This window comes from Carassius auratus, chromosome 16, assembly GCF_003368295.1.
Source record: "Carassius auratus strain Wakin chromosome 16, ASM336829v1, whole genome shotgun sequence".
NCBI lineage: Eukaryota > Metazoa > Chordata > Actinopteri > Cypriniformes > Cyprinidae > Carassius > Carassius auratus.
The window spans coordinates 23,140,341-23,284,519 of NC_039258.1; the positions used below are offsets into that span (position 1 = coordinate 23,140,341).

A 144,179-nucleotide genomic window follows, 5' to 3' on the forward strand; every position below is an offset into this window, starting at 1 on the left:
AACGGGACTTTAATCTATCAAAGGCCTCCTGTGCCCCAGTATTCCACTTGAACGGTACCTTGGGAGAGGTGAGTGCCGTTAAAGGTGCAGCAATCTGACCAAAGTTCCGGATGAACCGCCGATAGAAGTTGGCAAACCCCAGGAACCGCTGCAGAGCTTTACGAGAGTCAGGAGCTGGCCACTCGGCAACGGCCCTTACCTTACAGGGGTCGGCTTTGATCTCCCCCGCAGAAACAACGAACCCCAGGAACGGAACCGACTGGGCATGGAAGACGCACTTCTCCGCCTTAACATAGAGCTGGTTCTCCAGCAGCCGTTGTAACACCTGGCGAACATGCTGAGTGTGTACCTGCAGAGATGGGGAGAATATCAAGATATCATCAAGATACACGAAGACAAAGCGATTCACCATGTCTCTCAACACGTCATTAACCAGGGCCTGGAAGACAGCTGGGGCATTGGTCAGACCGAATGGTAGGACCCGGTACTCAAAGTGTCCCGTAGGTGTGTTGAAAGCTGTCTTCCACTCATCCCCCTCACGTATGCGAATAAGGTGATAGGCATTCCGAAGGTCTAGCTTGGTGAAGACCTTGGCTCCCTGCAATAACTCAAAGGCAGATGACATTAGAGGCAAGGGGTACCTGTTTTTAATAGTGATGTCATTCAGGCCTCGATAATCTATACAAGGACGCAAGGAGCCGTCCTTCTTCTTGACAAAGAAGAACCCAGCACCTGCAGGAGATGAAGAGGGTCGGATGAGGCCGGCTTTGAGGGATTCATTAATATATTTGTCCATGGCCTCTCTTTCAGGGCCTGAAAGGGAAAACAAGTGACCCTTGGGCGGAGAAGTGCCTGGGAGGAGCTCGATGGCACAGTCATAAGGGCGATGTGGAGGTAAGGAGGTGGCCCGGGACTTACTAAACACCTGGCACAGGTCGTGGTACTCCACCGGGACCCCCTTCAAATCAGCAGCCTCCACCTGCAAGACAGGACACACAGACACAGGAAAAGAGGCAGCACCCAGACAAGACGCAAGACAAAACTTACTCCAAGACAGGACAGAGTTGTTGGACCAATCCACGTGAGGGCCATGTTGCACCAACCACGGGTGCCCCAGAACTATGGGAGCACTCGGGGATTCAAGAAGGTACAGCGTGGTCACCTCCCGGTGATTGCCCGAGACTATAAGATTAACAGGGGGAGTGGCATATGAGACAGTGGTTATTAAAGTGCCATTCAATGAACGGGCAGGAATAGGTTTGGGAAGAGGAATGGAAGGAATTCCCCAACCGGTGGCTAGAGAGAGGTCCATAAAGTTGCCCTCAGCTCCCGAGTCAACCAGTGCTGTACAGGAGTTAAGGACACCACCAAACTGAATAGAGACAGGAAGGAGAGTGCGAGAGGAGGGGGGATGTAATAAAGGGGTAGCGCTCACCAGGATCCCCCTCTTTACTGGTGAGCCTTGACTTTTAGTGGACAGCCCACTGCGAAGTGACCTGATTTGCCGCAATACAGACATAGTCCTAGGGCGAGGCGTTGCTGCTTTTGTTGAGGAGTGAGCCGAAGGCGCCCCACCTGCATAGGCTCAGGCTCAGTGGTTTCTGTGGGGGAGACAGATGACGACTCCTCAGTCCTCCAGGGTGCACGAACTGCCAGGCGCTGACGACGGCGGTGAAGGCGACCCTCGATGCGCAACGCCATGTTAACCAGATCGTCAAAGTCACGTGGCAGGTCCTGAGTGGCCAGCTCATCCTGGATGTCATCCTCTAGCCCAGCACGGAACATAGCTCGACAGGCCCCCTCATTCCAGTCGCAGGTCGCTGCAAGAGTCTTAAAATGAATGGCATAGTCCGTCACTGAGCGACCCGCCTGACGGAGCCGTGCTAGCTGGTCAGCCGCTTCCTGACCTCTTGCAGAGCGGTCGAACAGTCTCTCCATCTCCTGGCGGAAATCTTTAAAAGAAGCACAACAGGGAGCTTTGGTCTCCCAGACGGAGGTTCCCCAGTCTCTGGCCTTGCCGGTCAGAAGAGTCAAAACAAAAGCCACTTTGGACATCTCAAGTGCGTATGTGCGTGGCTGCAAGGCAAACACCACAGAACACTGGGACAAGAAGGCCCGGCAGGAATTGGGGTCCCCATCATAGGGTGGTGGGTTATTGCATCGGGGCTCAGGCTCATGGTGAGAAAGATGGTGAACTGCACCACCCTGAGGAGTCTCTCGTTGCAGCTCTTGGATCCGGTTGGTCAACTCAGCCACTTGGTTGGCTAAGAACTCCATCTCCCTTGTGGTATTCGTGAGTCTGGCTTCGTGTTGGCCCAAAAGAACACCCTGCTGGGTGACTGCGGTTCTGACAGAGTCTGTACCTGCTGTGTCCATCTTGGCCAGATCGTTCTGTCAGGAACACAACTGGACACAGATGCAGGTTACGGTGCAGGACCAATTTATTCAAAAACCTCAAAAGAAAAAACTTCCTCCAATGAACAAAAACAGGCCGGGAAATTAGGAAAAATGTCCAACAGAAAAAGAGACTTCAAATGTCCTTGCAAAAACACCCGGCAGGGGGCGCTCAACGGCGCGGCCGCGATGATAGCGGAGAGGGGAGGAAGCCACGAGCGAGCCAGCGACCGTGCAAAAACTCTTCTGGGAAATGCCGGTGCCCGGTCTAGGAAATGAGGGAGGGGGGAAAAAGAAAAACAAAACAAACCAATAGCAGCAAACAGAGGCACGACAGAACACGGCTTGACAGGATCAGACAAAGTGGATACACGGGGATTGTTGCCGAACAACGATCTGGCACCGATAGGCGCGACAGACGGGAATAAATAGAGCAAGAGATGAACAGACATTGAATTCAGGTGAGCGAGGTCAAACCATTAGAAACGGAAACTGTGATAATGAGGGGGAGGGAGGAACGCCAAAGATAGGTGCAAGACGAGCGATCAAAACCAAAACAAAACACCATGTGCGCACGAAATGCAGACATATACAGAAACACACACACACACACACACAAGAACGGGGTGATCAGACAGTGGACATGACAGTAAACAGCCCAAAGCAAAGAAATCAATTAACAACAGTGAGTGGTTTTCTCTTTTTTTTTTTGCTAGTATTTGATTACTATTAATGTCCCCTTCACAGAACATGCACACAATGCCTACACCTGTATAGAGCAGCCAGCGTGTCTCACTTTGAGTTTAGGACAGAGATGTTGTGACACCATCAACAAGTTGTTTATTATCAATGTGCAAATTGTAAAAAGCAACAAAAAAACAAACAAACATGAATAATAATATATATATATATATATATATATAGCCTACCAACCAAATCCCTCTTTGGAATATTTGAGGCCAGCGCATAACTGCGACCGAGTATAACCACAAAAATACTTCACTACACTACGAGAAGCATCAACCTGAACTTAATTTTGATTTAAAAATTCAACATTCTAGGAACGTTGATATGTAACATTCCAAGAACATAAAAAGGTCCAGTTTCCATATTAGTGTAATGTTATTTTAAGGTTAGTAAAATGTTCCTGCAACATTCTCTCAGTCATTCAAACACCTGTTGTGATCAAGCAAGAAAGAAAGAGAAATAAGAACACAAACTACAACTTTCTTCAGCCACAGTCTTAGGTGAACTGAAGATAAAGACTTTAAATCTCTCAAGATCTGAATAAACAACTCCACAAACAGCATTACCAGCTTCACTTGTAGTAATACTAACCAGAATGAATTTATTTCTGTCATGAATCTACAGAAGTTCTTATTGAGAATTCACAGAGGTTAAGATGTTGATGTCTTAATTAAAATGTTTTTTTTTTTAGATCACCATCATAGAGATTAGAGTGTGCTTCAGTTGTGCTCTAGACCCTCAACTTTTGCTGCAACACTTTTTTTCTGCAGTTGCAGTTGTTTTCAGAAAACATTTCTGCATATATAAAGCAGATCAACAAGTCTGTTTTAATAACTACCAACTGACTGCACTAATAGGGTTTAAATGACCCAACTGATATAAAAATAAATAATTTGAAACACTGTTGTGGTTGGTACACTGATGTTTAACAGTGAATAAATATTGTTTCTGCTAACTTTTTGTTAAAAACATGTTTTAGATTGTTTATACACTCACAGACATCAACATTTGGCATATTAAACACAACAATGGTGACATGTTTCATGCCAGCATACAAAACATGTTCATGGCTCCCAGCATGCATTGCTGCAATTTTTTTTTCCGGGATTGTCACCACTGTTGAGGATTGTACAACAGCAATACAAAATACAACATTTTATTGTATTAATGCTACTGTAATCACAGCAACATTGCTGTATAAACACAGAATTGTATTGTATTAAATCAATAGTATATTTCTTGTATATTGTTTGCTGTTAATTTACGGCAATAATTTGCCAGGAGTTTCCTGTAAAAATACAATAACTTTTTAACAGTGTAGTTAATAGATTTGTAATCAAATTTTTGCATAGCTGGAAACCCTGGTAACTAATAATGCCTTGGATAAAAACAGTTAATCGGAAACAAATAAAGCACATAAAACACAAATATGAAATAAAGGAGTAATGGAATAAGCATGTGACCTGAACTCTTGAAACACTGGTGTCTCATATTTTAAAGCGGTCAGGGTAGCATTTTATTTTACAGTCCTGTTCTTCATGTACATATTATGAACTTATTATATTAATTACAATAACTATGTAATAACTAAGTAGCCTACTTACCCTGAACCTACCCCTAAACCTAACCTTACCCCATGTAGTTACCTTGTGTTACCAGAACTTTCTTAGATAAATACACTGTAAGTACACATACTGTAAAATAAAGTGCAACCGCAGTCAGTACAATTTGTGAAAGAAGTAAGTTAAATCTTTATTTGTGTGAAAATATTCCTATGTAACTCCCTTTTCTGGTTACTCCCCAACACTGTGTGTAACAGGAATACTCTCCCAGATCCATATGTTGTTGTTCAGTTCCACATTAATGTAATGCTCAGTGGAAACACATTGGATTGAACTATTACCAAACATCCTCTGTGTCTGATGACGGACTTAGAACGGTTGGTGAGATCATCTTCACGATGGCCAGAATGAGCAGATCACAGCTGACCAGCTATAAATCAGCTCTGCCTCTCTCTCTCATTCAGTTCCTCTTCTCTCTGCTGCTCGATCTATCCTGTGTCCATACTGTTACTATACTGTACTGTTGTGTTGTGTGTGATGCTGTTACAGAAACTCCTCCAGTTCTAGTCCTGGATCTGATTCCCAAAGGAGGAATAGTTCACTGAGCTCATCTCGTTTTCTTACTGTCTATCTGAGTGCATATTATTATTATGCAACAAAAGAACGAGAAATACAAATACAAAGACAGAATAAGACCAAATACAATGAGGGTTACATACATTAATCCAAAGCATATGTTAGCTTATGATAATCACACCATGAAAGAGTCTTACATTCAATAAAATTATTAGTTTCCTAAAGGGGTCATATGACATTGCTAAAAATAACATTATTTTGTGTATTTGGTGTAATGCAATGTGTTTATGTGGTTTAAGGTTAAAAATACACATTATTTTCCACATAATGTATATTATTGTTTCTCCTCTATGCCCCGCCTTCTGAAATGCATCTGAAAAGTGAGGTGCTCTGATTGGCCAGATATCCAGTGTGTTGTGATTGGCCGAATATCCCAGCACGATGAGACAAAAACAATACAATTTCTAGTTGTGTCCTCTTTGGGAAGGACAAACAAAGTAGCTTCACTTTCACAATAAAACAGCGTCTCCATGACATGGCGGAAGCAACAATACTACAGCGAGAATAAAAGTCACGCCTTCTTTCTTTGTATGAATGTTTGGCTGGTGTTATACAAGTCTCCCCACATCGTGACCGAGACATGTGGGGGGTGTTTAAATGAGGTGTTTTAGGGGGGTGTGATTGACTCTTAACTTTAAAGAAATATATTTTATTTAAAGCTTTAATCTTTGAAACTTTACTGATATCCTTTATGCACCAAGAGCTTGTAACACTCCAAAGAGAAAGGAAAACTTGTAATCACACCATATGACCATTAAAGAGTTGAGATATATATATATATATATACACACACACACACACACAAACACACACACACACACTTTTCTTAAAAGAAAGAAAAAAATGTTTTCTTTGGAAATATACATTTATGAATGTAAAATTAGGCAAGAGATAGCACTACATTAAGAATACATTTAAAGTGAGAAGGGTCTAGATTAAAGGTTTAACCAAAAACAAACAAAAAAACGTTCGGACAAAAATATTTTTGAGTATATTTTGATATTCCACTTTAGACATTCTCCTAACGATAAGTTACTTTTAATAGAATAATAACACATTTTTCTTGTAGAAGTCAAAAATCTTCCCATTCTATATCACTATTTATATTATCCAAAAAACTTACACAAGCAGGTAAAGAAATCTGAGATCTATTAATAATTGAACGAATGTCTTTGTTTGACATGGTATTGGAGTAAGTGCATATTAATGTACACAATTTAGTTTCCTGTTTTTGAAGTACCTTTTTCTGTCTTCCTTTGCAGCATTCAGCTGGACCCCCATTTGTCCTACTTTTAAGATAATCATTATGTAACACTTTATGCAATTGCATACAATTAATTGCTTAAATATGCGATGTTTAAGTTACTATGAAGTGACACATTTCAGACACAATATGTCAGTACCAAGTGTTTTTGCTCTATTCCGTTATAAAAACCAAATTAAATATACACCTCTCCAATTCACTGTGTAGTGTTTTGTTCCTGAATAATTCAGCATTTTTTGACCAGATCAACTGAGTCAGTGATTCAGTGGCCCATTCACTTGCTTTGTTCCTGAATTATTCAGCTGTTCTGAACAAATTGGTTGAATTAATAATTCAGTTATTCATTGGGACAGTGATTTCCCATCAGCTGGCAGTTTTAGTTTCATATTTAAAGTATAGGTAATACTTTAGAATAGGTAACAGATATTAGTTGCTTATTAGAATGCATATTACTAGATTATTAGCCATGTAATAGTGCTAATTAAGAACATATTAATGCCTTATTCTACTTGACCTTATTCTACATCCCTAATCTTACCCAATACCTAAACCTAACAACTACCTTACTAACTATTAATAAGCAGCAAATTAAGAATTTATTGAGAAAAATGTCATAGTTAATAGTTAATAAAGTGTTACCAAAGTATAATTTCATTTTCCCCCAACACTGCATATTTCTATATTTTAAAGGTTTTATATTTAAAATGTTAGTCATATATTAAGCCATTGTAAGGCCAGTGTAAATGCATTCATGACACCTCTGAGCTACATTAAACATTTTGTGTAAATGCACCTAAATGCTGCTTCTGTGCCATATCTGATTGCATTCTTTGCAGTGAATGGGTGCCATAAGAAAGAGAATTCAAACAGCTGATAAAAATCACATTGATGAGACACTGATGCAATGCTACATTTCTACCAATCTGATGAAGAAACAAGCTCAGCTACATCTCAGATGGCCTAATTTTCAACCATTCCTTTTAATAAGGTTTATTTAAGGGTGCACAGAGTTTGAATATTTGTGTTTTGTAAAGGCTTTCCACCATTACTGCAGAGTCAGTCAGAGCCGATGCTGATGATTTGATCAATACAGCATCACAGCAACAATAAAGACCATCGTGTAATTATTAAGTGTAAATATCAGACTGTTTTCATCTGGTTTATTGCTTGCGATAGCAGCATTTGTTCTTGCCTCACCAGCTCCACATACATAATTGCTTCAATAACACTCAGAACATTCATCTAAAAGACTCTAACAAAACATGGTTTAAGTCTTACCGAATGCCATGAGACATTAATAACATGAAGTGATCTATGTGTTTTCTGTTAAAGTCTTCACAGAGCTGTATGTAAGAAGCCAGTGAAAAGCTCACAAGTCATATTAATTCCTGAACGTGCTCCAGCGGCCTCGTCTGACTCCATCTGGAAACAATAGCACATGAAGAAGAAGAAAAAGCTCTGACTCAGCGTCAGCAATCTGCATATCTGCTTCCTACATCCAAGACAGAAAGACAACACAGCCTGTAATGTGATGGCAATGTGACATGCATCATGTTCAATAAGAACTGCCATTTAAAACAAACCCTGCATCCACTCTTCAGTATAACGATTACATCCATCTACTGCTGCTGTACTACAAATGCAAATACTGTAAAAGATGGAAGTCATTTGTGCGAAGCAGCTCTCTTCAAACCCCACATGTGCCGCATCTCTCCATCAGACCAAAGACAGATTTACAGTTCTTGGCAGTCGAGCTGTTGCTAAAATCGTCGTGCGAAGAGAGCTGACGTTGTTAAACGTGACACTTCTTACAGATCATTAAACTAGTTTAATTGGCATTTTGTTTTCCTCCAAAATAATAAAACCCAAACACATAACAGTGCTGTGAAGGCATAATTAAACACAAAAATAACCAATCGTGCAACTATACCCGAAGATGAACAGGAACATAAAAAACGTATGTTACAGCAAAAGAGCATTCTGGTATACTGCAGTATTGTTAATAAATAAGAGAATGAATATCAATCATACAAAAGCGCTGAATCATTGTCATGTTAATTAGAAAACCTGTTATGCAACAGCTGCTCGGCTGCCATTAATATCAACATATAGCACCAAACATGACTGTAGCTCTACTACATGACGCCATATTCTCCACAGTGAGATGCATTGAGCCCATGTTCATGGAAAAACACAACACATGTCCATGCATCTGGACACATGGATTTAGTCTAGCCTATATCCAGAGCCACACTCGGTGAAACACTGTGAAAGGAGTCTTTGCACCCTCGCTGACATGCTGTTGCCTCCAGAGGGCTTCGGCGATGATGTCATTTCCTGAAGAGAGCGGCACACTGACAGTCTCGCTGGCAGTGTCATTCTCCAGACAAGTCGCTCTGAGTCTTTAGTATTGTCTTTGTGTTCAGTATGAGGGCATGGCTCCGCTCCATCCAGGGCTCAGAAGTCAAACATCTCGAGAAGTTCTTACGGGTTCGTGTGCGAGCAGGACTTGCAGCATTGCTTCCCATAGAACTTGTGGTTGCAAACGCCATGCTGCGGCACCAGATAACACCAGCTGAAATTATCCTTACAGACCAAATCTGCACAGAGAAACACCGATGTTACACAGAAGTATGGGATACATGTCTGTCACACTTCAGCTTACTAATAGTCAGTAAGGGAGTTGTTAGGTTTAGTCTGTTGTGAGAGTAGTTTGTGATATCCGGTTCAGGAATGAATCATTCGATGTAACCGGATCTTTTTGAACCAGTTCACCAAATCAAACTGAGTCGTTTTACACGGTTCGCATCTCTAATACGCATTAATCCACAAATGACTTAAGCTGTTAACTTTTTTAATGTGGCTGACACTCCCTCTGAGTTCAAACAAACCAATATCCCGGAGTAATGCATGTACTCAAACAGTACACTGACTGAACTGCTGTGAAGAGAGAACTGAAGATGAACACCGAGCCGAGCCAGATAACGATCAAAAGACTGACTCGGTCACGAGTGAAGAACCGGTTGCATCGGTGTTCGGATCACCAGTAGTTCTTTCGGACAGTTCGATTCAATAAACCAGTTGAAGAAAACGGTTCACTGGTTCTTTTGCGCTCGACGTAATGGCGTCATTGGCGATGATTGGCCTTGAAGGGGGAAGTCGTGGCCTAATGGTTAGAGGGTTGGACTCCCAATCGAAGGGTTGTGAGTTCTAGTCTCGGGCCGGACGGGATTGTAGGTGGGGGGAGTGCATGTACAGTTCTCTCTCCCCCTTCAATACCATGACTTAGGTGCCCTTGAGCAAGGCACTGAACCCCCAACTGCTCCCCGGGCAGCATAAATGTGCTCCGGGTGTGTGCTCACAGTGTGTGTGTGTGTGTGTTCACTGCTCTGTGTGTGTGCATTTCGGATGGGTTAAATGCAGAGCACAAATTCTGAGTATGGGTCACCATACTTGGCTGAATGTCACTTCACTTAATGGTTAATGGTTGATTCAAGCCTTCGGTTTACCCGCTCTCATAACACTAGCACAGAATCAATCACCAAAAGAATCAGTTCAGTTCAGACGCTCTGTGTCGGTCTGCTTCACGCTGAATCACACATGCGCAGTATCATCAGCTCCTCGGTTCACGAATCGGACGCGTCTGACAGAAACGGTTCTTGACTCGAGTCAGTCTGTTGTTCGTTATCTGGCTCGGCTCGGTGTTCATCTTCAGTTCTCTCTTCACAGCAGTTCAGTCAGTGTACTGTTTGAGTACATGCATTACTCCGGGATATTGGTTTGTTTTAACTCAGAGGGATTGTCAGCCACATTAAAAAAAGTTAACAGCTTAAGTTTAAGCTTAAGTCATTTGTGGATTAATGCGTATTGGAGACGCGAAACATTTAAAATGATTCAGTTCGATTTGGTGAACTGGTTCAAAAAGATTCGGGTTACATCGAATGATTCGTTCTCGAACCGGATATCACAAACTGCTTTGTTTTGAACTCTCTCACAACAGACACGGAAGAGAAGACAATACTGAATAAAGTCGTAGTTTTTGCTATTTGTGGACCAAAATGTATTTTCGATGCTTCAAAATATTCTAACGGACCCTCTGATGTCACATGGACTACTTTGATGATGTTTTTCTTACCTTTCTGGACATGGACAGTAGAGCTGAAGATCTTTGCCCGAACCCGACGGGTTCGGTCGGGTTCGGGCTTAATTTCTATCATCTTATGCGGGCTCAGGTCGGGCTCGGGCTTGCGCTCCGGTTTGCGAGGTAAACGAGCAGTCATGTGATGTGTTTCGATTAGCAAGAGAAAGATGTGAAAATGAATGCTGAGCAGGTGTAAAGGAGGCTTGCCTCTGGTGATTACGTTTTGGTTGCACCAGCAACTAAAGCAAACTCTGAGGTGTGGAAAAGTTTTGACCTTGTTTATAATGAGAATAATGAGTGAATAATGACGCACCATCAGTGAGCGCAGGAACGCGCTGAAGACATCTACAGTGGATTAAATCATTTTCCTCCACAAAAACATGTAAACCTAGCCTAATCTCTGTGAGTAAAGGTTTTTCAAATGATAACTAAATATTCATTGAGTCTTAAATGCATAATATTGACAGAGTATTTACGCTAATGTTGGCATTATTCTTTTATTAAATAAAGCAAATCCGGCGGAGCCTTTATCTTAATTTCGTTATTGCCAAATACCCATCTTAATTGAAAATTTATCTTAATTTAATGTTTTTTTAAATGACTAGTTTTTATTGGTGCGTTGGTCTATTTATAGGTTAAATGAGCCTATGTCTAGAATGCTGAGATGTTACGATGTGACACAGGACTTTTTTTATTTCTTTATTCCAACTTCCAAGTGGTCTAGTCTATGTTAGTTATGAGTAAATTATGTTAAAACATGAATAAATTGCTCATTGTTGGCAGAAGGCAAAAGAGCTGTGTGCGTGCGCACATTTGAATAATGTCGGGCTGTAAACGGGTTCGGGCTTTAAAAAAGCTGTCAATAAAAAAAAAAAAAACTTGTCGGGCTCGGGCCGAAACCTGTCTGGCTCGGGTCCTGTCGGGCCTAACTTTTAAGGCCCGATTACAGCTCTAATGGACAGTATACCGTACACACAGCTTCAATGGAGGGACTGAGAGCTCTCGGACTAAATCTAAAATATCTTAAACTGTGTTCTGAAGATAAAAGGAGGTCTTACATGTTTGGAACGACATGAGGGTTATGAGTTATTAATTACATAATTTTGATTATTGGGTGAACTAACCCTTTAATATGTGCTTTATAAAGACAAATAAACAGCCAATATCCAAGTAATACGCATGCTAACGAGCAAATAGTTAGAACCCAGGAGAATTGGTCTCTAAATTAAAGTGTTACCAACAAGGGCTTTGTGCATTTTGACCATTTCATTTCAACTGATTTGTAAATCACAATAAATAATAAATAAAAATAAATAATTTTTATATTTAACTTTAATTCATTTTCATTATAGTTTTAGCAATTTTAGTACTTATAGGCGTAGTACTTATTTTTAGCTTAATCTCCAAGGCATTTATTTTTCAATTAAGTTTTTATGGTATTTTTGATCTAATTTTTTATTTCAGATTTCAACCATATACAGTATGTGTGTGTGTGTGTGTGTGTGTGTGTGTGTGTGTTTGTGTGTGTGTGTGTGTGTGTGTGTGTGTTTGTGTGTGTGTGTGTGTGTGTGTGTGTGACCCTGGAGCACCAAAGCAGTCTTAAGCCTCTGGGGTATATTTGTAGCAATAGCCAAAATATTGTATGGATCAAAATTATTTTTCTCTGATTACATAACCAGTATTATGTCATCATATCATGTCCCAGCTCACGACAGACCTTTCTTCTGTGGCTGAGGGCAGAATGCAGTGTTGCAGGCCTGGGACATCACAGGCTTCTTGTGCGGGACACAGCCGGAGGAGGGACGTCCGTGAAGGAGACACTGCACGGAGCGCACCTGAACACCTCCTCCACACGACACCGTGCACTGCAGACCAACACAAAACATTAGGGATGTAACCATATCATCAATATCGCCATAGCAAAACTCTCTCCGTATTATCATGGTCACATTACGACATGAAACGATAGGTCTTCCGGGCAAAAAGAGTGGTTTTGCATTTTTGTAAGGATGTTTTCACTGAATTTGGAGTTTTCTGTCAAAATAAAAGCTCTACTGCCATTTCCATCAAAGTAAAAGCATGAAAGGGCATTATGAATTCCTGACCGCTAGCAGTTTAAAGCCAATCCAAATTCAAAATATCTCTTTCAAGTGTAGAAATCAGGAAATAAGTATTGTAATTTTTCTACAGAAGTGTAAAGCAAGTGAAATTAAGTGCTGGGAGTACATGTGAGACCACACTCAAGAGTGTGAAAGTGTTAAAATAGGAGTGTTAAATTAACACTGAAGCAGATTTAAAGTTAATGAGGTAATTAAGTGATTAATTGAGTGATGATTGACCATTATTGATGAGACCTGATGTTAACATGCAGAATCAACAAAGATGAAAATCACAATTTTTATGTCACCATTATAGTGGTCAGTGTTTGGTTTAGTTGTGCTCTTGAGCCTTAGATTTTAAAAGTCAGATTTGGTTTGGCTGTTACAACTGAATTGTAACAAATAGACAAGAAAAAATCAAAACATGGGCATATGACCAGAATCACCAAACCCATCTAAAGCCTAAATGGATTTGATTGACCTCATTGAGTTCAACTCTCTGATTGTACAGTTCCCACTAACTAAAAGTATTTCTTGAAAGTTGTTCTGATAATAAAAAAAGCTTGTTTTAGGCACACACACACATACATCAAAAATCAGTGTAGGAATTTCAACAACGCGGTTATAAACAGCATATTCAGAAAAAACAGATCAACTCTACTAAATGTTTCAGAGGTTGATTCTTGATGTTTGCATGTCTAAAGATAGACTCTTTTGAAAGATTTTTGAACAAACAACTTTTAAGAAATTCCTCAGATTGTATTTACAATGCTGGAAATACATTGTTGAACAATAATAGGGCTGCAATAATCAACAATGTAACTTTAACTCAGTAATTTTTAATGAGCCAAAAAGAATACACATCACACCTCAGTTTATCAATTTGCACTGGCTTCCAGTAGCTGCTCGCATAAAATTCAAGGCATTGATGTTTGCCTACAAAACTACCACTGGCTCTGCACCCATTTACCTAAATTTATTATTTCAGACTTATGTGCCTCTAGAAGCTTGCATTCTGCAAGTGAACGTCGCTTGATTGTGCCATCCCAAAGAAGCACAAAGTCACTTTTACGGACTTTTAAATTAAATGTTCCCTTCTGGTGGAATGACCTCCCCATCTCAATCCGAGCAGCTGAGTCCTTAGCCATCTTCAAGAATCGGCTTAAAACACATCTCTTCCATCTTTATTTGACCCTCGAACTTTAACACTCACTATTCTAATTCTATTCTTAAAAACATCTAACTACCTTTCTAATCTTTTTGTATTCTATTTTCTTTTCATTTATTATGCAATTGTATATGTATGTGTGTATGTGTAAAGACCTCTAACTAGCTTGCTCTATTCTTTTATTTTTTTATTCTATCTGTTTTTCTTTTTATTTATTATATTAGTTAAAATCCCATGCTACGTGTACTGTGTTAACCTAACTGAGACTTGTTATAACACTTATATATCATTGCTCTTTTTGTTGTTTTTGATGGCTTCCACTGTCTTCATCTGTAAGTCGCTTTGGATAAAAGTGTCTGCTAAATGAATAAATGTAATGCAATGTAATGTAAATGTAATTCAGGAAAAACAATACTCTTTGCTTGTCCATCAGTTTTATAACTCAGTTATAACAGCCAATTAAAATCTGACTTTAACATTTTAGGAGGCAAGAGCCCAACTCAATCAAACACTGACCACTATAATGGTGACCTAAAAATAGTGATTTTAATCTTTGTTGATTCTGCATGTTAACATCAGGTCTCGTCAATAATGGCCAATCATCACTCAATTAATCACTTAATTATCTCATTAACATTAAATCTGCTTCAATTAATTCAATTAATTTAACACTCCTATTTTAACACTTTCACACTCTTGAGTGTTGTCTCACATGTACTCCCAGATGAGTTCATTTCACTCTGATTTTTTTTGCTTTGTGAAATATTAATTTCATTTATTTTACAGTGCAATTGTTTTGTAATATTTGGCTATAACCAGGGCCACTGATGGCCAAATGGGTGCCCTAAGCAGGACTGTATTGTTGTGCCCCCTTCCTCAAATATGATGATGGAAAAAAAAAAAACACCTACTTGGAGGGTGAAAATAGAACTTTAATCAAATAAAAAAGTAAATTAATACATTTTATTATTTACAAATTACAATTGTAGCTTATGACATTTACCTTTGGCTATAACTTTATTATGACTCATTTATTTTATAGTCTCAAACATTCAGAAATCATGCAAAATGAAATTAAGCAGTTTTACTATGATAAAACCATGGTTTATTTTTGTAAGGGTTGTGATATGTGAAGTTTTTTTTTTTTTTTTAAGAAATTATAAAGGCTGTGTCATCTATAGCAAAAAGGTGGCCAAACCTGAAAGATTAAGTAAATATTTGAATGAAATGTTTGGTCAGTAGCCTAAACAAGGATTTGATTGTCCTGTAAGTGTAACAGCAGCAATCACATGACATTTGGCTCCCTATTTGCCTACATTATGCATTTTATTTATTTTTGTTATTTTTAACCAATCATTATTGCCTCGTATTTTTATATAATGCATTTTAAGTAATTTTAAAGACTATTGATGGCTTAGGTCTGTTTTTATAGCAACAACAACAACAAAACAAAAAAATACAGTATATTAATACTTATTTGGGTCCCACTTTATATTAGGTGGCCTTAACTACTATGTACTTACATAAAAAAAAAAAGTACAATGTACTTACTGTGTTCATATTGTATTGTCAAACACTTTTGCTGCTATTGAGGTGGGATGGGGTAAGGTTAGGGAGAGGGTTGGAGGTATGGGTAAGTTTAAGGGTGGGTTAAGGTGTAAAGTATGGGTCAACAGTGTAATTATAAATGTAATTACAGAAATTAAATACAGATGTAATTACATGTAGTTTTTTAATATAAGTACAATGTAAAAACATGTATGTACACAATAAGTACATTGTACTAAATTATTAATTAAAATGTAAGTACATAGTAGTTAAGGCCACTTAATATAAAGTGGGTCCCTTATTTGTAAATTATTAACAAAATTAATTAACAAAATTAAGTAACAAAACCATGGTTAATTTGCAGTTACCATGGCTACAAGTACGATGATTTGGGGTGTTTTAGTTAAAACCATGGGTCATTTTTGGGTAGCACTTTATTTTAGAGTCCTGTTCCTCATGTACATACTATGTACTTATAATAGTAATTACAATAACCATGTAATAACTAGGTACTAACCCTTAACCTACCCCTAAACCTAACCCTACCCCATGTAGTTACCTTGTGTTACCAGAACTTTCTTAGATAAATACACTGTAAGTACACTATAAGTACATGTTAGTACACGTACTGTTAAATAAAGTCCAACCCATTTTTGTAAGAGAACCTGAAAAAAAAAAACAAAAAAAAACTTCCACAACAATGTGCCTGAAACTGATAAACGGGCCTTGTTTTTACCTAAATGATTTATAATTTATTTGAATATATATAAAAAATGTATAAGGTGTGCATTTTAGCTGACATCTAAATGGACACATTACAATTGTTTTATGACTGCAAGTATTTCTCATCAAATGATGTTGAGCTTCATATTTGCTTTTGAGCCCATGTGAAAAAGTAGCATAATTTACATATGATTTACAGTTTTAATAAATATCAAACATTCAATTCAATTGTGCATTATAGCTGTCACCTAGATTAACAATTACAGTTGATTTTATGACCGTAAGTCATTCTCCTCAAATGCTACTTACGATAAAAAAGTGTATACCAATATCGCATGTAACTTTAGACACGGTCCCTAAATTTGAGACTCTCAAACATCGTTTTTTTTTACTTTCTTTAGTTGTCTTTTCTCTGCGCCGGATTGCTGATGTCCTTTACCTGGGCATAGATGTCCATCCATCAATTATGAACATTTAGCCGCAAACATGAGGTGCGAGCGGTCACGAGCGCGGATGGGAAAATGGAGCATGTTTTTTTTTCACTGTCCCTACGCAGACAGTGTACTCTACATATAGGGAGCGGTGGTACTGGCTATTACTGTCATTGTTGTTATGTTGAATGTAATGAAGACTGAGACAGTTTAGGCAAGTTAATTCACTTACTTTTCTCTGACTCAAGTTAATATCATGGGTCAGAGCTCTTAATTTTGAACTCTCAAAGTGCATTAGATGGAACAATTTAACTTTAAAATGTACAACATTAACCCCCCCATCCCCCTCAACACAACATCAAGTGCCTTTGCAGAGCTCATGGCCGAGGGAAGACCTGCCTGAGACCACGGGGAGGAGTACCAGTCCACTCTGCTCTGAGGACAGTCTGACAGGACACAGGTTCTCTGGAGATCCATGGAGGGTTTGGGCACATGCTGACACTTTCTGGCTGACAATTCTCTGTATTTTCCTGCGACATCCTTCTCTGCGCACTTCACAACACGAAGCTGAAGGCCCTTACCACAGGACACTGAACACTGAAGAGAGACAGAGAGAACATCACACGTCTGTGCATCAGAAAATGTGCTTAAGATCATGGGCTCAATTTTCTGAAAATGCATGAATTTATATATATAATGAATGCAGTGGCAGTTAAGCATCTGCCAAATAGCATTTACACATTTATGCATTCAGCAGATGCTTTCAAACAAAGTTTAGTTTAGGGACCAATTCTCACTATTAACTAGTTGTTTATTAGCATGCATATTTCTAACATATTGGTACTTATAAAGCACATATAAATGCCTTATTCCACATGAACATATTTCAGATCCTTTAATCCTTAAACCCCATACCTAAACTTAACAGCTACCTTACTGAATATTATAAGCAGAAATTAGGAGTTTATTAAGGAAAAAGTCATAGCTAATAGAGACAATTGGTCCCTAAAAGACCAGTTATTTTTTGCAAGTGCACTTGTTTAGTGTTGGTTTAGGGTTGTGAAGTGGTTATGCAGTGATGGAAAAGGAGTCTAAAGCTGTTTCTTGAATGTTGTGATGGTTTCAGAAGTCCAGGTGAAGGTTTGCAGCTCGTGTGCCATGTTGTAAAGGAACAAGGTGTACCAATTGTTTAAAAATGTAACACGTGCTGTAGCTGTACACTTAAAAAATTCACATTAGTTGAGAAAATGTAAAAAAAAAAAAAAAAAAAAAAAAAAACCTTGAAGTAAGACTTTTTGAGTTCTCTCAATAATAGTTTTTAACCTCTTCTCAGTAAAGATACTTTGGTTAGCCAGTGTAAATTTGTTTGTTCATGCAATACTAATTGCCTTATTTTGCTATTAGAAACAAACAAACAAACAAACAAATTTTTGTCGTAGAGGTAATTTTTTATTTTTTTTTTCTGCTTCCTGGAAGATAAAAGAATGTGGAAAAAGTCACCACACTACCAAAATTATGTTTGTTTACGAACGACAAACCTTAAAGACTAAGATATCCAGAAAATAGATATAAGTGGTTGAACATTATCTAGCCTAAAAAATAGACACACAAACCTCAAGAAAGGTGGCAATCAACAAATATAGCTGCAAGCAGCGATGTCGGGCTCAAGCCATCAGTGCAACGCCACCCCGGTGGCATCAGGATAACTGTGCCCAGCGGGCATAAGCATTTACAGTAACCCTCTGACAATCAGTTTTAAGGGATGCGGCAGTTAAAGGGTTAATCCGACCAATCTAGACTTTGAAATCACATACACAGAACAATATATATAACTTTAGTAACACTTTATTTTAATATTTATAAAAAATGTATAAGGTGTGCATTGTAGCTGACACCTATATGAACACATTACAATTGTTTTGTGACTGCAAGTCTTTCTTCTCAAATGCTATTGAGCTTCAAATTTGCATTTGAGCCCATGTGAAAAAGTAGCATAATTTACATATGACTTACAGTTTGTTGTAATAAATATCAAACATTCAATTTAATTGTGCATTATAGCTGTCACCTAGATGAACAATTACAGTTGTTTTTATGACTGTAAGTCATTCTCTTCAAATGCTACTGACGTTAGAAAAGTGTATAACAATATCACATGTAACTTTAGAGACCGATCCTAAATTTGAGACTCTAGAAAGTCCAATGTCAAGACAACTTTATGCCTGTTTTATTTTCTTTAGTTTTCTTTTCTCTGTGCCGGATTGCTGATGTCCTATACCCAGGCATAGATGTCCATCCATCAATTACGAACATTCAGCCGCAAACATGAGGTGTGAGCGGTCGCGAGTGTGGATGGGAGAATGGCGCATGTTTTTTTGTTTTTTTTGTTTTTTGAGCAACTGGGATGGTGCCCCCTCTGGGAGTTGGTGCCCTACGAAGGCTGCATACTATGTTATACTGCATAATGTTAACAAATTAGACATTATTTTACAGTGTTACCAAATCCTTAAATAATGTATTAGTGTTTTGTAATGATTTTAATGACCTATAAGCATTTGTGAAATAGTTTTGCTTGCATTGCAGCTTTATCTGTCAGTTGAAGAGTTTTACTGTTACATCCATGAGATTAATAAATGTCATGTCACGTCACAGGTTGTCATAGGTCAGTATCAAATGAGTTTGAAATAATTTTTTGCAGCACAAATTAGGGTTCTTAGGATGTTGTTAAATCCTTAAAACTGACAGAAAAGGATAAGGCCTAAGAGATTTCTTAACCTGTAATGTAAGGAAAAAACACCACCATTAGCAACAACAAAAACAATAACAATTTAAAATACAATTTTTTTTTTCCTGATTATTAAAGGGATGATTAGGTCTCCCTCTCTCTCTCTCTGCCAGACAGCCCCTCCCTACAGTCCACACACACTGTCACAGTCACCAACCCCCTCACACTCCCCCTCCCTCTCCCCCTCACTTCCCTCACACAGACAGGGTGGCCAGAGTGAGATCATGTCAGTTGAGAAGTCTGACAGTTTTTTAATTTTCTTTTATCCATACAGTGTTGTAAAGTCGTGAAACTATGCATATTTCCTCAGAATGATTTGATCTTTGTATAAAAAAATGCTTTGAAGTGTTTGGAAGCTGCAATTTAAACATACAAGACAATTAATGTTTCCCTTTTTACTGTCATTTCAAAAATTCACCACGACAAAACCGTTCAAGCTAACCAAAATCCGTTCGCAATTTAAGTTCCTCAATGGTTTTTCTTCATGTAGACAAAGTTTGGTGTGTATAGTGTACTTCCCCTGTGAGGAGTATGCATTAATTCACAACTGTAAAATCTCAAAAATACACATTCAAATCAAAATAGCCGACTTCCTGTTGATCGTAGCTTATGACTGTGAATTAGAAAGTTGTCCGTCTTGATTAGAACAATTTATGTACCAAGTTTTGTGTCTGTAGCTAAAACTAACCCCCCCACTTTTGACAAAAGGTGGCGCTATAGCGTGCCTCCTTCACGCCCTTTTAAAAGCTTTTGCCATTGTCTAGCTATCAATAATACCGATATGTATTTTGAGTTTCATGTAAGTCTGAGCTTGTTGTCTGCCTCAAACTCACCATAACAGAACATTCAAGTTTGACACGTTGCCATGGCAACGCCATATTAGATATCAATATCCCCACAACAGATTTACATCGGCCGTGTTTTGTCATTATTCTGATGAAGTTTTAAGGAAATCGAGTAAAAATAAGATGCTAAATTCAAAACATTTTGAAAATGACTCACTTCCTGCTGCCAGTTGGTGGCGCTATAACGTTGACTCTTAATAGTCACATATATACGATCTGTATCATACAACGAACAAACCAATGAAGTTTGATCAAATTCAGGAAATGTATGTGGACGTTATTAGACATTTCCTGTTTCTCATTTCTCGCCATAATTTCAACGCCTCACCACGGGCAAACCGTTCGAGATATCAAAAATCCCCTCGCAATTTTTCATCCCCAATGTCTTGAGATCATGTTCACCGAGTTTCGTGACGAACGGGTTGAAATCCTCAGAGGAGTATTTCAAATTCCAGAGCATGCTTTTTTTAAACAGCCCTGAATAGTTGACTTCCTGTTGGGCGGAGCCTAAGACATAAAGTGTGAAAGTTGTTCGGCTTAATGAGATCTATAAGTGTACCGAGTTTCATATAAATACATGCAAGTGTGTGTGAGCTATGGTTCAAGATTTCTGAAGGTGTTCCAGGGGGCGCTGTAGAGTCCCTGTGCCACGCCCGGGTCCCAGCCTCTGCAGCGTCCTGATGGCCGCAGATTCCAATGTGTGTGCCAATTTTCAAGAGTTTTTGAGCATGTTAAGGCCCCTAAAACCCCCCGGAAGGTTTAATAAAAAATAAAAAAAATAATAATAAGAAGAATAATCCTTAGAAGAACAATAGGGCTCTTCGCCCCTTCGGGCTTGAGCCCTAAATATAAGATGAGCTCTTATCAACTAACAATAATGACAAAACAACAACAACAAGTTTAACTGAATCCAGCAAACAGCAAAACAATAATCCGATAACAGTAACTGCATAATTTATTAATGCTGCAATGCATGCTGGGTATTGTTCATTTCATTAATGAAAACTATGAAGAAAATGTTAGTTGACAAGCTTTTTTCCCCATGACTAAGACAAGACGACAATAAGGTCACTCAATGATAACTAAGACTATATCAACATGCAATTTCGTTTACAAAATAAGCAGACTAAAATGTATTACAAAAGATAAAAACTTTACCAAACAAACTATTTTTATTTTCGTTAATAAAGGAGACAAAATGTTATTGCAGACTGCTCTTTAGACTAATTTCAGTGTTTGCAAACAGTGATGATGTTTTTTCCAGGGCGGAGCCAATCTGGTGGCAGCAAATGACAGTTTTAACATAGCAGTCATGTTACATTTGTGATAGATATGTTGTTTTATTAAAATTTTACAACATGGAAATGTGTAGCTGGACTACTGCGTCTTGAGCTGCAGAACTGTAGGAGGCTGGTATGTAACGTTACAGCTTTTTTCCGCGCTGCGCTGGTTTAAAAAATAATAATTGTCTGCTCGTCCGGCACTTTGCAACAACAAAGCCTAGTTATCGGCAGCGACTTTAAGCATGTTCCCTATAACACAATTATTCTATAATACTATGTTTTCAACAGCTGCTCAGGTCCACATTTTAAGCCTGCTGGAGCACATTAAGCAGCAGCAGGACCAGCTGCTGGCCAAGGTCAATCCCCTGAGCAACAGGGTGCTCAAGAGCCAGAGTGTCCTGAATGCATTCAGCTGCCCATCGAATCACTGGAAGCGGGGGATGAGCTATTTGTAAAAATTACACATGTGCATGTGGTTGATGAGCTGATGCTGTGACTGTACCTCTTTCAACCACAAACGCCCTCTTTAATCACTTTTTTTTGCTCTCTTCTCTTTAACTTTTGACAGAACCTGAAATGTTTTTAACCGATGCGACCGATTAGTACAGACCAAAACTCGACCATTTTTTTGCAGCAATAATCAGCCAAATTTGCGAATCCGTTCAGTGGCATTTGTTTACGTTCAGTGCCTCCAAAATATCCGACTTCCGGATTGAAGACGCGTCGTGAAAACCCTCTATAGTTTCAATAAAATTGATTTTTTTTAGTATTTGAGACTCAAAATGTTTCATAAAATGGAAAACATGCAGTTGCATTTTTACAGTGTAAATGTGAAATATAAGAGGCCTGTGATAAATTATGAAGCTATCCTTTAGGAGCACCTATCATGGAATTTTGAAATTTACCTTTAATGTAGTGTGTAACATAGATCTAAGTGAACAAAAACATCCAGCAAAGTTTGAAATATCGTCCCCTTGGAATTATAAGGTTCTATCTGCGTTCTGAGTAGTTTTGAGATATTGAGCTTTAAAGTTTTTGTGTTCCATAGACTTTTGTAGATAGAACCTTTTTGTTTTTTCAATAAAAAAATCCCAAAATGTACACAACTTAAAATAAAACATCACATAATGTAAATAAATGGTCACAGAATAAGAATATGTGAATAACTCAATTTTGACAAAAATGTCAGATAGAACCTTATAATTCCAAGGGGACGATATAACCTTATATATCCGTAGTGCACCGTATATAAAGTTATTGTCTTTCAAAAGTAAGAGTCGACTCTGAGTCATTTTTATGAATCGTTAGAAGACCGAAGCTTTTTCTCTGACTAGATGACTTCAACTTGTCAAGTTATTTGAATACGATACGCCCACTTATTGCGCTCCAAGACGCCAGCGAAAGCTAGAAAACATCATGGCTGTTCTGTTCTGAAGTGCGACTCAAAAGCAAACTTTTTTCATCTACCCAAGGATGAGAATTTGAAGACTAAGTGGCTACAATTCATATATACAACTGTACCACAGAGGTATAGTCCGAGCCTTGTGCTTCGTTCACGCCATTTTGAAGAAGATTGCGTTACCAACTTAAATGCAATCAAACTTGGATTCGCGAGCCGGCTGATATTGAAGGAAGGTTCAGTTCCAAGTGTATTTGCATCAGGTTCCTCCTCCGTATCACAACCTGTAAGTGTTATTAATAATTGTTGCTTTTATGTTTTATGTAGCCTGCTTAATAATTGTTTGGTTTGTTGTGTAAGCACCGTTTATCTTCTAGTTCTTCAATGACAATTGTATTGAGATGTGTGAATAGTTTGTCGTTGTTTTCGTAGTTTTCTTTAAGAATAGAGTCATACCTCGTAGTTACGTAACGTTATTGCATTTTTTTTTGTTTGGTAAAAACGTTATGTTTATGCATCGAGTTAATGCAAACAAAGACTCATTGTGCTTTTACAATATAAACTCTGGGCTATACTCGCTAACGTCACGTGAAGGCAGGGTTTTGAAAAGTGAATCACTAAATGAATCATTTGAGAATCGCTGTCAAAACAGGTAAAAATAAATGCATATTATAAGAAAACTAAAGTCTTTTTTTGTCATTGCATGCATGCAAAACTGTTGTCGGGGACTTCTAAAACAATATTTGGAACATTTTAAATGCCATAATAGGTGCTCTTTAAATTGCTATTATTACAAGGACAATCACTTCAGGGCAGCGTTGGGTTCCTACTCCAAATACAAGTACAAGTACACCACAGTGTACACAATGCAGTGCAATGGTTTTACCGGTTGCCAGGTTGAGACGAACCACTGGGCCTTGCGCTGTTTGTGGCAGCGTTTGATCACGCAGGTCTCTTGGCTGCTGGGTTTGGGCAGAGCGGCACAGGAGGCATCCGGCAGCACACGGGAGTAAGAGTCACTGCTCACACACACCACTGCTCTCTTCATCAGCCCCTTCCCACATTTACGAGAACACTGGGGGAAACATTCAGACAATAATCTTCAGTGAAGTTTTAACTGGGGAATTAGTTGTGCATTTAGTTCCTGTTTGTTTACATTCTGCTGGTCGGTGGATACAGCATCATACAAAACAAGAAGTCTTCTGTTACAGATGCACTATTCACAACGAGCCATAATTAGCTTATTTTGCAAACATTTTGACACTTATGCAACACAGTTTTCTCTAGTAAAGTGTGTCTGATAATTAACTGGAGTGTTTAATCTAAAATTCTGAGAAAAAAAAAAAAAAAAAAAAAAACTTTTTAAATGAGGGGAAAACTGCACCTTGAAGTCAAACTGAATATAAATGAAGTACAAAGTGCATTGTCTAGAAATGTATCAATGTATTATGTTAATATTCTGGGTATGATTGTTATGTTCTGGGTCAAACTAGATTAATTCAGTATAATTAAAGCAGTAATCCTTCAATGTGAATACTTCTCACATATTACAAAAAAGCAAACATGAACTTTTTTAAACGTGTATTTTTTCACAAAACGAGAATATTATAATTTAATATTTTTAGGGATGTACAGTACTATACTATATTTTGGCCGATGCCGATACTGATATATATTTTCCTTTGTTTTGAAACAACAAATCTCTCCTGTGCAGAAATTATAAACAAATATATATATATTTTTTTACTTTGTTTAGTTTTGAGCAAAAACCTACTTATTAAAATATATAATACAAGACATTGAAAGCTTTGAAAATAACTATAATTAATTCAATCTCTGCGTTTTATTTTATTTTTGATTTTTTAAGATTTAATAGATGGTCTTAAGAAAAAGAGCTGTAAAAATTTGAAAGGTCTTTCAAGCTCATGGTATTTAGGTTTTCATAATCCATTTGAAAAAAAAAAAACATATTAATGAATAAATATTTACGTCATTTTTGTAATTTTTATTTTTTTTATTCATGTAGGCTATAGCATCTGGCCTTTTAATCATAGCATTCTCATGATTTATTGTATGACCAATTATTGCTTTATTTATTCCTAAACACAAGTTTAATTCTTTTGTGGGTGTCTGTGAAGATGCCTTTAACCATGAAATTTGTAATCACAATCAAAATAGGCATTTTGTACATAACACCTCAGAGTGTCAAAATTTATCAGTCATGTTCATGACCCTAAATGAGAAATAGTTACACAATTTCAAGAAAATATACCAGTATTTTTCGTTAATCAGAAATGGATTTGGGTCACACCGCCCTTAATTTAACATAATATAAGAATTGATTGACTTTCTCTGCAATTTAAAGAAATATATACATTTTAACACACAATATGTTGTGGTTTATATTTTTAAGCTTAAAGTATCTAGCTGTTAGCTTAGCAACATGCAGAGCATTTCTGTCATTTACATAGCAAGGTAGTTGTCTATGTATATATAGAGTCAAAACTAATTTACCTTGCAAACATTCAACATCTCTCACATTGTGAAGGTTTATTCACTTTAGTTTAGAAAATGGTAATAAAGCATGACAAGAACTCAACTGTTCTTGATGCAGTTAAACTGTTAAGTTAAACTGTTTCAGAAGCAATTCTTCTTGACAATGTCATATAACTTTGATGGAAAGGTGTGTAATGAATTTGGTTAAATAACTTTCAGCAGTTAAATTTAAGAACACAAACAGAAAAAGACAATTCAGCTCAACCAATTACCAAGCAATGCTTAATTGCTTAAAACCTTTTTTGAAACCACATTTTAATGGTAGTCCACTGTATGAATAATTTGTGGGTATAATCCAGCGGCAACCCTCCCGCTCTCTCTCGTGAGGCCAATTAGCTAAAACTGTAATTTATCGACCGGCTGCAAAAGGGAGTCTATCCCATAGACTCCCCATGTTAAAATGCCTAACTTTACAGCAGAAGAAAACATGTTTACATCCATGTGCAAAAAATTATTTTGGTCTAAATAGCAAATTTTGCCCTCCATGACAACTGTGAGGGGGGTGAATTTTTTTTTATAACTCATCCGCTTAAATTATCTTAAGACTTAAAGTTCTGCATAATTAAGGGCGTGGCCACTTGAGTGACAGGTGGATTGCCGATGCTGACACTGCTGTCGCGCTAGGTGGGCGTGGCTTCAGCAAGTAGCTCCCGCCTTTTTGCCCATTTTTGATTGTCCGGGAGAGTCGCGTGGTGACGCGCTGCCAAGATGGCAACGGCCCACTCTGCACACTGTAGCCTTCAAAAACATACTTCAGGAGACTACAGGTGACGTCACGGAAACTATGTCCATGTTTTTATACAGTCTATGGGTATAATATGTCACAGTTTGCTTTATTTTGCTATCCTCACTTTAATAAATGAACAGCATTCTATAGTGTTACCGGTGTCTGAATAATTTTGGGGTTTGACTGTATGATGCATGAATTGTATGACTGAGCACTAACCTGAGACCAGGGTCCAGGGCTCCAGACCGGTGGGCAGGTGTGTGTGTTGCAGGTCTGTCTGCGGGACGGTGGTGGCTGTGCACACCAGTCATCAGTCACCATGTGCACCTGATCTGGTCCTGCTTTCTGGACACAGTGCACCTGTCTGATCTGCTCACCGGATCCACAGCTGCGGCTGCATGCGGCCCAGTCCTCCACTCGCCAGCTGTGGTGTACATTAACACACAAACACATAAGTGCCTCACATCCGGAGCCAGTTATATCTGTTAAAACAATCACTGATATTTATCTTATGTGAAGAGTTCAACCCTAGCTTTCCCAGAGCAATTATTAAGCTAATACTAATGTACTGCTTATTACATAATACTCAGTATATTGTACACTGCACAAAGATTACTGTTTTTAAACATTATGACGCATTTTAGCAGCATTCATGGGTCATAATTCCTATGCAAAGTGATTCTTTATGCCCCTTTCATATGTTTAACAGTTTTTAAAGATGTGCAGTGAATCATATTACACTGTAAAAAATTTCTTGTTGTTTTTACAAAAACTTTTTGGCAGCTGTGGTTGCCAGAATAATTTTGTAAAAATACAGAAAACTGTAAACACATTTACGTCAAAAACTGTTAATTTTACAATATAAAGCTGTAATTTACAAACAAGAAAATGTGAATATAAACCAGTAAATTCAACAACACACAAAATTAAATCTGTTTTGTACCTTGAAAAATACTGACAACCACCATAATAATGAAGATGGTACTGTATAAGAGAAAGCCACATGAAGTATCAAAGCTCATCACAAGTAGCTTCACCACAAGCAGAAGTATATATTAACATATAGAAGGTGCACATTTATGGAAACACAAAACACCATCATGGTAACACACGTGATACTTAAATAATGCAAAAAACTTTCATTAAGCAACAGAAGATGTAACATAAAGCTCAAATGTACATAACTGATAACAAGAACTATTTAAAAACATGATTATTTAAACAAAATACTTTCAAACGTGGAGTGTCACGCAGGGAATTCTGGGAATATCAGTTTACAGTTTTAGACTGTAAATTATACATTGATTTGTTCTTTTTTTACTTCTAAAAGCTGTATAATTAACAGAATTTTACTGTAAATTTACATTAAATGCTTTGTTAGATCTTTTACAGTTTTTCCCTGTATATAGTACGGGAACTTACTGTTAACCTATTATCAGTTTTTTTCCGTAGCGTTTTTACAAAATTTTACAGTTAAAATTACACTTATTTTTTACAGTGTATGTACATTTCCTGTGATGTTTTGTTCGATCATGTTTGATATTGTTACATAAAAAATAATTGATTTTAACTTTAAAATTATTTTTAAACACAATAGTATTTATTTACATTTAATTATTTTTTATATTTTAAATAGCAAATTAAGTATAGAGATATTTCATATTAAAGGTTAAAGAGTTCAGAAGGTACTTCTGGATTATTAACATTTATTTTGTTTAATTCCTCTTTATTTTATATAAAATTACTAAATTATCTTTACAAAATGATTAAAGACCTTGTTATTTTTGTATTATTTATATACTACTTTTTATTCATTTTTGAATAAGTTTTCGCTTTTATTTCAATTGACACATTTTTTTTTTATTTTTTTTTTAAGTAAACAACAACAACAACAACACTGGTCAAAAAGGACATGATAAAACTGTGGTTCATTGATCAAATTGGAAATTAAGGGTGGAGTCGAGTGCATTGCACAGTATTCTAAGCATTACCAGAAACAATATAATATTATGGGAGTGTGCGATTCTGAACGTACCCAATGAATGTACTTACAGTGTCCTTTCCCACAAGCTTCATCTAGTGAAGGGTTAACACTGAGACACCTTAATCAAAGGCAAATGGTTTGTTGAATCTCAGCAAAGCCCACCAGTCAAAATATCAGCTCATAAAGGCATCATCAATCACCCAAAAGTCCCCAAACAACCCGAGACCCCCATCAGCACATTCAAACATCCTACAATTAATTTCTCAAACCCGCGCACATCACATGACTGGAATGAGCAACAGCTCTGACCAGTGGTTTCACACCGACATCCTCTTTCAAATACATCTAATATTTATATACGTGGAATCAAACATTTGATCTGCTTTAAAAGGTACCTATGGGAATACCTCGGCTGGGCGGTTGTAATAATGAAAGGAGCTTAAAGGATTAGTTCACCAAAGAATGAAAATAAGCCCTTAAATTACTCATCCTCAAGTCATCCTAGGTGTCTATGACTTTCTTCTTTCAGACGGACGTTTTTGTAAGAAAAATATCTATATTCAAAACCTAATAATCCCTTTAATCTAGCTTTCGCTCACTGTTGTACACGGTGGATGACTTATGAGGTCATGGTCAGAGGATTTGATATAAGCCAAGAGTGGTTTTCTTTGCTGAATTCTTTACTTAAACTATGCTTCCTTTGCTCCTGTTAACAAATGTTGTTTTTCATGAGACTTACCTTTTATACAACATTTAAATATGGTTATTTTACTCACAAAAACGCATTGATTCGCTACAGGAGGACTTTGTTGAGACACATTTTATTAGGGATGGGCGCTTTTTATTTCACTTCTTTTGGACTGATGCACTGCAACACCTGTGGAGTGGCATTAAACAGCTTGAAAGATCAAAGACAGTTTTTAATATAACCCCGACTGGATTCGTCTGAAAGAACAAAATCATATACACCTAGGATGACTTGAGTAATTTATGGGCACATTTTTGGGTGAACTAACCCTTTAATAATATGTGACTCTGGATTACAAAATCAGTAATAAGGGTCAATATTTGTTTTTAATTGAGATTTAGACATCACAAGAATAAATAAGCATATGGTTTGTTAACTTGGACAATATTTGGCTGAGATACAACTATAAGAAAATCTGGAATCTAGGTGCAAAAAAACAACAACAAATAATTCACTAATTCATTTTGACTAAATTGACTAATTGACTAATAAAGTTAATCAAATTAAGTTCTTAGCAATGCATATTACTTATCAAATATTACGTTTTGATATATTTTGTGTAGGATATTTATAAAATATCTTAATGGAACATGATTTTAATTAATATCCTTATGATTTTTGAAGTAAAAGAAGAATCGATAATTTTGACCCAATACAATATATTGTTGGCTCTTTCAACAAAGAAAGAGACTTAAGACTGCTTTTGTTGTCCAGTGTCACATATATCATAGTGAATATGTGGTCTTTTGTCTCTGTTGCCATAAACCTGTTTGTGTAAATTTATTAATTATGAGCTGGATTAAACATTCACACAGCTATTATTTAACCAGGCTTCAGCTTTCAGCATCTGCAATTTAAGCCATAGTACATACGGCCCAGTTTACAACATTATGGTTGATAATGACAATGTGACAATAAAGATTTCTTTTTTAAACTTACATCTATGAATGTCATTAATTAGATACAAAATTTCAATTTTAAACAAAATCGAAGAACGAACAGACATGATGTCATTTAAAAAAAAATCAGGCCAAAATGAACTTCGCTTTGAGTTTGTTTTGGCAGTTTGTAACAGCTGATGAAAGCAAATTTTCTGGGGGAGTTTGTTATGGCTCCTAAACTGTCACAGTGTCTGGGTTGTGTTCCCTAGGGTTCCACTAGATGTCCCCCTTTCTCACGGTGTCTGTCACCTTATCACTTCCTGTTCCCTTATTTGGTCACCTTCCTCCTTGTTGTGTAATTGATTGTTCCCCCACCTGTCCCCTGTTTCCCCATTATCCTTCTGTGTATAAATACCCGGTCTGTCTGAGTCTTTGTCACGGAGTCCTTGTTTAATGTTACAGTTATTTCATGTCCGTCATCCTTACCTTGCCTAGTGTTCGTGTCTTGTTCATGTTATGTTTTGGATCTTCTGGTTTTGACCCTGCCTGGACTGTTTACCCCTTTGGATTTGCCCTCAAATAAACACCATACCTGCAATTGGATCGCTCTCTCTGTGGTTCCAGTACACCGATCTTGACAGAAGGACTCCGTCAACACGAGATCCAGCGGTATGTCGTTTTTCCATTCCCCAGCCAAGATGGCGGAGCAGAGAACAAGGTATCTTCTATTGACCGCCCTCCGCCAAGAGGGCAATGAAGTGGGTGCCCAAGATGGTCGCCAGCTTAGTGCCACAGCACAAGATGGCCGACTCAAACTCTGAGTCGCCAGTCAAGGTGCCACCGACTCGCCATCGTAGAGGGCGGAGGACGAGAAGACAGGCTTCTACCGTTCCTCAAAGCCTGGAGAACGTTCCCGAGCGGGCCGCTGCCGTCCAGGGGGACGTTCCCGAGCGGGCCGCTGCCGTCCAGGAGGACGTTCCCGAGTGGCCCGCTGCCGTCCCCGAGGCAGTGCCCGAGGCCGTTCCCGATGCAGTGACCGAGGCGGTGCCCGATGCTGTTCCGGAGGCCGAGGTAGTGCCCGATGCCGAGGCGGTGCCCAATTCTGATCCAGAGGCCGAGGTGGTGGCTGATGCCGAGGCGGTGCCCGATGCCGTGGCCAAGGCGGTGCCCGAGGTCGTTCCCGATGCTGTTCCGGAGGTCAAGGCGATGCCCGATGCTGTTCCGGAGGTCGAGGCGGTGCCCGATGCTGTTCCGGAGTCCGAGGTGGTGCCTGATGCCGAGGCGGTGCCCGATGCTGTTCTGGTGACTGAGGCGGTGCCCGAGACCGTTCCAGAGGCAGTGCCCGAAACCGAGGCGCCTCAGGTCTCCACAGACAGTTCAGAGTTGAGTCATGTTCCTGTGAACTCTCCAGAGTCGAGGCAGATTCACCTGGACTCTCCGGAGTCGAGTCAGGTTCCGGTGGACTCTCCGGAGTCGAGTCAGGTTCCGGTGGACTCTCCGGAGTCGAGTCAGGTTCCGGTGGACTCTCCGGAGTCGAGTCAGGTTCCGGTGGAGCCAGGGCCAGACACTGATGACCCTCCAAAGCCAGGGCCAGTCACCGATGACCCTCCAGAGCCAAGTCAAGTCACTGGGTGGTCTGCTGCTCCCTGTTTGTGTTTACACTTCTGGTGTCTGTTCCCCATGTTTTGCTTTTCCGTCCCTCCGTCCCTCCCCTGAGCCTCCACCTGTCCGCCTCCCTCCTGGTCTCTGTGTTGTGTTTATCGTGGAGCGTCTGGGAGCCGCTCCGTAGAGGGGGGGTACTGTCACAGTGTCTGGGTTGTGTTCCCTGGGGTTCCACTAGATGTCCCCCTTTCTCACGGTGTCTGTCACCTTATCACTTCCTGTTCCCTTATTTGGTCACCTTCCTCCTTGTTGTGTAATTGATTGTTCCCCCACCTGTCTCCTGTTTTTCCCATTATCCTTCTGTGTATAAATACCCGGAGTCTTTGTCACGGAGTCCTTGTTTAATGTTACAGTTATTTCATGTCTGTCATCCTTGCCTTGCCTAGTGTTCGTGTCTTGTTCATGTTATGTTTTGGATCTTCTGGTTTTGACCCTGCCTGGACTGTTTGGATTTGCCCTCAAATAAACACCATACCTGCAATTTGATCTCTCTCTCTGTGTTTCCAGTACACCGATCGTGACATAAACACCTTTGAGTTTCTCTCGGTCCATTTCTCATTCAACAGAGATCAGGCGAGACAGAACAATATCTGCGGCCTAGAGACTATCAACATGAATACACTGGAGTGTTGAATAGCTGAGCCTCACAGATATATCCACACCTGTAAGATCGCTCGTGGAGAGACTTTAAAGATTCAGAGAAAGCATTAATTCCTAGAAGGAAATAGCAATGAAGCTTGGTGTCGACAACCCAGAGTTATGCAAAAAGCAATGCAGAGAAACATCCGAGACATGTTTTCTAAAGCCATGAAAAGAATGAAAGGAAAGAGTAAAGATATAAGGTAGCAAGTACCAAATACATGTGTTTCTAATACATAAAACATACAAACATAAAGTTTAGTTTTTTTTCAAAAGTAAATCATGACACCACGTAAAAAATAAATAGGTGTAACAATTTATCCAGTTTAATATAATAAATGAACACTAATAAAATAAAGTAACAAACTGACTCTAATATATATATATATATATATATATATATATATATTTTTTTTTTTCACATCATGCTAGTTTTACAGACTATGAGACATTCACACTTCCCATATAGGACTGATTATGTTTTTTTTATTGCAAACATGATACTTGACTCTGTACTGCTGCTAAACATCATTCTTTTGTCTATAATATTCTGACCATTGGTGCCCGTGTCACACCTAGAATGCACTTCATTTCATCGTTGTTGTGTTCAGGGGATACGCGCGAGCATCACGTGTCATGTTTACATTATTCTTAAGACATCGTCAGCACACTGGAATAGACACCAGCACATGTTTGGCTGCTGTTACACACAGAGTGACTCATCGCTGTGCTCTTGGACACCCCAAAGTGTCTCGCAACCACATAATATAATCTATGAGTATGAACACAAATGTTTTTAGTTGCACAATCTTGATTTTACACACTGCTGCTTTCCAAAATACACTCAAGCAACTATTCCAGTTTCAGTGGTGGCCTTAATGTGCTTAACTGTAGTGAAACCCTCATGGATTTACAGCCTAAATTTAAATAATTTTCCATTTTTCTTGTGTAGTTTTATGGATTTTCTTAAAGGATGTGAGGTTAGATAAATTGAAGTATTCAAATATATAATTTATGTTCTCTACAGCTAGACTGACCCCATCTTGACTGTGAAGATAAATAAGTAGGCATACTTTTGGATGGCCAGGTGCGGTCACATATTTTTCTGTGCTGTTTTGTTCCCATCTGTAATTCTCTCAAATGTTGTACAACTTATTGGGCTGTGAATGTATGTTTATATTTGTTGTCCTTTTTTTGTAAACGGTAATTTGACTGCGATCTGATAAAAGTGTTAATGGTTTGACCGTGAATGCTCCGAAAGAGGATGGATCTAAATCTGTGATCATGTAATCAACTGTTGAGCAACCATGAAATGAACTGTAGGTGTATCTTCCGAGAGAGTCTACTCTCACCCTGCCATTGACGAGGTACAGACCCAGGCTTCAGACCAGAAGATTCACATTTTTATTCGGTTGGTCATCAGAGTTATTTCTTGGGAAGTGTACAATGTTTTGTAGGAAGCGCTGTCTAAAAATATAGTTATTCCCATAATCTGTGGTGTAGTTGGGAAGAGATCCTGTCCTGGCATTTAGGTCTCCACAGATTTTTTCCTGGGCCTGGAAGTCGTGTTTTTGACTTTTGAAAGATTCAAAGATGTCCTCATTATAGTATGGAGATTCAGAGGGAGGAATATAGAAAACATCTTTAGTGGTTTGGGTAAGGTGCTTGTAGATTTTGAGCCAATTTTAATAGTTTGGATGTGTTTGTCAATTTCTTGTTTGTGCCAGATATTGATCCCTCTGAATCTCTTCCAAGTGTGATTCTATCCCACTTTCTAGAGCCCCCTTCCTCAAATCTTGCCCTGTAGGTCCAGTGCACTGCAGAGTTTGGCTCCAACCCTGATTAAAGCCACCTGCCTGGTATTTTCTAATAATCCCAAAGACATTGACTAGCATGCTCAGGTGTGTTTGATTAAGGTTAGAGCCAAACTCGGCAGGAAAGTGGATATCGAGGTCCAGATTTGAGGATCCCTGTTCTAGAGGATAGAGATATTTCACAGTATCCTGAGGGATATTCTCTCTCTCTCAGGGCAGGAAGCCCATGAAGACTCAATGCTTGGATTAATCACTTTACAGAACCAAGTCAGCTTATTCTGGGAAGACTGACATAAGAGGACACGAGATCTGTGACTGGAAGATCGTCTGTGTTCCAGGGAAACTGGTTTAATTAGACTAATCCAGCGATAGAGCAGTCATCTGTCTCACAAACACCAAAACACTGCTCTTTCAAGCACATCTGAAGAAATGAGGAATGCTTGTTCGTTCCCTGCAGTGATAAAAGAAGATAAAAGAACCATTTTTTGGTTCCACAAAGAAACATTCAGTCAAAGGTTCTTTAAGGAACCATCTTTTTGTATAATCCGAAGATCCTTCTTTATCCACTAAGAATCTTTTGTGAAACAGAAAGGTTATTCAGATGTTAAAGACTTTTTATGGAGCCATTTAGACAAAAAAGGTACTTCTACAGCATTCTGAAGCACCTTTATTTTCAAGAGTGTAGGGTGTTTGCCAACTGGATCTTGCACTTATCCTTCTTCGGGACCAGAGTCTGTCTGCCTCTAAAACCATCAACACCTGCGGATATGTTGTTCAATATTTTCGCTGACAGTGCGTTACGGAAAACACAGGCAACACAGATCTGTTCTCCAGCCGTCGGAGACCAGTGCTTTTGGATCTGTAATGTGCATGGGTGTATAAACTTTACAGAAAATGCTGTGAGGTATTGATTATGTTGTGCAAGCTATCATCTAACTGACATAAAGACAAGACGCTAATCTAAACCCAATTACTGTGTTAAAATGATCTCCAGCCAGAGGTCTTGAACTTCTCAACTGCACATGACAATTACATTTAGGATACAGTCACTTTCAACCCAGTGAACCATTTACATTATTTATTGCCATGAAAATGGCAAATCACACAAGGTTTTAAATAATTTTTTAGGGTTTTTGATCACTAAAATGGCAATTAATTGTTATTTATAACATCAAAAGCTTTCACATTGGCCAATAAAACCGCACCAAACAGGAAAATGAACTCTGGTACGATTCAACTGAACTAAATGAGGCAGGTGTGAAAGCACCCATAAAGTATTTTTAATCATTGGTGTTATAAATATTTGTGTCATGGCTTCTTATGATAGACATTATGCCACGCTGTCTGGTCTTTGTTTTCCTGGGTGTCCACTAGTGGTCTCACTTCACCATAGGCACCTCACTGTAGGCACTACAATTCCCACATAGCCTTGTCCCTTCATCACAGTAATTGCACTCCTGTTAATTGCACTCAGGTGTCTTCACTTGATAGTCATTAACCTGCCTATATTAACCGGTCTTTTTCTGTTTGTTTTCATGGAGTCCTATCTTTCCGTCACCCAGTTTCCCCGCCTTCCGACTTTCCTAGGTTCCTGTTCCTGTTCCTGTTCCTGTTCCAGTTCCTGTTCCTATCCCTGTTGTTTGTTTTGGATTGATTTCTGGTTTTGACCCCTGGGCCCGGTTTTTCAGAAGTAATCCAGTAGGATTTTGGATAATGGATTGGATCAAATCATCTGGATTAAACTGATCCCATCAGAAGGGTGGATTCAGCGTGGATTTCATGGCCAAAATGTAATGAAAACTTTAAAAATGTATCAAATAATACTATATTTGGATCATGCAGTATCTTACAAGATATCCTATTTATTCATAAGGTTTTAATTTTATTTGTTCATCCGTCAGGCTACAGTGATTAGGTAGGCTTTAACGTATTCAGCCTTTCAGTATAGGCCTACAGCAAAGTAGAAAGAGTTTGCCCTCATAAAATAATCCCCCAAACAGCTGTCAAAATTGACCAAAAACAATACATTTTATTCTGTCACTAATTGTCACTAATTGATTGAACCCTCACTGGCTATTCTATTTGTTGCTCTTTACATATCTATAGTTCTACATTGTGATTTCCTATCCTGTTTGAGCACTGGTTACCCAGCACTGGTTATCCAGATTTGGTGATCCTGAAAAGTTCCTATCCGGATCAGATTGATCCAATCCGATGTTGCTTTAAAAAACTGGCTCCAAAAGAAAGCTGGATTACATGATCACGGATCGCAAAAAAAGGATTACTAAAACCGGATCAATTTTATCCGGATTAAACCTTTTGAAAAACCAGGCCCTGCTTGTTGGATTCTGATTTGGATTACCCATTAAATCACACTTGCGTTTGGATCTCTCGTCTCCTTGTTTCTCTGGGTTTCCGAACGTAACACATTATCACTGATATCACCTCTATTATACTGACATTTTTCATTTCTGTGTATAAAATTAGTAATTACAGTCATTCAGACACACTCTCTCTGTTTAAAGGGGGGGGGGGGGGGGGTGAAAGGCTTGTTTTCACTCAATATCCTGTTAATCTTGAGTACCTATAGAGTAGTACTGCATCCTTCATAACTCCAAAAAGTCTTTAGTTTTATTATATTCATAAGAGAAAGATAGTCTGTACCGATTTTTCCCGGAAAAACACGACCGACTGGAGGCGTGACGTGTGGGCGGAGCTAAAGAATCACGAGCGCGAATAGGCTTTTGCGTTGAGAGTGATTGGAAGCTGTGACATTACCCAGAGCCGTTGAAAAACATATTTAACGGCTCTGACATTACCTTGAGGAAAAAACCATCATCCAAAATAAACCATGGCTAACAGTCTGATTCAGCCGTTTATTTATAATCCAGAATCAGATCCCGAGGCTGAAACTGAACGAGAGCAGCAGCAACGACTCGCTCTGAGCGGGGCTCGAACCCGGGTCTCCGATGAGAGGCGGACGCACAAACAAGGAGGCAGAGATATTTTAAGCAGTTTTACTCACCGCCTGCGGTTCCAATACACGATCGTGACCCTTTTTCGTTGGGATTGCATCATCCTTAAGAAATAAACAATACGCAAATCCGTCGTCAAACTGGCCTTGTTTGTAAAACAAGCATCTTCGAAATGCAGGGAACAAACAAAAACACTTGCACAACTCCGTTGATGCTCTGTAAAAATAAACTCCATCCACTGGTCCCTTAATGCTGTTTTTTCTTTGGTAATCTGTGCAGGGTTGTCTTGCCCTGGCAACCAAAAACACACTTCTTTTGTGACATTTCGCGACGCTCTCACTCTGATCAGTGAATGTCTGAGCTCTCAGTGCTCTGCTATATGGGAGCGCACTCTTCCGGCAGAAGTGCCTCAGGACCCATATAAGGAAATTCCGCTCCATCTAACGTCACACAGAGCCATACTCGAAAAAAACTTTCCGAAACTTGTGACAAACCGGAAGGATTATTTTTGGAACAGAAATACTCCTTCAAACGTACAACTTAATTTTTGAAACTTTGTCCATGTTTAGCATGGGAATCCAACTCTTTAACAGTGTAAAAAACTCAGTATGCATGAAATTGCATTTCACCCCTCCTTTAAATCTAGATTAATAACGCATCTCTTTCGACAAGCATTCGAATAATGTATCTCTTAAATTGTGAGTGTAGTTGCATCTGATCAAATGCATTTCTTATTCTTAAGCTTGGGTTAAACTAATTAATTTTACTTTGTTGGATCAGCAGCTATGCTAATGATGTCTCTGTTTTTCCAGGGGATTTACATCCCGTGGTAACTAGGATTTACACAAGCTCCAGTCTGGATCCAGAACACCTGAGAAGAGATGATGCTGACCCTCAGAGGACCCCAGATGATGCTAACCCTGAATCAACAAACAGAACTAACAAATATTGCTACTAGTGTGACTGCATTATATAATAATCATTAATCATTATTAATATTAATAATGTTCATCATCTGGCTGAATATGTCTTGTATTAATTTTTCTGTCTGTCAGCAATGTGTACTGCATTACGCCTTAAAGCTGATCTGGTTTGGTTCTCCTCAGTCCCAGCAGACCCAAACAAGAACCCCAAAAAAAGTAATCCGGCAGGACATGCTCTTATCCCTCCAAAGTCCTCATTTTTCAGCAGCAGGTTAAGCATGAACCTTCATCTCGATAGTGTTTCTCCAGCGTCTCCTGAAGAGCCATGAGCTCACTGCATATTCAATATCATTCACCCCAAATCAGCACATTAGCCAGATTATTGTATATGTTGAGACAGAAACGGATATCTCTCATTTGCATCTTCTCAGGTCAGATTGTTCTGTCAGAACATGTTGTTGCACAATCATGTGGAATAAATAAAAACAGCTCTGACATCTGAAATCACAAAAACGTGCATCTGGTTGTCCAACATTATAAAAAACCATAGAAGCAACACATCACAGTCTCTGTTTCTCGGATCTGCCTGTCATGCCTTGTCGAATCAAATGACCGCATGCTGGTCTACACTGGTGCTGATCTGGGGTCAGGGTTGTGAGGTCTCCTTTCTCACTGTCCCAGGAATGGATGAATGGTGGTGCCAACATGTGAGTAATGTAGGGTACACCCAAGACATGCCTGGATAAGGTGACCTTTCACCCTGCCTCGCCCAGACTGAACGTCCAGACACCCATCAGTGGGCCTATTAATCTCAACATGTTTACTGGGCAATGCCCTTCTTTGTCAACCATCAAATCAGCTTTGAGTGCATGCAAACATGATAAACGAAGCATGTTCTCACAGGCACTGAGGAAATGACTTGTTTGTTTCAATCAGTAAACTCATATAAGAGCTGGAGAGGCTTGAATACTCATGGGATGCCGGTCCTTGCACCAGGTGAATGTGTTTAAAATGCTTTATTAGGTAAAAATTTGGGACTGTTACCAGTGGGTATCAGACAGTCTCATTTAAACTCATCTCGACTTTTCATGTTAGTCTCTTGATTGAAAATCTGTCTTTTTAATGCTTTCGTCTTCCATAATAATGCAATGAATTACATTCACATCAAAAGCTTTCTCCGCTAAAATTAATCATATAATTAATTAGATCAAAATGTTATATACATTTTATAAAACAATAAATTTAAAAACATACATGCACTACCATTCAAAAGTTTATGGCTATTATGATTTTTTAATGTAAAAAAAAAAAAAAAAAAAAAAAAAAAACATCAAGGCTGCATTTATTTGATCAAAAACACAGTTAAAAAATATTTCTTTCTGTGAAGTGATGATGATGTAATTGATGTAATTGTAAGTGATGTGCAGCTGTATTTTCAGCATCATTCCTCCAGTCTTCAGTGTCACATGATCTTCAGAAATCATTCTAATATGATGATTTACTGCTCAAGAAACATTTCTGATTATTATCAATGTTGAAAACAATATTTTTGAGGAAACTGTGACATTTAATTGACAACATTTAATTTTTCAGGATACTTTGATGAATAGAAAGTTCAAAAGAACAGTATTTATTTGAAATGTCAATCTTTCGCAACATTATACATTTCTTTACTGTCACTTTTAAATCAATTTAATGCATCATTGATGAATAAAAGTATTTAAAAAAAATAATAATAAAAAAAAAATATATTATTCTCCCCAGCTATAGACATGCTCTAAAATCTGCTACGGCAGAGCATTTCAACAAACTCGAAAATGGCTAAATTAACAAATAACCAGATGCCACCTGATTCAAATATTCCATCAACATTTAATAGTAATGGCCTTATGAATTTCTTCACTGATAAAATAGATAACATTAGATATAACACCATCCATCCATCGCACCCAAAGATAAACTGCAGTGCTTCACAACTATAGGACAGGAAGAGCTAAATAAATTACACTGTATCTACCACATCATTAACTCGTCGTTATATTTAGGTCACGTCCCAAAACCTTTCAAGCTGGACTGAACTGGCCAATTATAGGCCTATTTCAAATCCTCCATTTATGTCTAAAATTTTTGAAAAAGTTGTTTCAGCTCAATTGAGCTCCTTCCTGCAAAAAAAAAAAAAAAAAAAAAAAAAAAAAGATCTGTATGAATAATTTCTCATTGCTAGTTTTACTTGATCTTAGTGCTGCGTTCGACACCACAGATCATGACATACTCATAGAAAGATTACAAAACTACACAGGTATTCAAGGGCAGGCTCTAAGATAGTTTAGATCCTACCTGTCTGATCGCTAACATTTTGTTTATTTAAATGGGGAGTCATCTCATTTATCACCAGTAAAATATGGAGTGCCACAAGGATCCGTCCTAGGTCCTCATCTATTTTCAATATACATGTTGCCCCTTGGTAATATTATTAGAAAATACGGGATTAGTTTCCACTGTTATGCTGATGATACTCAACTATATATGAAACGTCTAAGGTAGTCCAAAAAGCAGTTAGAGTCCTTATCAGGTCAAGAAAATATGATCATATTACCCCAATTTTACAGTCTCTGCACTCGCTACCTATTAAGTTCCGTATAAGTTACAAATTATTATTACTTACCTACAAGGCCCTAAATGGCTTAGCTCCTGCGTACCTAACTAGCCTTATACCACGCTACAATCCATCACGCACCCTAAGGTCCCAAAAAGGAGGTAGAGCTTTTTCACATTCGGCTCCCAAACTCTGGAATAGCCTTCCTGATAATGTTCGGGGGTTCAGACACACGCTCTCTGTTTAAATCTAGATTAATAACGCATCTCTTTCGCCAAACATTAAATTAATGTATCTCTTAAATTGTGACTGCAGTTGTATCTGATCAAATGTGCATTCTTATTCTTTAGCTTGGGTTAAACTAATTAATTTGACTTTGTTGCAACAACAGCTATGCTAATTATGTCTATGTTTCTGCTGGGATCTTCATCCCGTGGTAACTAGGATTTACACAAGCTCCAGTCTGGATCCAGAACACCTGAGAAGAGATGATGCTGACCCTCAGAGGACCTGAGATGATGCTAACCCTGAATCAACAAACAGAACTAACAAATATTGCTACAAGTGTGATTGCATCATATAATAATTGCTGTTAATAATTTTCATCGTCTGGCTGACTACGTCTTGTATTAATTTTTCTGAAAAACCCTGTCATATGTGCACAAACTGACAGTCACCAATTATAAGCTACTACTAAATATTGTAGAAACTTAATTTTCTGTAAAGTTGCTTTGAAATGATTTGTATTGTAAAAAGCACTATACAAATAAACTTGAATTGAATTCAATCCCCAAACTTTTACACGGCAGTGAACGTACATAATTTATATTTTTGTAAGCCTGATTTTAAATACAAATTGAACAAAAATGCTTGGGCCTTGCAAAAGGAAAACAGCGAATGGTCAGCAACATGCATTTAAAGTATTTAAATATACAGGTAGGAGGATTATGTCAAAGTAATTTATGTGTGCCATATTTCCTGCTGCCAACTGGTGGCATTATGACTATAACTGAATAATTGCATGTTGATGCCTTTAAGCAAGCAGTTTTATCAAACATACGAAGTTTGGTGAATATTGAATATGGTGTGTTTGAGTTAGTGTAAAGAGTGACATATCCTGTTGCCAGCAGGTTGAGCTATGATTATAACTGAATATTGGTCTTTAGATGTCTTCAGGCCAAGACTATCGTAGAGCAATTTAACATCACAAAAGTGCTTTAGATTACACTGACTAAACTTGGTGTTGATCTGTTTAAATCTCTAGAAGGAGTTCGTTTAAATACAACGACAGCAACACAAAACTTGCAGAGAAAATTCAAAATAACAGACTTCCTGTTGAATATCGGACTTTGTGCCATGGAACTATTTTGTAAGTATTGGTGTGCTAAATTTTCACCACTTCTGGTGAGTGTGTGTGTGTGTGTGTGCAGAGTTTCATGGGTTTCTGAGCATGTTTATGCCCTCAAAAATATGATTCATTTTGGAGAAGAAGAAACTGAACAATTCCTATAGTGTCCTTGCACCATTTGGGCTGGGGTCCTAAAAATATATTATTATGGTAATTATGATTATTATTACTATTGTTAAGAGATGCTCAGGTCTTTAAGTGGATATGGCAAACGGGAGAGGCAGCAGCAGTGCAGTGTTTTCCCATCAGTACGAGCAGCTGTGTGTTTAGTGTGTTAATGACGGCACAGATGCAGATGCTCAGCAGGGTTATAGTGCGTGATCTGCCTCTTACACTCAAGATATGTGAGATATGGAGAAACTGAGCGAGTGTAGCAAACAGGGGAGAAAGAGCTGGATCTCACTGCCAAAGAAAACACTGCTACACTTGGGAAGCAATCAGCGGAGCATCAGGCAGGTTTACAGGAGCTTCAGACACTTTAATGCTTTCAGAGCAGCTCTCAGAGACATGAGGAGTCTGTCTGTCAGCTGTGAAGACGGCTCTGTGCTGGACCTCAGGGAAGCACAAAACCTGCTCTGTGAACTGAGATGCTGGCAGAGCAGATGTGAGCGTCATTCTGTGTCTACCTTTCCAAGCCATTGGACATTGTTGGTAATTACTCTGCCCTGGAGTCTAGCTGCACTAGGCTTGACAATCGAGACAAAACATGCTCTGCATGATGCTGCCATGGAGACACTTTTAAAACATCTGATGATGGACACGAGAAAACATGAGCAGTGAGGTTTAAAACCACACACACACACACACACACACAGAGATCTGCTGCTGCAGTGACACGAGATCAGACAATATCTGTGCCTTGTGTCAAATCCCTGCAACCAATCATTACCATGTGGTAACTAGCATGAGAATAAAACTTTGCATAAACAAAAATGACCTCATACATAATTCCCCCGGAACTGCTTCCATTTACAACAGTGAGCGCAAGCTACATTAAAGTTATTATTAGTTTTAAAAAAAAAAATCTTAAAAAAAATGCATTGATTCACTACAGGAGGCCTTTGTTCACCCCCCCCAGTTATGGATGGGGCCCTTTTTATTTCACTTCATTTGGACTGAAGCACTACAATTAGTGTTGGGTAAGTTACTTTAAAAAAGTAATTAATAACTATTACTAATTACATCATCAATATTGTGTTTAAATTACTAATTAATTAGTAATTTAATTAATTAGTAAGTAACCGTTTATTAGGCTACATCTTAAAATCCCTATAAACCTTAATAGAAATTAAACTTTATTCTTTCAGTTTGAGTCAAACATAGAATAGTTTAGCCTTTTAGCTTTTAAACAACTGTATTTTTTATTTAAGTCCAACTAGTATAATCCGAACAGGTTTATGTAGAAAATAACACGTTAACTAATGTAGGTAAGAATAAATTACATAAATGATCTTCTCTGCTGAATAAAGCCATGTCAGATCACACTCCTCTTCTGAGGCAAATTCCTCATAGCAGGACTTCTTTCAAAAACAAGGAAAATTTGATGAAATATTTATTATTATTATTTGTTTATATATATATATATATATATATATATATATATATATATATATATATATATATATATATATATATATATATATATATATATATATATATATATTATTTCATCTAGATGAGGGTATTGCATACAAGTGTCTGCAAATAATGAGGTCAGATACGGAAAAGCCTGTGCCTCACTTTAGTTTCATACGGTTTACATAATCAGATAATATTCATTTTCGTTTGAATTTGTTAATTTAAAAGTAGACACAAGCTTTCTATAGACATATTTCTCATGTATGTGTGTCAAATATTCGCTGAGTTTGTGACATGTAGAAAGTTGCTCACAGAGACCTACATGGCAGAAAGTGAACCCTGTTTGTTTTGTTTATTTTGCAAAAGCAAAATGTTTTGTTGTTATTGTCAGTGTACACAAATAAAAGTAGGGCCTTTTTAGATTTGATTAAGGTTCATCTTATTTAAGGTTTCTCTGTGAATTAGGAAAAATGGAAAGTGAATGCGCAGGTGCTTCAAAGGTTAAAGTGGGGGTGAAATGCTCATTTTCACTCAGTCTCCTGTTAATCTTGAGTACCTATAGAGTAGTACTGCATCCTTCATAAATCCAAAAAGTCTTTAGTTTTATTATATTTATAAGAGAAAGATAGTCTGTACCGATTTTTCCCGGAAAACACGACCGGCTGGCGGCGTGACGTGTGGGCGGAGCTAAAGAATCACGAGCGCCAGTAGGCTTTTGCGTTGAGAGCGTTTGGAAGCTGTGACATTACCGTGAGGAAAAAAACATCCCAAACAAACCATGGCTAACAGTCAGATTCAGCGTATATTTATGTTCCAGAATCAGATCCAGAGGCTGAAACTGAACGAGAGCAGCAGCAGCAACGACTCGCTCCGAGCGGGGCTCGAACCCGGGTCTCCGATGGGAGGGGACGCACTAACAAGGAGGCAGAGATATTTTAAGCAGTTTTACTCACCGCCTGCGGTTCCAAAACACAATCGTGACCCTTTTTCGTTGGGATTGCATCATCCTTAAGAAATAAACGATACGCAAATCCATGTCAAACTGGGCCTTGTGAGCAAGCATCTAGTGTTTTAGACACTTCTAAAACATCTGATGATGGACACGAGAAAACATGAGCAGTGAGGTTTAAAACCACACACACACACACACGCACGCACACGCATGCACACAGAGATCTGCTGCTGCAGTGAAACGAGATCAGACAATATCTGTGCCTTGTGTAAAATCCCTGCAACCAATCATTACCATGTGGTAACTAGCATGAGAATAAAACGGCGGACGCACTAACAAGGAGGCAGAGATATTTGAAGCAGTTTTATTCACCGCCTGCGGTTCCAACACACGATTGTGACCCTTTTTCGTTGGGATTGCATCATCCTTAAGAAATAAACAATATGCAAATCTGTCGTCAAACTGGCCTTGTTTGTAAAACAAGCATCTTCGAAATGCAGGGAACAAACACAAACACTTGCACAACTCCGTTGATGCTCTGTAAAAATAAACTCCATCCACTGGTCCCTTAATGCTGTTTTTTTCTTTGGTAATCTGTGCAGGGTTGTCTTGCCCTGGCAACCAAAAACACACTCCTTTTGTGACATTTGGCGACGCTCTCGCTCTGATCAGTGAAGTCTGTTGTGCTCTCAGTGCTCTGCTATACGGGAGCGTGCACTCTTCCTGCAGAAGTGCCCTTAGGACCCATATAAGGAAATTCCACTCCATCTAACGTCACACAGAGCCATACTAAAAAAAAAACTTTCTGAAACTTGTGACAAACCGGAAGGAGTATTTTGGGAACAAAAATACTCCTTCAAACGTACAACTTAATTTTTTAAACTTTGTCCATGTTTAGCATGGGAATCCAACTCTTTAACAGTGTAAAAAACTCAGTATGCATGAAATAGCATTTCACCCCCCCTTTAAAGACGCTGCATTCATTTTTATTATTATTTAGATTTCAAATTCAATGTTGATTTTAGAACTATTGAAATTATTTACTGTATGTTACGCAAGTACTTCATAAGTAACTGTAATTAAATAACCTAAACACTGACTGCAACATCCGCTGATTGCAATGAAACAACTTGAAAGATCAAAGACAGTTTTTTTGTATAACTCCGACTGGATTAGTCTGAAAGAAGAAATTCATATATGTGGCGAGTGGGGCGAGGCCGAGAGGCGTGGGAACGAGGAGTGAGGCCAGGTGTAGTGATTGGAGATGAGCTACACCTGCGCCCCACCGCCGGTCTTGAGTCCCACGTAGGAGATGGAAGGATATAAAACTGGAGTGACGACCGTGAAGGACGAGAGAGGACCAGGCCTGGGACATTATTTTATGTTTTGGCTTTTATTTGTGCGCACCACTGTAATGATATGAACTTCTTACCGATGAGTTTATATCCTTCCATCTCCTACGTGGGACTCAAGACCGGCGGTGGGGCGCAGGTGTAGCTCATCTCCAATCACTACACCTGGCCTCACTCCTCGTTCCCACGCCTCTCGGCCTCGCCCCACTCGCCACAATATACACCTAGGATGCCTCTGGGGTGAGTGAGACACAGCCTTTTTTTCATTTTTGGGTAAACTAACTGCTTGAACACATTAAGGAGATCTGTGCCTATTTGCGCCGTGTTTCTTAGCGTGTGTTGTCAAATTGATGAAGATATTTTCTTATTTGAAGGTAATTTGCAGGTGTTTTTTCATTTGCAGCGAGTTGAGCCTTCTTGGCCACCGTAGTTAAAGGTATTTGTTGAGTAAAATAACACAAGCATTCACAGTATGTGGATCCTAAACAGTTAATAAAATCTACACACACACACACACACACACACACACATCAGTGATGCGCGGGTTGATCCAAAAATTAGCAGGTGCCTATGGTCACCCACGGTTACGAGTCATCCAAAAATATTTTTTAATGATATTCGGGTCGCGGTCGGTCAATTTTGAAATAAATAGGCCTACACTTTATTGGCTGAATAACTGGCGCGAATAGAGTGACCAACTGTCCCGCTTTACGTTTTACTGTACAGCAATTTTACCCTTTGTCCCGCCTTACGCAAACTGAGCATCTGTCCCGCATTTTCATTTGACCCTGCCTAATAAATACACAGATACGTCCATTGGCGTACTGTAAACTTATGTCCAGTAGTTCAGAGGAGAATGATAAAAGCGTTAGTCGATAGGCTGTACGTCAATCAAACTGTTGACTGGTGCGTGAACGCCTCCTCAAGACCTATACTTGAACAATCTCAAGCGCGCTGATCGGTCAGGTTAAGCAGCAATGGCCAGTGTGGGCACGAAAAAGAGAAGATGCACTTTTAATAGTGAATGGACCGCAACATAGTCTTGGTTAAGACCTGTAGATGGTGAAGCAGAGAGAGCTTTTTGCATTTTATGCAAAAGCAGTTTTTCTATGGGACATGGTGGAGTATACAACGTGAAGCAACATGGTGCATGTGAGTAACTTACCACAGAAAAAAAGCACCAATAAACATGCTAATCAGTGCAATAGTTTTTCAATAAACTAAATGATCCACAGGTTGACAAAGTTTGGGCAGCAGAAATGACGAGCATTTATAATGCCGTAAATCACACACATTGTAACGAGTTAGCCCCAGTCATTTTTCCAGATTCTGAAATAGCTAAGAAAAAAGTGGTAGAAACTTTGGGTGATATTTTGAGTCAGGTATTGTATTAATATTTTAGTCTGTGGGTTTAAAAAGAAATATAGGCAATATATTACAGAAAGCTTAAAATGTCTACTTTTAAACAAAAACATTCAAACCAAAATAAATAGGCTACTCTCTGATTATGTAATCCATATGAAATGTGCATTTCTCTCTGGCGTTCATGGGGAGTCCACATCGTCAACTTCATCTTAGCAGCGACACAGAATAGACCAGTTTATTACTAAACAATCAAATGTCTCTTTGGTAATTTAGACATATTCATAATCATTACTTTGTGGCAAGCTTTATGTGCGTGGTCATAACGTGTATTATCCTGTAGGCTATAGCCTATTTAAGTAATTAAATTAATATAAAGGGGCGAAGCATTTAGTACTTTTAAAAAATGCGGGTCAGGAAGCGGGTCGGGTACAATATTTTGAGTTGCGGGCAGGTTAGTTGAAAACATCGGTCGGGTGCGGGTTGTTTATACATTGACCCGCGCATCCCTGACAAACATATATACTTATACATATATATATATACACAGTATATAAAATTATTTTTCCCCCTTCCCTTCATTTTAGTTACATCAAGTAACACACCTTTTAAATTATTTTAGTTTTAGTTAACCATTATATCCCTGATTTGAAGTACTAAAAACTCAGACTGAAAAAACGCGGGACAGATGCTCAGTTAGCGTGAGGCGGGACAAAGGGTAAAACTGCTGTAGAGTACAACGTAAAGTGGGACAGTTGGTCATTCTATTTGCACCAGTTATTCAGCCAATAAAGTGTAGGCCTATTTATTTCAAAATTCTGTTTATTAGGCTACTATATAAATTACAAAGTTTTAATTGGCATCATTATTTCAAACGACCTGACCAACCGCGACCCGAATATCATTAAAAATACGTAACCGTGGGTGACCACAGGCACCCGCTCATTTTGGATCAACCCGCGCATCACTGGTAGCCAGGTCTCATCTCGCTTTAGAGAGTCGTTATGCTGAGACCTCCATTCTTAAGAGCTCCCCTAACCGGGTTGAGTAGGTAGGTTTCCTCTCGGTTTAGAGAGTCTTCTTGCTGAAGCCTCCACTCCCCAGAGCTCCGCTTAGGCAGTAATGCGAGTAGTAGGCTCTTTTTATTTGAGCCTCACTACCTGCCTCTGGCGTTGAATGTAGCTAGGTCTCCTCTCATTAGACCTGAGACCTCTACTCTTAGAACTCCAGACTCTGGCGGGTAAGGTAGTCTATGGTGATTGGACCTGGAGTCTGTAGTATAGCCTAGCAGTTCGCTAGAAGGGATGCTGTTCCTCAAGTCATGACTTGGAGAAACAGTTACTTGGGCACTATCCCTCAGCATGGCGGTGTTGGTGTACAGTTCCCATAGCGCCCTCTAGAGGATGCAGCGTAGAGTTCCCTTTCGATAGGGAACGTCTCAGGTTACCCATGTAACCATGGTTCCCTGAGAATTGGGAACGAGACACTGTATCTCTGCGCCATTCTTTGGTATCATGCCTGTGTCTCCTCAGACAAAAAAAGAGGATGATGTGTTCTGCAGGTACCCTTTTATAACCGCAGTCACTTATTTGCTTACGTCATAGACTTCCGCCTACCAATGTCAAGTTCATTGTCATTATTTCATTCATGCTTCAGACACCGGCCACGCAGACATCGTTCCCATAGTGCCCTCTAGGGGACACAGCGTCTCATTCCCTATTCTCAGGGAACCATGGTTACATGTGTAACCTGAGACGTTTCTTTCTCTAGACACGTTTCTCTCAGTGTTTGAACAGATGAGAGGAGGTCAGTGAAGATGTTACCTTGCGGGACAGGGCTGTGTGTTACAGGACATCACACCGGTGGATGGCCGAGATCGTGAGGTACAGTAAGACGTGTTCACCTGAACCCTCAGATCCTTGTAGCATACTGATTTATTGACCATCTGACCTGAGGAGAAAACACAAACAACATATAAAAAAAGAAAGTTCAAGGTATTTGAGCTGAAGAAGCAGTTTTCCAGAGGTCGCCTGTAGGAAGTTTGACCTCTGACCTCCTAACAGCTGGCCTCGCCTCAGGCTCTCTACACACCATCACAGAGCACTGATGTCAGGTCTGGTGTGAAAGAGGAGTCAGCTCTACTGATGGGAACAGACCTTACTGACTCACCTGAGGCTCAGCTATAGAGTTACAGCTGCACAGACCAGCAGATACACTTGAGAAACACATAACGCTGTTGAGTTTCACTCAGATCATTTAGATTGATTTTGGATGCATGTGCATTGATTCGCAATTAATGAAACAATGCAACAGGTTTTACAAAATCATGCATGCACTTATGGAAAAATACACTTTTTTTAAGAATTACAGTTTTTCTTGTTTGCTAACACACTGTAACGGTTTCATTTGGCACCATTTTCCTAACCATTTATACAGTTCTCGAAACAAAAAGACACATTTATCAAAACTTTTAACACATTTCATCTGTTTTCACACATGCTCCAATTTGCTTAGTGTTTTCTGCAAAAGAACAAGAACAGCATAATTTTGCACAGGTTTAACCATGTTCTCATTCAGAAAACACAAACACAAAACCTCAAGTATCACAAAATGAACACAAATAGCACACATTTACCCATGTGTGAATATTAAGTAGCAAAACTGATGACACACAGATCAGAATCTTAGGATAATATGAACAGGAGCACAGCTGGTTATGAGTTTTGGAAAATGAATCCTGGCAGTGTGGTACAAAGAGGAATAAGAAGGAGAAAAGAAAAATGAAAGGGACGAGGTCAAAGGTCTATTGTTGCTAATGAAATATAAGCATTATATTATATCATAAGAAAGGCTAGCCTGCAAGCTCTACAGGGTTTTTAAACTACTTGCACATTACAATTACAGTGCATTGCAGTAATTCAGATGAGAGAATGTGTTTTTGACTAAAATGTTTGCCTTTGACCTGGAAGTTTAAATTTTGCAAAAGTTGGTTTGTAGTTTTGAGATTGTATTTATAGTTGTGAGAAAGTGGTGAATTGTTACATTAATTGTGTGTTAGAAATCGAGAAAAACTGTAATAAATCATTCAGACTGATTTTGTGAACTGGATCAGATGATTCATTTTAAAGTTCTGATTCCAAAGAAGGATTTGTTGACAAATCTGATATCACTGCTTCTTTCGTAAACTCTCATGAATGAGCTAGGATGGATGTCTAGATTTTCAGTGAATATAAATAAAAAAATAGTAGTGATGCACATGGGTTTGATTTCCATGGAATGCATGCACTGATTAAATGCAATACGTTGAAGGCAATGCAAGTTGCTTTGGATAAAAGTATCTGCCAAAGTCACTAAAACTAAAATTTTGATTCAGGTTTATTTTCTGCATATATGCATTTTATTACGAACATCCGTGAATTTAATCAGCACAAGAATATATGTGTATTGCAGTCAACAGGGCATAATTTAACTGGACCAGAATCACAGACTGCCAGAAGATCTGTAGCAGACTGACTTAGTTAAAATGTTAATGTTTTAACATGTGACTTCACTACATCTGCCATGTTCCTCTAATCGCAGCAGGATGTGTTTCAGACTGATCAGTACCTCCTGCACAGCTGACTGAGCACTGCGAGCGAACGATGGCCCATGTGTAGTTGTGTTTGGGCTGGTTGCGTCTCTCCGTATGGTCTTTGGTCAGTGTGTATTCCCAATGAAAACCTGGATTCCAGCCCTGCATGAGAACCTGTGCAAGGACAAACACACAAGACCTAATGAACCATCAACCACACAGGAAATCACAAAACCATTCTTCTTTAATTCTTCTTGAGGACAACGAGTACACTGACGCTGTGTTACGACAGAGCTCTGCCCACATGCTGCGTCCCCGAACTTTCTTTCATAAGTTTTTATAACATTTTCAAGTTTGAATTTAGCAACTTTAACAACCACGTAATGACTTCTAATATGTTTTAAACTTTTTTTGGCTTGTAAACAGTGCTTGATCTGTGCAGATTTCGCTCCTGTTTCAGACCAGACCACTTTTACATTGGAGGAACCATTATTATGGACTCGTATTTCAGCCAAAAGCAAGCAAAAGCCAAATTTGGTTTCTCATGTCATGACCCCTTTAAAACAACTTAATGCTGGATTTGTTTCTTTTGTCTTCTCCATATGTTAACTGATGGACTGGAATGGTGTGATTTACGTATGTATTATGGTGATGTTTTATCAGCTGTTTGGACTCTCATTTGAAGGCACCCATTCACTGCAAAGCATCCAGAGCAAGTGATAGAATGACACATTACTCCAAATCTGATGAATAAACAAATTCCTCTACATCTTGGATGACCTGAGGGTGAGTGCATTTCCAGCCAGCGCTCTCATTAGACAGAGCCAATAAAGCAGAGCCCATATGCCTTATTAAAGTACACAGTAAAAGTTAATAAATAGAAAAATAAGTGGTATTTTTTTTTAAGTGTTTTTTATTTATTTATTGTAATTGGCCAGTTATGCAATTATGGAAGATCAGAAGTTACAGGCAACTACTACCTCAACCACCAGTGTCTCATTGGTGGGTCCAATGGAAACGAGGCTCTCAGGATGATTGTAGGTTCTCTTGTAGTCAAACACAGCCCCAGCGATAGAGTGTCGTCCAGGCCAGTCCACTGTCCAGCGTCCATTCAGGTAATACTTCCTCTGCAGATTCCTCAGGGCCAGATAAGAGCTGGAGGAGTTGAGCTCCATCACACGAATGCTGCGTGCTCCAGCTGGTATGGTCACCACACGGTAATACTCTACACACGGCCAGAAATCATACAAATTAGATTTTTGAAAATAAATGTAATTCATATTTTATTAATTGCTATTTCCTGGATTACATAAACTATTATTTCACAGGTAAGTTCCTTAGGAGTGACTTATAAAGTTTAAATATCGGTGATACATAAAGTTTATCATAGTCAGAGTAGCTTTACAAACATTCCAGCTACAATTAGAATACAGTAAAACAAGTCTTTATTTTCTAGGTGGGTGAGAGCCAGATGGACTGAGGTGGGGATGGCGTCATCAGTAAAGCATTTGGGGTGGTATGCAAACTGAAGGGGGTCCAGTGTGGGGGGCAGCAGAGACTTGATGTGCCTCATGACCAGCTTCTCAAAGCACTTCATGATGATGGGTGTGAGTGCGATGGGCCGGTGGTCATTGAAGCAGGACACCAAGACTTCTTAGGCACAGGGATGATGGTGGCGGTCTTGAGACACGTAGGGACAATGGTGTTGCTCATGGAGATGTGTAAATATCTGCTAGCTGGTCTGTGCATCCACCGAGTACTCTGCCGGGAATATTGTCTGGACCCGTAGCCTTCATGGGTTCACTCCGCGCAGAGTTTTCCTCACATCATCCATGGAGAGACACAGTACTTGGTCATTGGGAGGGGTGGTGATCTTCCTCAGCGCGTTGTTGTTCTGTGCTTCAAAGGGTGAGTATAAATGGTTCAAAGCATCTAGGAGGGAGGCATCAATGTCAATGGCAGGTGGTGTTTGCTTGTAGTTTGTGATGGCCTGGGTGCCCTGCCACATGCGCTGTGTGTCTCCACTGTCACTGAAGTGAGTGTGGATTCTCTGTGCATGTGCACATTTTGCCTCTCTGATGAGAGGGACAGTTCGGACTTCACCTGACTTAGAACAGCTTTGTATGTTTGACCTGTTCTGAAGGCAGAGTCGCGTTACGCTGTATGCTGGGATCAGAGAGAGATGTGATCTGAGTAGCTGAGGTGGTAGCGGGGCTCCGTCCGGTATGCATTGGGAATGTTTGTGTAAACAAGATCCAGCATGTTTGCTCCTCTCGTTGCAAAGTCTACATACTGATGGAATTTTGGGAGAACTGTCTTGAGATTCACATGATTGAAATCTCCCATGACAATAAACAGTCCATCAAGGTATGCATTCTGCAGTACGCTAATAACACCATATAGCTCACTGAGTATCTTGTGAGCTTTAGTGCTCGCACTAGGAGGAATATACATGGCAACTATGAACACTGTTGTGAATTTTCGTTGTAAATAAAAAGGTCTACATCTGACGGTCACAAACACCACCATTGATGAGCAGTGACTACAGACTACTACAGACTTTCGAGATCACGTACTTTCTCCATCAGGTCACCTTGAAAGTGCAGTTTTTGAGTGGTTTCTGTATTACAGTAATTGAAAGGCATGGACAGTGGATGGTGCACTGTCCATATAACCGTTCGAAGTTACTCGAAGTTTAACGGGAGAATTCCAAACGGTTTATTGTACATGCAAGTTAACCGCTGTTCTAATCTAAGGCGCTGCTGCACTGTAACACACACACATAGGCTACAGACAGTAACTTGTACATCACATGCTGATTGCGTATGCACATGCACTTTCATCACATGAAACTTCAAATCAGAAGTCGTTCATCCACTAGTTTGCACCTATAATGGTTATTTAGGTACAGTATTTTCTCAAAAACTAATCTTTTTCATCTTACCGGTCTATCGGAGTACAATGTGTGATTTAAAACACAGGTAAACACAGGTGAGAACTGGGGCACGGCCCAGGCTCATTTGAGGCTTGCCGCTGTGACCCAGATTTCGAGGAGAGCCGGGTCACCTGTGTGATGATGGTGGTGACGAGTGAGGCGAGTTCTGGGCTTTGATTGATCTATTGGCCAACTTATCTAATTTGCGGGGTGAAGAATAGATTTTACAGATCTGCTTTATCTACCCTCTGTGAAAATGGTTCATCTGAATAAATCAGCATTTGGTTCAGGCTTAAACTATCTACTTTCCGATCGGATGATATATTGGCATGGCCGAGTGATACGAGGATGTCGGGGAAGAAGTTGGAAGCCTGTGATGAAGCCTGGTGATCAGCAGCAGTGACTGGCAGAAAAGGAGTGAGCCTAGAGCCGGCAGGTTACGACAGAGGAGACAAACAAATCCTTAGTACCTCATCGTAGGTAAAAAAAAAAAAAAAAATGTTGTGGAAGAGTGGTAAATTGGCTGTATAAATATACCCGTGTTGTCCTTGTTAAGTTGATTCACTGGCGAGCACCAGCTGGGCTAGACTGATTGATTATCTGATAGTGCTCGTCCCGAACCTTGCTAATAAATCATCATATATTGTTGCTCTCTTTGCTATGATTGCTTCTACTTTGTAAGTCGCTTTGGATAACAGCATCTGCTAATTGATTCAATTTAAATGTAAATGTGAGAAAGATTTTTATCAGACTGAATTAAATAATTAAATCACAAAATAACTTAACATTAAAATGTACAATATTTTCCATTTTATTTTCAGTTTTTTTTTTAAATATATTTTCACATTAATTTGGAAACCACCAAGCGACAGTATTTAAATTAAGTAAATAATTTAAATTCAAAATATTTGTTTGGATATATGTTTATTTATTATTAAATGAGTAAAATTAGTATTCTGTATATATATATATATATATATATATATATATATATATATATATATATATATATATATATATATATATATAAACAAGGTTAAAGTCATAAAAGGTTCAGTTGCTGCTATACATTTTTTATTATAATGAAACTAACTCTACGAGTTATTTCAACTTAAATTATATTAAGCCAACTCTAAATAAAAAGTGTAAAATCTTGAATAAATTACTAAATGAATCTGAAATTGATTTAATTAATTTGATGTATAAAGTAATGGGAAAATATACATTGCCATGACATTATAGCGATTGAGCATTACAGTACAATTCAAATCAGTACAAATATATAAAATGGTTTGTTGTGTCATTTTTTTTTAATTCAACAAAAATACAATAAAACAGCAAACATAATTGCAGAAATTAACATGCTATTTTCCCCAGCTCTAATTAGAATAGTGTTCATGTGTTCATAGAAAAAAGACAGAAACATACGGCTCAGGTAATGTTGTTTGGTGTACTGCCCTTTGTAGATCTTGCAGGTGGAGTTGTCGCCCTTGCAGATGCCACACAGATCCTGCACGGCATTGGATCCCAGTACCCTGTCACAGCCCACTCTCTGAAAAACACAAATCAGGAGCGTTTAGCAAGCACTGCAGCAGCAATAAAGTGTTCATAATCAATATCCCAGTTACAAAAGTTCAGAAAAATTAGACAAAAAGCCATGAAAGACGAGGAAGTGCCTCCATGGTGCAGTGATGTTGTCAGTGTGATAATGCCCATGTCTGCAAATTGGCATTAATCAGTCAAAATGGTGGAACTTAATGGGTTAATTATAAAGAAAGCAGCTCACCCGCTCAGATATCAGCATTTTCTGTCATGTCCAAATCAAACCAAACTTAAAGTAATGATCTGAGCAGTTTTTGTGACTGCCCACCATTATTAAACATTCAGAGTTTACCAAGGACTAAAAACCAGACAGGGGATTTAGACTCCTTGTTTCAGAAGACCACCACACACCACTGTTACACAAGCTTACATGTAAACACATTGTGTTAATAAAGAGGTACAAGATGCTCCAAACTTCAAAGATGATCTTAGAGAAAGAAACACAAGAAGGTAATAATTTCAACATGCATGTCCAAATACACACAGATCAAATGCTCTCAGCTGAATAGCATGTCCATGTTCAGTGTGCACAAATGTTCTTTGTGTAATGTTTTCAGTGCAAACTACTTATGTCATCGACTCAAGTATAATCTAAAACATGAAATGACAAATGATTCCAATGATTCATCATTACTGCTTATTTAAACTCAATCCACTGAACTACAATTGTTCTGGTCCATTGCAATTTGTCACTTCTGCATGCTAACATAATTTCTCGTTTAATTTAACAGCAGATTTAACATGTTGTTAGTGAAACGCAGCAGCTGAAGTCAAATTTAATAGAATTAAATAGTAGTTGGCTCTTTCGCAGCAAACATCCAAACTCGCAATATGAAACTGATGTGTGTTCTGAAAGGTTCTTTTATTTTTTACTATAGTTCTCTGAACCAAACGGAGTTGAAATGCATTTGATCGCTTTGCCTGTCAGGAGGGATTTCCACAGCAGAAGAAAACATAAAACCAATCACTGGGAGAATTCACTACAGATGAATCCTCTTGAAAATCTCTGGTTTTGATGATAACACACACACTTTGTCAGTAGTCCATTACTAGAGGAAAATAAAACAACCAACAGCATGATGCTTTTATAATATGTAGCTTTGCATTACAACTCAACAAACCACTGGACAGAGAATACAACACACATAAGTAAATAATTTTTTGCATTCAAGACATTTTCAGCTGAAAGTAACTTACACCACATTAATCAGTTATTTTAGAGTAACTAGACTGAATCCTGACAGTATCTACCAGTGTTCCAGAGTCACAGAAAAGTAACACATTACTTTTTAATTTACGTGTAAATATCTGAGTAGCTTTGTTTCCCATATATTGACTGACAGCTCTCTTGTCTCCATGTTGCGAGAAATTGGGAGAAAGTGCAGTCGTGTGTTCTTTGTAAAGATGATGTATCTGTAGTTCTATCTAGACTAAATGTCTCACCTGCACACAAAATAAATAAATAAATGAATCAGATTCAGTATTCCTCAAAATTAATAAAAGCAGTAAAATGCAAACCCAGAATAGTATGCAAACCTGCACAAATTAAACGTTAACACAAACATTTTGTATGCATTTAATTCCATTTTAATAACTAGATTCTTTAATGTTGTAAAAATGCTACTTAACATTTGTGTTTCTTTCTTTCTTCTTTTTTTTTATTTTGCCCTTTTCTGCATGCAATTCAGAAGGACAGCAAAGCTGAAAGGATTGTTTGAGCTTTTTGTATTACTTTTTTTTCTCAGCCTTGTTCATTTCACTTTTGGTGTGGAAGGTACATTAGCCAAATATATAACATTTTATGTTAAACCCAGGTTAGAGGAGAAAGAGTAATGCAAAAGACATAAAAAGCACAACGCATTAGGCTGCTTTGCATAAAGAGTAATTAAATAATGCAATTAGGACCATTTTTAGGAAGCGACATAATTTTGTAAAGCATTACATTTAAAAGTAATTTTCAACAACACTGGTATCTAAAATATTGTGAATATTGTACATTACCTCACAGATGCCATCAATGCAGACATTAGAGCTGTCCTGTTTGCAGAGTGTCCCATCCTTGACTTTACTGGAGAGGGCGAAGAAGAAGTCATAACCTTCAGCGAAGCAGTAGAGCTTACATACGTCCTGATCTTGAACAACACACACATACATATACACAATGAATATCAGGCATAGTTCCCTAAAAACACACATATTATAACCTGTGGAAAGTAAATTTAAAAGTTTTCACTCCCATTGATTTCTGCTTTGTGGCATTCCTAAATTAAAGCGTATTTACATAATATATCTATCTTATATGATTGGTTTGAATAGCCTATCTTGTGTAAACTATTCAATCACACTAGGAACATAAACTCTGAAATCACGCGAAATATGTTAACCAGGTACAACTGTGTTGCTTTTAAAGCCATCTGTGTTCAATTGTCTGGAAGCACACCAAAATTCACTGACTCAGTGAGTCTCACAACTAATGAAACCCAAGGAACTTTGAGATCAAGCTACAAGGAGGAAAACAGATTGAAATGGTTATAGAAAGACTGTCAAAGCTCTGGATCTTCCTCGAAGACCTAAAAACTCTGTCCCAGCTCAATCTCTTAATTAACTCGCTTTACAATCAAAGAAAACTGACCAACAAGACTGTTGATGAAGCCCCATCTCCATTCTATAACTTAAGTGCTTTTTTTCTTTTTCTTTCTTTTTTTTTAAAAATCTCAACCAAAAATTCTAAAATCTGAATTGTTGATATGAAATGTGGTTCCAGAAGCAATAAGAATATGGATTCAGCAACTTTCAGAATCATGCATTGGGATTGTTTTTAAGGAGGACTAAAAGGCTTGTTTCAATTAATGCCAACATGGATGAAGCCAAATACAGAAAGACACTTCATGAGAACTTACTCCGTCATCCAATGATCTGCTTTAAGTTTGAAGATCCAATGACCCAATGCACATAGTAAAAACTATAAAATATTATGCTATACATCAGATTTGTGATAGAACCTGATCAAACTTTATTCATTTAATTCATAAGGCATCAAGACACTTTGTGCTGAAGAATAGAGATTCCAGTCATACCTGCGCGAAGATGCATGACTGTAATCATTTCTAAAGGACTGCATAGAAACGAATGACATTGTGTGGAGGGGTGAAAAATGTAAAAATTAATAAATAAATGGTGCATAAATGTGTTGAATTTAAGAGTAACAGAAACAAAATGTGAAAAATTCAAGGGGGTGAATATTATGTGAAGGATGGACATACTTCACTTCAGTCTAACTTTATAAACATAATACAATAAACGTTTTTACCCAGATTTTTGTCAAATTCACTGACTCATTTCTTTTGAAACATCCCATCAACTGGTAGAAACACGTTTATACCAACCGTCCACACGTGTGTAGGGTTTCCACTTGTAGTACCATCCACGGAAGGGTTTGCTGTTGAACTCTGTGCACTGGGTAGCTCTGAAGTCCACAGCGTTTTGAGGACAGTCAGCAGTGTTACACAGTTTATAAGAGCGAGACAAGCCCTCGCAAAACCTGCCACCATACATGGGCCTGAGAAAAAAGAAAAGACAGGAAAAGAAACTGATCACAAGGCACATCCTGATTTACAGCAACTTCATTCAATCACTCATGGTTGCCAAGTGGCTGTAATGTTTGTTGTAGTAATGAGATGCATTGCCAGTGAAATTAAGATGTCATTCTATTTTGACAAGGAATCCCTTTTCTTGACGCTTAAAATGGAATTTCTGCACAGGAAAGTGTTTGTATATAAAGTGCAGCAGTGCATAAAGCATCTTATGATGAACAAGATGAATGATTATCAGAGCATGAATCAACCTCTCTTACATTGCCAGCAATTTTCCATGCAGCAGTTTTTCTTACATTCCTGCTTGTGGGAAATGAAAAAATCAAGTATAGAAAAACTACAGTATTTCACAGGATCACATTTATCGCAATGTCTCAATTTCCGTTAGATTTCCTTTTTCTATAGAGAGTTTCATGGCATAAGGCTCAGGCGATTGGCTGAAAATGTGTTTCCATGAGCAAAGAGCAAAATTCAAAACCAGTACTTCTGAAGAGTTTTGTGAGATAGATGGGATTGCTTTAGCAGACTGGAATTTACAGAGATTATTGGTTCAAACCAAGTCCAAAATAATCACTAACTGTTTGTTTGTTTCAAACCTCTCCATATGTTTGTTATTCTAAAATAAATAAATAAATAATACAAATTTGAATCAGCCAATCAGCCTAAAATTTATATATTTTTTAAAAGAAGTCTCTTTTCCTCACCAACTCTGCATTTATTTGATCAAAAATACAGCAAAAAAACAGTAATATTGCCAAATATTATTATTGTTTAAAATAGCTGTTCCTCTTTCAAGAACTCTAGCTGTGTCGAAGTGCTTTGGGAACGCCCTCTAATTGACCACGCTCTGAATCTCATGTGTAATCAGTCCAATGGAAGGGCAAGACGTCATGGGCGGGTGACATCATAGACCAAAGAAGCTTAAAGCATGTGCGGTGGAGCCAGCATCAGATTTCTGTCATTTAGCTAAGCACTTTGTATTTGTCAGTCTGAAACTCTGTGTTTGTGAGTCTTATTTAGTGTTCAGCTTCTTCCACTGCGTACACTTTGCTCCCGGAAAGATCACTTCGAGGAGGAAGCCTTCACCAGCCTTCCTCGCTGTGCTGGTCTCAATTCCGCCGAGGCGGAGTGGTGGCTGCATTCGTGGGGTTTGCAGTTGGATCTGATGGAGGGAATGGATATGGGCGGGTCCCAGTCTCTTTCCTCACCCACCAGATCTGCCTTATCTCTGAGTTTGGAAGCCTGTGCTGCAGCTACTTCCTTGGTAGGGCTTGATGCTCTGCCTGTCTTCCTCCAAGGGGGTTGACGTGGAGATTGTCGATGCCCCCTCAATTGCCACAGAATGAAGAGCTACTGAAGGTGGTTACTCGCACTGTGGCCAAGTTGAATATTGATTGGCCTGCCGAGAAACATGCCGAGCCTCAGCGAAGCAAGCTGGATGAACACTTTCTGTGTTTTTTCCCCAACCTCCACACTGAGGTGTCGAGGTCATGGGCCAGGCATTTCTCAGCCCATCTCTTAATCCCTATGTCTGATTATTATGGGAATGTGGCAGGGTTGAGTGAGCGTGGCTACAGGACGATGCACCAGGTTGAACAGACGGTAATTAGCTATATGTCCCCAGGCGCGGCAGCATCCTTAAAGGCTCCAGCACTGCCCTCCAAGCCGCTGTGGGCAAAGGGTGTGCAGCAGAAGGTCAGGCCGGTGCATATCTGCACGCAATGTCTGTGTTACACTTAATTTCTAGCATATCGTTGACTTGATTTCACAGATACGATTTAAACTGAATTGAGCAGGATGATGACATCACTGAATTCAATGATGAACTGCCTTTTTGCATTATTGACATACAAATATTTTCTTCAATTCAATTTTCAAATTCAATCTGTGTTGTTAAAAGCATTATATAAATAAAGGTGACTTGACTTCCAAGCGTAGCAGGCAGACCTGCTTAAGGAGCTAAACGATGGTGAGGAGCTTAACTCTGATAACATCACAGAGTTAAAAGAACTGCTGATCTCGCTCTCGCACCACCAAGGAGACCACTCGTGCTATTGGCTTGTTTAGTCTGACGTCACGTAGCAGCACTTCCGTGTCCAAACTCTCTATCAGTTACCACGAGAAAACAACAAAAGGTGCTAATATAAACTCACAATGTGATAGAATACTAGCGAAAAAGTTATAGTCTTAACCTTTAACTCCATACCGAAGTCCCAGATAGGCAGAGAATGATAATTTAAATATAAAAAAATTAATATAAAAATTATTTGTGTTTGGGACGCTGTGAGCAAGGAGACTGTAGTGTATAGCGTAAGTTTGAAAGCGTTTAGCTTAAATTATTAACAGAATAAACAGTGCTCATTAACGGCTGCTGAAGTCGTATTCTCAAGTGAAGCGAGTTGAGGCTTGGACCCAGAAACAGCTCTTCTTGCGTCATCACTTAACAACCGAATTGGGCGGTCCATGGCAGCTATGGTGGCATCGGAGAGGCATTTGTGGTTGACCCTATCTGACATAAAGGACACTATCAAGACTACCTTCCTTCTCTAAAGAGAGTTGGGTATTTCCAGGCCCTCTCAGTAGCACCTTCCTATCTTGACTTTGTGTCCAGCCTAGCCAAAGTATTTCTATACCCTCGAGTGGGGGTATATCCCTAAAGTCCCCTCATATGCACCATGGCCTGTCGTACTCCAGGCTTTCTGTCCTTCATTGGATACAGAGCTGCCCTGTGGAGGAGGGCGGACCAATTGCTTGTTTGCTATGGTCCCCCTAAGAGAAGTCTTCCACCAACTAAATGGACACTTAGCTGGATGATAGTGGATGCCATATCCATTGCTTACAAGTCCTTTGATATCCCCACGCCTTTGGGGTTCAAGGCTCACTCAACCCAAGGTATGGTGGCCTCCAAGGCCTTTCTATCAAAAAAAGTGAAAGTGAAGTGACATTCAGCCAAGTATGGTAACCCATACTCAGAATTTGTGCTCTGCATTTAACCCATCCGAAGTGCACACACACAGAGCAGTGAACACACACACACACACACACACTGTGAGCACACACCCGGAGCAGTGGGCAGCCATTTATGCTGCGGCGCCCGGGGAGCAGTTGGGGGTTCAGTGCCTTGCTCAAGGGCACCTAAGTCATGGTATTGAAAGTGTGCAAGTGTGTCCATGCAGGACATCTGCGACGCTGCGGGTTGGTCCACGCCCAGTACCTTTGTCAAATTTTATGGTCTAGATATGTGAGCCAGGCAGGGATTTTGAAATTCTGATGGCGTGGGCATTCTCATTCCCAAAGTGCTTCGACGAAGCTCAAGTTCCTGAACAGGAACGTCTCCAGGTTACATATGTAACCATGGTTCCTGAAAGGAACGAGAATATGTGTCTCAGTGCCATACTTCCAGCATCCCTGCCAGCGCTTGCTTCATTCGTAGAAGATGTTGAAAACAGTTATGCTGCACAATATTTTTGTGCAAACTGTGATGCATTTTATTTTTTAGGATACACAGATGAATAGAAATTTCGAAAGAACAGCATTTATTACAAATAGAAAATGTTTGTAATTTCATAAACATCTGTGCTGTCACTTTTGATCAATTTAATGTGCCCTTGATGAATAAACGTTTAAATTAAACATTTAAAACAAATCTTGCTGATTCCAAATTTTTGAATAGTAGTGATTCACTGCAATAAGATAAAACATGAAATAATTCAATGAAGAAAAATGAATCTGCACACTTTTTCATTTCATTTCCAAAAGATTACAGCTCAACACTTTCAACATTTCATTTGCTCTGTATCCAAAAAAGGATTAATATATGATCTAAGCCTTTCTTGGATATGCAGCAAAATAATTTTTTTTTACTTTTTTGAAAGAAATGATTGCAATGTTTTGTTTAAAATCCTGTTATGCATGATTTTCACGTCAACAACTTAAATTGTTGTGTAGAGGATGCTCTCATTTTATTTGTATTGCCTATATGTACCTGGGGCTGCTGCAGTGTCTTTCTCTGTAGGTCACTCCACTTTCACAGCTTCTCGAGCAGCTGGACCAGCCAGACCAGGGTGACCACTGACCATGAACCTGCTTAGGACCTTCATCACCCTGCTTTACACACTGACCCCGACGACACCACTGCAAAAACACACAGAAACCCACACACATCAGTCGGAGAGCGATAATGTTTTTTACATTTAAAGGGACAGTAGACCGAAAAATAAAAATTCTCTCATCATTCTCTTAACCTGTATGAACATAATAAAATGTAATTTCTTAAATAACATAATTTCTGATCTTTATCTTACTGTATAAGGAATGTAAATCTTCAAAATGACAAAACAAACACATAACACATTATATATATATATATAACACATTCAGTTAGTTTAAAGCAGCATATTTAGAAAGATGTATTATTATTATTATTATTATTATTATTACTACCAGTGGTGGACAGTAACGGAGTAGCTTTACTTCGTTACTATACTTAAGTACATTTTGGTGATGAAATAACAGGAGGATGCAAGATGCAAGTAAACAAAGTTTAATTAATGAAAGTCAGAGTAAAGACACAGATCGGGGACAAACACTCAGGTGGTGGTTGAAGCAGGGACGAGATCCGGTGGTGGTGTGGTGAAGAGCGTGTAGAGAACCCAGGAACCGTGGAACATCCAGACAACACGAAGAACTGACGAAATCCAGACGACACGAAGAACTGACGAAATCCAGACGGAGAACTGAGCTGGTGAGGCACGAGAACAGGACACACACCAAAGAACAACCACAATGATCTGACAACATGAGAGGGAAATTACAGGCATATGAAGGAGGTGGAATCAACGACAGCTGGTGACGCTAATCAACACAACGAGTAACCACACCCACATAATTACACACACGCAGACACCTCCGTGTGAGACAGCCGATTCATAGTACCCCTCCCCCTAGGACCTCTTGGCATTTCCAGACAACCTTACCTGTCGATTGTAATCATCAATAAGGGAGTGATCCAGAATGTCCCTAGCAGGAACCCAACTTCTCTCCTCCGGACCGTAACCCTCCCAGTCCACCAAGTACTAAATTCCGCATCCCCTCCGTCTCGAGTCCAGAATGCGGTTTACGACATATGTGGGTTCCCCATCTACGAATACGCCTACCGGGGCATTCGAAATAGTGTGAGAATAAAACATATGCTTGATTTTGGACACACGGAAGGCAGTGTGAATTCTCCTGTATGCCGGAGGGAGTTTGAGTCGGACTGCCACCAAAATAATAATTTTGGTGACAGGAAACCGGCCAATGAATTTGGGAGCTAACTTGTTAGACACAGAGCAGAGAGCAATATTCTTGGTAGAAAGTCACACTTTTTGACCCACGATGTAAACGGGAGGCTTCAACCGGTGGAGATCGGCCCTGGCGTTCATGCGCCTCCCTGCTTGGAGTAGAGTCTCACAGGCTCTAGTCCAAGTACGGCGGCACCTCTGGACGAAAGCGTGAGTGGAGGGGACCGCAACTTCGGATTCCAGACTCGGAAACATTGGTGGCTGGTAACCTAAACTGCACTTAAATGGCGAGAGGCCCGTGGATGACACTGGCAACAAATTGTGGGCGTACTCCACCATAGAAAGCTGTTGGCTCCAGGATGACGGATTCTTGGCAACCAAACATCGCAACATTCTATCGATGTCCTGATTGGCTCGCTCAGACTGAACATTACTCTGGGGATGATAGCCCGAGGACAGACTGACCTTGGCCTCCAGTAATTTACAAAATTCTTGCCAAAATTTGGATACGAATTGGGAACCCCTGTCAGAGACCATGTCCATCGAGAGGCCATGTAACTGAAAGACGTGATCTATGTCTAGGTCGAAGCAGCCCGTCTAGGGGTCGGTTAGATGTCTTACCAGTGGCACAGACTGAGCAAGCCAAAACAAAATTGTGAATGTCGCGAGCCATTAAAGGCCACCAGAATCATTGCTTAACTAGAAAACTAGTGCGAGTCACTCCTGTATGACAAGCCACGTTGGAGCAATGACCCCATCAAATAACGTCGGACCGTAACCCCTCTGGCACAAACAAACGACTCGGTGGGCAACCAGGCGTAGGCATTACCCCTTCTAAGGATGTCTTGATCTTCGATTCGACCTCCCATACCAGAGTGGAGATGACAACTTAGGTATTTTATCAGGTAAAATACACTCGGGAGTGACCGGGTCCTCTGAGCTGGGCTGTGGATGGCTGGGGCACGTTAGCCTGTTCACGCGATTCAGACGAGCGTCCACTCTCAGAGTGAGTTCTATCAGTCCGTTCATCGTCTCTGGTAAGTCCATGGTGTGAATCTCCTTATGAACGCGGTCAGCCCACGCAGGAACATATTTTCAACTGCGCTTCCTTGTTCCAACGGCACTCTGCGGCCAGGGTGCGGAATCGAATGGAAAAATCCGCGACCGAGCCTTCTCCCTGTCGCAGTAAGGAGAAGTAATCTGGCGAGTAATCTGGCCGCCTCCTTACCCGCCACTTCATTTCTTCGGAGAGTGCCTGAAACGAGGTGCAGCAGTTGTCCGTTCTGCCGACCCCAAAGCACTGCTCTCCCTGACAGCAGGGTTAATACAAATGCAACCTTTGTCTGTTCGCTCTGAAAAGTACGTGGATGGAAAGCGAAATGCATGGAACATCTCATGAGGAATGCTCTGCAATATTCAGGCTCACCGGAATATCCCTCTGGTGTGGGTAGGCGTGGCTCTGGTCCCTCTGCTGCTGCAGGCGCTGGTGGTGGGGGGACGGGCGGCGTGGGGAGCACAGTGGGAGTCTGTAAAAGTTGTACCTGTTGGGTGAGTTCGGACACCTGCTTCACGAGTGCTTGCACCGCACGACCTGTGCCTGAAATGTTCTCTTCTTGTTGGTCCATATGTGAGATGCTGTGAGTGATGAAATCCTTGAGCTGGGAAGTGCTTGCTGCATCCATGGTTTGGTCAGATCGTTCGGTGATGAAATAACAGGAGAATGCAAGATGCAAGTAAACAAAGTTTAATTAATGAAAGTCAGAGTAAAGACACAGGTCAGGGACAAACACTCAGGTGGTGGTTGAAGCAGGGACGAGATGGCGATCCTGTGGTGTTGTGGTGAAGAGCATGTAGAGAACCCAGGAACCGTGGAACATCCAGACAACACAAAGAATTGACGAAATCCAGACGACACGAAGAACTGACGAAATCCAGACAGAGAACTGAGCTGATGAGGCACAAGAACAGGACACACACCGAGGAACAACCACAACGATCTGACAACGTGAGAGGGAAATTACAGGCATATGAAGGAGGTGGAATCAACGACAGCTGGTGACGCTAATCAACACAACGAGTAACCACACCCACACCATTACACTCATGCAGACACCTCCGTGTGAGACAGCCGATTCATGAACCGTGACAATTTTTCAAATATCTGTACTTTACTGGAGTCGTTTTATTTTGAGTAACTTTTCCTTTTACTTCACTACATTCCAAAGCATAAGATCATACTTTTAACTTCACTACATTTCATAAAACATATTGTTACTCTCTATAACAGTGGTTCCCAAACTTTTTGCAGCATGCACCCCTTTCTAGTGTTTGACACCTGTCAAGCACCCCCCAACACTTTACTCTGGTTAAACTTCACATTTTTAATTGCAATAACTAAATACAAATATTCACTGTAGATTAGAAAACATGAAAACAAATCTGTTATAAATACAAAAGATTACTACCTTTTTTTAGTGAGATGGATGGGCCTGCGTGTTTGCACACAGATCATCAAAATTCGGGGTAATGGATGACAGTTTTACTCTCAAATCATTCTCGGCATCTAGTCTTTGTCGATGTTTTGTTTTCAACAATGTCAGTGCAGAAAAGCCTGCCTCGCATAAGTATGTGGTTGCAAAGGGCATCAACACTTTAAGTGCTTGCTTTGACAATCCTGGATACTCCACCATTGCTGAAGCCCAGAAATCCACCAGTGACTTATTTTTAAAAAGCATGTTGTGTCTCCCATCAGATGACAACTCCAGTAACTTTTCTTGCTCTTGAAATGAGAGATGTGGGATTGGAGGAGTAACATCAAAAGGATTCCGAATCCATGTCTGAGATTGGTCCATAGGGGGGAAATAAGTCCGCAGATTTTGGCTGAGCTGGTTGAGATGTTCAATTATGAGGCCTTTGACACAATCACTTAGCACAGATTCCCGGGATTGCAAAAATTCAGATAAAAGAGGAAAGCACTCGGTGGAGTTTGTATTTATCCAGTTGGCCCAGAAAACAAGCTCTTTAATAAGTGCTTCAACTTTGTCCTGGGTGTTGAAAACGGTGGTACCAAGACCCTGCAGACTTAAATTAAGTTAATTTAGAGTAGAAAATATGTCTGCCAGGTATGCCAGCCTCTGAAGCCAGATGTCGTCTTGCAAGCATGAAGACAAGTGAAACGGGTTGTGAACAAAAAATTCCTCAACTTCACATCTGAGCTCAAAAATCCTTGCTAAAACCTTTCCACGCGATAACCAGCGAACTTCTATGTGCAGTAGAAGTGTTTCATGCTCGCTGCCCATTTCGTTGCATATAGTGCAAAAAATACGCGAATTTAACAGACGAGCCTTGATGAAGTTGACGATTTTCACGACGTCATGAAGTACAGTCAAAAGTTCACCTGGCATGTTTTTCGTCGCTAGGGCTTCCCGGTGGATGCTGCAGTGGACCCAGGAAACTGCTGGTGCAGTTTTTCGGATGAGAGCCACTGCTCCTTTGTGCCTCCCCGTCATTGCTTTAGCACCGTCTGTACAAATTCCAACGCAGCGCGCCCAGTCAACTTTGTGTACTCGGAAAAAGCTATCCATCAAATTAAAAATATCTTCCCCTGTTGAATGTGTGACAAGGGGACGGCAAAACAAAAAATCTTCATGAACTGTGTTTTCAAATAAATAACGGACATACACAAGAAGATTAGCTAGATTCGCTACGTCAGTAGACTCATCGATTTGCAGTGAGAAAAATTCACTGTTTTTTATTCTGCTTATTTGCTGGTTGAAGATGTCAGTAGATATCGAATCAATGCGACGAGAAACAGTATTGTCAGAGAGAGGGATTTTTTCCAGCGTCTTTGCTGCTTTCTCCCGGAGCATACAGTTTACCATGTCTTTGGCAACAGGTAAGCAGAGATTTTCTCCAATTGTGTGGGGCATACCTTTTTTAGCTATGTGGTAGCTCGCCAGATATGAAGCTTTCTGTGCATTTTTGGAAGTCCCTAAGCCTGAATGGGAGTGGATAATTTTTTTCTTCTTCTGCAGTTCTGCCAATTTTCCTTGGAAAAAACTTGCAGGCATGTCTTGCAATTGACTATGTCTTGTTTGTAAGTGCCGGACCATATATGAGGGCTTGAGACTGCTATTAGCTAAAACTTCACCACAGACTACACATTGCGGGTTTGGACTTTCTGCATCACCAATCCATGTAAACCCGAAAGCAATGTAACTGTCACTGTATTTGCGTTTCTTACTTGACATTTTCTCCCTTTGGCATGCAGGCCTATTTCTCTTGAACAATACATCTCTGTTAGGTTTCTCTGTTCCCGCCTCTTCACTACGTTCATTATCATCTGAGTCTGTTTGATCGTGTTTTTCAATATATTCAGCGCCGTGGTCGGTGCACATCTCCACACAAGAGGCCGATGTAGATGGCTCATTCCTGTCCCTTGAGTTCTTTAAAGTGCCCGTTTTTAACCAGGTGTCCATTTTGATGAATGTAGTAAGTGAAAAAAATAAATGAAAGAATTATCAGTTAGCGCCTAATATGAACAGGGCGGGGCTATTGTGACAAAGACGTGCTTGTAAAATGAAATTAGTAATTTATAGCTTGTAATGTGAAATTGTATTTCTTAATAAAACTTTCGCATGTGAAGTTTACCTCAGTTAAATACGTAAAAATAATAAAGAGACCATCTTTTTCCCCGCCATTACAAACATTCTCTGGCGCACCCCCGGTGGTCAGTCTGCGCACCACTAGGGGTGCGCGCACCCCAGTTTGGGAACCACTTCTCTATAATATATCACGTGCTCCGACACGCAGAAGCGGTGTCTGATTCATCATGAATGAACTGAGTCTTTTCAAAATAAACTTTTCAATCGAATCACAAAACGCACCAAATGATTCATTTACGAATTAGAATTATCCCATTGCAGCTGTTCTGGAGTCGACAACTCACTGATTCAAATGAACCGTTTAGTGCAAGTCTAAGAAGAACCGGGATATTTTGTGAGCGCACGTACCTCTGATGTTGCTAAAAGTAAGTTATTAATGTCGAAATTTAGGATTAATTATTGTAACTGAAAATCATATTTAAGTCAAAATTGTCAGTTGTTTGGGAAATAAATCCGCTGTAAAGAGTGATCTATTTAATCCCACTGAAATGCTTGAATGCAGACGATGCAGACACATCAATCAGCGTCTCTGTGTTTTAGGTAAAAAAAAATAAAAACACAAAAAAAGGTTTGAGAAGGAAAAAATCATTATGAAAATATAATTATATTTCCCTTAAAATGTTCTTCCTAACTTAGTCCTTATTCTCATGTCATATATAACTGTGATGTTCTGTAAAACAACTAACTTTAAAACACTTTTTCTTACTGGAGAAAATCAAATGGTCAACTCTGCTTTCTCTCAGGAACATCACAGTCAACGTAGTCACTCTCGTCAACGTAGTCCATATCAACAACAAAAATATATCTTGACTCCATATAGTTGTTATTTTGGAAAAAATCCCAGGTGTTTTGAGCAGTAGGATTATAAAAAAATATGTGCTAATATAAAATTATATTAAGTAGCCTATATAAAATTGCAAACATCTATCATTCAGTACTTTTTTACCTAAGTACATAAAAAATTGAGTACTTTTTCTACTTTCACTTGAGTAAAATTGAAAAAGGTGTACTTTTACTTTTACTGGAGTAATATTTTATTATATGTATCTGTACTTTTACTCAAGTACTTGATTCGTGTACTTCGTCCACCACTGATTACTACTATATAAATAAAAATAAAACAGATAGAACAGAAAAAGAATAGAACAAGCTAGTGTTTAAAGGTATTTGTATATGCAACATGCACCAACTATTTCCCCATGAAATGAGAAACTTTTATCAACAGTGTGTTTTTTTTTTGTTTTTTTTTTTTTTTTCATCAAAATAGAAGTTCAATGGTTTGCTGTTATTTTACAGTTGGAATGCAAAATATACTACAACTAATTTTAATTACGCTTATTCTTATTATTTAAAATCTTTTTATTTTACAGTGGAATTTTACAATTATTATTTTATTAAATAATCTTTTTATTGCTATCCAATCACAACATTTCTTGCCAAATTGTAGAGCCCTACAAACAAACACAGCAAATCTGGATTTTTATTTTTTTATTTTTATGCATTTTTAAACTGAAATTGGGGTAACACTTTCTATGAAGCCTGTATTTATAATACATTATAAGGGTATTTTTTATAGTGAATGTATAATGCATTATAAAAAACCTCATATGTTGTATCATATGAGTAATCATGGTCAATAATAATGAATAATCATAACAACAGTTTTAATATATTATAATTACTTATTTGTGGTTAAAGCTTTTAAGAGTATGATGATTTATAACACAATGAACACATTGGATCCACTTTTCATAAGTTTCATATCTTTCCATTTTTCTGATGCTACTTAAAGCGGTCAAAGGCCACTTATAAGTAGTAGTAATAATAATCTTAATAGAAAATAAACAATAATCTCTCTCAAACAGCCATAAAATCAGATTGATGTGGAATATGACACATTTGCTTTGAACTATTTGTATTGTAATATTAGTTTGATTACTTTGATGGTACCCCTTAGACAGCTGTTGATAAGTAACTCTGCAACTACATGTCAACTAGCGGTCATTAGAGTATTAGTATATATGCAAAATATATGCTTACACTTTATTTTGATGGTCAAACAACAGATTAACTGACTTTAAGTGTCTTTGCAAGTACATCATCTTATTCCTCCATTCTAGAAAGAATACTGTGCAGATCTCAAATAATGTCAAGATATGATACAGTCCATTATACTGTAAATGAAGTAGATTTAATTGGAGTTCATTGTGTGTTATAAATAATCATACTCTTAATCTCATAACCACAAATACACAGGCATTAAGATGTAATATAATTGTTGTTATGATTATTCATGAACTGATATAACATATTATATGTTTTTATTTTTATAATGCATTATGCATTCATTATAATGCCTTAAGAATATCCTTATAATATATTATAAATACAGGCTTCATAGAAAGTGTTACACCAATTTCTTTTAAGAAAAATTGCAATTCTATTTTTTTCACCCCAAAAAGTGCAGCCCTGCATAGAATATTGTGCATAAGTCACACATTATAATGCTCTTTCGTCATCACTAAACTGAACAGATTCAGTCTCTCAAGTTTAATATAAGGACATTTTTTTCACAAATTGTTTAACTGAAGGACATTTGGAAAAGTCTGGAAGAACATGCGAGTGTGACAATAAGTAACTGAATGGCCCAGTTTCACAGATTCATTTTACTTCCCATTAGGCAGCAATTCCATCTAATTCAGCTCTTTGCAAGAGGTTAAAGACTGAATGAGCGATAGTCCCAGTCCAGTGCTCTTCACACCCAGTGTGTAACTGAATCTGAGTCTCTGGCTCATGTCACAGAGCTCATATTTTCTTAAACGGAGATGGGCAGGATTCCTAGAGGAGACTGTCATCATTAGAGCTGCGTAGCATCACTGTTTCTCACTCGGGTCAAACTGTTGTGTCTAATATATCACAAACCATACACCTCCAGAGCCGCCTCTCGAGGAACAAGTGTGAAAGACATCCAGACCACCAGCGCTGGCCTCCGTATCAGCAGAGAGCTGTTCCTCCCTGACCGGCTCAGGATGGTCTGTAATTGCCCTCATGCCCCAAACCCACTTCAGTAACATACCCAGGAGGTCAGCATGAGCTCATTAAACTCAATCTGCTGTGAAGGGCCAGGATCAGTGGAAAGGCGTTCTATTGCATGACAGGAGAGGGAGGAGAGAAAGTACTGTATCTAAAACAACACTGATCTGTCTGTCTGACAAGATTCAGACCAGCAGTGCAAATTCTTTCAATATTTTTGGTGTATCTGGCGCCTCCTTCAGTTGTTCAAACAGCAAAAACATCCAGTTTAAAACCGGATCCACGCCACACACTTAAAATCTGATTCAAGTGTTTAGATGAGTTACAGACTGAAGCATCTGAGATGACAGACAGACCCTAAATTAGGTCTAGAAACGTCGCCAGCAGGTCTCGGAACTGCATTCATGTTCATTTTCACTCATTTTCTTGTATAAAAGGACTACACTTTAACATGCTATAAAAAGAGTGTTTATGAAAAACAAAAAAAAAACAAAAAAAAACAACAACTTTAAAAGTGCGAACGGAATGTTTCAGAGATTCAGTTGCATGCAATTAATAGTCTACATGTAAATCAAAGTTTTACAATGAATGCAATTTTGACCCACTTATTGCTTTTTTGACACACTTGAATAGGACTTAAGTACATATATTTATGTAATTTCATAATTACTTCTATTGTCTTTGAAATATGGTTAAAGTACTGCTGAATGTACAGACAGGCATTTACGATAAAGTTAAGTTTATTGAAACTTACAGTATATGTCATGCATTTAAATACATTTGTAATTACACCTTTATAATGATGAAGTTGCAATTTAGTACATTTAAAATATATTAACTTTAAATGTAATATCAAATTACACACTACAGTTAAAATTGTAATTTAAAAAATATAATTATAAGTGCTTTACATGTGCTTTAGTATGTTACTCAACAAGTTAAAATAAGTTAACTTCTTTAAAGCACAACAAAAAATATTAAAACATTGATTTTAAATGTCCTTTAAATGAAATCTTTAATTTGACATCATTACAACGTGCACTTTTTAAAATTGTGAAACAATCATTTAAGTGTCTCACTTTAAATACACTAACAGTAAGTGACCTTTGTTTAATCAATATTACAAACCCAATTCAAAAAAAGTTGGGACACTGTACAAATTGTGAGTAAAAAATGAATGGAATAATTTACAAATCTCATAAACTTATATTTTATTCACAATAGAATATAGATAACATATCAAATGTTGAAAGTGAGACATTTTGAAATGTCATGCCAAATTTTGGATTTCATCAGAGCTGCACATAAAAAGTTGGGACAGGTAGCAATAAGAAGCTGGAAAAGTTAAATGTACATATAAGGAACAGCTGGAGGACCAATTTGCAACTTATCAGGTCAATTAGCAACATGATGGGTATAAAAAGAGCCTCTCAGAGTGGCAGTGTCTCTCAGAAGTCAAGATGGGCAGAGGATCACCAATTCAAAACAAAAATTACAAAGAGTTTGAAGTTATCATCATCTACAGTGCATAATATCATCCAAAGATTCAGAGAATCTGGAACAATCTCTGTGTGTAAGGGTAAAGGCCAGAAAACCATACTGGATGCCCATGATCTTCAGCTCTTAGACGGCACTGCATCACATACAGGAATGATACTGTAATGGATATCACAACATGATCTCAGGAATACTTCCAGAAAACACTGTCGGTGAACACAATTCACCGTGCCATTCACCGTTGCCGGCTAAAACTCAATAGGTCAAAAAAGAAGCCATATCTAAACATGATCCAGAAGCGCAGGTGTTTTCTCTGGGCCAAGGCTCATTTAAAATGGACTGTGGCAAAGTGGAAAACTGTTCTGGTCTGATGAATCAAAGTTTTAAGTTATTTTTGGAAAACTGGGACGCCATGTCATCCGGACTAAAGAGAACAAGGACAACCCAGGTTGTTATCAGCGCTCCGTTCCTGCATCTCTGATGGTGTGGGGTTACATGAGTGTGTGTGGAATGGGCAGCTTACAGAAGAACTTGCATTTTCCAACATCACAATGCCAGACCACATACTGCATCAATTACAACATCATGGCTGTGTAGAAGAAGGATCTGGATACTGAAATGTCCAGCCTGCAGTCCAGATCTTTCACCCATAGAAAACATTTGGCACATCATAAAGAGGAAGATGTGACAAAGAAGACCTAAGACAGTTGAGCAACTAGAAGCCTGTATTAGACAAGAATGGGACAACATTCCTAGTACAAGTGCAGTTTATAAAAATATACATTTTAAAGATTTTTCTGGTGCACATGCACTTTCAATGCAAACTTCTATTTGGCAGAGGTTTCCCTGTTGAACTGAATCTATTCTAGCCTTCAGTACAGTGACAGTGAAATCTCACATGAATCTCCTCTGCTTCTCTTGTGAACATCAATGTCACATTCTGGATTGTGTTTTCAGGATTCTCAGCATGAATTGTTCACTCATTGTCTGTAAACACTGTTTTAAGACACTAAACATCTGTTAAAAACCCATCTGAAAGAGCAACAAAACCCCTAAAAGCCTTTCTCCCCCGCAGGGTTAATGTCACATGCTGAAGAACCACGAGATGATGGTAATGATTAAACTCCTTCAGTGACAAGAAACAGAGTGTGATGTGATTTCTGTTGAAGATGAGATGCTTCTGAAGACATGAATGCATACTGTGACCATGACTCACCATCTCTGGACCACAGGCTGAGCCCTCGGCGGCTGGCATGAACTTGGTCTCACATTTTCTTCCGACCCGGTGGCACCACAGGGCTTTACAGATGTCCTGTGTGACACACAATGATATGGATTTATTAAAGAAGCTCTAAGACTAACCAGCAGAGATCTGCCAAGAATTGTGACAGAAGTCTGAGCGATAGCTCTACTGAACAAATGAAGGATTACAGCACACTATGTAATGGATAGATTTTATAAATGTGCTGTGTGACTGTCCAAAAGCAGCTTTGCACAATAATGCTCTCTGGATATAATAATGACAAGTCTGGTTTGTTTTAGCTTATGTCAAACTCTCTGTTTGTGGTGATTCTGCAACTAGGGGACTTGTTTTGTTTAGTTTGTACATGCAAACATTCATATGACAGATTAGAAATTACACTTTTTTGTGCATTGAATATAGTTACTTTTTTAATATTTTTAAAAGTTTGGTCTTTAAATGCCAGAATTACCTCTATGTTTGGCTTAGCCCTTACCACCATTTTAAACTTCTATTTTAACACTGATACAGTTATAATAAAGTATAAATAAATAAATAAATAAAAAAATCTTTCAGAAAGAAATTCATACATTACAGGTAATGTATTATAATAATATAATAATTGTAATAATTATAATAATAATAATATATATACTTATATAATATATTATAATATATTAACTTATAAGTATATAATAATTATAAGTAATTATTATCTTATTTTAATTTATTTTTAACATTGTTTCATTAATTGCATCAACGTAATGTTATTGAATTGCATATTATGTTTTATATGTGTGTGTGTGTGTTCTTGTTTTTGTGACATATCAGGACACAACTCTGTATAATGACATGGGTATAACCTAACTGAGACTTGTTATAGCACTTATATATCATTTCTTTTTTTTTTTTTTTTTTTTGATTGCTTCCACTGTCCTCATTTGTAAGTCGGTTTGGATAAAAGCGTCTGCTAAATGAATAAATGTAATGTAATGTAAATGTAATAATAAAAATACTAATTTAGAGTGAAATATTACACTAGTTATATGTATTATTTTGTTTTATTTGCAGTTTTAAAATTTGCATTTAGTGGCAACACAATAATAATACTAATAATAATCACCTTAATTTCAAAATTTTAACCGCATATCAAATGATTATCACAGTTCGATTTTCACATACAAACACTGTGAGTGGGAACTAATGGAACTTTTTAGTTAAATCTTTTGTTAATTTCTAATTAATTTTTCATATTTAGAATAAGTTGTGGATTTAAAAATGCCACAATGTCCCTATTTTTGGCTTCACCATTGCCACCCTTTTTTTAACATTCTTTTTACTTAAACTTTACTACATTTATAAAATAAAAAATTAAACAAACAAATAAATAAAAAGAGGTAATGTCTCTGTTACGTATGGTAACCCTCGTTCCCTGAAGGAGGGAAAGGAATCGGTGACCAACAAATTGTGATATCGCATAAATAGACCACTCTACTTTGAGTGCAAACTAAATGAGCCAATGCACATTGGCATGCGATTATTGCATCCAGCTGCCGCTGATCATAGCCTGATTATAAGTAGGCAGCAGGTGCACTGCATTTTCAGAATTTTCGCTGATGTGCCAAGCCAGAGACCAGGCCTCTCGGCGGTGGTACATGAGCTGTGGCGACTGTACGTGACATCTTCTTTCCCTCCTTGAAGGAACAATGGTTACCATACGTAACTGAGACATTCCATTTCAATCAGTCACTTCTGACTTCACATCGGATGACCGACGAATTGGGATCCCTACCAAAGGGCCACAGTGACCCTTCCAGTGTCCTGTGTAAGCCACCTGCATCCCTAAGGCGCCACAAGCAGGACCTGGTCCTTGTCCTCCCTGACCTTGCACAGTGTCTGTGCAAAAAGGCTCACTGAGGGAAACACATACTTGTCCAGTCCCCACGGCCAGCTGTGTGCCAATGTGTCTGTGCCGAGTGTTCCCCCGATCAGGGAGTAGAATTACTGGCCGTGAGAGGTTTCTTGAGAGGGAAACAGGTCTATCTGAGCAGCTCCGAAACGTGTCCAAATCAGCTGGACCAACTGGGGATGGAGTCGCCATCCTCCTGAGAGTGCAGCTCGGGACAGCTTGTCGGCTGCCCGGTTGAGCACCCCAGGAGAATGTGAACAGCACGAAGCGACCTCTGATGCTTCTGACTCCAAAGGAGGAGGTGGTGGGCGAGTTGCGCCCTTTGAGATGGATAAAGGCAAGGTGCACCGCCAGCAACTTCCGTGAAAACACGGGGCAACAGGGACAGGACCTTGTACTGATGTACCTGTCTTTCAAAAGCAAACCGCAGGAATGGCCTGTGGCACAGAAGCATCAGCACATGGAAGAATGAGTCCTTCATGTCGATCGCTACAAACCAATCTTGGGGACGGATGCACCTGAAGATGCACTTCTGCGTGAGTATCTTCAACTGAAGCCTTTGAAGGGCCTGGTTCAAAATATGCAGATCCAAGATTGGTCTCAACCCACTGCATTTCTTGGGTACGATGAAGTGGTGGCTGTAAACCCTGTCCTCATATTGGCTGGAGGAACCGGCTCTATTGCATCTTTCGCCAGCGGGACTGTGATCTCTGCACAAAAGACAAGGGCATCTGCCACTTTCATTGAAGTAAAGTGGACGCCTCTGAACTTGGGAGGGTGCGGGGTGAACTTAATCGCATAGCAGCAGCTGCATTCTGGGGAAGGATGTGCCTGATGGCCTCAGTCTGCTTTGGGGCAGCGGAGAACACACTGCGATTCCGGATAATACATGGGTAATGTGTCCCGGCTCGCTAGATTTTGTACTTTCACACTGCTAGTGATTACCCGGAATATGTTCATGCGTTCACACACAACCTCTGCAAGTATATGCCAACTTATTCTACTAACCCTAAACGTAGCAGACATGTAGTTGTGAATTAATGAGAATTATTTGACATTACATTTATTCATTTAGCTGACACTTTTATCCAAAGCGACTTACAATTGCTATATATGTCAGAGGTCCATTGCCTCTGGAGCAACTAGGGGTTAAGTGTCTTGCTTAGGGACGCATTGGTGCCTCACAGTGGATTCAAACCTGGGTCTCTCACACCAAAGGTATGCATCTTATCCACTGCGCCAACACCACCCCACAAATGTGTTCCCAGGGAATCGAACCCCCAAACTTGTGCTAGCTTGCTTGCTAACGCAACGCTCTACCAGTTGAGCTAACGGAACACTCTACTTACTTATAGTTCTGCTTGTTTTCTAACAATTAAAAATTATGTTTTCAGTTGATTTGGTTTTTGTAATGTTTTTATAGCAGAGAATCACTTTACTCAAGCGATTGTCCTCAATACTGATGTCATTACTATTGCATCAAACATTTAGAGAACATTTGAGATTATATTTGGTTATCATCACGGATATGAGAAGTGACAGGCCTGCACATCTCTGCTGAACGCTGAGCTCTTTCGAACAGAAATACTTGTAATATAACATCCTGATATGACAGCAGTTTTATTAAAACTGTGGGGTATTTACTCTTACTGAACAATGATTTGTAAAACCTACTTCATGATTCATCAGACATCATAAAAGTGTCTTACTGTCCTGTAAGAGCAGCTCCCATATGTCTACATCTTTAACACAATGCTCGTCTCATTCACTAACTCTATGAGAAGAGCGAGGAGCCGCTGATGTGTCTGTATTACTCACATCTGGACTATTGTATCATATTTTGACAATGGGTGCACAGATGGGAGGAAAAACAGCTTTTTGCCAGAGTGACCTCGGTCCAGATCCCAGCACAAGTTCTGCAGCTGTGTGTTAAAGCGAGACCTCCTCAAATCTGTTCCTGCTGAGCATGAGGAGAGCGATCACACAGTGCTCATCACAGTCCCGCGGCCAGACAATATCAAGACACTAATTCACAGTGAAAGCAGAGAGAGCTCGGCATCTACAGAAACAGTTCAGTGACATCTGCTGCTCTTCTGAAATGAAGCTCTCTTTGTGCTTTGCTCTTACAGTCTAATGAAAATGTATCTTCAATTTCCACTAGATGTATTATAACAGATTATAAGATAATTAAATACTTTAAAGTGCCACTATTATGCCTTTTCAAATATTACCTTTCATGCAGTGTCATGCTTGCAATTGCCTCAACGAGTCGTTAGAAATTTGAATCTTTTTCTGTTAAGGCTCTATGTCACGAAGTAACACATTTTCATAATTTCTGCATACGTTCTACATAGCCAACATGCCTTCCCACACACAGTAATATTTCTGTGTGGTTAACATCATGTCAAGAAGACGCTGTATCCTACACTGTGAGAGTAAATTTGTTTCATCACATCTTTTAATTACCACAAACTTGTTAACATATGACACATACCACTGAAACATCCTACTCCAGTCGTGCTTGCAAATTAATCTCTTATTAATCAGACAGTTCAACCAGTTCATCATCAGACTCCGGCTCAAATTGGCTGTCATTCCATCATGGCAATCACTACGACTCTGGACTTATCACACAGGACTGCGCCATCTGACCAATCACAGCAGTGAGGGATCACGGAAAGGAGGGGTTTATAGAGACTGATTCTTTGAACTGCTTCACACGAGTCATGTACGAATCATTTAGAAACGAGGTCAAATAAAATCAATTTTTTTTTAGAAAACTAACGTTTTTTTGACCTTGCATGCATATAAACCTGTTTTAAAGGGGGGGGTGAAATGCTCGTTTTCACTCAATATCCTGTTAATCTTAAGTACATATAGAGTAGTACTGCATCCTTCATAACTCCAAAAAGTCTTTAGTTTTATTATATTCATAAGAGAAAGATAGTCTGTAACGATTTTTCCCGGAAAAACATGAGTGGCTGGAGGCGTGACGTGTGGGCGGAGCTAAAGAATCACGAGCGCCAGTAGGCTTTTGCGTTGAGCGCGTCTGGAAGCTGTTTCATGCGGGGGGGGGGGGGGGGGGGGGTGGCTGAGGGCTGGTTTGGAAAATATGTGACGTCATTATGTTGTGACTGACGACATGAAATTTCTCTACTAGTCTTCTCTCCTGGCGTGATTGTTACTGTTTTATACACAAAAATTGTACTTGATGTACTTGTACTTTGATGTTTAATAAAAATAAATAAATAAAAATAATTTAAAAAAATCTCTGTACTGTTTAGGCTATGTGTTGTAACCATTAAAGAAAACATATTTGGTTTCATATTTGTTTAAATATTATAGGCTAATGTAATTTTTTTATTTATTTAATCAATGTTTATTATGAAAGTGAGCATGCAGCATGAGAAAGATATGATACATCATGCGCAATAGCCTATGAGACATGGAGTGGGTAAGACATGATTTTGACCACTTTATTGAGTTTTGTTTTGTAGAAAGACTCTGTTTAAAAGATTTTCGTTTTGTATAAATTGTATCTTAATTTTGATCAATATTTTATCAACCCATTGCCTGTATTTAATAAACAAGCAAATATATTAGCAGACGTAATACGGTGCCGGCACATCACTTGTATTGAACGTGAACTGGAGGGCGCAGAAACTCAGCTTGTGCCTCACAGACAGTTTTGAGAAATATAGGCTATCTATTATAGAAAGCTTAAAAATGTCTACTTTTAAACGAAAATATTCAAAACGAAAAGAAATAGGCTACTCTCTGAATATGTAGGCCTAATCCATATGAAATGTGCATTTCTCTCTGGCGTTCATGGCGAGTCCGCATCGTCTTTGCAGTGACACAGAAAACACCATTTTATTAATAAACAATTAAATGTCTCCTTGCTATTTTTGACAAATTCATAATCATTTCTTTAGCCGGTTTTTTTGTGGCAAAATTATGCATGCGGTCTTATTCTGCATGACAATATTTTGGATCCCTTAATACTTAGACCAACAAAAAAAAAAAAAAAGAGTTCCATAATCTCTTATAACAAGCCGCGTTTCCATCCAAAGTTGCACATTTAAATTACGCGCAAAATTGGAATATCGCACAAAACATTTGTGAACAAGCACCGTTTCCATCCAACGAGTCAAAGAGAACAAAATCATCACTTTCTGATAAATTGGCACTATACATCACTAAGAAAAGTAGGAGAACCTCAGAATGAGCAGACAAAACACAGTGAATGTGGTTATTGCTTTCGGAGGTGGATGCTTCTGTTTGGGAACGCAGTCATTTAAAATTTGGTTAAAATCATGGATTCCTAATATAATGACTAGATTTGCATGGAATATTTCACAGAGCAACATGATGATGGCGGCACGTCCACATGCAGCGGCTTCTCTCTCTCCCGTCAGAACGGTGTTTTCATGTTTTTTGTCTTGTGAGTCGCAGTGTTTTTTTACATTACCGCGTCTACCTCTCTTTAACACATACAGTCGTGAGTTTCTGCACGATGTCGGCCAATTTCTTTTTTCTTTTTTTTAAGTTAAACTCTGCTCTGGGGCCTTCACCATCACCGACCACCACTGCTGCATCTCGCCCACAGTGGAGGCGCCACAAGCGGCGTGATAGGAAGCCGAAGAGGGGTAAGTGCAGAGGTATCCGGGCTAGGCTAATGGCTAACCTTAACAAGTCAGCTATCCCCACCATCGTATTGGCTAATGTACGCTCTTTGTATCTTTCTGACGTCATTACCTGAGCAGTCGAAAGCTGCGTATTTATTACAAAAATAATAAATATTTATAGAACCTCACAAAGGTTAAGGTCTTTGATCAACCCACTGCACTGCAGATGTCCTGCATGAAGACACCTGCTAAGAAAGCTTTTTAGGCCACCACACTCCTAGTGGAGTTAGCCTTGACCCCCAAGGGGGAAGGGAGATCAGAGGACTCAAGGTTTTAGGATAGCCTTCTGTTCAACCGCTTAGCATAAGCTTCTTCTGGCCAGAGGCCTCAGCCTTAGCGCACCACAGAGGATACATGCAACCAGAGGGTGTCTGCCCACTGAATGGCCATCAAGAGGGGCGCAGTAGGCCACAATGGCCCCCATGTAGACCTTCAGGGTGGATTGGGTCAACCCTGTGGAGAGAATGGCCTGCAGGAACTCTAGAACTGTACCAACCAGCCAATTAACTTGGTCGAGCTGGCTGTCTCCACACCAGGAGGTGAAAGGTTTCCACATCAAGGTGAACAGTTTCCTCATGGAGGGAGCTCTTGATTTGAGGATGGTCTCAGCAACCTTGTTTGAGACACCAGGAACTATGTACCAATAACCTCTTAGGTCTGGGTGAAAGTGTTTTAATGCTCGAAGCATGTCCAGCATCTTCAGGAAGTTTATATGTCTCCACAGACCACGGGAAGGGTGGCCACTTATCACCGCACCCCAGCCGATGAGGGACATGTCTGTCGCTAGCGTTACGAAGCGACAAGAAGTTCCCAGAGCCTCCTCAGAGCATGGCTGGTGAGAGTGGAGAAGAACAATCACCCCCCTTATTTTTTCAAGGAGCTAACTGCGCGAGCTACACTCTTCATTGCTGCTTGTTATAATATAAAAAAAAAAAACAAAAAAAAAAAAACAGCCTGAACGCTGCCTGCTTTAGCCCAAAAAACTTCTCTTGACTGAAGTTTTGACATAATGGAGCTTATCAGTGCACAAACGTCTTGCCCATCCATTGGACTGATTACACATGTGGTTCAGAGCTGGTCATGCTGAAAGGGATTCCCAAAGCATTCTCTGACGCAGCTCGTGTTCCCTGAAGAGGAACTATATGATTATATAGCAAATGTTGGATGTGTGTGTTGTGGTAAAGTGTGACAGTTTTGGTTCAGTCCTCAGGTAAGACATTACTCTCAATCACACACTGTCATTCTTGATCCTGCCCTACCTGCTTTCTTCTCTTTCCAAATGATCTTAAACTCTGCGATAACAACCACACAAATGGATTCTTATTAGTGGTGGTCCGTTATCAGCATTAACGTGCTGCGTCAACGCGAGACCCTTATCGGGCGATAAAAAAAAATATCGGCTTTAATCTATTCTCAAAGTTGGGTTGGGAGCTAGGTCTATACTAAGCAAGCTATGATGACTTTCACCTTGATATTTTATGTAACCGACTGACTGAGGCCAGCATAAAAAGATGCTCAGGACAGTTGACAGGCCACTGCTGCGCATCGTCACGAAAGATTATCTTTTTCACATGTTTTCACGCCTTACCGCTTGTCGATTTAAACATTAAAGCATCCAAACACAAGACGTGGAAAAGCTGAACGGAGAGCGAGAGAGAGAGAGAGAGACGCATATCACGGACAGCAAAACTGAACCGAGCTCTCTTCTGCGAAGAGAAAGGCGCCTAAAAACACTTGAACATCAAATTTGCTTATTTTTGCTCTTGTGCCGACAAATACATACAAAACATGTCAAAATATCCACCTTGGAAATTATGCTCGAAAAAACTGTCAGTTATTTCTTAAGTGAAAGTAAACAGCTGAGGGAAAAAATGGGATGTGTATTATATTGGATGCGTTCATCGTCTCTTAAAGTGGCCGCGCCTAATTTAGCTTCTGGCTGCTGTAATGATAATCCAAGAAAATCACTCACTGCTCTTGACTGAATTACTTTGTAGTTTTAACAGTCAACCCAAAAATTATTCAGACACCAGGTATAATTTTTGATATATATAGCAAAACTGTAATAATGTGAGAAATGTTTAAGGTGTCTGAATAAATGTAGGTTTGATTGTATATTTCATTTTTACATTGAAGACTATCCAGTGCTATTTTACATTTAATTATTTGGTTTCTGTACCTTGACACCAACAAACTTGAAAAAAACTTAAACATTGGTGTGAAACAGGCGTAATGTTGTTTGCACCTTGCAATGTGGAATTAGTTTACAGCTTTTTCAAACCCTTTGTGATGCATTTTGGAAGCCGGAGATGAGCCCCTTTTCTAATGCACCACCTAGCTTGATAAACCCCTTCTCAAAGACTTACTGTTTGTCAATTTTATTTGGGTAACACATATTCTGAATGGCTTCGGCAGAATTTGAATGAGCCATTTTAATCTAGATTAATTTCAAGATCACAATGAAATTTATAAAGTTTCCTCTCTTTCCTCTCTTTTCTCTTCCTGACAAAGAACAGAAAGCTCTTGACACCAAAAGATGAAAGCAAAAGGATGTGTGCAATCTTTTACTGGCATTAAAAAAAAAATCATTCTAGTGATGTAGTTTTGCAGTGTAAACGATCGCCTCATTAACTGGCTAAATGAGCAGCGTTTCCTGCCGAACCTAAACAGCTCATCTTCTACAGTACACAAAACGTTCAGTCATGTGTTGCTGTTCATGTGCACTCATGACTCATTTCGGGGGTCTTGCATTTGTAAAGCAATACGTAATACTGCTACTAATGGACTTGCCTTCTTGAAGTCCAGAGTGCAGAGTTTAGCTTTCTCTCCAAACTGCCACTTGCACTGCGTGTCAGCGTCGTACAGCTCTCCGGGCAGTTTCTCAGGGTACTTGTACTCCTGGATGGCACTGGGCTCGTCAGACAGACAGGTGGCCTGTGAAGTACTGAGACACAAACACTACTGTAAAACCACTCAAGTCCCGTACAGTAGAGCAGGAACCATGACAACATAACAACTGGAGTTACCTCGGCTACATTTAGACATCTCTCTTTTCAACACATCCTCTGACTTCAGCATTACGTATGTTATTGAACGGTGCCGTTTTATACGTCCCACAGTGAGGCTCTGCGTGTAAGCGATATCAAGGATCATGAGAAAACATTTAACAATGTTTAATAGCTTGTGTTGTAGGAGCGTGACACACAGTGAAGCCCTGAATGAAGTAGTTCAGCAGGCGCTCCATGACGAGACTGGGTCAGTATGTGAGTCTGTGTGGGATGTAGGTCTGTAATGGGGGTCACATCGACTGGTGTATTAAGGCTGATTTACACTTCTGTTTCAGACATACGCCGTAGCCTCTACACTGTATGATGTGTATATGTATGATTTTATTTATTTTTTATTTATTTATTTGCTAAGAAAGAAATAAAGAAAGAAAGATCCAGGCTGGTTTGTACTAGGTCTGCAGAATTTGTTAAAATTTTTTTATTTATGAGCATGGCTATAAAATACCACCACCAATAATAATAATAAAAATAAAAATAATAATAATAATAATAATAATAATAATAATAATAATAATAATAATAATAATAATAATAATAATAATAATAATAATAATGTATAGTGTTATTCTTATTTATTTATTTTTTTACCATTTATAACTAAATAACAATAATATTATCCTCATTTGTAAGTCACTTTGGATAAAAACGTCTGCTAAATTACTTAATGTAAATGTAATTAAATCAGCTTCTGCAGTTTTATAATGTAATTTTCACCATTTTGGTTTCATTTTGAATACAGCCCAACTTGAGTTTATTTCCATCACTTCTAGACAAGTGATGTTTTAATGCTCTTAGTAAGATTAGTCTGTAAGTTTATTAGTCCAACCACTAGTTGAATCGTTGGGTCAGTGTTGATTAGTAGTGCATGTCTTCACTTGATCTTTACATGGCTCCAATGTATACATTTCCAAATGACAAGTTGACTAGTAAAATTAAGCAGTCACTCGAACACATTGTATCCATAGATGTCCTTGTTGAAGAACAATCCATTATAAAGTCAACTACATCCAGCGATCCCTCAGTGATTCAGTGCATCCTGTGAAGGGAGCCCTGTTCTTCTGCAGCACACGTAAGTCCTGCTTCCAATTACTTAGAGATGGATCAATGTGGCAGCATCTGGGCCAGTGTTAGTGTGAGATGAATCTGATTCAGTTCCTCATCATCACTCATTTCTCCCAGTGTCACCTCTTTAAGTTTCCTTCTCAGATTTAGGCGAGCGACAGCTATAAGACAGACCGGCTCTGGCCAGACTCCCTTTCAAGCTCTGTTTTATTAGTGATAAAAGTGAAGGGGTATGGAGAGGAACGACAGAAGGTCTGAGAGCAGCTACTTCTGTGATCTGCAGGCTGTACATTGGTGACGTAGGTGAGGCTGCTGATGAGGAATGGGAAACAGATGATGGAGACAGAGTCGCCGTATTTATCTGCAGCTTGCTGTTGTTTTTTGGGGGTGTGAAAAGAGAAACAAGGGATGAACATACGGCACTTTGTCGCCTTCAGATGCCCAGTTCTGGAGACAGACAGATTCTGGTGACACAAAAGCAGCTGTCACACTACCATGTTGACCATGTAGTTTGCTTTGATTGATCGGTTGGTTCCAAATTCACACCTGTTATCAACACTTAGGACAGGCCCGGTTCTACGAGGGTGCTATAGGGTGCTAAGCAGCTAAAGATTTGGCATTAAACAGAGGTGTCCTAGCAGTTCTGAAAGAACCATTTACACTTGGCCACAAAAAAATGTGTCTTCGCAAAACGGATATAAATCTGATCTTGAATTGAAGTGGTTTGAGCAATAGGATTTAAAAAGCATTCTCGAAATGTCTTGAAAGCAAATTGGAGGGCATCTACACATGGTCTTTCCATGACTGGATCTGATCTGATCTGATCTGATCAGAGAAAACGCATACAGTGACCAAGTGTAAACAGGCCCCTAAAGGGTTAGTTCACGCAAAAAATGGAAATTGTGTCATTACTTACCCTCATGTATTCAACTTCTTAAAATTACAGTTGAAACCCTGATTCCACATGGACTATTTTACCAATGTATTTACTTTGTTTGTGTTTGTTGATCGTGGTAAAATCCTTGCTGTCTATGTAAGGTCAGAGAGCTTTCAGATTCCATCAAAAAGATCTTAATTTGTGTTCTGAAGATGAACGAAGGTCTTACAGGTTTGGAATGACATGAGGGTGAGTATTTAAGGTCCTTGAGTCCAAATATGTATATCTGAAATTTTCACACGTTAAAAAATAAAGACGATCTTCATTTTAAATCACATTTACACACTGCCTCTGAAACTTTTGTACATCATTATAAAAATTTGGATCCGGTTCGATCTTCTGATTTTCACATTTGGATCAAGCATTTTGAGAGGAGTTTTGACAACTCAGAGCTACTGTAGAAGCGAACCCAAAAAGCCAGAATGGTGTCTGACAAGTTGATCCACTTCATCTCGCAGCCCAAAGCACTGTCTGACAAACAAAGTGTGGAATAAAAAAAGACAAAATATACTGTAAAGACCAATAAGAGGGAAATCTGTGGAGCTCAGTGGAGCATGTAATCAGGGAAAGAGAGTGCTGCAAGGATGATGTATTTTTGTAGACCAACCAGGAAGTTAAAAGCACCAAGATATTAATAAATGTCTCCTACTCAAACTCAACTGGTTAAGGATATGGACTCAAGTCAAACTCAACAAGGTGGATTTGGACAAAACACTAGCTTTTGGATTATTGCAGAAAACAATCTCTGTCACAAACAAGGATTTTTCCATTGGCATTTTGGTAGATTTGGGGTACTTGGACCCAGCACCAGCTTTTGGATTAATACAGAAAATAAACTCTGCTACCAAAGTTTATGATTCTTGCACGTTTTGTCAATCATGACAATCTTTGAAAATGAAACATTTTTGAAGCCTGGATAGAACTGGAATTAGGCAAAGATAAATGTAGGCTGTCTATGAACTATGCCATGGTCACCGCTGTCTTTTATAAGAAAACGTTTCACTGAAAGTTTGAGTTAGAATAGTTTTCAAGAGTGCAATTATAAACATTTGCTATATTTCCATCCAAAGCTGTGAATTTAACTTATGTGCAAAATTGGAATATCACATTAGGGTGATATCACAAAACATTTGTGAATAAAGCAGTCTCCATCCAGCAAGATGATGAGAACAAAAAAGTTCCTGATAAAGTCGTGGGAAGACTAATGGTTAGAGAGTCGGGCTCCCAATCGAAGGGTTGTGAGTTTGAGTCCCGGGCCAGCAGGAATTGTAGGTGGGTGGAGTGGAGTGCATGTACAGTGCTCTCTCCACCTTCAATACCACGACTTAGGTGCCCTTGAGCAAGGCATTGAACCCCCAACTGCTCCCCGGGCGCCGCAGCATAAATGGCTGCCCACTGCTCCGGCTGTGTTTTCACAATGTGTGTGTGTGTGTGTGTTCACTGCTCTGTGTGTGTGCATTTCGGATGGGTTAAATGCAGAGCACAAATTCTGAGTATGGGTCACCATACTTGGCTGAATGTCATGTCACTTTCACTTTTCACTTTCATAAACTGGTGCCATATAACACATACAATATACGTTAATTAAATGTCAATATCAAGTAATTTAATCTGTAGTATGGAAATGTTTTCTTTGCCAATAAAAAATAATTTGACTCAGTTGAGCTCATTTTTAGAATGTATGCACATCTTGGCATCCCCATTCAGTGTTTTTATGCAGTAAAATTAAGTGGATGGAAACATAGTTAATAAGGTTGTTAAAGCAGCTAGTAAGTATTTGAGTTTACCTGTTTGGTCTGATGACATTAATGTCCTGACAACCTCTATAGTCTTTTATTAGGTCAAGTAAAAGCCTTCCTTATCTATCAAGTAGATACATTAGAAAACATTGTTTTCACATTGTAGTGTGGACTGTGTGTAGTCATGAAATGCATACTGTACCAATTATCATCAATGTTTATTCTGGTATGTGCCTTTTATGTGATATTCCCATTCACAGTAATGCCACAGATGTTACTTTGTACAATCTTCTTTTTACAAAAAATTTGCATGCTATGTTATAGATGATTTTTAAATTTTCCTACATTTCAAACTTAAAAAATGCTAGTGTGGACAGAAAAAAAAAAAAAAAATCTTGCTTTCAAATGTATCAAGATTATTCTAGGAATCGCCAAAATCACTGCTGGTCTGAATTGGGACTCTACTGAACTTTTGTATTTAAAATGTACATTTATGCATTTGGCAGATGCTTTTATCCATCAGGTACACATTACATCGTGGGAATACATTTTATTACTTCTTGCATTGCCTTGGAATCAAACTCATGACCTGGCGTTTATTAACACTTTTGAAAGCATACATCCCTGAACTTTTCTGTGCCAGGAATCAAATATCAACCTTCAACCACAATGCACAATATGCCATAATAACCAGGTCAAAAATCCTGCAGATTGCTGTAAGCCCCATTTTCTTCTGCACTTTCAAACAACTCTTAAGTCTCCACATAAAGCGTTGCTGAAGACGAGCTGTAGAAACAAGTAAAGCAGCTCTAAGCATCTGACAAACCCCTGCCAGGGAATCCCTTCTTCTGCTGAGGCCTAGAGCTACTGATCTGGGTGGCAGTAGAGAAGATGATCTCATCACGATAACGCTGCACAAGGCTACTACATTTGACACGTCTGTTAATTTAAGGGCAACAGGTCAAGCTGGTCCATTTTCAAAAGTACAGACATCGCTCTCAGACAGAAAATGAAATTTAAAACTTGCCGGAGCTGCTCACAACCAAAAGAGCACTACAAATACTAATTTTAAAGATGAGGTTGGTGTCTAGACTCACACTGGGCTCATGCTGGGTGATTCTGCATTGATGAATGATGGACAGGAGATGCTCATTAAAGGGCAGGTTATTAATATCTTTGCACGCTTTTTTCTAATGCCGCTTTGGGCTGCCAATAGGTAGATCATGTGATTTTAGATGGTCTTTCCAAGTGACTCAAAGTTCAATACAAATATCAGTCACAACACTGCTACACTGTTTTGATGCATTGTAAAAACATGCATTTATGATACTGGGATTTCAAGCTGTTATTTGGGAAAAGGATTCTAGATGTAAAAAAAAAAAAAAAAAAAACTCACCTTAGAAATCGGTTTAGATATTGTCGGCTACAAGATGACCAGGAGAATAAACCGTTGTGTCCTGCCAAGGTAGGAGACATAATATTTCCAACTGACTTCTTACATATGTTGCCTTCACCATCATGGACCATTCCAAAGCTGTGAAAAACATGGCTTTCATTGATCCAGTACAGGCAACCGGATTTGAGGAAATCAAACAAAGATGAATTATAATTTGAACTCTTACTTGTGGCCAGATTCGTGTGCGATGGTGAAGGCCAGACCAAGACCAGTGTCCTCATTGATCGTGCAGCTGCGGTACTTACTGCACATCCCACTGATTGGAGCAAAGCCTGAAATCAAAACAATTAATGGATGAATGAATGAAGGAATGATGATGAATATGTAAGTCTTGACTAGTGTACCACTGTAACTTATTATGAAGTACATCTCATAAAAGGAGCCAAAGAGTCAGCGACAATAATTTTGCACCAGATCACCTCTGACTGTACTCCACCGATCAAATGTTTGGTGTTAAAATGTTTTCGAAATAAATCTTTTCTGCTCACCAAGGCTGCATGTATTTAATCAAAAATAGAGTAAAAACAGTACTATTGCACAATTCTGATTGAATGATTACACTTTTCTGTGTGAATCTCTTTTAAACTGTTATTTATTTCTGTGATGCCCAGCTGTATTTTCAGTATCATTCCTCCAGTCTTCAGTGTCACATGATCTTCAGAAATCAGAATAATATGATGATTTACTTTGAAAATATTATGATTTACTGCTCAAGAAACATTTCTGATTATTATCAGTGTTTAAGACAGTTGAGATGACAAATATATTTTTGCAAACTGATTTTTCAGGAGTCTTTGATACACAGTATTTATTTGAAATATAAATATTTAGTAACATTATTAACATTTTTTGATAAAACAACTAATTTGTTAAAAAAATAAAATAATAAGTAAATAAAATCTTACTGACCCCAAACTTTTGAACCGTACATAATCCGCATTGCTCAAAAAGAGGGCAGTAAATACAAGATGTTTTCCTGTGCGAGAACAACTGATGGACTGCTGTAGTCAGATCAAGGTTTGCTAGTTCAAGAGCTAGAGATCAAATCCAGTTGTTTCGAGTCTGTTGCAGGAAATCTGAACAGATATACGAGTTACTTCGACCAGCATGAATCTGAAACACATTATATGCAGGCCGTCTACAGCTAGGAGTGGTATATTAACTGTAGAAAGCATAAAAATAGAAAGGCAACCTCACAAAATGCTTTGAACCGTTCTGTAGGTGTCGCTGCGTAGGTCTGAGATCTAAGAGAACTGTATTTTATGACAAATTATGACTTTCTAACTCTTTAATACAAAACCTGTGGCGATGAAGTCCAGTGTATGTTGGACCAAAGTCAAACCCCAAAAGGACCAAAGGAGTCTGATTTATTATCCTTTAATTTAATCACTTAATATATGTGCTGTTTTTTTGACACACACACACACACACAGTGATTTAATACTTGCACGTATGGCACAAATGTGTTGCACCAGAACATTCTGTGATTTATTTGTATCTTCTGGCCTTACTGAAAATCTCAAGCGGGACAAAACAATCATACTAAAAATTTCATTACACTTGATATATGGATTCTTATGTTGTAAAATAAATAAAAGAAAACAATTTGTTACTAAAACATGTTGCCATCTCATAAATAAGCACTATAACACAAATATATATTTCAATATCTCTCTGTCATGTGCGGAAACGATGCATGAGGGTAATCCAATGCATGCAGTGGTTTTCTCAGTCTGCATTATTGATACTGTATGGAATAGTGCATGCTAGTATTAAAGGTTTGGCAGAGCTCTTTAATCTTCCAGTCCATGACCTCTGAGGGACCTGAAATCTCCCATAACCCTTGACCTCTTGACATCTGAGCGTGAGTCTACACTCAAATGTTAATCATTAACACTCCACAAATGTTGTGTTCCTAGCAGCCTTTGATCCGTGGCCTTGCATTTGAGTGGCATGGCTAGCTTTGCTAATGGGGTTAGGGGTTAGCGGGGAAATATTTTTTTTATGTTGCACAGGGTGGAGACCACAGCCTGAGCTCTCACAGGGAACAGGTTATTAGAGGAAAAGCTTCCTACTGTACCTCTAATAATTTAACAGTTTAGCAATAGCTAAATGGAGCCGTTTAATGATAACTACTGGCAGTTCAGTATACATTAGGTCATAAATATCAAATGTCCCACCACACCTGTGATTTGTTACCCTTTAATGATAGCAAAATTACAATAAAACCTGGTATCATCTTAAGAGTTAGCTTTTGTCTCATAATGTCACATAGCGGCATTAATGCAGCATGAGAGGAGGTTTTGAGTTACCCATGCCATTGTAGATTAGCGGGTGTTTTTATCCAAACCTACTTACATTGCATTGAGGGTGTGCATTTAAAGCTTTATTTGCTTACCCAGAGTGTCACATGGTTCATTCTTCCAGGAGCAGATATCCAGACCGGTTAGCAGGATGGCATGATCATGGCGGCGACCTCCTCGTCCAGCCAGTCCTGACTGCCATTGGCAGAAACTGTTCAGAGTGTGATCCGCATGATGGTTAATCACTAGTCCATCCTGAGTGAGTAGAGAGTTAAGTAGAGTCAAGTGCAGATTGAAGTCAAAAGAACAAAACAATCACAGGCAACTAGTGAATAGAGCTAAGAGACTAACTCAAAATGGGCTGAGTAATCACCAGCTACCTCTGCTGACCCCACCTCAGTAAATGAGTCTATGGGTAATTAGCCCCTCATCACTGATCCTGAGTGACTGCGGCTAATTATTCCAATCAAAAGGGGAATAAGGGCAATTTTCTGCATTCCTCAGCCGGTGGCTAATGCAAGCTTCATTAACATTAGCACAGGTGTATCGGTGTTTGCTGGCCAGCTTTCCTACAGACTCATCCCTCATCTGGAATCCAATGGAATGCTATATATCCAATTAAACTGTCATCATAAAAATGAGACCTTTTCAGATTGGTCTCAAAGAGGATGAAGGAGACAAGCCTCTCAAGGGCAATAAAATCCACCTTCTGAAGCAATTTTTCATTTGGTTTCAAAGCTCTGTGTTATCTAAGCCTCTCATGGTCCATGACCTCAGTCCCCTCCAGAGGGCTTTAACTCTCATTCATTTTACAAATATACACTTGGTGTTGATGTAACATATTCATTTGAACATGCATTATCAGTACAGTAGAGCCAAAATCTCCTACTTTGTTTCCAAACATCTCCAGTTCATAAACTCACCTGGTCTTCGTCCAGCAGTATCAGTCCAACAATTACTACATTGATGTCACCTCCAATCGTACCATCTTTGAAAAGTGTTGAGACCTTTGTGGAGATAAGCAACAGTGCAGAAAAATCTGCATTAGGATGGTGCATTTATATGGAGGCATCTAAACTCAAATGACCATCTTTAACAAAACAATCAGAAGTGTCTTTTTGGAGAAATGAGAAGTGTATGGCAGGGATGTGTATGGTGTATGGTATGGAGGCATACCATATGTACTTAAGGGAATCCCTAATCGCACATTTCACTGGCCTTTGAAACAGAGATGAAGATAAAGTCCTTGGATGGCTTAAAGTGCTCAGGTATCATAAATACAAACACTTAGTCCCAATACAAGGTCTTTCATTCCTGCTATTTCGTCTTTGTTTTCACTGACACCAACACAAGAGGTGAGAATTTTGGTTTCAGTTGTCAGTATTTCACTAATCCTTTGTAAACTAGGACTCTTAAAACACCTTCACAAAGTCTATGTTTGATGGGTATGTTCATAACATGTAACACAATCATATTTCCATTAGTCTAAAAGAGTGTTTTCATTTGTGCTTACATTTTTCACTGTGCACACCCCAAATGGACTCACTTTGACTTTCAGCAATCATTAGCTAGTCCATTTGGTCAACCAGATATGCCACAGTGAAGTGAAAACAGGTGCTCTGACCTCAGTTTTAATCATTTTTCTCCATGTATTCAGAGCAAACTCAACCACAGAATACTGGGAAACTAATGAGTGGATGGGAGGATGGACAAATGGATGCATCAATAGCTCGACAGATCCATGGATGGATCCATGGATGATAGATAGACAGATGGGTGCATTGATGAATCGATGCAAATGCATAATGGTTGCATGGATGAATGAAGGTATGCACAGACAGGTACATGGATGAACAGATGAATGGATGCAATATGCACATGAATGGATGGATGAACAGATGGAGAGATGGATGCATTGATTTCCGGATGGTTGTACGGATGGAAAGAGATGGATGCTTTGCTAATTGGATGGATACATGGATGATAGATAAGACAGATGAATACATATGGATGGATGGATGTATGGATGCATGGATATCTTGGATGCATCCATGAATGAAGATAGATGGTGTGGTGGGTGGAGCAAAAGACAGACAAAGTGGGGGTGTTGTCAGGCCTCTGAGAGTTTTTTTATTAACAGAAAATAATGCAACACAGGGAAATAAAAGTGTCCAAAGGGGAAGAGTGTCCAAAATAATCAGGGAATCTGGTGTCCTCGCCATGCTGCGGGGTTTGTGTAGGTCAGGCGGTGTTCAGGAAAAAAGGGTCCAGGTAAGGGGTGAAGTCTGACGACCGCATGCGCTCCCCTCTTCGGTCAGGGGCGCGAGGGGTGGCGTCTTCGGCATCCTTGCCCGATGGCCGTGTAATGGATGCGTTTTTTGTCTGGACCACGGGTTTGCCAGCTCACGTCTCTGGTGATGTGGGAGACCTTCTATACACCCTTCCTGGACCCACGAGGACACCAGTGTGCGTGCACGGGAATGAGACCGGTCTCCTGAGGAGAGGCGCGCTCAGCATTTAAATAGTGGCGGTGATGAGGCTCCAATTGCATTAGGTGTGCCGCAACACACACCGCCAGCCCAGGTTATTTCAGCACCCCTCCTCTCTCACACACACACTCCTGCCGGGAGCCTGGTGATGGGCGGCGATTAAGGGATGGGGTGACGATGAAAATTAGTGGGGAGGCAGCTGACTCTTCACAATGGATTGAAAGATGGATAGATAGATGTACGGATACATGATGTTTGGATGGATGGACACATGGACAGATAACTTACCATGTTAAGAACAGTAAGGACATATGTGGTTATATTCTCATGGCCGTGATTGTCTATCATCTTGTGATCAACCACCACCAGGGTCTCCACATTAAGCCTCTTGTGCGTCTGAGGTTTGAACATAACGGCCCGCTTCCCTCTGGGCATGAACTTATATTCATCCGGAAAAATATAGATATCGTCCTCAGGAGGTTTAGGCATATCTGAAACAGAGGACCAAGACAATATCAACACTAGGTCACACAGTCAGTGTTGGTTCCCCAAAGAAAATGCATTACTACTTCAGCATATAGCTGAATATATGTGTGAAAAACTCTGGCCCGTACAAGACATTAATGCATGCCATGTGTGTCAAACTTTATTAGTTGTTACCTCATGTGCCATATAAGATTTGGTTTCTCAGTTCGTAAAATATTACTCAGAGATCAAATGCAGTGTGAGGATGTGGTGTTTGTTTAGAGTAGGTGAAGATAATTCATGCCTGACCAAACACAATACAGGTGTGATGATGTCATGAAAACATGTTCAAACTGACCCTTTAACAGCTGTGACCTCTGTACATATGAACATCGTCTACAATAAATCCCTGTCCTCCTAATGAATGTTTTTGACAGCAGCATGTAATGGAAAGCAGCTCAGTGTTAATGACTCTGAAGGTGCGGTTGGAAAGAGAATGTCCTTACATACATTTCTTCCGTCTTCCACAGAAGTGCTGTCTCTGCCGTGTGCCGTCATGACTGTGCAGCATATGCTGGTACTCCTCTGGATCCGTCTGTGTGGTTCTCCATAGATACGGGACAGCTGAATCTCTTCTGCTGACCGTCTTTAGCTCAGTCGACCTCCTGTTTCTGCCTCTGTTGTTCTGTGTTGGAGTGGATCTTTTGTATAAAATGTGGGGATGGTGGTCAGATGGGGCTGAGAAGTTCTCCAGAAGTGCCTGATGTGGATGCAATGGCTTCAGGAAGTAATCCGCACCCTGAGTTCTGATCAAACCTGACTGGAGGGAAAACACAGTGGTCAATACCTCGCCATCTGATCAAGAAACCCTGCACTATTCATGCTTCATGCAATGTGTATGTTTCTTGCAAGAAACAGCAGTGCTTGCAAGGCAGCAAAATAAACAAGAATGATTGCTCATCCACAGAAACTATCTAGTGATGAATTGTGATGTAGGTTAATGTCACTGAAGGCTGTGATTTAACAAAATAAATATATCACATTCACTGCAGTGTTATTTGAGCTGAGATGCAACACAATATTATGAGCTGTACTTCACACTACTTCACTGCATACATTATTTAGCTGACAAACCATCAAAATAAAAGCTAGATGGTTTAACTTTTGAAAAGAAAGATCTGTATATGCGCTGTTTTGTGTTTATTTTTGTCATTAAAGTTTCATTTTGATTGTGCGCTGGTTCCCGCCTCCTTCTTCCGGATGATTAGGAAGTTTTTATCATTACATATATACACTCAGATTTTTGTGATTAGTAAAAACTCAAATGTCAGAATATTTTTTTTTACAACACACTGCAACCCTAACATGTACTGACATATCAAAATTCATCACATTTTGGCGAAATATGACCTGAGAATTTGCATAGTGCAAAGAAATTTCACCAGCAGGAAAATTAAACATCACAGACTAAACTCTGACACTCAAATTTAAAGATGCATGGTTTGCAGCAATTAAGTAATTTCAGAAGCTCAAAGCCTAGTGTGATCAACAGTTTAACAGTGGCTACAAATGATATTAAACATTTAAGAGAATTAACAGACCAATCACAATTAAGATGCAACACAGAAGATCAATTGCAATTCAAATAATTAATCTCAAATTAATATATAAAAGTCAAATAAAATAAAAAACAACACAACAATTGAACGATTGAAATGATCTAAATGGAGTCCATACATTAAGCAGTTCAGGCTGAATTAACCGCTGACAAATACTACTTCGTGTAAGAGGCTGGGAACAGACTCTGAGCCGGAGGATTGAGGAACACCAGCACAGGGTTTCGCGAACACTGTCACAACGCTAATGTGCTGTAGAACATTAAACAGACACTTTGTTAATGTTCTGGAGACGCCTGTAGTTTCTCAAAAGCAATACCCATCTGTATTAAAGATGCATTAGTATGATTTCCCAAGCGTGATCCCTGTTCAAGAAGCAGCACAGATCACATTCAAGCGAGCCGAGCCGACTCTGAGCTAAGTTTATGACATAAACGCCCAAAATTTCACTGCTCTAACTGTCATTAACACTAACAAGCTTCACGTCCCTCACAATGTTGAGATCCCAAGGACTCTTCAAGCCCTCATCCAAAAGACACGGCAGGTCACAGCAAGAACTCATTTGCGCCGCCGCTTCAGATAATTATCTTCAATTGGGCTCCGAGGATAAGCTCCTCTCCAAACAAACAGAGAAGCCCTTCTGAGAACCTGTTTAAACCCATGTGCATCTGATTAGCATTCGTCACTGCCAACAACGCTTAAGTTCATCGCAAGGCAATCATACACACAATAGGCTGTAAAACACACGCTGAACTCTGGAAAGAGAAGACAGAGTTGAGGATTTGTGCAAGAAGGTGAATAAGAGACACATTCAAAATTGTCTGGAGGACACAAGTACAGTCAAGGATTGAAGCCTTTAATGTGTATTTGAGGTCGATTTTTAATGGTCCTTAATGTGAACTGAGCAGATGTTTATGTGTACATGCTTTTCACATTTGTCTACATCACATAAATGCTTACACAAGTGTAACTTTGAACAGTGTATGTCCTTACTACGGAGGTTAATGTTGCTTAAAACACTGGTTTATGCCCTTTTTTCCCACTTTTTTGATGCCTACACAGTCGAGCAGAGATCTGGTCTCCCTCACTCAAGGAACATTGCCCTCACTCCACGCTTAAGTAATCAGTGAGCGAAGCCATACAGGTCTCGCCAGACTAAACAACCCTGATCCAAGATCACAGTGTGTGTAGAGGATACACATCTCGTCACGTAATTAACGCCTGTATGGGAGGTAACTGCTGACAGACTGCAACACTTTTCAAACAACACTCACATGATTCTGGAACCGTCCTCGATGTGCAGTGAGAATTAGACACTTTAATTAACACAGAACACATATACTGTACATTTAAAGTGAAGTATTGAAAAAAGGGAGGTTGCAAACATTTGCAGTGATACACTATAGAACATCTCATGGGAAAATAACAATACAACACAAAATAAAAGCACACAACTTAATTTGTCTTCCAGATTGCAACAGTTTGACATAACCAAGTGCGAATTCGAGCATTATTTTAGATTAATGAATGGTATTTCATGCATACTAAAATTTATGCAAGAAATTCTATTTCTATAACAGTAACTGATTCCTGTACATTTAGACCCTACAGGAACAATTAGCGATAGTAGTTTTATTACAGAATATTCACCTCTCACCTCTGTTATGATCTAAAACACCCTGCATCTTAAATAAATAAATAAAAATAAATGCGATATTTGGTTTTTAATAATGCAGTTTTTGTCTGGTAATGTTAGATAGCTAGCCAAGCAGTCTATATGGTAGGTAAAGTAATTATGAACCGAATTTAAAAAGTGCAACTAGTACAACATTAGGCTGAAGTATTTAGGAAATTTGCATTACTCAGGGGAAATTAAATATGAATTGTAGGATTCCTAAAACCTCAAACAGGTGATTCAGTTCATCTCATAAAAATTCAGGCAACTCTATGAAAGACACAACTCAACAGGACAACACAAGTGATCCATTAATACAAAGCTATGAGCATGGATGACTCTAATTTATCATTTTGGATGGGATTTTATGTCACTCCATGTCGAAGGCAGTATTTTATAGAGCTGAAGAAGGCAGCAATAAAATTAATGAGGATGCCTAAAAATATCAGACAAAATAGATTTAATGCAAAAAAGAAAAATACATGTTAACAACCACTAGCTGTGGATCAGATTTAAGTTCATTATGCTATTTGATATCATTAGCAGCTGTAGCTGTCCAGAGCAGTGATTTAAGACTCCATCAGGGGGACAACACCTGGGACTTAATCTCAGCCCAAGACCAAAGGTCCTACAGTCAAGCATTTGATCCTTTATTGGACGCTGAGGACTTCAAAGAGCAAAATTACCCAGTTGTTTTGGTGTCAAGGCAGCAATCCTCATGAGATACACTTGTCTTGTGTCACCAGATCACAGGGTTTAGTCAACAGAAGCGACCTTTGCCAGAGCCGAGGCTTTTGGGCTAGACGTGGGATGAAGTTCAGGCATGACTGGTCAGTCCACATGACCCCAACCTGCTGCTCTCGTGTTAGGAGTTTGAGCCGTTGTCAAGATTAATTCCCAAAGTCGAGTCGATTTATGGCGATTGTCCTTTCATGCTGTTTACATGCTTGCTGCACGTCTTCCAGTCAGTCCTTCCTATCCGTCCCAAGTTTAGTCAATAGAATCCCGAAGGCTTGCAATTATGGCATTTTAGTTGAGGAAGACAGTGCAAGAACTCAGTGACATACTTCAGACAGACAGTGAGCAACCTTGCAGTGACCCCCTGTTGTGTTTTCCATTTGATTAAATCCACATGGCTTTCTGATATGAAAATATGCACTAAGCTTGGCGTTCATCCTCTGTGACACCACTTCCAGTTATCAAGCCCTATTTACCCCAGACTGTTGAAGAACTTTGATTTGCTGATGACCTTTGCTTTCAGTGGCGTGCACGGGGTGTTGTGGGGGGTCTCGAGCCCCTGCCCCTATGACGTCCAATGCTAAGGTGCCCATGTGGTCCGGTCTGCCCCCGGTCCGAAATTTCTGCTTAGGGTAGGGATGTGCGATATGAAAATTTGAAGAATGTCTCCATGATCTGAAGAAATATTGGTACAATCGTTACTAACAAGCTACATAATATCATATTCATTATCATAAATGATTCATCTGGGATAATGAATGCGATATTGCGTAGCTTGTCAGTGATCTACGGCTCTGTCTATTAAATGCTTTTCCATTTAAAAGCAGGTGTTGGCGATTTAGCTGTAAACATGGAACCAGATTTACTGACTAGATATCACCCAGCCCTAGTTGTATTGTGCTGCAGCCCACATACTATCAGCTGCAGTTTTGGCGCCGCAGAATCTATTTAATGCAACATACATTAACATCAGTGTTAACTCATTGGTAGAGTTACTTTCACAGGACACTGCACATATTCACAAGAGTACTTTTTTTTTTTTTTGCATCTGCTTAAAAGCCTTACTGGTTATTTAAATGTTTGATTTGTGTGCTGTTCTGATGTGCGGTTTATCTAAGCACACTCAAAGCACACACATGAAAATGAAAAATCCTCTCAAACTCTGCCTGATTATTGAACTAAGTTATGTTTTGTGCTAACACTGTCAAAACACACAAGGTTTATGTATAGACTCGGTTATGTCTAAAATGAAATTAATCAACCGAAAGACACATATGTCTGTCTGTATATTAGATGTGTGCAGGTCTTGAAGGGACAGTAGGCTACATGCTGCTGATTGTAATTAAAGGGATAGTTCACCCTAAAATTACATTTCTGTCATTTTTTGTTCCTCTCACATGTTGTCCCAAACCTATATTAATTTATTTCTTGTGCTGAACACAAAATAAGATATTTTTTAAGAATCTGGATAACCAAACAGTTGCTGGTCTACATTGACTTTTATAGTAGTAAAAAAAAGAGCAATAAAAAAAATGAAACACTAACCTATTTAATTTTTTGGGTGAAATCTTCCTTTACTGTTAATAAAACACCACACTTTTGAAAATCACTCAATATTTTTGACTGAAAAACCCTTTATACAGTTGCTTTAATATGAATTAATGTATATACTGTAGTGTTTTTTTTTATATTTGTTCATTCAGTCATCCAATCCTGCTAAATACAACTATTGTAACTGAAAATAAATAACTGTTTATATTATTTGTATATGACGTGTATTTGTAATGTGTATCTTTGTTCTCATTTTTTATAACAAAGATAAAATAATGACGATTATAAGGTAATGAATTGGCCTGAATAAATATCCACCATACTTTTTCAGATTTGTTACCTTAAAAGGCTTTATCTTTATAATAGGGAAATTAGTTTGGCTGCAATGCTCGAACAGCATGACAAGGAATCGTGATAAAATCATGACATTAAAAATAAATAAATAAATAAATAAATAAATAAATAAATAAATAAATAAATAAATAAATAGTGATATTTTTGCCATATCACCAAGGGGGGACACACCCATACACAGCAGTGATGCGTGGATTGATCTGAAATGAGCGGGTGCCTGCGGTCATCCGTGGTTACCTGCGGTTACGAGTCATCCAAAATATTTTTTATGATATTCGGGTCGCGGTCGGTCGGGTCGTTTGAAATACCTTTGTAATTTATATAGTACCAGACACAATTTTGAAATACATAGGACTACACTTTATTGGCTGAATAACTGGCGCAAACAGAGTGACCACCTGTCCCGCTTTGTTGTACTGCATAGCGATTTTACCCTTTGTCCCGCCTCATTCAAATTGAGCATATGTCCCACTTTTTCATTTGACCCTGCCTATTAAATACACAGATACGTTCATAGGCGTACTGTTAACTTACTGTCCAATAGTTCAGAGGAGAGCAATAAAAGCATTAGTCGATAGGCTGAGTCGTACGTCAATCAAACTGTTGACTGGTGCATGAACGCCTCCTCAACAATCTCAAATTGGAGAGCACGTGCGCTGTTTCGGTCAGGTTAAGCAGCCATGGCCAGTGTGGCCACGAAAAAGAGAAGATGCACTTTTAATAGCGAATGGACCGCAACATACTCTTGATTAAAGACCTGTAGATGGCGAAGCAGAGAGAGCTTTTTGCATTTTATGCAAAAACAGTTTTTTTGTGGGACATGGTGGAGAATATGACGTGAAGCGACATGATGCATGTAAGTACCACAGAAAAAAGAGCATCATTCAAGAAACATGCAAATCAATGCAATCGTTTTACAATAAACCAAGCGACCCACAGTCTGACAAAGTTTGGGCAGCAGAAGTGACAAGCATTTGTCATGCTGTACATCAAACACATTCATATCGCTCTACTGCAGTAACAAGTTAGCCCCAGTCATTTTTCCAGATTCTGAAATAGCTAAGGAAAAAGCTTTATGTGTGCAGTCATAACGTGTATTATCCCGTACACTGTTAAAAATCGCTGTAAAAAAACGGCCAAAATACGAGAAGGTAGCCTGCTGCTATATATCGTAAATTAACAACGTTCAAAGGCGACACTCAGCGGCTGTGTTTCAAATCACACCCTACTCCCTCATTCACTATTCCCTACATGAGTTTACTAATATGAACTAATACTTTACTAATACACTGATGAACAGCTGCTGTTAACGAGCAGAATCACTGAAGAAAAAAGAAACGAGACAAACACAAGAAATACAACTGACTTCAGCCACAGCCTTAGATGAAATCAACTGAAGATTTAAACAATCAACAAACAGCTTTATCAACTTCACTCATTAATAACCGGACTGACTTTATTTCTATCAGATCAGAGATCAGAGATCAAAAGATCTTATTGAGAATTACAGAGGTGTAGATGATAATCTTAGTTTCGTTTAGCATCACCATTGTGGAGATCAGTGTTTGCTTTAGTTGGGCTCCTGACCCTTGACTTTTGTACTTCAACTTTTGTTTCATTGCTATATTTGTATCTTTATGATACATCTATTGCAGCAATATTAATCTTGATGATCAAGTGATTATGACTGTTTCTGTCAGGCATGATCTACTAGACTGACTTGTTGTTATAATAGTCAAATAATAATTTGGTGTTGAAATATGTGAGTGAATAACACTTTTCTTTTGTTTGTTTCTGCAAAATTATAAGATTGAACGGTAATGTGATTATCTGGATATGGATTTTTGAGCTTTAAATATTTTGGGCAGCAGTCCTCACAACACTGAAAGAGAGACATCAACAATCAGCATATTAATCTCAACAATGGTGACAATCAAAAGGTTTATGATGCAATGCATGCTGGGTACCAGCACAGGATAAAACTCATCCATGACTCCCAGCATGCATTGCGGCATGAATAAATTATGCCCCTGAATTGTTCACTTATTTTCTTGAATTCTTATGTGCTTATCATTTTGCATTTGTCTTAAGTTTTAGTAGCATGTGTTGTGATGTTCAGAACTGATCTGTTCATTTATTTTGTGGATTGTCACCATTGCTGTGATTCATACGCTGATTCTTGATGTTTCTGTCTAAATTTCAGCAAAGGTTTTTTTTTTTTTTTATTATGAGTGAAATTTTCTTAACAGTCTTTTATAACTTATGGCTCAGCAGTGTTCCTTCTTATGCTGTAGTATCAATAAGAGAAGAGACATGGGATTAGATCAGAAATAATAGTATTTGTTCTTGTCAATCTATAAACAACAATATCAGATTTTTTTTCTTCTGTGTTCTTTTGTTTTGCTATAACAGGTTCCAAAAGCGCATTGTTACAGCATGTAAAAAAAAAAAAAAAAAATCCTTAGTTGTTGAAAAGTCACGTTCAAGAGCCCAACTAAAGTAAACACTGATCTCCATCATGGTAGTGAAAAAAACACCTAAACCTATTTAACTCTCCATAAGTTCTTCTGTAGACATCTGACAGAAATAAAGTCAGTCTGGTAAGTAATGTGAATCTGGTGAAGCTGTTTTAGTAGTTGTTTAATCAGATCTTGAGAGATTTGATGTATTCTTTTATTCAGTTGATTTCATCTAAGGCTGTGGTTGAAGTAATTTGTAGTTCTTGTGTTTCTCTTTGCTTCAGTGATTCTGCAGGTGTTTATCACTAATGCCCAATCATCAATTAATCACCGAATTATCTCATTAACTTCACTGATTCGGTGTTACTCTAACACTCTGTAGTGTGCACACATTATAAGTGTTCATTTAAAACTGAGGATTTTCTTGTGGGGTTTAAAGGGTTAAAGATTTAAGATGAAGAAAAAACAGCATGAAACATAATTTAACAGTAATAAACTGTAATTAATTTACAGGAAACAAACTGTAGAAAAACAGTTATTTACTGGCACCCCTGCTGCCAGTAAATAACTGTTTTTCTACTGTTTCTTGCCGTAAATAAATGTTTGCCAGCAAAAAAAGTGTTTTTCTACAGTTTGTTGCCGTTAAGTCAAGGAAAAACAGTAATATACTGTAAAATGTAAACGTCAGATTTACCAAATGAAAAAAAAAAAGTTAATTTAACTAAAATATTTGTGAACATAGAAAAAAAATTAGGCAAAGTCATACACTGATAATGAGAGTAAATACTGAACTGTTTGCACAAGAGAGATCGTTTAGTTTAATGTAGTTTGGTTGTTCACCATTGTGCTGGAGAGTAGAGCCGGTGCTTCAGTCAATGATGAGCCACAAATTCAGATTTTCTGCTGCTTTATATAAACACAGTAAATGTGGAGTCGCTGATACAGTGATGATCTCTGTGTTAAGTACTTCAGCACATAAATGTGTGCTATAGCTGACAATGAGCTGCAGTGATTTGAGTAAAAGTCATGTATTTAGTTACTTTATTACTGCACATTAAGTGTTTGCATCGTTATATTAAGAAATATTCCTTCCCAGTGGACTCAAATGAAATAAGTTCATAGTACTAACATCGTAGGAATGCTAGTTTTAAAAACTCGAACTGTTTGAAGCAGTGGGAGTGGAGTTAATTTCCATGGTAGAATTTACGGTAAAATACTGTTAAAAAATAAGAACGGTAAATTAATGGTTAAGAGCTGTAAATTAACAGTACTTTACTGGCACCCCTGCTGCCAGAAAATTACTGCTATTTAACGGCAAAATTTTTTACAGTGTAGGCTACAGCCTTTGTCTAGAGAGATCTGCCACCTGACAAAGAAAACATTTCTTAAAAATGTAATGCCACTATGTAGTGCAGAACAAAATCACAAACAAGTAGGGGTGGGCGATATTGACAAAAATGTATATCTCAATATTTTTTTTTTCAATATCTCAATATCGATATTCAACATTTTGCAATCCTTTAAAGAAATATGTGCAAATTGGCAAAGAAGGTCCAGTTGGTCTTTTGACTTTGACCTATTGTATAGAATTACTAGTACATAAAGATATGAGACATTATTGATTTAAATGAATTTTAAATAAAAGTTACTGTACTAAATATTTATTTTAATACAAGTGCTTTTTCAGTACACTATATGTACGTAATAAATTAACTTTGTGCTTTGCAAACAGTACTCTATTAGTAATAGACTAACAACAATGTGACTACCTCTTTAAAAAAAAGTTGTGTTTTGCAAAATGTAAACATTATAACACAACACAATATAACATATTTGCACATTATATTAATATAAATAGAAAAGACAAAAGGAACAAAATAAATAACAGACACAGCTCTGCAGTACGACTCTGAGGTTGTGCTGGACCACAGATCAGAGGTTGTGGCATAATAGGTGACCTTCTGCAATTTATGGGACAGTGTTTGTCAACAAGACTTGAACGGTTTTGGTAGAGCTTTTCCACTGAAATATCTCCTTGAAGGCAGATTATATCTGGGATCTAAAGTCTGTAACATTTCTTGAAACCCATCTTTCTTGACTGATTGAATTGGCAACATAGATCTTGAAATAAAACTTGTTACAGAGTTTGTAATAGTTTTCTACTTTTCGCTTTTTTTGTCATATGGTGTTTTCTTTATGAATGTTTCATGAAGCTCGTCACTCGAGGACGCCAAATACATTTAAGAAAAACGTTTTACCTTCAGACTTCAGTTTTCCGCAAACAACGCATATTTTGCCGTTTCTAGCAGCTATTTTCTTAATCGTACATTGGCTTTACTCTTTTTTATGTTTTGGATTGTTGCTTCAACTAAGAAACGTCATAATACACAGGTAGGAACTCTGTAGTTGTATTGCAAATTAGCAAAGCTTACACATTGAGCAACGATCGTGATTTTGTACAAAAAATAAAATAACATACAGTCGAACAAACCCTTACATTATTAAAATCGCTACATATAATTGTTTAGAAGGTTATAGTGTGCGTTATTTGTTTTCTCTTTAACTTTCTTTAGCTCTTTTCATGTTTGGGAGGTCGGATTGTACAAATTATAAAATATTCGATATCCCAATTTTGCCTTTCATTCAGACAATAATTTGGATATTATCGTCTAAACGAAATATCGCCCACCCCTACAAACAAGATCTCTTAAAATCGATAATTCAGCCAAAACATTTTGTCATCATTTACTTACCCTCAAATTGTTCCAAAACTGTATTAATCTTTTTCATCTCACTCAATACAAAATAAGATGTTTTGATGAATTTTTTGGGTGAACTTTCCATTTCATATCCCAAAAGTAAATTTTGTAAACCTTCTTCTTTTCACATTTATCTTCATAGAAACAGGTCCCAGTAATATCACTCTAGAGTTTAGAAGAGGTCTTAACAAAACACTGCTCATGTTTGTCAAGATCTCTCTATACACTATATACAATATCAACTGCAACAAACATTAACTTGAGCTATAAAGAGCATGGGTTGACAAAGATTTGCGGCACAGACAGCAAATTCACTGTTGTCGTAAGAGCTTGAATTATGCTGTTCGGGAACTGCTGGATGATGCAATGGATAAATCAAATTTCAGTCAAATTTATATCAGGCACAATATAAATATCAAGTTTGGTCTAAAGCAACTGCCAAATGGGAAACGGGAGAATTCTGAAGGAAATCATAAATTTGATGATCTATCCAGGGAAATCTGTACCTTTCCATTTCTGCCAGGAGGAAACTCGAAAATGTAAATCAACTTACACACATGGCACTTAGCATACGGTTTAGTGTAAGTAAACATTGCAAATCCATGTTGTCAAGCGGGAGTGGTGCTGCTGACGGCATTCCTGCTTAAGTAACACGTAAGAATCATCCGCCACAAATCTGCATCTCAGTCTCCCAGGGCCATGACAAGCTTAACTAAAAACAAATGTCTGCGCTGCCTCCTTAAATACCTCTCATGAAATTACACACTGAGAGCTACAAGGTGCAAACAGCAGTCATAAAGTGCCAGGATACAGGCTGAGACGCTACCTGGGAGAAAATAACAGCTGGGAAATGGGCAGATCCAGGCACGACCCTGGAGGAATCAAAGGTGCGATGCACCTGACGCTGTTCCTATTTCCATGAGAGAGAGGCTTGTACTTGCCTCGCCGCTTTTAGAAGCTGAAACCAAACTTCTGCTCTCCTCAGAGCTGCTATAACAGTTTATTTGCCAGCTGAAACTATTTGAGGAGGGTGTCAATGATTCGATTGTTTTTGTTTTTTAAATCCTCTTACATCATCTCAGTGACTAACTGTTGCTGTTCTTGTCATGAAGAGGCAGATTTGGTCTTAACTCTTTCCTGGACATTGCATTGCATGAACACTGACTGTACATATCAAGGCTAAATCAACTTAAGCTCCCCAGAAACACCACCTCCAGCAGGACAGCATTTATTCCTTGCACATTAACAACGACCTCCTGCCAACGATTAGTCACCAGCGGCGCCTCTTTCTGCTCTGTTTTTACAGGGCAAATCGTGCTACGCTCCATTTCTGTTCATTATAAATAAATATGCTAGTCTTTAATTCTGTCAGTCCATCAAAGCCACATTTAAAGCCTGTAGAGTGAAACATTGATTGTTTCTATGAGAGATAATAATGTATATATTTTGGAAAAGAGATCTGAAGTGTTGCTGTGGGTTGCATGGCTTAGTTTCCAAAGTCTAATAATGAATGCAAAATCATAATTATATTAGAAACTTGGTTAAAGATGATGAACCAATGCAGCAGGCTTTTTTCTTTCAATATAACAGGACCTGTACCAAAAATAGATAGTACAAAGTCTCAGTTTAGACCAGTTTTGTACTGCCTTGTCTTCAGTGCTTTAAGTGGCCGAAAAAAGGTGCAGGTACTCTATTATTATTATTTTTTTTTTTATGACTCCCTTCATCCCCTGAGGTAACAACAATTAAACTGAAGGGGTTTTATATACATCAGTCAACAGACAACCTAATAAAAAACAATAAATCATTTTATTAGTTTGTGGATTTGCTTGAGCTAGAAAGAGCTACTGAACATAAAATGTGCAAAAGGATACTGAATTTTATTTTTATTTTTTATAAAATGTAGCCTACATAAAATTAATTATAAAACGTAACATAACCACAGAACCATAGAGCCAGTGAGTCATCTGATTCTGACCGTGTTCTTTTAGTTCTCATATTAAGTGTTGTTCACTGTATTTGTATTTTTACCGAGTGTACACGTTCCACACACCCTCTCTGGCGACACATACGCTTTTCTCTTGTAAAACTCAAGGATGTATGGGTATGCTGTGTCTGAAATCGCTCACTCATTCACTAATCCCTATATAGTGTATGGCAGTTGAGTTCACTCAGGAAAGAGTGAACAAATAAATAAGTGAACGGATTCGGACAGTGACGTATAGCCTACACTGTGCGTGAGACTTGGAGCTGTTGCAAAAACATTGCCATATGTACTTTTAAATTGCATGTACCTAATTTTAGAAAATAATACTAATAGCAATAATACTCAAAATTGCTTTATAATGCAGTTATATATATACCTCCGCGTCAGCTTTTTGGTTTCATTGATGGTATATAATTATTATTATTATTATTTTTTTTTGTAATGCTTTTTTGTTCATAATCATTAAATGCTATTAAGATAACGTACTGAGAACAAAAATAAACACACATAAACACGTTCACAATTATGTATTTATTACTTTTAGTATCTTGACACTCGCTCAAGCAGCGTTTTGAGCTCAGATAAGATGGTTATAGAGCATCCTCAGGCGACCGATAATTTTACATAAGAACACACTACCTGTTATTAACGAAAAAAATTTAAATTATCCACCAAATTATCATCATTTTTGTAAGTTAACAACGATGCCACCTCAGTAAATTAGTCAAATATTAAACTGAGTTATTGCCTACATAACATATTTTAACATAAATAATGTAGGAAAAACGTTAAAACTAAATAATAAAGATGTAAACTTCATCTCTCATTCAAACTCACTCACTCCTGCTCGACGCTAATCCGCATTTTGTGGGAAATAGTGCTTCAGTGAGTGCACATCGGTTGTACACTCGAAATCAGAATGAATTGTGGGTAAAAAAGTAGTGGATAAATGTAGGGAATGAAGTAGTTCACTCAGAATTCGGACAGCACTACAAAATGGCTGACACCCAATATAGTGCACTATATAGTGGATAGGGAGCGGTTTCGGACACAGCAGTAGTCTCTGCTCTCGGTGGGACAAATTAGGAAGGAATCTTTTTAGGATGGGTGCTCTGAAAAGCGGCAGCGCAAAAGGATTAAACCTCTATTAAAACAGATGTGCAAATGAGCGTACCGGTACACTAAAAGCACGTTCTGGGCACACGGAGAGGTGGCGGTACGCTCAAGAGCTATATTTGGAAGTGGTGGTACTGAGTACCGGTGCGTACCGGCCAACTTAAAGCACTGCTTGTCTTAATGTCCAAGTAAACAACTTTCAGATTTCATGTCCTTAAAGTTAACCTGAAACAGCATTTTCTATCCATTTAAATGCCATAATGTAACAAAATAGGAATGCAAGGAAGGATGTTTCTCATCAGAAACTGATTGGATTATGAAAAGTGGTCATTCCTACAGTAGCTGAATGGAGAAGTATACTGTAGGTTATGTTTACGCTACTTTTATTTGTTTTTTAGTGCTTGAAAGATTTTGACCCCATTGACTTTAATTCTATCGACAGTTGAAACGTTAAATATCTTATTTTGTGTTCTGCAGGACAAAGAAATGTTTAGAGAGTAAATGATTACAGGATTCGTGGGATCCTTTAACAATAAGACCAGCAACTTTTAAAACCTTCCCCAAAGTAAGTATTAATGTTTTGCTTGCTTAAGCTGTGTTATTCACAGTGTTGTGTCAGATGTGTTGGAGGTTGGGTGTCCAAATGTAGATTTATGTAGCTTCAGCTTATGGCTGACATCACTTACAATTAGCCTGTTTTTGCAGACTGGCATCACTTCAGAAAGACTTTTAGCATGGAGTTTCCATGGCATGGCATCCGTCTCAACCCAGACTGCCATTTCCAATGACCCTCCTAATTGGCATCCCATGTGCCACCACTAAAGACAGCTATTGTACCATTTTGTATAAAGCCGTCAGCTTGAAATCATTGGGGCCTCAATAGTCCATTCATCACACCTTTAAATTCACATTTGGGACCTTTTATGACAAACTCTGACTGTCATCAAAGCCCTGCCAACCTACAGTAGTGATCTGCCAAGCCAGGCTTCACCATTCAAAGTGAATTTATACACAGACTTTACTAGACACAGAGTTAACTAATGACTCTGCACCACAGCTAATCACATCCAGCTGGGGGACAGTGTCATAGTCTACAAAATTACACTTCCAACACATATTTCAGCTAGTTGTAGACCCAGCATATTGACAATGACAGTAAGATTTGAGCTGCCTCCATGTAAAGGCTTACATTTGCATAAAGGTTAAAAGCCATTGGAAATTAACTGCCACAAGATTAACTCTGAGTATCTCTCTTCAGAATGAGTTCACTACTTGCTAAGACTTCTTTCTCAATGATAATTGTTCTTAGATTTAACACCAACTTCAAACACACCAGGTGTGATGTCGTACTGTTAATACTGTGAATCTCCAATTGACATAGTGTTGTGACATGGGCCAGTGTTAACCATGGGATCAAGGTTTGGACAGGGTTTTTAGCCATTAGTCTCTGTTTATAGATTTGTAGCTGAAGTGTTCCTGTGGCTCAGTGGTAGAGTAGTGCAAAAGGTTGTGGGTTCAATTCCCAGTGAACACACATACTGATGAAAAAAAAAAGAAGGGTATAGCCTGAATGCACTGTAAGTTGCTTTGGATAAAAGCTTGTAAATGTAATGTAAATTTAAATGTATCATTATAATGGCACCAATGGCTGATGCAATTTGCTCAAACTCCTTTTCAAAATGAACTGATTAAAAATAAAACAACATGTATTGATGCCTATGTGAGTATAATATGTGTTTGGTTCACTGAGGATGAGTATGAATCTTCCAAATGTTGATTTGACTAATAAAAGAGGGCTCTGTTCTCAAGTAAAACCTTCACTCACCTAAATTTATGTGGACTATTGAGTCACTGGTTTAAGGGGATCTTAATGCCGGGCTTTTAGACGGTCTCTGTTGATGGGGCTGGACACTTTATGTCCAGTCGGGGTAAAGTCATGAGAACTGTGGCAGAGTCAATCCAACGCTCCCTATTGACTTTGTATTCCAGGAAGCTGCCTCCTTGTCATTTCTGATTTATAACAAAAAAAAAAAAAAAAAAAAAAAAAAAAAAAACAGAGCAATGCCTAAAACCTGCTTAGTGACAAGTTTGGAGCAAAAAAAATAAAAAAAAAATAAAAACATGTTGGGCCATTTGGTTGGATCATTTCTCAAACAAAAGGAAGGTAAGGGAAGGGGAAAGGGGAACTGATATAAACCAATAAAAAATGTTTCTCAATATATCTCCTCCTCTCAGACAAGGGTGGTGAAATAATCAATTGACATGGTTAATAATAATAATAATGAATGTTTCCTGTTACTGATTGCGTTTCCCTCCAGTGTGCACAGTTCTCAGACCACTAGTAAAAGTATAACTGTGACTCATATCCAGTCTTTTTCAATCAATATCCCACATACAGTAATGTGTACATTAGTACTGTACTTTTGAAATGGATATATGGCATAAATAAGAAATGCAGCTTTCTACATTTCAATACAGTAACTGTCATCCAAACTGTTGTCATAGTTTACAGCAGGTAATATTAACAGCCTGCAGTGTTATATTGACGAAATAACTAAGCATTTTGACTCAGGCATAGTTTTAAGAAATGCATTCGAGAATAACTGTAAGACTCTCTGAAAATGATTCCTTCCCCAAATGACCACAATCAGCTGTGAAACAGGATAACCCATCAATCCACTCACCATCCCTGCACATGTCGACAGGGCCACGGATGAGTTGACCTCTGACCTCAGCACCCCGTGGTAGAAGCAGAGGTGGTCTTGAGGAAAAGGCAGCAGGCTCTTGGTGCCGCTCCTGCCCAGGGTTTGTACGGTGAAGCTGGGGGCGATCAGGTCACGTGACGGCTGCAGGTCCAGGTGGAAGTCCTGTCCTAATCCACGCAGCCTGAAGTGCACAGCGAGGTCATGATCTTGACCCTCTGTGGAGCGTTTCCTGTGGTGATGTTGGGCCACGGCATGGGAAACATAACGCCCTTGATGGTCCACCTCGTATGGGGCCACGATTTCATATTCTACATAGAGGAGGAAGTGAGGTCATTAAAACTGGAGTTGAATATTTTTTTTTTTTTCTGTTCAGGGGTCCGTTCATCATACTTCACTTAATTAATCTGAGATGATTTGAAAGATTCCAGGGGTCAGTTTTACTAACAGCTTGTGCCAGCTCAAACCGTCTTTTGATGTTAAAATAGTACTGTCAGGTTTTACTAAAGACGAGCAGTGACGAATTAGTGCTTAATTTATAATTGATTATTTTTGCATCTGCTCTTATTAAATATATACTTTTGTAGGAGTTTCCCTTTTAGACACAAAAGTTATAGGAGAAGCGTATTCAAATGAATCATGCAATGCGTTTTACTAATGTTTGTGCTCGTCAAATTATTGGATTTGCGCCATTATTTAATGCCCAAATAAAGCATGTCACACTACTTTGCACTTGAAATCGCTGCAGTTATTGCTGCAGAGAACAGAGAGCGAGTGCTAGAAGGGAGAGCGTTTTTCCTACACATAATTATTTATTTTAAATCCCAGAAGAACACATTTTGCCAAGCCATGTTATTTTTAATTTGCTTCAGGAAATAAATGAGGAGTTGGAACTTAAGAGTCACACCAACTCTATCAAAACTTCTTGCAAACCTTCATTTTTTGGCCTCTGGTTCTTTTCAACTTACTGTGGCTTCTTCATTTCTTCTTTCGTTATTTGCGATTGCACTAATTTGCGCTAGCTTGGGATATTGCATTGATTGATATGTAAATGAGATGTTGCGTCTGTGTTCTTTGTTCTGCACGTTGTTATTAAATTTCCCCTTCCATTGGCGCTGTTTTGGAAATGCACTCTCGCACTAATTTGCCCTGTTTAGTAAACATCTTCTAATTAATTTCGCGGATTTGATTAAAATATCTGGATTGTCTATGATAAGTATTTTATTATTAATTAATAATATTATTAAGATCATTTTATCATGAATAAATATTTCAATGAGTAAAACTGGCTGTGTCTATAGTATTATAGACTACACAACATTCTTATATTATTTTCAAATTATTATTATTTGAAATAATTGTCCCTGGATCGGTAGGGTACTCTTGTAATAAAGCAGCAGTGGCTGGGAGAGATTTCCACTTAAAACAGATCTGATTTAATCCTGTTTACGTGAAGTAAGCCTTCTCCTATGCAAGTTTAAGTTTAGCAACTCTGGGCTTTGAAGAACCAAACGATTCAAGATCCAGAGAAATCGTCCACAATCAAATACAATTAAATGAGATATGGTTATATATTGGACTAAATGTAAGGTTAGGTTTATGAGGGTAATAGTGTTAGTTTTTGAGGCAAGGTTAGAGGTACAGTTAACAGTGTAACTACAGATTTTAATTAAAACGCAGGTACTTTAAATGCACAAAGTGACAACATTGCATCATGTGTAATGGATAAGGCTACCTAACATAAAGTGTGAGCAAAGTTTTTTTTTTTCAGAAAACTTTAAAGATTAGTTTGATGAACACCCTGTCTACCAATTGTTCAACAGATATTACCACTCTCTTGTATTTTTATTTTTTATTTTGTATGTATATGCAAATCTTATGAACAGCTGATAATAACTGTGGAACACACTACACTATTTATATTTATATACACATACACTTATTTATCTAACACACATATTTAGCCTACACTTAATTTTTTTGCACATAATATACATGTACATACATAAATGCTCATTGTAATATACCTGCCATACATTGTCAATTTGTATATTGTCATTCCTTACCCACCTATTTGTATTTTTTTTTTATTTTTTATTCCTTATTGTGTTTTTTGTTCTGTCGCTGTTATGTTGCACTGCGGAGCTTCTGTCACGAAAATAAATTCCTCGTATGTGTGAACATACCTGGCAATAAAGCTCATTCCAATTCTGATGTGATGTTAAATGAAAATAGTAAGAATAAGACTATAACACAATAACACAACATCTCTACTTTCCTTATGTGTTGTGTTCATGTTGAATGATGTTAATCCCATACTAGAATACGTCAAGCTCACACTAAGTGGATGATGTTGACGTGGTTGAGCATTGTCAGGTACTCCTAATTTCTGACATTAAACATTACAAAAGTCCTTTATCATTTAATGATTCACATCAGAATAAAAAGGCCATATGCACTGTTGTTATTGCATAAAATAAGTAACTGTACAAATGCAAGTTGAAGTGATTTATTGGAAGGTCCATGGAGATGTTGTGTGATTCTGACCTCCACATACACTCATGCTCCTCTCATCCTCGCGGTGGTCTGGTGGCTCAAGTTATAAATGCTTTTACAGACATGATCGGACAGATTTATGATCTCTGACCGTGATGTGAGATACACACTGAGGACACACACTCTTAATGCTACGCTGTGATATGGAGACACACACTCTCATTTTCTCTTTCTCTTTCAAGCACACACACAAGTACACACACACACACACACACACACACTATTAAGCTCGAGCCAAACAGTGCATAAACTCTTCACAGGATAAAGGCAGTAAGTGCACATAGAGACTGTTTGTAAAGCTTGATTGATAAAGAACTTCTTCAAGTGTCTGCCTTTGTTTATTCTTCACTAAGTTCCAGTGCATGCCAATCTTTATGCTGCACACCTCCTCCTTCTGTCTCTCTGTGTGTGTGTGTGTGTGTGTGTGTGTGTGTGCGCGCGCGCGCACGTGACATAACCTCCTTTTGGGGACATCATTTTCACATGAAATAAACATGCTTTTTGAATTAGGAGAAGGCTTTGAATTAGTCTGTAACCAAACCATTGGATTATTATAATAAGCTTTGTACAAAAAACACACATTTGTGGTGCTATTATGACAATATTTAAATTCTCCTGAATTGCAAAGCTACCTTGGATGATGGGTCTCAGCTTTTTCTAACACTGCAGGTATTAAATGTCACCACAAGAAACAATAATTATTAACACATTTATTATTATTAACACATTTATTATTATTATTATTATTATTATTATTATTATTATTATTATTATTAAACAGCCTAATCACCTCAACACAACCGTTTCGAGTTTGTATTTTAAGGTGCATTTGTCATCAGAGTAATTAGGATATCTAGCGCCCCCTGCCGACCACATCCCACATAGACCGTGTAACGGCAATAAAGTCAATCTCTTTCAATGATATTTTTGAGTTGCTTTCTTTTAGTTTTTGGGAGGAAAATCTAAATTAATGATGCAATATCAATCAACTGCTGATATAATGCAACTTTGACTGACAGCTGTCAATCACGTCTGGCAGGTAACACGCTCTCACCTGTGTTGTGAGGTAACCGCAGAGTGTCCAGCAGAGCTTTATGCTTTACACGAGGAGCAGTCTGAAGGGTTGCAGATGCACTGTGAGATCTCTACGTGGACAGACAGTGAACATGCATCAATTGCATTGCAATACAAATCAATATTGACAGAATATATACAGTAATATAAACAGGCGCGTGTTTGCTCACCTGCTGGCTTCCGAGTATGAAAAACAGAATGAACAGCACAGAACAGATGGATGCGCAATAAATTCTCCTCGATGGCACAGAGCGCAGGCAAGCCATGTCTCCGAGACTCTTATCCAAAATCTGCCGCGTAAAGCGTCTCCAAACACGCGCCGCGCTCTCACTGAATCTCTTCAGATCTATCGTACAGCATCAGTGAAGCGCAATAAACGCGATCCCCAATCCATGGTCTGCATCCTGACGGTGCGTTTCTGGAGAACTTCTCTCCGTGCGTTAATGCAGTGTGGTTGAGGATAACTGTGCCATTGCTCATGCAGATGTCCTCAGAGTCTCCGCTCAGTGCGCTGTAACAGCCAATCACAGCCCACACCTGTGCGGAAGAGCCCCGGGCCCCTGAGAGTAGGGCCCAAACATATACCCTGTAAACCAACTGACATTAACTGCTGCCTTACATTTTAAATTCCAGTTAAGGTGGTGTAAAGCCCGCAGTCATCAGCTGATTGCACTTTTAAACCACTTTATAATTCAGTAGCCTACAGATGAAAAGATACAACCCAAATTAAAAACTTGTTAAAACATAATGATGAAATGTCCCGCTAATACTGGACCAATCAGTTGTCTGTAAAAAAAAAAAGAAAAAAAATATATTAAAAAAACTGACTAACAAGATGCCTTTAATATAAAACAAAAATTTAGCTAATTAATGCATACATGGAATATCCATTATCTTTATACATTTTATTTCATGATTATTGGAACTGTCCAATATTTATATATCTGTATGTGCTGGAAAATTTACATTTAATCATTTACATTTACATTTAATAATTTAGCAGACGCTTTTACCCAAAGAGACTTGTTGTCTTGTTTGAAAGTCTCTTCACATCCTGATTGCTGTCATCAAGTTAAGTGGTCTAAATGTTTTCCAAAGTAATAAGCTCCAAGAAGCCGAGGTTTACACTTAAATGATATCCTTGAGTGGCTTTGGAGAGTGATTATGCATCGGGGTGGGATCTTATGGCCAAAATTAAAAACACCAGAAGGTAGATTATGGAATGGAAGTACACTGAAATCTGTTATAATGTATTTTTGGCTAATCTAGTTCATCAGGTTTAAATCCCAGTTGTGCATGTGAGGCATGTGTCTTCCCTTTTACATGTGCAATCACATGGTCATTTTTATTTTTTTATATATTTTCTTAATGTTATAATCTCTTTCAAATCAAAATCTGTTAGAACCACTATATTTTTCTGCTAGAAGGCCTCCCAGATACAGACGGCAACACTTTATAGCCATTTTTATTTATGTCTTATCTTACTGTTTTAGATAATAATAATAATAATAATAATAATAATAATAATAATAATAAAAACAACATTTGTTTCTGAAACTGCTCCTCACATTTCAAAAGTGCATAAGTTAATGTTTGTCCGCTCATCCATGCAGACAGAGTTCGCTAGCAGAGCAGATACAGCGGAGAGTGTGATGTGTCCAGGTCTAGTCTCACAATGCACCGCAGGGATGCCGTTTCTGTGTTTTGTTCACAGACCGCTAGAATAACAGCCTTTATGTCTCTCAGAAGAGGAGTTTGGCTGATTAAAATGCAGATATAAACACTCAGATAGTTACATCAGCAGTATGAGTGTTGTATGCTCATTTAGAGTTACAGTATATGCACTTAAAGTCACAGATGTGCAGTCAAATCCGATAGAGTCGATCACAGGCAGCCAGAGCAGCTTATCAGTCAAAGCCATGACATGTGGAGTATGTCTGGCCCACAGAATAAAGGATAGTGGCCTCACAGTTTGGTGGCCAGGGCCTGGCATACAGCACTGAATGAAAGACCCTTTAACAGTCGTCCTACAGTCCTTTTCCACAGGAAAAACCTTCGGATCAGTGCATCTGCACTCCAGCCACAGTGTGGAGAGCCAGCACATCTCCAGTTAGCCTCGTCTCAGACTCCCTCAGGAGTAGAAGTGAACACTGCAGACGAGCTCGGAGAGACCACCCAGACTCAAGATCAGACTGAGATCAACTTCAGAAGCCACCGAGACGACATGCAGTGGACAAACATGTCTATATTTGACAGTATTGTGTGTAAGGGGATTGGCCTGGGGAAGACCAAAGTTGGTGGCATTAATTAATTATTAATTAATTAAACATTATTAATTATTATTATTATTATTATTATTATTATTAATGCTACAAACTTTGTTCTTCCCAAGTGCAATACCGTTACACACAGTACAGTCAAGTAACTTTATGTGGTTGATCTACTGTATAAATGAGCAAATGTTGAGTGCAAAATAGGTTAAGACATGTTTTTTTGGCCATTAAATAATGGTAGAATACAGAAAAGCTTAGTAAATAACACTGCATGATTTACTTTAATGCTGTCCTGCCATAAATGCGACATCTGAAAGGGAAACTCCTACAAATTAATATGCAACAAGGTTAACTATTGCAAAAAAAAAAACAAAAAAAAAAAAAACCTGTCCACACCTTTTCATTGCTTATGTTTCACTGCATGTCTTTAGTAAATCCTTGACAGTAGATTTTAGTGCTAAAAGATAGATTGCGCAAGTGAACGTTAGTAAATCTGGCCCTGAGATATATAAATGAATACTAATAAAAAAAATACAGAAACGCACTGATAAATTGTGCACAATAAGATCAATACAATAGCATGTGCTTAAAAAACATGTGGGCGAAATTCAGGGTAAATGTGTTATGAATTATTGAAGTAATATAATGAACTAATCAGGTTTTGGTGAAACTGGTTTCCTAAGGTCTCTGTGGTAGAGTTAGCATGAGGCCTGCTGGGGTCACCATCACACCACATGCTGCCGGTGACCATCTTTCTGTGCTCTTCTTATCAGCAGAGGAAACACGAAATATGATATCAAATATCAAACAATTGTTTTGTCTTAAAGAATTTGTAATAGATTAACTATATCAAACAATGCAACAATTTCAAATGTGCGACACAGTGTCACAGTTATTCACTTACTGTATCTCTGGTCTTTTCTTTTCATACTTATGATGTTTAGATTGATTTGGCCAGAGGGATCTGTGTGGCAGTGAATAGATTCTTGACCTAGTTTCTTTGTATTCACACGGTAAGATGATAAGTGAGAGTTCAGGATGGACGTGTAACCCTGCTGCTGACATGCAGCATGTAATTGAACATTCAACCTGACAGTAAACTGACCTGCCAGACCTGGGCATGAGTTCTTCTGTGAAGAGTGAATGTGAAGCTTGAAGGATGGAGATGAATAGTATGTGAGCCTTTATCCATAACTCATGCATCTGATCTCCAGTTACGAGGTGCAGCGGCAGCACTGTGCGTTTGAGGTGGTTGTGAGATTATAGATGCTCAACAGGTGGATGTTTGGGGTCAAATCTCTCGTTTCTGCCCTCACATGGCATGCTGGAGTGATCTCATGTTCTCCATGACATCTGCTTTTACTCTCTCACGCACATAAAGTAGGAGAGCAGGGACAATTGTAAGCCTCCATAAATGTAGCATTGGTAATATTTTAATGACCAACACTTGCATAATTCTATTCAGTCCACGACATACTCCAAAAAGTCTGTTTTCAGTAACAACATGGAAATGTAAAAAAAAAAAAAAAACTGTTTTGGGAGAATATTTCTTGAGCTGTTTTGTCCATACAATGACAGGTTTCTAGCTCCAAAAGGACATAGGTTGTGTAAAAGCCATCCGATTGTGGCAAAGTAGGTAATCTCCCTCCCCTGGTACTTAGAAACGGCCTATCAGGGCTCAGTCATTGCTTTATAAAGGCTGTGATTAGGCTACCTGGGATGCGTCATTGTTGGCCCCGCCCATCCGGTACGTGTGCGCTTCCGCCTAACAAAGCTGGAGTCGCCTTTTTGCAGCTTGAATTGCCCATTAGGGCGGGGCCAACAATGATGCATCCCAGGTGGCACGATGAAGTTTGTAGCAGCGAAGCCAGGAATAATGCTGATTTGCTGCTTGAGAAACATTTCTCATTATTATTATTGTTGAACAGCTGGTGCTTAGTATTTTTTTGTAGAAACCATAAAATAAAAATATGTAAAACATAAATAAAAACGCTGCTCACCCCCGAAAACCTCATATATTGCAGACATGATGCTGATCAGTTTGAGTTTGCAGGCAGTTTCTCAGGAAAAGATGAAAAGGGACACAGAGGATGTAGGACTGGAAATTAAAGACAGCAATGGGCTAGAATATAATGCAGGACATGACTGTCAGCCTCAGCATGTTCAGCAGGTGCTGTACATTACATGGTGGAAACGTTTCTGTTGAGCATTTGTCTCAAATGGTCCCATCAGAACAGGCTTCTCATCTGTGTTCAGATAATGTGTGTGATATCAACATGAAAGGAGTCACAGCACCTTCAACATGTTAGAAACATAGTATCCTTTTCCATAATTTAACCCTTCATCTACAGCTCTAACTGTAAATAACCTGTCTGAGAAATCTATGAACAGAGGTATCCATGTAAGCAACAAAAGTTTAGAAATATAAATAAATCTGTAGTTTAATAAAACTGATTGTTTCGTCAGTAGTTTTTTTTTGCTTACATTTTTGTGTTTTGAACAGATTATTTATTTGTCGTAATTATTAAATATGTGCAAAATGTAAACTAGCATGCTCGCATATACTCAATTGTGAATATACAATACCACAGACTGTAAAACATTTTTTTTTTTAAATATCTATATTTTTTGTAAATTTTCTAATATATGGGGAAAATTTTATTTCTTAATATATTATGTTTTACCTTTTACTTCACTACATTTTATAAATAACAAATCTTTCCTCGTTATTTTGAAATCAAAAAAATAAAAACCGCTCCAAAAGGAGATTTGAATAAATCACTTATTTGTAAACTGATTATTTTTGTTTTAAATTGCAGATGTTTCTTTAGCGAATTGGAAAGTATACAGTTAGCAGCTCACTTAATTGAACAAAATGAACCTGGAAATAGTGATGTCGTGAGTTAAAGTTTCTTGGACTAGTCCTCATTTATGTATCGTCTATAATAACCATAAACAAAGCAGTCTATACGGCAAATCAGTGTCAATTTCCTGCTACATTATGTCACTTCACTTCACTTCATTTTAAATTATAACATTGTTTTCACGGAGTTCTTTTTAAAGTCTTTTGTTTTCCTCATTTAAGGTTTACATGTTTACGTCACTGTATTTACTGTAGGCTTACACACTTTATTTTAATTTGATTTAATCCCCTTATTAAATTTATTCCCTATACTATAGGATGACCTTTGTTACAAATGCTAGTTAAAGACTTATCAACAAATAATAATAATAATAATCAGGTCACCCCTTACAAAAAATTTACCAATAAAGGTGTAGTAACCATCTAATTATTGTGAGTATGGTGGGAGTATGGCGATACGACACAGCATCTTGTTCCTTAGCTAGGGTTGCATGTGTAACCTTGGGACATTCCTCTTCAAAGGTTTTATGAACACACCTGCTAAGAAGGCCTTAGAGGCTGCTATACCCCATATAGAGTGAGCCTTGGCTCCCAACGGTGGAGGAAGACCAGAGGACTCATAGGTAACGTTGATAGCCTCAACTATCCAGTGACTAAGGTTCAGAGCCGGCTTAGGCTAGGGAAATCCCTGGCCCAGAGCTGTGCTTCAACTTCTGGTCCTGGAATGGGGAGCGCGGGTGGTAACGCTCTGTTTGTACGTGTAGGGGGCTGCTCCTGCCCAGCAGCCCCTCCAGTACATCTAACTTCTCAAAGTTAGATAAATGTCATTATATTCCTCAGAATTTAATGCAATCGAACAATCAGACAAGTAAACACGAAGTGATATATCTAACTTCTCACAGTCAGATGAATACTGAACTTAATTCCTCAGAATTAAATGCAGCTAAACAACCAGACGGTCTGGCGTGGAATGATATATCTAATTTCTCATAGTCTGATGAATGCCTCATTTAATTTCTGATTATTAAATAGAGCTTAAACCAACCAGACAAGCGGACGGTGTGGAAAGATTCACATCAAAACTGAAAATTATGTAATACACGCGTTGCCTCGGCAGCACACGAGTCGCTTAGTCACACAAACAATATTAATCTCCTCGGAGATTAAATAGCTGCCGCAGCGAGTTCACAGTCAGTGGAGGAAGTAGCGTGGGCTTCTGAGCCTCAAGAGTGAGCTCTAGATCTAGGAAACACGGGTGGAGATAGGAAGAACCGTCTCCAACCTGTCCAACAGGAATGCGGAGACGCACAATCAGTTCCCTTATTTTCTCGAGAGCCGAATGCATGAGCAGCTTCTGCTCATTAATGCTGCTCGTTTAATGTTTAGGCATAATATTGTTTGTTGTATACTGGTGCTTATGCAACTTTATGTTTGTGCTACTGCAAGCTCATTGATTCCCTCTGTGTCAATCTCCTCGGGGTAAGAAATGCAGAGCGCCGAGCCCGATCCTCGGCGGGGAAAAACTGCAGCTCGGGCTTCTGGACCCAGAGATCGGGCAGATCTGATGGGTGAGGTAGGAGATAGGGACACGCCCATCTCCATTCCCTCTAGCAGATCTATCTGTGAACCCAGTGGATGCAGGTGCCACTCCGCCTCGGCAGTACCACGAGGAATGCTGGCGAAGGCTCACTTCCCGAAGAGAGCCCTCCCAGGCAGACAACGCAGAGACTTTGAGCAGGGAGGAACACACAATCTGAAATGCGGTCTGGATTCACCGTTCAGATGCCTAGTCTTAGCTTTACTCTTTGACATACTATTGCTACTAAAAGGAGCTAATAGTGACAAATGACAATAAATAAGACTGACAAGACAGAATGACATGCACACACAGAGCGCTTGCTGAAAGATGAGAAGCTGAAGTCTGAGTCAGTTTCACCAAAGGTGTTTCCCAAAGTGTTCAACTCAGCTCGAGTTCCTGAAGAGGAACAGTCAGTGAATATATGAAGAAGAAGATGACATGTTCTCCCTGTGACTATTTATACCATAGTCGCACCGGTAGTGATGTCGTGGGCTGTCGCTGACCAAAATGTTGTTGGTTTTTTTCTATGTATGCTTTGGACACAGGTCATGATGAGGCATTTCCCCCATAGGGACCCCTAGACAACACAGTTCGAAGTTCCCTTAAAAGGGAACAGCTTTTGCCCTCAGTGCACTTGAGCAGAGTTGCAGGTAGGTTTTTTTGAAGCATCTTTTGGGTTTTTTTAAGCATCTTAGAGACGAGTGAACTCTTTAGCGAGTGAAATGCTAATCAGTCGGGTTCATTCAGGAGACTGAATCGGCCATCGTAAAATAATAATTTTTTTAACCTTCAAAAACTCCTGGATTGCTTTTTCTGTATGTTTTTGGGTTATTGTCCATTAGTACTATGAAGCACCTCTTTTTCTTTGCTGCATTTGCCTGAATCTGGGCAGAGAGTATATCTCTGTACACTTCAGAGTTAATCCGGCTGCTTCTGTCTTCTGTCTCATGATCACTAAACACCAGTAACCCAGTGCCACTGAAACCATGCTCATGCATCACACTGCTCTATGTTTCACAGATGATAATGCTGTGTGCTTTGGATCATGACCTGTTCCAAGTCATCTCCAGACTTCTTTCTTCCCTTCATTCTGGTACAGCTTAATCTTAATTTCAGCCCTCCAAAAATGCTTTTCCAGAAGTGCTCTGGCTTTTTTAGATGGCAAAGTCTAATCTGGCCTTGTTTGCAGCTTGTGGTGAAGCCTCTTTGTTTGTTCTGGTGAAGTCTTCTCTTGATTGTAGACTTTGGCAGAGACATGTCTGCCTCCTGGAGAGTGTTATTCTCTTGGATGTTGTGAAAGGGTTTTTCTTTACCATGGAGAGGATCCTCCGATCATTCACCACCGTTGTCCTCCATGGACCTCTAGTTCTTTTTATGTTTCTGAGCTCACCAGTATGGTCTTCTTTTCTTAGAATCTAGCAAAACTGTTGATTTGTCCGATCCTGATGTTCCTGCTATCTCTCTGATGGATTTGTTCCGTTTCTGAAGCCTAACAGTTGTCTATTTCACTTGTTTGGAGAGATGCTTTGATTGCATGATGTGGTTCACAGCAACAGCTTCCAAATGTAAATAACACACCTACATAGAATCAACTCCAGACCTTTTACCTGCTTAACTGATGTAGAAATAACAAAGGAATAGTCCACTCCTGTCCATCAAATGGCTCTTTAGTCAACTATCCAATTACTTATATTGTCTTGAAATAGGGGGGAGTTACATATTAAAGAGCTGTAATTCCTTAACCTTTCCTCCGATTGTGATGAGAATACCCTCAAATTAAATTACTTTAAGCTCATAGTCATTATATAACTGTAACTTGAACATGTTTAGGTCAACAGATAAAATAATACAAATTGTGCCTGTCCATGGTTTACCCCGGATTTATGTTTAATGAAAGCTGCCAGAAGACAATTAGAACGGCAGTACAAAAAATCTGGCCTGACAGTGCACAGGCTTCTTTACACTGAACAACAGTCTGCTTACCATTCTGCTTTGAATAATGTACGTAAGAGCTACTATTCAAGCATCATTGGTAACGCTGCAACAAATTCTAAATCGCTGTTTAAGACTGTTTACAATATTCTCAAACCAACTAAAGCCGTTGTTCATTCCTCTGTTGACCACTTCATGGGATTGCACCTGAGTATCTTTGTGATCTCATCAGTCCTTATATTCCATCACGCTCACTTCGCTCTACTAACTCTCTTTCACTTCACCAGCCATCATGTAAGCTAAAGACCATGGGGGAAAGAGCATTATCATACAAGGACCCTAAGCTATGGAATGTGCTTTCTCTGCCCTTCAGAAATGCACCAACGTTGGGTTATTTTAAACCCAATTTTAATTTTATAAGTTGATTAAGACACATTTATTTAAGACTGTCTTTCTCTAATGAATTGTTGTATTGCTTTTGGTGTTTTGTTTTGTTTTATTTATTACTTTATTACTGCAGCTTTTGGGTTTAAGAAAAGCACATTACAAATAAAATATATTATTATTATTATTATTATTATTATTATTATTATTATTATTATCGACTCTCCTTCCGATGAAACTGCATTGGGGCAACTACACTCACAGCTGTCATGCCCTTCTAGACTCTGGAGCCGAACGTAATTTCATTGACACTGTCCTTGCACGTCACCTGAACCTTCCTGTACTTTCTCTGTCCCATCAGATCCACGTCACCGCACTCAATGGCCAGGAACTGCCACACGTCAGCCACACCACTGAACCTATAGGCAATCACACTGAAACTCTATCCTTACTCATCATGGACTCCCCTGTAGCACCCATCGTTTTAGGTCATCCCTGGTTAGTCAAGCACAATCCATGAGTGGATTGGGGTTCAACACTGTCACCTTGTGGAGTGAAAATTGTCATGAGTCTTGTCTGGTTTCTGCTTTTCCTGCTGTGTCTGTTTCTGTCTTTCAGGAGGAGACCATGGTTTTGTCAAACGTGTCCACAGAGTACCTGGACCTGAAGGAAGTGTTCAGTAAGTCTTGTGCTGCTTCATCGTCCCTATGACTGTGCCATAGACTTAGTTCCAGGTAAGTCTCTGCCTAAAGGCAAGCTTTACTCTCTTTCTATTCCGGAGAGGGAGGCCATGGAGAAATACATTTCTGATTCCTTGGCATCGAGGTTCATCCGCCCTTCCTCTTCTCCAGTGGGGGCGCGTTTCTTTTTTGATGGAAAGAAGGATGGTTCTCTGCGACCTTGTATTGATTACCGAGAGCTGAACAACATCACGGTAAAGAATACCTGGGGTCACTGCTCTAATGTAGCTTGTGATCCAGAGATAAGCCGCACCAAGGGTTAAGTAAAGCAACGATTCTGGTGGCCACTTATGGTGCGCGACGTTCATGATTTTGTTTTGGCTTGCTCAGTTTGCGCCAGTGGTAAGTCGTCTAACCGTCATCCGGATGGGCTTCTTCAACCGCTGTCTGTCCTTTCGAGACCCTGGTCACATATAACTCTAGATTTTGTTATCGCCCTGCCGCCCTCTAATGGCATGACAGTCGTTTTGACCGTAGTGGACCAATTCTCGAAGGCGGCACATTTCATTCCCTTTCCCAAATTACCCACAGCCAAGGAGACAGCGGTCACTGCTATTGATCACGTCTTTCGGTTACATGGCCTCCCGGTAGAAGTGGTTTCTGACAGGGGATCCCAATTTATATCCAAATTTTGGAAATAATTTTGTAAATTGTTAGGAGCGACGGTTAGTCTGTCTTCGGGTTATCACCCTCAGAGTAAGTCAGTCTGAGCGAGCCATCCAGGATTTAGAGAGAACGTTGCGATGTTTAGTCTCCAAGAATCCTTCTTCCTGGAGCCAACAACTCTCTATGGTTGAGTAAGCTCATAACTTGTTACCAGTGTGAGCCACGAGCCTTTCTCCATTTCAGTGTAGTATAGGTTACCAGCCACCTGTTTTTCCTAGTCTGGGATCTGAAGTCGCGGTCCCCTCCGCTCATGCATTTGTCCAGCTGTGCCACTGCACCTGGACCAGAGCCCGCAAGACTCTGCTCCAAGTGAGGGAGTGTACTAAGGCCAAGGCCGATCGCCACCAGTCGAAGCCTCCCGCATATGTTGTGGGTCAAAAAGTGTGGCTTTCTACTAACAAGATTCCGCTCTGTTCCGTTTCTAATAAATTAGCTCCAAAATTTATTGGCCCGTTTCCTGTCACCAAGATCATTAGTCCAGAGACAGTCCACCTCAAACTACCTCCGGCGTACAGGAGGATCATCCCGCCTTCCATGTGTCCAAAATTAAGCCCGTTTTTTACTCGCGCATTAATCCGCCTACCCCGGTTCCGCCATCGCCGCGGCTCGTAGATGGGGAGCCAACTTATTCGGTTAATCCGATTCTGGACTCGAGATGGAGGGGACAAGGATTCCAGTACTTGGTGGACTGGGAAGGTTATGGTCCGGAGGAGAGGAGTTGGGTACCTGCTAGGGACATACTGGATCACTCCCTGATTGATGATTACAATCAGCAGGTAGGCCCATCTGGGAACTCCAGGAGGCGTTCCTAGAGGGGAGGGTACTGTCACGTATGGTAAAATGTGATCTCTGGGGATTTGCACTATGTGGGTGGAGTTTGTGTATTTTGCATCAGCACTGATTGTTTAATGTGGGCGTCTCCGCTAATTGTTCAACAGCACCAGCTGCCACTCATTACCCTTCCCTATGTATATGTATTGTGTTTGTCAGAGCATTGTTAGTTATTCAGTGTCTCATGTTCTGCCTTCCTTGTGTTTGTTTCTCGTCGTTGGATTGTCCTGTCTCCCCGGAACCCCTTCCACTCACCTCATCACTGGATTACACCACTTACCTTCACAGCTCCTTCCCCCGCAGTTCCTGTGTCACACTCTCCTGCTGCCAGCTCACCATTACATCTCTTCCTGGAATGTGCATCCCCGTCAAGAATCACCAATTCCCCTGTCTTCATGTTCATTGTATGTTTGCTTTTATTAAATACTATTTAACTCGCACTTCCTTCCTTTTACGAACCGTCACATCGTGTGTACCTGCACTACGTTAGCAGGAGGCAATATAGACAGAGAAAGAGAAGGGCAGGGTGAGCTAGTTCTCCAGAACTCATGTTGTTCTCTCCCTGTGCTTTCGGCCTCCAGCAACTGAGAAGCAACGCTTCACACGAACACAGACTATCCCGTACGAAGTCTGGTTTCTGAGCATGACCATTCCAGAGCACCGTTCACAGTATTGTCTCACTTTTTTCAATAAATCCCCCTCCGGGGAATTTGTCTGTCAACTCAACAATCTCGTCTGTGTCCGTGCCTCTCACTCACCCTGCTACAATGTGCAGACTTGAGCAAAGAAACACCTTTGCTGACATATCCAGATCCAGCATTGTTGTTCTGACCCCTCTGAAGATGACCTGAGCATTTGCTGTATAGGGTCAGAGGTCATCTGTGTGCATTAGAGACAGGAGCTGCCACTGCTTATCCACTCAGAGCTCATGAGATCCCAATCTGCTAAAACTAAGTCTTTCTTACACTCACACAACCTCCATACCGTGCCATGCTCTGCTCCATGCCAGCTTCAATCATCTCCTCGCCCAGCTATCCTCAAACAGAACAAAACCATCACAGATTCCCCTATGTCTCCATCATTAGACTGTTCCAAAGAGAAAAGCACACAGCCAGTCCCGCTAGAGACCGATATCTCTAGGGTAGGGCAAAATACCAATGAGAAACTCAATCCTCAAATGTGGGGTGCCACCCAATGATCTCCTCAATTACACATGAACAGCATCCATGGTTTCCAGTTGTGGAAATCACCCTCTCAGCCACTGGTTTAAATTCTACATTAAATAGTTTTCAAGCTTAACTCTGCTTGTGTCTTTTTAACTGTGGGCCTTGTTTAACTCTAGGTTAACTCTAGCAGCAAATCAGCATATAAGAATGATTTCTGAAGATCATGTGGCACTGAAGACTGGAGGAATGATGATGCAAATACAGATTCATTAAAAATAAATAAAATCCACAAGTTTATTTTGTGGCACCTAAAAACCTATTTGACATCTAATATTGTTTCTTATAGAAGTCAATGTCTTCTTAATTATTATTTTTTGTTTGTTTGTTTTTTGTCTTGAGCCCTTAACTTAAAATCTTATTGACCCAAAACTTTTAAACAGTAATGTCATAAACTGCGTAACTACTTGCATTACTAATATTCGTAAGTTGTCTCATTGTTCAAAAGCTGTTTAGTTTCTGAGAGCATTAGTTAAAGGTGCAATGTGTAATATTTACAACAATCTATTTACAGAAATGTAATTTACTATGTTTTCAGAGGTGTATAAAGAAGTGTGTATAAAGACCTTACTTAATGAGCTGTTATGTTTTTATTACCTTAGATTAAGCAATTTATGTCTACATACACCGCTGGTCCCCTTACACAGAAGTTACCACCATGTTTGTACAGTAGTCCTAAACGGACAAACTGCAAATTTGTTGTTGTTCTTGCGAATAAAACAGTGACAATTTGCAACCTCACCACTAGATGCCGCTAAAATTTACACACTGCACCCTTAATTAAAGCGTCAAACAGTTGATAGCAAATTCTAATTTTTCATCTTTTTTCTGTAGTACCACTATGTTTTAGAAGACTTAAGACAGTCAGAGTGGATTTCCATTTCCACTGATGATCTGATTTTTTTTTTTTTTTTGCATGGTTTGTCCTTTATTTCTTAAATGATGGATGAAAGTAAAGAATAGATATGTGGCTGCACAAACAGAGGAAGCATGCACAAAGATAGTCCACTCAGATTGAAGTTGCATTATATGCAAGTCCAGTTTTTGCACGTTCCAAATCAGTGCTTTGTCGGTATTAAATTGCGAACATGATTTCTCTCACAAGGAAATTTTGTGCCTGCATGCCACGATGGTGTTTTGCATGGGGAATATAGGCTGAGTTCGTGACAACAGGTAGAAGGATAGATTTTAACCCAGAAATCGCTGCAGAACTCATAACAGGTGAAATCAACACCAGACAGAAACCAGGTCAAGGTGGATCCTCTGTCAGCTGCAATTTCTCATAGCGCTCAGTTTCCACTTACTCAAACCGTGCAATAAATGTTCGCTTCACAATGCAAACAAGATTTCCCATACATCACTGCCACTGAGAGGAAGCTGTATGGTATGAGACTTTAATGTTGAGTGAGCATTTTCCCTCTCCGAGTCCAGGGAAAATCATTTGAGCCAGGGAAATCCCAGACGTTATCAGTGTGTGGGTCAGTCTCGGGGTCACACAGTAAAAACCCTCCGGTGCATGCTTTCCATTTCTCCGTACACCCACTCAACAGCTGATTCTGGGTCTGTTTACACGGACAGTCTCTCAGGATTCCCAGAAGACCCGGAAAGCCAGCCGGACTGCATCAGCAGAAACGAGACGCTTTGTGGAAAACAGATTCTGCTGGCTGAGGCCCAACACGGCTTTATATTATACGTCCAGGTCTGCAGAGCTATAATGCGTCAGGATAAAGACACAGCATGTTATTTATGCACAGGAGTGCCTGTAAATATTCCAGAGTAATATATTTGCGTAAATGTGGAACATTTGTCATGACGGCGCCGCAAACGCTTGATGTTTTAAGGGATCTGTATGAGGTTGTGTGTGTGTCCGGTGCACTCGCAGGTCGATCTGATAAACTCTCAGATTATCATGGTGATGGATTTCAGCCGAAGACAGGTGTTAGTGAGTGATACACACAGAACAGTGATGGGAGAGTGAAGATGAGCTGCTCTCTCTGCCAGAAGCTAATGACTCATTTCCTCAACTTGGGCAACAAGAGAAGACTCGTAAAATGACACATGGAGAGCATGAGTTGTTCACAGTATGAAACAGCATAGTAGCATATGTTGTGTAGTATTAAAAAGTGCAGTTTAAAGTAGTATAGTAGTACATATCGTGAGAACTGTAATGCTTTTGTTCTGAGAATCTTGATCTATGATAGATGTAAACAAAAATAAAAAGAAATGTAACGTCACGACGCCCTCTGATGGTGAAAAAGGAGAACTTCTGTAGTTTTTTTAATGCATTTATTGAGCTAATGCATTGTGTAAATTAATCCAAAATGATTGTACAGACATGTATAATGTTAGAAACATGGTTTCCACACACACAAAAAAATATTTAAACATTTCAATATTTCTACACTGATAATAATCAGAAATGTTTCTTGAGCAGTAAATCATCATATTAGAATGATATCTGAAGATCATGTGACACTAAAGACTGGAGTAATGATGCTGAAAATACAGCTGTTTTAAATTGTAATACTATTTCACACTTTACTCTTTTTATTGTATTTTTGATTATTTTTTCATATCTAAATACAGATCTTTATTTCTAATGTTTGATAGAGATGAACAGATACATTTCTAGTTTCAACATTTGTTCTTCATACATTTTACGTTTAAAATAATAATAATAATAATAATAATAATAATAATAATAATAATAATAATAATAATAATAACCCAGAGTAATACATATTTGAACTGGACCACGCAGGACCCTAAATATTAAAATACCAAAAATAATCTGGGGGAGAAGAAGAAGAAGAAGAAGAAGAAAGAAAAGAAACATAAACAAGTAAATTATTATTATTATTATTATTTTATTTTATTTTTTTCTATTTTTGAGCAATCACCATTGGTGTATAATGCAACAAAGAGAGCTAAATTCAATAGATTTTACTAATAGAGCTACCAATCTCTGTGTAAAAATAACAATTATTGCTGCATGTTTGCTTCCCTGTAATTTGGCTCAAAATCTCATTTTGACCCTTCCCTACAAAATAGTGTGTCCATCCATCCATCCTAGTTCTCTGCAGGGGTCAGATGAATATCTTGGGTTGGTTTATATGAGGTCTGACAGCAGTTTAGAGGCTCACGTCTCTCTGCTATGAAACAGGCCTGCATCAGACCCCCCAGGGCCCGTCACGCTAGAGTTTCACCATCAGCCAGAGATCAATACAGACAGTGGCACTATGGGAAATATACAGTTACTGCGCCTGACAGTATACAGTGACAGAACTGAAGGAGAAACAGTCCTCTTTTTCTCTCCTCATGCGCTTTAGCTTGAAGCAGCGATGCTGAGATCAAACAAAAACCTCCCGTCACTGTCTGTTAGCGGTCGGAGCGTAAATCACGGACTCACTCGTCTCATGGCAAGTGACAAAATGCATGCATCTGTCTCATTGTCCTCTTAACAAGTCTGTCTCTCCCAGTGACAGAGATGCAGTCGCTAGCGTCGACCCAACAGACAGAGACAGAGACCCCAAAAACGGGAAATTAGGAAGGAGAAAAGAAGGAAGCCAGTGTTGCACAAAGCACTTAAGCACACTCATTACCGCCGTCCCGATAGCAGCAGGCCATCGTGGGATTTGATCATTTCTGCCGGCATTATGCACCAGCGATCCTTTCATGTTCCGTCAGGGATCGGGGCTTGCAATTCTAATACGAGCGGCGATGAGGAAAATATGCACATACATTTAGCATCTAAAATCTCCACGGGCTGAACAGAAGTGAGATGGGCACATGTCATACGACATATTGTGTGAGGGAAGAGGCAGAGAGCCCCTCCATAAATGATTCAAGCGTTTATTTATCAGCAGTTTATGTCTGCCCCGGGCAGCTGCAGTGGCAATATTAATGACTTGGCCTCGCCACATTTGAAGTGAAAAGGTCACGGCTGTTAGACTCCCCAGTTAAATCTGAGGCCTACTGTTTATTTAACGCTCTAAAGTGCTTTGAGACGCTGGGGAAGGAGGGGAGTTTATCTCACGCTCTGAGAGAGAGACAGAGAGAGAGATGTGACTGTTTTCATGCTGTATTGATGGAGCTCCTAAACAGCGCTGTCTTTTGGGCTTGAGCTTCGCATCTGACCCATCGAGCGGCTGTTTCTTACATACGCTCACTTAAAACAGACCATGTGCATTTAGGTATTTGGGTTTTTATTTGGCTACATTACTACATACTTGCTTATTATTTTCTTTTTCTTTTTCAAAGCAATCCAGTGGCTTTATACTGAATTCGTGTCAAAAGCATGTTTCACAATGCAGTTTCAAATCTTTACAGAATATATATATATATATATATATATATATATATATATATATATATATATATATATATATATATATATATATATATATATATATATATATAATTTAATATTAAGAGCTGGGCAATAATATAGAAACATTTGGGACACAATAATGGATGAAGCCTCTTATCTTACACAGGTAAAGGCCCTTGAAGCAGGGTGCAAAGATAGTGAGCTATAAATTAATGTGGCAAAGACAAACAAGCTACTTTTTTGCACATTTTTTTGGTATGACTAGAACAATACATGATAAATACTTAAACTTGCTCCCTTAACTTTAAGTGTGTGAACTGGACAACACTGGTATAATTTTTAGTTTTACAAATATAAATAGAATAGCAATAGAAAGTATTTTAATGTATCACTTTGTGACTATAATGTATAATGTATGTGAATGAAGCTGGATATGCTTATATATCCTGTGCAACAATGTAGTTTACATTTTGCAACAGAATAAACAATCAAGCATTTGTTATATAGTGTACATTGTTTCACTTGAGTCTGCAGCATACAGATACAGGGTACACATCCAAAAAAAAACTAAGCTAACTATATGTGTGTTATAAACTATATGATGTGACTCAAATGTTAACTATATGTGTGTATTATAAACTGTATGATATGAATTAGATGTCAGTGTCAATGGACTGTAATGTCATCATTTCCAGCACAAGCAGATATTTAGCTGATTGTGTGGCCAGCAGAGGGCAGAGCTGGACTGTGTGCAGCTGCAGTGTTATCTGAGATAATTAAGAGAACATCTCTGTTTGCTCATGCACACAGAACATTCAGGATCCCTTTGTGTGGCCTTATTAATTACTTTCCAAACACGACTAGAGCCTCCCCGCTCTCTCAGTAATGACTACAGTGAGAACAGTGCAGCGTTCATGCACAAACACACACTGCAGTTCACCACACAGCCTTAATAAAGAGCTAACAAAACAAACAGATATTTTAATGTGTTCATGGGAGTTGATCGTAATGATTAAACAAATTAACAAATTAAATGTAGCACCAAATACCTGTAATTATAATGCTACCTTTCCCATTGATTTCTAAAGTCTGAATAAATGCATGTCATTTTAAGTTGAGGGGGTGGTGTAGATGAGGTGTTTTCACCTGCAGACGCTCAAATAAAGCATCCAGAGCAGCGCGAGCGATCAAAACACCTGAGTTTTCCTCACCGACGTTCGCAGCAGATATTTTTCCGGTGGAAAATGTGAATATTTCATATCCCTGGAAGATTTCTCTGTCTCTGTCAGTCATGTTCTGCTTTGTTTGTTCTTGCTGCACTCTTCTTAATTAATTTTGTCAAGCATAATTACATTTTCATGACAGAATTTTTAAGGGAGATGAGAAGGCAGATTATTTCCTTGAAAACATTCCAATTAAAATGTTTGTGTCTCTGTTTGTTTACTTAATTAAATATTGACACAAGCGGCCCAAACTGATTAATGCCGAAAGCCCTCGTTCCGTTCGACGCTCCGAGATTCCTACAGACAGAAAACAAACATGTCGACAGATCTAAACGTGAGTCGTGGACGAAAAACGGATGCTTTGGTGTTTGTTCTGCACCTTCAGTGTAGTTCTACAGGGAATAAATATTGCTTAAACTCATTTTGGACTCAGCAAAAACAATCTCTCCTGAACAGAGAGATATTGCGGTCTAGGAAGTGTTGTTTGGTTCCTGCGGGCTCCTGGCTAGAGCAAAGCGTCTGTAATATTTCACAGTGCTCAGGGCTGTGCAATCCCGGCCTATTGATAAACCACCCGTTCCCTCCGCTATGGGCTCAGACAAACTCCAAATAAAACCGAGCCGGCTTCACTACAAAGTATTTAGTGGAGGGTAACCGTATTGTGGGAGGAGAAGCTGATGTCAACATCCCTGTAAATTATTTTGGAGCAGTATGAAACACAGGGTAGAACAGCGGTCGGTCAGTCGGTGTGAGAAACAGAGATCTAATGAGGAGAGATCAGGCCTGGAGGAGAGAGAGAGAGAGAGAGAGAGAGAGAGAGAGAGAGAGAGAGAGAGAGAGAGAGTGAGAGAGAAGGAGCTCCAGATAGATGAGGCTAGAAAGACTCACAATCAATGCACAACAACTCTTACTGTGAGCCATCATTGTAAGGTATTATGTCTACTCTGAAGAAATTTAGTTTTGATTACAAAAGCTATTGGACATTTTCTTCCTTTATTTCCTGTGGAAAATACATGCAGTTTATTTAATGCACACTGGCCCTGTATGGCTATAATGGCATGTTGTGACTCAGAGAGGCAAGTTGCCACACTGGAAACTGCCTGCTATTTATTTTTTATTATATATATATATATATATATATATATATATATATATATATATATATATATATATATATATATATATATATATATATATATATATATATATATATTTGTTTTATTTATAGCTTGGCATCAGTAGAAAAATAAATATTCATGATAAAATTGTGAGTTATAAGATTTTATTCCTTTGCATGAGGTGTAAAAATCACAGGCGGAGATACATTGTTCTGCCTGCCACAAGTCCCAACTTTGTAAATTAGACTACACTGGTGGCATGGTTTATTTCTGCATGCTTGTTGTTGCAGTTGTATTATTTATGTATTCTTTGAATTATGTCGGAGCATCCGTATCTGTACATGCAGCACTGAACACTCAGCAGATTTTATTAAGGTGTTTGTTCAAGAACCATTTACAATTATCAGTGTCAAGACAATCATTTTGCTACTATTTTCATTTATTTTATTTTATTTTCTTAAACACTGTGTATTTCAGATACATCTGATCTTTCATCCAGACAAATTTTGCTCTCAGACTAAATGTTTTCTCCAGCCCCATCTGGATGGGAGGAGCTTCCCTATTTTTATTACCCTGTGATATTTCTCTCACAGTCCAGGTAGCTCATATTTATGTAGATTAATAATTAAGAGACTATTAAAAGGGCCCATATTCATGCACTGATGGAAGTGGCATTAATATTTTAATGTTCCTCTACCTGGCTTGGGATGTTCTCTCCACAGATCATTTAAAGTCCATTTTGGGAGCAGCATCCCTTAATATCAATTTTGAACATGGAGTTGGAGGGAAAGCCTGCAAACCCTAATCCCATCTCTTGTCCGTGTCACAGCGAATATCTCGCACAGTAACAGCCAACACATACTGAACGCCTCCCAATTATGAGTTATCCTAACCAATGATCAAAACACGTCATCAGTGACTGTCTCACTCACTTCTGAAAAGCCCAGCTCTCAAACACACCTGTTATCAGATCCACCTCATCGTGTCGCTGGTTTCGACTGAGCCGCCGTCCGATGTTAATTAGTGACAGTCATGCATGTGTGCGTTTTGAGCCCTGATGTCCCGGTGTGTCGTAAGGCTCGGACACTTGCTGCCAGAATGCGTGACAGTTGTTTAAGAATGGAAGCCCTTTCTGCTGTCAGTTCATTGAACAGTTTATTTCCCCAATGCTCTAATGAGGTTTATTTACTCGTCAGCCCACGCTTGCAAACACCCACATCACCACAATAACACAGACGGCTGGAGAGAGAGGAAGTCTATCAAAGTGTCCCTTATTAAAAGCAGCCGTGGCACATTATTAGGCCTTACAAGGGCAATCTTAGGGTCCAACCTGAAAGCTGTCAGCTCGAGGAACAGTTGCCATCCTGATTGCGTGTAGTGCCAGCAGGTGAGCTGACCCTCCCCGACCCATTCAATTACCCCCCGTCCATCGGCCTCCACCCCACACTATCTCACACTGCCCACTAAACACCAGAGCAGGGCTGTTAGGATTCACCTCTACTAATACTACTACTGCAAAAAAAAAAAAATAATAATAATAATAATAATAATAACAACAATAATAATAATAATAATAATAATAATAATAACTACAACAGCATATAACAAATAATAAAATATCACAGATAAGAGAAAGTGCATTAATAAATGAGCTGGCATATGGCAACAATTTAATTTAGTGAAGCACTACAATTGTTAAACAAGTACAATAGCCAAAAAAACAAACAAAAAAACATTGTCAATAATTAAAATAACTAAATGGAAATGGAAATTTAAAGCTAAAAGCAATACAATAATAGTGTATAAATAATGCTGAAGTAACACTGCTGGAGAGGAGGTGTGACATTAATAAATGAGCAGAGCGTTGGCGAATGGAGATTAATAAATAAATAGGAAGACATAAGAAGGCACCTTATTAGCATAGATCTGCTTTAACCTGATTCTGGAGGTAATGCACATAACCTCGGGCTGCTTGCTTTCTCTGATCCTACCTGACTGTCCCTGCAAAGTGTGCCTTCCCTACCTGTGCACCTTTAACCAGACCCCGTTTACTCTTCAGACCATCTCCCACGATTAATTTCACAAATCGAGAATGATTTTCCACAGAGGAGCTCTACAGTGTAACAATTTGTGACCATGCGATATCTTTCGTACATGGAAATTAAATTTCCCTGCTGATGAATTATTTGGCAGGGCTTTATTTGCCCACGCTCTCAGCATCCGGTTCAGGCTGCGTGAGACATGGATGCTAAAGCGACGATTTCTACATTTAAATCACCGTTTACATCCATATTTAAGTGGCTGCTCCATGGCCTTTATTAGAGCGGGGGGCATCTGCGTGTAGCTGCTTTCTTAACTGGCTGGCTGAGGGGATGTAAATGTGGAATAATGTAGCAGGATCAAATTTGCATGGTCAAATGTCAAAAAAATGAACCCTTCCCCTGAGCCTTGTCAAGAGGAATAACGTAAGTGGCCTCCTCCACAGCCAGCATGCCATTATCGGTTAGTTCAAGCTGTCATCAGTGACTGGGAAAAAGAAATTGCGGTCATTATCCCAACAAAAAGAAAAAAAAAAAGAAAAGAGAACAGAAGAATGGAGGGGAATATATGCTCTCTTTCTTCCTCCTCTCTTTCTCCTCTCTCAACCTCTCTGACAGGATTTGACTGAGCACATACATGTTTTGTTGTGTGTGTGTGTGTGTGTGTGTGTGGGCATGTTTTTATGACAAATCAGGACACAACTCTGTATAATGACATGGGTATGACACAGGTATTACAAGGAGAGGGTGACTTATGAGGACATAACCCATGTCCCCATTTTTCAAAACGCTTATAAATCATACAGAATGAGTTTTTTTTTTGAGAAAGTAAAAATGCACACAGTTTCCTATGAGGGTTAGGTGTAGGGTTGGTGAAGGGCGATAGAATATACAGTTTCTACATTATAAAAACCATTACGCCTATGGGATGTCCCCACTTTTCACAAAAACAAACATGTGTGCGTGTGTGTGTGCGTGCGTGTGCGCGTGTGTGTGTGTGTTTGTGTGTGTGTGAATGTGCGCCACAGGTCTGCTAAAGCTAATAGCTACAGTCAGTGTCAGACTCACCCAGGGCGCCACTGATGCACAGGAAGTCGACGCCATATTTGGACTAATCACTTTATTTCAGGCCTATAATTCCGTTAACATGCCAGGAGGGCCAATTTACAACACACGGCACAAGTATGAATAAATTAAATATAAATAAATATAATGCAGGAGCGAGCACTGATTATATGAGTCCCGCCAGGGGAAGCAGATACAGTCAAGCAATTAGATAGTATGTTAAAAGAGCGGAAAATCTGCAGCTGCGGGTACAATTAGCCAGAACATCAACCAACCACATATTTAGCTCTGTAGATAAAACTGAAGGATCTTCTGTCCTCCCCCTCCTGGAGAAACAGTCTTCAGTCTCTGATTGGCCTCTTCTAATTTACTTCTAGGGAACAGTTTAGTGACTTTAAAGCACAAATCCACTGTAGTTTGTGTGTGTTTCGTAGAACTGTTTAATAGATTATGAATTACTATCTGACAAATATATATAGCATTATCTAGTTTTAATACATTGAATCTCTTTATTAAAATGGTGTTGTTTTGTCCTGTATCCTCTCAGATATTTTGACTTTCATGGCTATATTTAAGACTTTATATTAATTTTGTATGTAATATTCAATTTATTGCTGTAAAACATAACTGATTTTAATTATCAAAAAATATAAAGTTATATATTTTGTTATATATTTTTTATGGATTAGTGCTTGATTTGATGGATGAATATTAATATAAATCACTCACTCACTCATTCCCTCTTTGGCTATATTTAAGAATTAAAATACAACAATTTTGACAATCTGTTGAATTAATACTCAATTTATTACTGAAAAGCATTTAAAAAAAAGAAAGAAAGAAAAAAAATACTCTAAATAAACTATTATAAATTATATAACTATTATAATAAACTATAAAATATTCTAAATAAATAAACAAACAAAAATATGAGAAGTAGCCAAATACAAAATAACATCTCGGCTGTAACCCTCTTTCCCCGAACAACTGTGTTTTTGAGGATGCAAATGCTGACAGGCAAGCGTGTCAAAACAAATGTATCTCAAATTGTAACCTTCCAAATGCCCTGTAAGGTAAATAAACGGCCCACCAGGGTTGCAGAGTTTTCATTGGCAACCGACGGGGGAGGGGGGGTGATGTGGGTGGAGCACAATGACAAAAAGTATGGTCATGTAAAAAAGTTGGAAATTAATTAATCAAGGGGAACACAGTGGAATCCAACTGTGGCAGAAGCTGAGACATCAATGTCAGGTCTGGAGAGAAGAAGGCAACTCTCTACTGGATACAGTAATGGACTTATCTGCCAAGTCTGCAACTGCAGGACAAAGGAGGACCCAGAGTCCACCGGTGAGGAATAACTTTGAAAAAGCGCAAGTATCCTAGCTAGGAATGGCACCACAAGACAAACACCGAGCACACCTCCTTTAAATTACCTGACATTCCCCAACATAATGGAGGACACAGGCTCCACCTTAAAATTATAAAATCTTGCAAAGGTATTAGGTATCGCCCAGCCCACAGCCCTACAGGTGTCTGCAAGAGACAGGAATGAGCCCTCACTCCTAGGGGGCACGACTCACCTTGGGACTGGTACTCCAAGGTGATGGCATCCACCAACCAATGAGCCAGCCTCTGTTTGGAGACAGCCATGCCCTTCTGCTGTCCTCCAAAGCAGACAAAGAGCTGCGTGGAACACCTGAAGCTCCGGGTGCATTCCACATAAATGTGCAAGGCGCGAAAGGGACATAGCAAAACAAGGGCCAGGTCTGCCTCCTCTGAGGTCAGAATTTGCAGGCTCACCTCCTGGTCTCGAAAGGGAATTTTGGAAACCTTGGGCACATAACCAGGTTGGGGTCTCAAGGTAATGTGAGAATCAGCCGAACCAAATTTAACGCACAATTTGTTGACCAAGAAGGCCTGCAGGTCTCCCACCCTCTTGATGGAAGTTATGGGATCAGGAGTGAAGTCTTGAGAGACAGATGTTTTAACTCAACAGAATCAGGCTGTTCAAAGGGGTGCCCCTGTAGTCCCAAGAGAACCACAGAAGATCCCAAATGGGGATGATGTGTGACTTTTAGTCTCCATGCAGCTTTCAGGAACCTGACTATTAGGTGATGATTCCCTATGGACGAACCATCCACTGCATCGTGGTGAGTTGCAAAGGCAGCGACATCAAAGTGGAGGGGGACAGCCTCTACTCCAGCTTTTTTCCTGCAGGAAGGAAAGCATCACACCAACCAAGCATCTCTGAAGGTCTTCTTGGCTGGAGGAACACCACTCAATGAACTCAATGGGGTTCTAGTTTGAGTGATAGTATCTATCACGGCCTGAGAAAGGCCAGAGAGGTCTACTGTGTCCTGTCCAGAAGCCAGACATGCAGGTTCCATAGGTCGGGTCCGGGTGCCAGATCATGCCCATCCCCTGAGAAAGAAGGCCCTTGTTCAGTGGAATCCTCTAGGGAGGGACTGTCGTAAGAAGCAGTAGGTTGGCAAACCAGGTCTGCTTGGGCCAGAAAGGTGCAACCAACTAGACCTGCTCCTCATCCACCTTGCTCTTGCACAGGAGGCTCACTGGGGGAGGGGAGCTGTGTGCCATTTCATCTGTGCTGAGGGGGACCTCGGTCAGGGAAAAAACAGCCGGCAGGGGGATTCTTGGGAAGTGAACAGGTCCACCCGGGCCTTCCCTGAATCGACTCCAGAAACCAGAAATCATCTCGGGATAGGGACAGGCTCTTCTTCGCCAAGAGGACCACAAACTCTGCACGCAGGACAGAGGCATCCATGGACAGATGTAAAAGGATATCTCTGGACCTGGGAGGATGCCTGGCGAACTGAATCACGTAGCCAAGTCGGACCATCTGTATAAGCAAGCAAGATGGGCTGGAAAGTGCTAACCATGCTCCCAGCCTCTGTAAAAGTGGAGTCAACAGAGCAGTTACTGACATACCAGTGGTGGGGCAGCTGTGGGAAGAAAGGGAGGCTCAACCTGGAAAGCATAACACCCCCCAAGTACAGACGAGCTGCTGGAAGCAGCATTTACCTGAACCTCCTGGTCCCGCAGAGAAGTCAGTGGAGTGCAAGGAAGGAGCACATCCTGCACATCCTCCAAGGTGCTGTGAGACAAATTAATGCCCTGAGTCTGAGCGTGAGGAAGCAGTGCATCGCTCATTATCAGAACCCAGCACGATAGACCAAGAGATGAAAGAAATTGCTCTTTTATTGAGAAGTTGGGTACAACTGACTGGCGGGCACAAGTGCACAGCAATTGCATGCTCCACCTGGGGAACGTCAGCATACCCCCTGGCCACCCCAAGATCGAGGGTAGTGAGGAGGTAAGAGCTCAAACGTGACCAGGCAGTGTACGGAGCTTTCCCCATTTTGGTTAGCCCTTCATGATCCTCTGGGAAGAAAGGCACTGGGGAGGAGCATGGCTGTGAGTCATTACCGGAGCCCTGATACCAATCAATGAGCCTTGAGTGCTCTGGAGAAGGTGGAGAGTTCAACTCCAGCCCAATGCTCTTGGCTGGCCAGAGGAGCATGGCCGTCAGCTTAGCCTCAGACTCGGACTGACATGATCCTCAGGTAATACTTGTCCCTAACCAATGCAGTCACAGATTCTTTATGAACCAACAAACTGGGCTGGGTAGAGCCCAAGGGAAGCCTCATTATGAATGAGAGCCGCCCCCTCAGCGCAGTCACGGACATAGGCTCTCAGTGTGGGCACGAGCCATCCACGAACACTGTCTCAGCATGCTTATGGCCCAGACACATGAGACAGTGATCATGACCATCGTCAGAGGTAAGGAAACTAAAGCACCCAGAAGCACACGGTCGGAAAGACATCTTGAAAGGCACTCTCAACAACCATGTGTGCTGTAGAAAATTGCTCTTTTAGTAGTTGTGCCCAGGGGAGGACCACAGCACTTATCTGTCTCTAACAGGGTGATATCTCTGCTGAAATGCACAGGGGAAGATAGAAATCGATCAGAGTAACACCTGCAGCTTCGACGATTTTCTTATTTTTCTTCTTCTTGATAGAAACAGTGGTCACAAAGCAATTGCCTCTGAATAAAAAATCTGAATGAGTGAATGCACGCTGCCAAGTTATATATCCATATGTATAGGGGAGTGGCTTGGCATGCAGATACCACTGACCAATTCTCATTGGCCTTTTCTTTTAAAGCTCAGAGGTGATTGGGGCTCCTGAGTGAGACCCCTAAAGAGAGTCAGCGTAACGTTGAATGTGACTGACTGAAAGGAAACATTAAGTCCCTGCATGTCATTATTTGTGTTATTTGCCAATATTATATGAAGTGTCTTTCAAAGTTGGTACTGAATAACATGCATTATTATTATCTATTATTATTGTCATTTGTATTATAACCATGTTTATGAGGTGATGGCTCACTATATACAGTACAGTTAGTCTGGTACTTGCAACTGTTTTAAATAATATTTTTATGAATATTGTTTTTCTCCCAGCATTGTTTTAATTAAAACAATTGTTTGTTTGTTTCTACGTATGTATTTTGATGTGTTATATTAGACACTTATATTATAACCTGTCTTTTGAAAACCATATTTCCCATATTACAAAAAAAGTATTCTTCCATCTTAGAAACATTGCCATCAATCCATCATACTTCCTAAGGTCAAAAAACGCTGGACTTTTGGTAGTTTCTAGGATAGCAAAGGACACTAAAGGAGGTAGAGCTTTTTCACATTTGGCTCACAAACTCTGAAATAGCCTCCCTGATAATATTCGGGGTTCAGAGACACTCTCTCTGATTTTAAATCTAGATTAAAAGCACATCTCTTTCGCCAAGTATTCAAATAATGCATCTCATAATTTTGGACTGCAGTTATATCTGATCAAAAGCACATTATTATTCTTTAGCTTGGGTTAAACTAATTAATTTTACTTGGTTGGAACAGCAGCTATGCTAATTATGTCTCTATTTGTTATGTCTCTGTTTTGCCACGGGATGTAAATAGGATTTACACAAGCTTTAGTTTGGATCCAGAACACCTGAGAAGAGATGATGTCAACCCCTCAGAGGACCCCAGATGATGCTTACCCTGAAAAAAACATACAGAACTACGTACCTAATTTTGCTAAAAGTGTGATTGTCCCAGATGGAAAATATAGGTTTTGATATATGTTTTTAATATATGTGACATACATAAAATTGGCCGTTTTCCTATATGTACATATATGTATATATATATATATATATATATATATATATGCACACATATACGAACATATATATGTACATATATGCGCACATATATTTACACATATATGTACACATATATATGTGCATACATATACCTATATAGGTACATATATGTACTTATTTATATATAAGTATATATAATAGTAAAATTAAAATCAATAGCTGCTAGGCAACACAAATAAAAGTCCAAAATGTAGAAATGTACATTATTTATTTCCTCAAGATCAATCAAATAGTACAAAACAAAAAAAATATAGTACAAGAACAAAAATAAGACAAAAAACCTGCTAAGCAACATAAATAAAAAGTAAAAAATATTGAAATGTACATTATATATTTACAAGAACAATAAAATAGTACGAGAACAAAAATAAGACATATATATCTTTATTATTCTTTGAAGGTCTGTCATGACGCGCCTCCTCCTCCTCCTCTTCCTCTTCCTTCCTGCACTATCCAATGACGTTTGATAGGGTGTCCGAGATTTTTTTTTTTCCTCTTTTTTTTTTCGGCACACAAATTTTTTAGCTGATAGGCATTTTCGTCCACACGGATCTGGCGTTTTGGAAGAGTGAAACCAATGTTTTGAACCCGGGTCCCAGAGTGGATATATTTGAAAACGCCGCCTTGCGTTTCGGCTCAATGGCGAATCCGTACATTTTCTGAAAATATGGCGTCATCAGCCCACGTCTCGCCCCTAGTCAAACAGCACTACATCACGTAACAGCAACAAAAACATGAACAAACACTGAACGCTAACATTGTATTGTAAAAATGTATTGTTCCCTATTCGTTTGTGTACCATGCGCAGCAAATCCATGTCTTCTTCTGCGTTTTAAGTGTACCTCTGTGTCAGAATTACAGCGCCACATGCTGGTCTGGCATGTATACTACATCGGTTTGATGTGGACGCGGATATTTCTTGAGACGAGGGAAAAAAAGAAGAAGTAACGGGTACTTACGGTTATGGATAGAAATGTAGCGGAGTAAAGAGTACAGTATTTGCCTCTCATATGTAGTTGAGTAAGTCATGAGTAAGTCATGAGTACTCCCCAAAAATGATACTCGAGTAAAGTACAGATCCCTCAAAATTGTACTTAAGTACTGTGCTCAAGTAAATGTACTCTGTTACTGTCCAGCTCTGTATATCATGTTAATATATTGCCATAGTTAAATTCCATAACATGCCAATTACATGTGATACCAATGTCACATGTTCGCGCATACGGAAGTTCTGGCATAATTTTTTCGTTAATTCTTAGTTTTTGCCTTGATATTAGAAAATATGAGCTAGACATCATGTATGACAGTCAAAAATGGGATATGAGCTACAAAATGAGCTATATAGAATACATATCTTGTATGTATAGGG

At 39.1% G+C, this 144,179-nt stretch overlaps 1 protein-coding gene across 1 annotated transcript; it reads right to left on the minus strand.

Annotated features, from left to right (window-relative positions):
- Nucleotides 1-7,749: 7,749 nt before the first annotated feature.
- On the minus strand, nt 7,750-115,860 carry LOC113116579 (A disintegrin and metalloproteinase with thrombospondin motifs 16). The gene is made up of 23 exons (XM_026284820.1): nt 115,473-115,860; nt 115,283-115,373; nt 111,655-111,983; nt 95,226-95,535; nt 94,539-94,741; nt 92,685-92,768; nt 91,857-92,016; nt 89,625-89,730; nt 89,399-89,536; nt 83,987-84,140; nt 74,576-74,671; nt 62,869-63,017; nt 58,677-58,849; nt 57,292-57,422; nt 55,117-55,240; nt 51,734-51,978; nt 50,789-50,927; nt 49,006-49,132; nt 26,528-26,732; nt 23,912-24,100; nt 17,113-17,310; nt 12,462-12,609; nt 7,750-9,203 (listed from the first exon to the last, which is right to left on the minus strand). The coding sequence occupies exons 1-23, from the start codon at nt 115,566-115,568 to the stop codon at nt 9,088-9,090; spliced, it is 3,711 nt and encodes a 1,236-aa protein (XP_026140605.1). The 5' UTR covers nt 115,569-115,860; the 3' UTR covers nt 7,750-9,087.
- Between the last annotated feature and the right edge of the window lie 28,319 nt (nt 115,861-144,179).

What these genes read in the sequence shown, in the direction of transcription:
- LOC113116579 (XM_026284820.1), bottom strand. Translation starts at nt 115,568, where the DNA reads ATGGCTTGCCTGCGCTCTGTGCCATCGAGGAGAATTTATTGCGCATCC. An exon ending in ACCCTACACACGTGTGGACG is followed by an intron (nt 57,423 to 58,676) that starts GTTGGTATAAAC and finishes GTGTTGTTCAAG; the next exon opens with ATCAGGACGTATGTAAGCTC. An exon ending in GCATTGATGGCATCTGTGAG is followed by an intron (nt 55,241 to 57,291) that starts GTAATGTACAAT and finishes TGTGTTTTTCAG; the next exon opens with AGAGTGGGCTGTGACAGGGT.